At 36.5% G+C, this 144,179-nt stretch overlaps 1 protein-coding gene across 1 annotated transcript; it reads left to right on the top strand.

Moving 5' to 3' along the window:
* The first annotated feature begins 34,332 nt into the window (after window positions 1–34,332).
* Window positions 34,333–140,004, top strand: LOC140138960 (dynamin-binding protein-like). Its single transcript, XM_072160741.1, is given in 32 exon segments — window positions 34,333–34,524; window positions 92,084–92,367; window positions 92,537–92,662; window positions 95,468–95,560; window positions 96,452–97,340; window positions 97,379–98,072; window positions 98,075–98,474; window positions 98,477–98,836; window positions 100,110–100,262; window positions 100,789–100,920; window positions 102,614–102,687; window positions 103,562–103,700; window positions 105,645–105,698; window positions 110,923–111,086; window positions 113,484–113,552; window positions 119,754–119,877; window positions 121,024–121,115; window positions 122,179–122,234; window positions 122,567–122,660; window positions 123,415–123,520; window positions 124,419–124,549; window positions 125,269–125,373; window positions 126,535–126,666; window positions 126,977–127,138; window positions 130,669–130,716; window positions 130,718–130,774; window positions 134,619–134,801; window positions 136,173–136,346; window positions 136,901–136,993; window positions 136,996–137,125; window positions 138,029–138,144; window positions 139,516–140,004. Coding segments are annotated over 32 exon segments (5,625 nt in total). The 5' UTR covers window positions 34,333–34,516; the 3' UTR covers window positions 139,699–140,004.
* Window positions 140,005–144,179: the final 4,175 nt, after the last annotated feature.

Raw genomic sequence — 144,179 nt, 5'->3', positions numbered from 1 at the left:
AACAGCAATCTTTGGATATTTAATAAAAGGCACTTAACTTAATGTCCATGAGACGAGATGAGCGCTGACAATACTGCTTCTAAACAGGAAGTCTGAAGATAGCAATTAAATAATGTTTACTGAAGGAAGATAGATAAAATGCTGTCTACTGGAAATAGCAAATAAAATGTCTACTGATGATAACAAATAAAATGTCTACTGAAGATAATACATAAACTGTCTACTGAAGATAGCAAATATAATGCTGTCTGCTGAAGATGGCAATTAAAATGCTATCTACTGAAAATAGCAAATGAAATGCTGTCTACTGAAGATAACAAATGAAATTCTATCTACTGAAGATAGCAAATAGAATGCTGTCTACTGAAGATAGATAAAATTCTGTCTATTGAAAATAACAAATTAAATGTCTACTGAAGACAGCAGATAAAATTCTGTTTACTGATGAAGATAGCAAATAAAATACTGGCTACTGAAGATAGCAAATAATGCTGTCTATTGATGACAGAGCTCTTAAATATGAAGTAGACCTAATTACCGATTAAAAGAAATGTACATACATGCTGTCTACTGAAGATAGCAAATAAAATGCTGTCTACTGAAGATAACGGATGAAAATGCTGTCAACTGATTACTGGCAATACATGGAGTGAGAGCTTGCATAATTGCTTGCCCAGCAGCCCAAGACAACCAAAATTTGATGTTGGGCAACCAAAAACACAGACTGACGTGCTAGGCGGGCAATAGAATTAATATATATATGATTACACATTGTCATTATAGTCAATTAATTAATGATTGCCAAGAAAAACTAAAGAAAGCGATACACAATAGTCATTGCGATAGCTTGAGATGACTGTTGAGTCCAAGGGGCAAAATAAGCAGGCTCTCTACTCTAGGCATCTACATGTGATTTTCCCGTGATCAAAAGCAGTGCATCTTTAGCAGAGGTTCAAATTCGCAATCAATTGCAGGAACCTGTTTAGATTCTCCCAAAGGGCTTTTGCGATAACCTTTGGTTCTCATCAAGACCAGGCTTTCAATTCCTGCAAACTCTTGAGAATATACTATACCCCAATCGGTTCGATTTCCAGCTTTTTTTTTTGAATAACAAAAATTGCTATGCACTATCTCTTTTGTATAGCAATTCCCATAGCAGATTTTCTATGCAATAAAATTAAATAAATTAGGCATTGCGTGAATGTTGATTAAAACTGAAGATAGCAGATAAAATGCTGTCCACTGAAGATAGCAGATACAATGCTGTCTACTGAAGATATCAAATAAAATGCTATCTACTGAAGATGGAGGATAAAATGCTGTCTACTGAAGATATCAAATAAAATGCTGTCTACTGAAGATAGCAGATAAAATGCTGTCTACTGAAGATGTCAAATAAAATGCTGTCTACTGAAGATGTCAAATAAAATGCTGTCTACTGAAGATAGCAGATAAAATGCTGTCTACTGAAGATGAGGATAAAATGCTGTCTACTGCAGATAGAGGATAAAATGCTGTCTATAACATGTCAGGCAACCAAAAACACATACTGACATGCCTGGCATAAAACAGGATTAACAGATATGATTAGTCATTATATCTTCAGATGGAATAATTCTGATATACCATGTGCACAAGTATAACCCTAAACCTAACATAAACATAACCCTAAAACAGGGTAAACCAGAATAGGAATACAGGGCGTGCGCAGGGTGAACCAGAATTGTACCCTTCAGACCAATCTAGTATTATGTGCAAATTTTCATGTTTCCCTCTTCAAGAAGGGGCAAACAAACCTGATCTACATCCCTGAAATGAAATCACATGATGTGAATTGATATATATTTGACACATTGTGTAGAATTCCAAGGGTCAGTGACAAGTGTCACTACTGAATGTATTATGAATTGATGATAGATGATGTGAATTGATATAGATTGGCCACATTGTATAGAATCCCCTAAGGTCAGTGACAAGTGTTATTTTGTCAACCTGCCGTCTCTAAATGTCAAGGTCGTCTATACATCAATTAATTAATGATTTTCAAGCAAAAAATAGTCATTGCAATAGTATGTGACTGCTAAGTGCAAGGGGCAAAATAAGCAGGCTCTCTACTCTAGGCGTCTGCATGTGAATACACCTGCGATCAAAGGCAGTGCATCTGTGGTGAGTACACCCCTACAGATGCACCACCTTTGATTGTGTGTGTATCACATGTGGGTGATAATGTTTGGAGGAAGCCAAATGGACTACAATCCCGAAATATGTCTTGAAACATTAAAAGCGTCTTTAGGGAAAATAAGCCCCCCCCCACTCCCCGTGCAATGTTGAAGCGTGCAAATGTGTTCAGCGTGTCTCCAAAGTGTCGCAACATTGAATGATGAGGGGAGGGTGGGGAAGGGAAAAGTGTAAATTGATGGCCCAGCTGTCTTCTAATTCCAAATATTGAACATTTTTATCCACATTAAAAATACACTTTTGATTTCATTCAAGATGCCTAAAGCGTTTCAAGGACATATTTCGGGGATTGTAGGTCATTGTGCCCAATGAACTGGTATATAACTCGGGATATAACTCCCCTTGAAATTTGTCATAAATGAATTTATATTACACATATCTAATCACACCACATAATGAAAATTACTTGATTTCACCCCCAGTAATTCAATCAGCTGCCTTTTGGGTCCCTTTAATGTATTGCATCTTAGTCATAGTGCCCCATAAAGCCCCTGTAACTCCTGTATGTGTTTGTTTAAACTGTCGCTTTAAGCCGAAACCCATCCAGGTCCAAATGGGACCAGGCTCAAGCAAAATGCTCAAGCCAGGCTAAAACTTATAAGCATGCTGGCCTATGGAAAGAAAAGAAATTGAAGATAACAAACAAGGAAAAGATATCTGCTCCCAACAAATCATGTGAACAATTCTACTGTCAGCCGTTTAGGTCAAGAGAGTGGAAATTGTTAATCCTATCTCACACTCAGAGGCTGTCATAAATGAATTTAAATTACTCATATCTCACCACACTACTATCATTTCATGATTTTGATGTTCATCCCCTCAATTCAATCATACCTATATGTGACGTGTCATGTCAAAAGGAGACACTTTTGGGCAGGATCGTAAATGGAGAAATAGCCAAAAATCTGCTCAGGAATGATTTTTTCACAAATTGGGTTTGTTGCGAATTTGTGATGTTTTTAATGTTGAAAATATTGTCTGATAGTTTCAGACCGGAATATAACTGGCATCTTGTATTTTTTGAGACATTTTTCAAGGTAATTTCTACTCTCTACATTGTCAATAATATTTTTAAAGGCCGATATCTCAATTTCCAATTTTATAATATTATAACTTACGAACGCAATATCTTCGCTTAGGAATGTCCGATTTCATCGGGGAAAATGGTGTTGTGGAGCAAAATATCTCTATATTTAAGATATGTAAAAACCTCAAAATTGATAACCTGCCCAAAAGTGTCTCCTTTTGACATGACACGTCACATAATGGTTCTTCATGCATGTACCATGTGTGATTGTGTGTTGCATCCCCTACCAGTGTGCCCCATAAAATCCCTGCCACTCTCTGTGCATTTGTCATAGTGAATTTATTAAACATATCTCACCACAAGCAATTACATCAGCCCCCTCAATTTAATCAACTGTCTGCCAAGTGTCTGCCTGCAGAGATTTAGCATCAGTACTACTCCCTTCTTACAGAGCCTCTGATTGGTTAACTACATCATATAATTATCTGAGTAACCAATCAAAAAAGCACTTTCAACCTTAATCCCCTTCAGCCCTACTGAGCGTTACTACCATACTCTCTGATTGGCTCATTACATGACATAGCCCTTATTGCAACCAATCAAAACGGGTTTTAGAGGCAATCATATTAACCCCTATGTAATCATCTGTCTGGCAAGTGTCATCTCAACTTGCATAGATTTAACATAATTATTGAGGCTATGTTATGTTACTTGTTTCTTTCTTTCTTCAAAAATTTAAGTTTACCAAAAAGCAGCGTAAACAGAATACTGTAACAGTAGAATTTTATGTGGGATAAATTTTTCACTTTCCCAATTTCAAACTGTTTCACTTGTTTTTAAAATCACAGTTCTAAGCTTCCTTTCATTGACCTGCCCACAAGAGGAACATATTTGCGCATTGTTATTTTCATGGTAGCTGCTCCGAGTCCAAAAAAGTGAAAATAACTGTAATTAATGTGACAATTTCCACTTTTTACATTATAGATATTATGTATAGCACAATATTTTGGTAGTAATTATTAGCGATTCTTAACAGCTTCTTTTATTCTAGATTTGAAACCCTTACGCATCGAGTCTATAGATCAAAAATATGTCTGTGTGGTTGGAGGGGGGGGGAGTTTCAAATAGGTATGCACAATGTACTATCAATTCCAAAAGTTGCGTGTTCCAGTTACCAAGGAGTTATGCAACCGCTTCGCTGGTGAATTATGGAGCTATCCTGATGAACTATGAACATTATTTTTGTCATTCCAGAAATTTGTATGGCTGAAGTTTTGTTAGAGGTTGGAGCCAGGATAATCTACACGTAACAGTTAAGTTGATATTCCCAGGAAGGCTTCAGATGGTTGTTACATTCACTGGTGAGTAGATAATATTTGCCATTTCTTACAGCATTTGTGATTGGTTTATTATTTTATGTATTGATCTGAGTGACCAATAGCTACCAATTAAAATACAGCTTCTAGATATTTTAAGCTCAATCCTCTTCAGCTCTACCCCATTCTTACCATGCTGCTGATTGGTTCAATAAATAATAGTCTTCTTGAAACCAATCAGCATGTAGTTCTCATGGGGTTAGGTAAAAAACTTTTGATGAGGAGTTTATATGATTTCTGCCAAATTTAAATTTGTTATTTTTTGCCAAAATTATGAAATATTAGTAACTCTCAGGAAGGTTTTCTGGTCACTTGAAGTTGAAATAATGAGGTAATCATGGCCGCTTAACTGTGGAGCTCTATTTGATATTTAATCGGCATATTAAAATGAAATTATTCCATTGTCCTACAAGCACAATGAATTTGGCCGTTTCCAATTCCCTAGGTATATTCATTTAAGCAGACCGATTCAAAAAGACAGGTTGAGTAAAATTGTATTACATACATTCAATGTTATTTACTCAGTCACAGATAGGACTATTGTATTTATACATAGGAAGTAGACTGATTAAAAACCACCTAGTCTCCCAGGTAAACGGAATGTATCTACTGTGTGATTTATAAACAGATACTGTCATTACAGTTAGGAAGGCTGACTTGTAAACACTATAGTCTGTCCAGCGTAGGGTGGAATGGTGGAACATGACCCCTATCCATTAAATTTTGTTATCGCTCTTTGGGAGAGCGAGTTGCTGCAGTGGCTGTTCCCTCGCTTTCCACCACTGAAGTCCCGGGTTCAAGCCCCGGCCGTACTCAAGAACTGAACTGTATGTGCTCTTGGTTTATCCCGATTCCATGCTCGCTCTCGCAGGTTTTCTCCGGGATTCCTCATGCTTTCAAAAATTGGTGATTAATTGTTTGATTATTTAAAAACTTCCTTCACTCAATGGAATTTGGGGAGCTGCTCAGATAATCGGTGGATGTTACAATCTAAGTGCAGATAGGTTTGCGCCAGGTTCAGCCGTAACTAGCCTAGTTGATGCGATCAGATTGGGATGATTCATCATGGCAGCGAAATCCTCGATCTAAGATCTGGAAAAAGGTGCTATATAGATCCAAAATTTATTTATTTATTTATTATCTCATACATCTTGCCCAAAAGTCATTGTTTCATCTTTCTCTATAATGATCTCTGACAGCTAAATTTTTAGTGTAAGTTGGCAACATGACCTTTGCCCCATTTGTGTAAGATCCATGCATCTTTTTAAGTCAAGTATTTTTTTAAGTCAAGTATATCTAGGAATTAAAAGCTGAAATCTAGGAAACAATGCTGATGGAACTTTAGCCAGGCACAAGTGACCTGGTGAAGGGGTCACCCGGGTCGACATAGATAGCTGTTCAGGGACAGGACAGGCAAGTGTTGCCAACAATCAGGCTTATTACCCTGATCGAAACCGACTGTAACAAGGTTTTTTTTAACATGGGTCATCTGCCCCGCCTTTTACCAGGTGAACCACGGGGAGGGAGGAATTGAGCAGGGAATTGAACCCAGGACCTCTTGCACAAGGAAAAGACCTTAGGGACCAGTGTGCCATGCTTCTCCCTAGGTTATGTTACCTTATACATACTGGACAATAATTGTGTATGAAATGTCAATACCTAATAATATACAGTGTTTGGCCAGTAGGTAGCTCTTGACCAGTGGGAAATCCTGAGTGTGCTGTCTCAGTTCAATTTTGTTTTCTTGCTCATCATATATCATGCATGTGTGTTAGTGCTTTACTTCATGTACTTAATTTGTGCAGGAAAGCATTAAGTGGTATGCTATGCTTGCAAACATTGACATTTAACTAATGTATTGCTTGAAGTACTATTTATCTCAGGAAAAGGGGGCTTGATTTCATCTTCCGGAGAAAGTGTACTAACAAATAATGGCATAGCTGGTTCAATTGTAAAGTCCATGCCTTTCAGTGGAGTTGATTTGGACTATGGATGTATTCCTAATACATTTGGGTGTATTCCTAATACATTTGGGTGTATTCCTAATACATTTGGGTGTATTCCTAATACATTTGGGTGTATTCCTAATACATTTGGGTGTATTCCTTATACATTTGGGTGTATTCCTAATACATTTGGGTGTATTCTTAATACATTTGGGTGTATTCCTTATACATTTGGGTGTATTCCTTATACATTTGGGTGTATTCCTTATACATTTGGGTGTATTCCTAATACATTTGGGTGTATTCGTAATACATTTGGGTGTATTCCTATACATTTGGGTGTATTCCTAATACATTTGGGTGTATTCCTTATACATTTGGGTGTATTCCTTATACATTTGGGTGTATTCCTTATACATTTGGGTGTATTCCTTATACATTTGGGTGTATTCCTAATACATTTGGGTGTATTCCTAATACATTTGGATGTATTCTAATACATTTGGGTGTATTCCTTATACATTTGGGTGTATTCCTAATACATTTGGGTGTATTCCTAATACATTTGGATGTATTCTAATACATTTGGGTGCATTCCTAATACATTTGGGTGTATTCCTAATACATTTGGATGTATTCTAATTGGGTGTATTCCTTATATTCATAGGTGCATTTCTGAGACATTTAGGGTATTCTCTTTCCATTTGGGATTTTTTTTGAGATATCAATTGTTTGGTAGGTATAGCTCTTGACCGGAAATATTTTTTTTGCTCACTCACAAATTGTCATGCATGTTGGAACTTTACTTGTCCATGCATCCAGATCCCATACCAGTGAGACCAATAATTAGTAGCATTGGCTCGGTTAAATACAACTTAGCCAAACACGCAGCGAAGATTATAGGACCGCTTGTCGGAAAATCCCCACACCATCTTGTCAATACACAGGACTGTGTAAAGAAAATCCGCGATACCTCAGTGGGCGATAACGAGATCATTACTTCTTACGATGTGGCGCACTTTTCACCTCCATTCCACGGACGACGCCATCAAGGTTGTGAAGGATTTCTTATCGGAGGATACCACTTTGAGTGAACGCACAGATTTAACCGTTGAACAAATTGTTGAACTTGTCACCATCTGCCTCAAAACAACTTATTTCTCGATGCGACAATAAGTATTTCATCCAACAATATGGGTGTGCGATGGGCTCAGCCATTTCCCCAATTGTGGTTAATCTCTACATGGAGAAATTTGAACAACACGTGCTGAGTAGTTACCCCGGTAAACCGCCCAAATTGTGGCTTTGTTTTGTTGACGACACATTCATCATCATAGACAAAAGCGAGTCGGAGTCCTTCTTTAATTTCATTAATCAAGTTGACCCGAACATCAAATTCACTCAGGAGGAATGTGTGGACAATAAGTTAGCTTTTCTGGACTGCTTGGTTCATTTGAACAGTGACGGTACCCTCAACTCAACGGTTTATAGAAAGCCCACGCATACCGATCACTATTTACAATTTGACTCACACCATCCGCTGATCCACAAATTAGGCGTGATCAGAACCCTCCAATACCGTGCGGACACTGTCATAAGCAATTCTGAGGACATTCGGAGGAAAAAGATCACTTACAGAAAGCCCTTGAAATTGTGGATACCCGGTTGGGCGTTTACCAAAGCGAACAAAACCAAAGACTCCACTAAATCCACCACAGGAGAGGTAAACCATGACAATTGCACACAGGTAACCATCCCATACATCGCTGGATTATCGGAAAGGCTCAAGAACTCTTTCAAGTCCTTCGGCATTACTACGTGCTTCAAACCTACCAACATCCTCACGGGGAAGCTTCGTGCATGTTAAGGACAAACCCCAGAGATAAACAGTGCAATCTAGTTTATGGCATTACCTGTGCTGCCCCGGACTGTGGTGACTCCTATGTAGGCGAGACAAAACAATCTCTACGAGCGCGTTTGAACCAACACAGGCGCCCTAGCTCCAGCGAAGCCCAAAACTCTGCGGTTTACAACCACTGCAACAAGAAAACTGAACATTTCTTCAACCCTGAGGAAGCGGTTATTCTAGATAAGGAGGAGAAGTGGTTTGAGCGAGAGTCAGAGAATCCATATGGGAGAGAGTGGAGGATCCCGCCATTAACAGAAAAAGGGGACTCCGCTTCCAGTTGTCACGTGCATGGGACCCGGCGTTACGAGACATTCCTCGCCGTCTGGCGTCACAACATCTGGCGTCATCACAACATCTTCAATCAGATGCCTGGACGAAGTCCGATGTTTTCGGACATAGCGTAGCAAAGTGAGTTGCAAATTAGTTCCAGTATTAGATTTAATTTACAAACTAACATTTTGATTTGTGTCGTATAACATTAAGTGGTATGCTATGCTTGCAAACATTGACATTCAATATGTATTGCTTGAAGTGTTGTTTATCTCAGGAAAAAGGGGCTTGACATGGCTGGTTCCTCCGGGCTGGTTCAGTTGATTTGTTTTACTTTGGGTGTATTGCTAGTACATTTGGATGTATTTGGGTGCATTTCTGAGATATTTGGGTATATTCCTAATAAAAATTTGGGTGTGTTTTTGAGGTATTTAGGTGCATTCCTAATCATGGTTGTTTGATGCATGTAGGACTAACTAGTCATTATTATCTAATGGTGATCACTGATGAGTGATGGTGCTTAAAATATTATAAAACATATTTACAAGGGTAGACAGTTGTATGCTAAACCATTTGAGTTATTCCAGTTGAAATCCATAATACCCTTGTGGAAGATATTGGAAATATAGTCTACAGGGGGATTATAAATTTCAAATGGAATTAGCTGCATTTGAATTTTGTACACCCTCTGAGAAAGATTCAACCAGAATCTTGGCAATTTCCAATGGAGCTGCCTAATGTGTTGATTCCATTTTAAATTCATACATAATTCCAAAATCTTCCACAGGGTAAGTGTGGATTTTAAATGGAATAGCCCATTGGAGGAAAAATGAGTAACAAATTGTAAGGAAATTTCTAGAACCTTTTTATTATGAAATGAAAAGAATAAGTCATTATTTGGCTACGGTACTTCAATTTTAAAATATAATATGTGACCGTCCACCACAAATGAGTCCAGAAGTTGGCCGACTACCTCTGAAATGCACCCTTAATGGCGAATTTTCACATGACCAAATTGCACCCCTTAATGGCGAAACACATGCAAAAACAATACCCTAAATGGCGTCAACTGAGAAATATATAATTTATACCCTAAGTTGTGCAAACAGGGAAATGATCTAATTTGATACCCAAGGTGTCTTTCTGATCTTGCAGACTAAAGAAAACATGCACAAAGGTAACAAGAATCAATTAAAAAGTGGTGATTTTTATCAAATTAGTGCAAACTCACTCAAACAATAATATTACTATTATATCTATTCCTGCTCCAATGACACCTCATTAATTTCCCTGGACCTTTGGATGCATTGTAATAGGTATTAGCATTTTACTTTGAAAAATCAATATAGCAGGGCCGTAATGATAGTTTCCTTGAACATAGACCTAATCTTACCCAGGAAAATATGCATGAGGTGTCACTGGAGTTGGAACAGATAATAACCCTAAATGTTTACGGATTTGACCCTAAAAAGTACCCCTTTTTCAAAAAGGGGTAAAACATACCCTTTTCGATGTTTTTCTTGGACGCGGGTGCGTAGCAAGTCAAGAAGTAATTACCCAGCCCCCCCCCCCACTCCATGCCCTGGCCCTTCATAAGTTGAGATTTTTACAGACTTGGAAAGATCATACCTGAAGCTTCAAAATGACTCTTCAACCAACTTTGTATGCTATCCTGAAATGAAGTGACGTTTCTTCAAAATGTGCCTTACAACAGAGCGCAACACAGAGAAAACTCCACTTTAAGTTCTCAAAATTCTATCATTTCTGTTGAAACCAGCTCCATCAAATGATCAAGAATCAATAAGTATTTGTTTTAAATTTTAAATTAAGACCCTTTTGCTTGGCACAGTGAAAACTCATGCCTAATACATCTACTAAGTAGTGATAACATTTTGATGTGAGTGAAATTTGTGGTATTACCTTTCACAGCAATATCTCTAAACTCTAAAATTCAACAGTAAATTCACACAAAAAGCAATGTTCAGATAAAGTAGTACTAAATGTATAATTGACATTCCAAATGATATTGATTTTATAAAATATTAAATCTGGTAAATAACTAATATTTTGATACACCCTCTATGACACTGATTGCACTTTGCCAAAGGTATTATTGGGCTGTTCCACAGGCGGGGACGATAAACTCGGAATCGACTTTCACGCGCCTAAATGGGTGACTCCATTTGAAATCAGCACCCACAGTGTCATGTCTTCCTGGGGTATATGGATTTTAACAGGAATAGTCCAATCATGGAAATGGTCCAATAGAGCTCTGCCTGAAGTCTCAATCAAATGTTGATTACTTGTCAGCATATTTTGAACACACTATAGTTGTGTAGCATGCTAGCTAGAGCTCTACACAAGACGCAATCATTGATCAGTCGTCACCAACGGCAAGGTAAAGCTGCTTATGTAGGATCGCCGCTTCTATCAAACACTTTGCATAAGATATTTATAGTTTCATGTGGTATAGTTCTGTTTCACAAACTGGTTCTATTCTGTTTATATGTCTCAACACATTAAAAATTAATTTAAATACATGGACATAATAATTATGTTATATTGTAATATCTGAAATTTAATAGGTCTACAGCTTGTCCCAATAAAAATGGTGCAAGTAGAAACGGCTGATTTGATCTGAAAAGGTTTTGTTTGATGTAATTGTTATACCATGCTATAGAAAGGATTTCAGCTTTTCAATACTTTTTATTTTACAAAATTTCAGTGTTTAGTTTGTGAGAGATGTTATTTTGTTTGAACTCATCCAAAAACATTTGTGTGCCACTTTTACTGTATTGCCTTATAATTATAATAACAAATATTAAAGAACTGATGCAAAAGCTTTGTGTATAAGTTAGAACAATATCATCAGTATTTTCTTGATCTTGCCTCTCGTTTTAAAATCACTGCTACAGTTAGCTCCCACAAAGTATCCTTGCCAATATACATGTACACTGACCATGAAAATTTTGCAAAAAATCATTGACATAACTGACACCGCTATGGCGATTTGCTTCACATTGTAAAGATAGTTTTTCAGAAATTTACTAAAATTTCGGGGTTTTCGTAAGTACCACCTGCTCAGCTTGTTTAGACTCATGCATTTTTCATACTGATTCCAGATATTTGGTAAAAAAATCGAATTATTATTTAATTTCCAAACAATATTTGAAAATTTTGAAAGTTGTTCAACATCTGTCTGTGTGCAGAGGGTTAAGTTAGAACTCTACCAGTTTGGTTATTCTTGTCCCTCTCTGATTCTCTCTCCCTGACTCCCTCTCTTTCTGTCTGTCAGTTACATTTTAGGTTATAACTCACATAGATGCTAGTCAATACAAGCGCAGCAATATGCACTGGCTGTGAATATTAGCTACTGCAAAAAATATTGACATCCATACACCGCTCCATGCATAAGTTGGAACAATATCATCAATTTGGTCGTCTCTCTCTCACTCTCTCTCTCTACGGTTTGCTTGCACAGATGCTCGTCAATCCTATAGCACAGCAATATACTCTAGTCATGAAAATTTATATGCTACTGTACTGCAAAAAATCATTGGCATCTCTAGTGATACAGCTCCATGCATAAGTTACAACGATATCATCAGTTCGGTCGTTTTTCTCTCCATGTGTAGTGTTAATCACATCTTCAGTTAGCTTGCATAGAACATGCTCGTCAATACCAACACAGCAATATGCACCGACCGTGAAAAATTAAGACCGCTAAAATTATTCCGCTATACATATACAGTGGAGCGATCAGTTTGGTCGTTTTTTTCTCTGCCGGTGTCTGTTAATCACTTGTGTGGTTTGTACACAGGAGCAAGCACGTCAAGTGGCCTTATAGCGTTATGATTCAATGAATTTACTGAGGACAAGTCCTATCCCTTGATGATAGTGTGTATCTGGAGTGGATCATTTCTTATCCAACTAACTATGGTGAATATATGGATATAGATTGTGGTGTTTGATTTGTAAGCATCTTAACACAGTGGAATATTACTCTGTAACTGAACATTGGAATATATTGCGTGCTACATGCGGGGGCTGAGACGGGGTGAATACTTGATTATATATCCTGGGTTGGCAATCTAAGATAGTGCAGAGGCTTTTACAAGGTGGGTGTTAGTTTGTAAGCGCATGTAGGTTTGGAGTGTACTGTATAATTGTTTGTGAGTGTGTGCCATGTCCTGTGCATGTACGTCTTATTGATCGGGATCGAGTCAGCGACTCACCTTAATTTTATGTGTGTGTCAAGTTGAGCATTTCTATAAAACCAACTATGACGGGATATATAGGTTGTGGTGTCTGATTTGCAGGCATCTTTAAGACAGTGAAATATGACTCAATTTAAGCGAATATTTGAATATATTGCGTACTACATGTACACGTGGGGGCAGAGACGGGGTGAATCATTTATTCGATATCTTGAGTTGGCAGTCTAAGCAGAAGAAGCTTAAATTACAAGGTATGTGATAGTTAGTAAGCGGATGTTTAAGCACATGTAGGTGTGGAGTGTGCTGTATAATTGTGTGTGAGTGTGTGTCACGTCCTGTGCATGTACGTCATATTGATTAGGATCGAGTCATGCAGCAGCTCACCTTCATGATGTGTGTGTCAAGCCGATCATTTCTATAAAACCCAACTATGGCCATGGATATAGGTTGTAGTGTGTGATTTGTATGCATCTAAAACACAGTGGAATATATAGTTTGTAACAGAACATTGGAATATATTGCATGCTACATACTGAGGCAGAGACAGGGTGAATCATTGTTAGATATCTTGGATGGCAGTCTAAGATAGTGCAGAGGCTTTTACAAGGTGGGAGTTAGTTTGTAAGCGCATGTTTAAGCACATGTAGATTTGGAGTGGACTGTGTAATTGTTTGTGTGTCATGCCATGCATATGAGCGCTTGTTTTCACCTACAAACGTGGACTTTGAGTCCACACTTATGTAGTGAAAAACCATAAACTGCGAAACGTGGACGTCCACGGTCGTAGGACAGCGGCAGAGGGTGCTATACAGCATAACTTTGCATATGGGGTAGGGTCCTCTATGGTAGGTGTAATACCAGGACCACGGTTAGCGGTGAAATACCAAAGAAGTCCATGTTTGGGTTATGATATGTCTGTGTGTGTGGGTCCACGGTTTCACTGTTAACAACCACACACACAATAAGGGTCCACGGTTGTCGGTGAAGGCGTGTAGGGGGGGGCTTCACATGAAATACTGTCTACTGAAGATAACAGAGAAAGCAGCCCAGGTATGGGATTAAAATTGTTTATAAGTGTGCAGCACCCTTTACTTGTACATCTTGTTGAGTATCTATCAAGGGTGAAAATAAATCAGGGGCCACTTTGGCAAAAAAGTGGCCTCTGGTTCACCAAGATTTGAAAGAACCAAGGGCCATTTCCAATTACCAAGGGCCAATAAAAATAAAGATGGGCTGGATGAGTTAAATAAGCACTATTTGCTTGTAATTTGATATATTTGGTTCACTATCCATGGGGCCAGTTTTGTGAGAAACATATCTCCTGGTCAACTAAAATTGAGATGGAACTAGGGGCCATTTCAGAGTTTCTGGAGGCCAAACGGCTCCCGTCTCCCACTTAATTTCACCCCTGCTATCTATTATTATTATTAATTTTTAATTATGCACCACAAAATCATGTTACAAATTAGAATTTATAAGTTGCTAGTGACTAATAGTTGCTGTTTTCATAGCTGTATTAGTTCATGGCCCTCATAAGCCCTTTAGCTGATTAGCAAGATAGCAGCAAATATCTGTGAGTTTTATTTTCATTCTTTTTATTATCATGTTTTTAAACATGCAAATTTTGCTCCTCTGTGTCACATGCAAAATTTGTGAATTTTTTTAAGCACAGGAACATTTCATGCTTAGCTATTAGTTGTGCTAGCGTAGATCACTTATTCACAATCAATACTGCTACTGCATAAGACTAGACTCTTACATGGGATAACGTGTTACTGGATGCATAGTATTATGATGTAGGCCTACACTGTACAAATGAAATATGCCAGGGTTCACTCAGATCTCCACTCAGACCAATATTTGTACTCAAGTCTTTTGAAGTTTAGTTTTTAAACAAAACAGCCCACATATTTTGTACTCTATGGACAATAGTGTAACATTATTGTCCGTACAAAATATGTGGGCTGTTATCAGGCTGGTAAGCCACTTCATGTTGTTGTTTTTGTGTGAAGTGTGGAATTTCCAAATTGTGGACCTTTATCTCAAATAGATTTGCTTTCATGCAAGGCTTCTGCTTCTGCTTCTGGTAGTTACTGCACAATTCCCCCTTTGTGTGATGTATAAAGACATGTACATTGTATAACCCCTTGAAAATTTTAATATTGTGTCACTGAAAAGTGGACCATTCTGTCAATGGGGGTGGAATACATTTTTGAAAAAAATCACCGCGTAATTTCTGGACTACCTTCAAGATTTCAGGGGCTACATCCCCTAAATTAAAGCCACGATTTCTCTGTGATACGGAAAAACAGAAAAATTCACAGAATTCAGGGTTTGCCGACAAAAATTTGAAAATGCCACAAAATAGTAAAAAAACTGTGTAAAATGTCTAACTTTTTTGTGTTGATTTGCAAACAGTCCATTTTGGCATTAATTCTAGGCCTACTACAGTTAAAGGTAATAGAAAATACACTTCTAAAGTATGTTTGTTTTCACTTTTCAGTGCTTTATATTGGAAAACGGAAAATCACAGAAATCATCCAATTTGTAACATAGAATTTTAATTTTGTAACACAGAGAAATCGTGGCTTTATCCTAAATCCCCATTTTCGTTGACCTACAAGCCTCAAAATAGTTTCCTTTCAGGGCTAATTTCTAATAAATTCGGATAAATTTTGTGGCTGTAATTTAATTTTCGAGGGCTATAAGTTGCACAATACATTCATAATGCAGCGCTACCCTAGTTTCCAGAACAAAAATCTAAAGTAGAGACGAAAATGTGAGGATAGACATCTGAAACGTCAAAATCTTATTTCTTTCCTAAACTCGGCTACTCCCCAGATGACAAATCATGGAGTACATAAATAATGAAATGATTGATTCTGCATAGATCTGATGTACTATACATTTCAATTTTAAATTAGAAGGTCTTATAAATAATGTAGAAACCACAGGGGTGTTTATATAGTAGGGCTATACTTTATCTGTCATGTAGTAAGGGAATGCTTGAATACATTGATAGATATCACCTGTCTGTCTTTCTCCATTGCTATCCAACCTTATTCTTCTTTCGTTTAGTTCTCTATTTTGGCTCTTTTTCTCTTTTCTCCCAATTTCTTTAATGGCAAATCATCATTAGCATATAATAAAACTACTGATTCATCACATATCTTATACATTTAAATTTTAAATTATCAGCTAGTATAAATAATTTACGAATCACAGGGGTGTTCTTCTCGAAGGGGCATATTTTATCCGGTGTATCAATATAAGAATATATATATTAACGGAAGTTGGATTATATTTATAGAACCTTTTCTATTCATTCTCTACATTTTCTTATTTCTCTTTCCTTTTAAGTTCTCAATTTTCTATCATTCTTTCTTCTCTCCACTTTCTCAATGGCAAATCATTAGCGCAAATCTCACATAAAATTATTGATTCAGCATAGATCTTTTCTAATAGGTATTATAAACAGGGATGCCAGATTTCCTCCAATATTTAGGATATCCTACTTTTTGTTACTCCAAATTTCTGCTCTTTCATTTATTATTAGCTCATTTTGAAGCTTTGTAGCCCAAAGTCCCGCATTTTTACAGGCTTTATCTGAATACCGTATTTCGTCAAAAAGACGCCCCCGGGGCCGTTACATTTTCCCAAGGGGGGGGGGGGCGTTTATTCAAGGTCAATTTTAGAACGATAAAAAACGCTAAAATGATGAAATATGAACTAGAAACACGGACTTCTGGTTCATTTCCGGGTTTCCAATCCAGATTTTCGCCAATTATTGACGCTATTATCTACCATGTGGGCAACTTGGTAAGCTTACTACATAAGATAGCATGGAAATATCGGCATTTTTGAAACATCTTGGTTGAAAAAAAAAGTGGTGGGGGCGTTTATTTGGGGGGCGACTATTTGGAAATACGGTAGTCACTTCAGGCCACTGTAGAAATAATTAAGAAATCACAGGGGTGTTCTTATAGTAGTAAGATTTTATGCTAGATACGCGGTGGTTGTCTTTTTAAATGCTTGACAAGGAAGTCTGATGAAGAAGGGAATAATGTATAAGAAAGGAATGCTTGAATACAGTGATAGATATTAAAAAAAAAAAAAAGGTTTGTCTCAAAGCTCACAAGAAATTTAAAAACAAATGCGAAATTCGATTTTTTTTTAATTTATTTTTTTTATTCGACTTTTTTCATGGTATTTTGAGAAAAAGTCTGATTTTCGCCAATTTTTTCTGGAAAAAACTATAAAAAAAAATTTTGAATTAAAAAAATTTTCCGCATTTGTTTTTTGTCAAATCGTTGTATTTTACAAACGCACGCCCAAGCTTTGAGACGAACCTTCTTTTTTTTTTGGCCTTATCTGTCTGTCTCCTCCATTTACTTTCCATCCTTTTACTTCTTTCTTGTTTAGTTCTCAGTTTTTGCTTTCTTTCTCTCGGTTTTTCCAATTTCTCTAACGACAAATCATTAGCATGTAATAAAATGATTAATTCAGCACATCTTACCTAATATACATTTGAATTTTAAATTTTGAGCTGGCATAAATAATTTACAAATCATGGGGGTGTTTTTCTCGAAGGAGCATATTTTATCTGGTGTGCCGGTATGAGAAGGAAATGCATGAATATATTAACTGAAGTTGGAATGTATTTATTTTTGTATCATTTTGAGCAAAAACATGTGAAAAAGCAATGTAATCCCTTATCATCTTTTTCAAACCATATTCATTGCGCACATAGTGAAACTGACTGATTCTCTCTTTTTTTCCAACTTCTCTAACGACAAATCATTAGCATATAATAAAATGATTAATTCAGCACATATCTTATCTAATATACATTTGAATTTTAAATTTTAAGCTAGCATAAATAATTTACAAATCACGGGGGTGTTCTTCTCCAAGGAGCATATTTTGTCTGGTGTGCCAGTATGAGAAGGAAATGCTTGGATATATTAATGGAAATTAGAATGTATTTATAGAAATCATTTTGAGCAAAAACATCTGAAACAGCAATACAATCCCTAGTCTGGCCCTAGTCTGCGCACATAGTGAAACTGACTGATTCTCTCTTTTCTTCCAAATTTTCTAATGACAAATCATTAGCATATAATAAAATGATTAATTCAGCACATATCTTATCTAATATACATTTGAATTTTAAATTTTAAGCTAGCATAAATAATTTACAAATCACGGGGGTGTTCTTCTCGAAGGAGCATATTTTGTCTGGTGTGCCGGTATGAGAAGGAAATGCTTGGATATATTAATGGAAATTAGAATGTATTTATAGAAATCATTTTGAGCAAAAACATCTGAAACAGCAATACAATCCCTAGTCTGGCCCTAGTCTGCGCACATAGTGAAACTGACTGATTCTCTCTTTTCTTCCAAATTTTCTAATGACAAATCATTAGCATATAATAAAATGATTAATTCAGCACATATCTTATCTAATATACATTTGAATTTTAAATTTTGAGCTGGCATTAATAATTTACAAATCATGGGGGTGTTCATCTCTAAGGGCCATATTTTATCTGGTATACCGGTACCTGCGGTATAAGAAGGAAATGCTTGAATATATTAATGGGAGTTGGAATGTATTTATGGAAATCATTTTCAGTAAAAACATGTGAAAAAGTAATGCAATCCCTTATAGTATTTTTTTAAACCATATTCATTGCGCACATAGTGAAACTGACTGATTCTCTCTTTTCTTCCAATTTCTCTAATGACAAATCATTGGCATATAATAAAATTATTAATTCAGCACATATCTTATCTAATATACATTTGAATTTTAAATTTTGAGCTGGCATTAATAATTTACAAATCACGGGGGTGTTCTTCTCAACAGGGCAGATTTGATCTGGTGCATAAAAAGGAAATGCTTGAATATATTAACCGAAGTTGGAATGTACATAGAAATCACCTCTCTTCTTTTTCACTATCATCCCTTTCTCACTGTCAATCAGCCTCTCTCTCTTTCTCTATTTTCTTCTATCTTTCATCACTCTCTTGTTCTGTTCTTTTCATTCCCCTTTCACGCTCCTTTCCAGCTCTCCCCCTTCTTGTCGAGAGAATAATCATCTATAGTTTGATCAGCTCATAATCGATGGGTCTAATATAACATTGCGGATTAATATCAATATATTTTATTTGTAGAATTGCCTTGTGACATCTCACCAGAGGTATTACAAATTAAAATTTAAGTCCTATACTTTGTCTACTTTCTGTAACACACAAAATATTGACTAGGCAGATCAACTATGTCACTCTTAACGCTAGTCTACTTTTCAGCGTAGTGGTAAAAGCCTAATAATTCCCGCCGATTATGAGCTGATCAAAGTATATTAGATAGATTATACAAATCACTAGGAGCTCTCTTGACTGTTTTAAGTGTGGAACTCTATGATGAGAGACTTACTAATGCAATTACGATAAATAATACAAAGATCAGGTTTGGAATAAAAATATCACATAGTAAAACATGTCACATATAATTGGGCTGTTCCAATTGAAATCTACACACCCCCTTTGGGATACCTGACCTTATACTCTTCCACACAAGGAGTGTGAATTTTAAACGGGTGACTCCATTTGAAATTCACACCTCTGTGTGGGAGATAAAAGTCATGCCTTTCATATGGGGTATATGTATTTTAACTGGAATAGCCAAATGAGTGCGTAAGCAATAACTCATATAAGGGGAAAATATGACATCAAAATTCTGCTACGTTTTACGAAAAGATAATAATAATTATAATTGAATGAATACTGCTATCTACTGAAGATAGTTTGAAATAATAATGCTATCTACTGAAGATATTATATGAATAAATACTGCTATCTACTGAATATAGTTTGAAATAATAATGCTGTCTACTGAAGATATTATATCAATGAATACTGCTATCTACTGAAGATAGCTTGAAATAATAATACTATCTACTGAAGGTATTATATGAATGAATACTGCTATCTACTGAAGATATCATGAAATAATGATGCTGTCTAGTGATGATAACAATAATAATGTTATCTGCTGATGATTACATGAAATAATGCTATCTACTGAAGATAACATGCAATAATTATCTATCTACTGAAGACAGCATGAAGTAATAATGCTATCTTCTGAAGATAGCATTAATAATAATGTTATCTACTGATGATAACATGAAAAAATAATGCCAGCTACTGAAGATATCAGTTTTTAACTTCGTACTTATCATGGATCTTGGGTTTAGCATAAATACATTGTATGTTATGCCTAGGGGCTTACTGTGTGCAGTTGTCACTGTCTATAGCATCCAGCCGACACACAAATTAGGAATGTTTAACCGACTCAAAGCTTATCGAAATGTGTGTGGGTTTCAATTTGAGGATGCATCCATATATTTAAAGGGACACAATGAATTGTCACTATCTATAGATTTCTTTCTCTTCTTTTCCCCCTTTTCCCTTCTTCTTTTCTCTTCCTTCCCTTTTATCCTCCTTCACTTACCTTTTACTCTTTCTTGCTCCAGTTTTCTTCCTCCTTTCCTAATATGTCCTCAATTGTTTCTGTCCAGTTTGGCGAGCACTGGCAATGTCACTGGTGGCACTATAAGTTATCAGCCTCTAAGAACTACTTTGATTAGTTACAAAGAGGCCTATGTCAGATATTGAACCAATCAGGGGTATGGTAAGAATTGTCAGTAGGAATTGCTAAGGGGTCTAAAAGCTCTATATTTTTTGGTTTCTCAGATGATTATTTCATGTCATTAACCAATCTAGACGATTTTTCATCAGAGAAAGCTCTTAATATCTGTAATGTGAACATCATGATGAAGGCAGTCAGCATTACTAGATTTGAAATTCAGTTATGCCTTGATTAAAACCACAGTGACCAAACTTGTGGTGGGTGGTTGATTGAGCTGCACCAAGGGGAATGATTTGATTTACCTTTTCCTTGGATTGTTTAAGACAAGTGTCACCTTTATAGAGGCAACTATCCTTCAATGTTGGGATGAATCTAATATGGCAATTACTTATAACCCACCCTGTACAATCAGTCATACAAATCATATCATCATTATAAGCAAATATCTAGCAAGGTTGGAATGAATCTGATATAATATGAATGACTTATGTTACCTCTTGATGGTCAAAGCCCCTTAAGATGAATTCCCATATGAGTCAGTGCAAGAATTTAAGGGTTTACATGTAGTAGGAGAAAGCTGCAATAGCTGCCCTATAGACATCTGACACTTTCTGCATTCTATATTGTGCACATATGACACATGGCAGCTATTGCTAAATGGCCTTCTTGCATACAAGTCAGTGCAATAATTAAGTCTGCTATTGGCTTATCATATTGCATATGAGTAAGGTTGCTAAAACTATTCAGCCCAAATGGTAAGTCAGATCATTAAAAAGTCACCCAATTCTAGAACAAGAAACTGCTAAAAAGCAAGGGGGTCAGTGTCAAAAAATTGCACAATTTTTATCGTCACCATTTCTTTCTATGGGACAGGAAATTGTCAAAATATGTTTCAAAAATCTTTTAAAAAGTCACGAGAGTTATAAGCTAGCACAATTTTATTGCCGGTCTGTGGAAGTCACTGATCTGTCAAACGGAACAATGCGACTGACTTTCTCGCTTCAGGCACACATGTTCTAGTTGTTTGCGAGAGTGACGTAGGGTGACCTTTGCACTCATATCACGCAATTAGCCAATCACATCGGTGATACCCTGATATTTCCCATTACGTCATAATCATGATCATGCATTAATTATGATAATATATGCTAGCTGAATACGAGTCCATGTGTGAGCGTATTACAATATTCTATTACGTTATTGAGGGTCTGGTCAATTTATCTTTCAAAATTAGTCTCCAAATCAAAATCGTAATGTCTCTCAGCATCTTGGTTGTAACTTGTGCATTTTTTGTGATTTCAAAGATTTTTTGTACCGGTCGGTGACCAATATATTTAAGCTTAGTACCAGTGCCGACCGACGTGGCTAGAACACAGCAAGCCACCCAATTGGGCTACCAATTGGTGAGTTGGCAACTCTGCCTTTGAGTGCTTCATAGGGAAATCTGTCCATTTCAAATGAGGAGATGATGATGTGTGGTGATGATAATGAGCTCCCTTGTGATTTGAGTCTTTGAATTCAACTCTATGTGAGGAAATAATAATATTGAGTTCGGCAGTTCATCTCATATGTGAACCAATCAGTATTTTGAACTGAAGAGAAATCAGCTAATTTCATATCAATTTGATTTCCCATGTTCTCATGCTGAACACTGTTTGTTTTATATAACAATTTGAAAATCCCCAAACTGAACATAGCTTTTGAATTCAGGTTTTTTTAAAAACTGCTAAATGCACTATTTATTTTTGTATATCAATTCCCGAAGTTTGCATAGCATTTTGCTATGCTACACCAGGTAAATTAAACACTGATAAATGGCATAGATCAGCCCGGGGATCAGCCAAATATATTAAAACAAGTATTATATGTATTATATTCACATTAATTTATAACAGGTTATTCAGTATTGAACTGCCTCATCACACAGTTGTTAGAGCCGTGGATAACAGGAATATGGGTTATCAATACAGCAAAACCCAGAAAATCACAGAAAAGGTACGAGGAGATTGGCCCTCTCTTTTCAGAAATCCCGGATCCACCCTTGCTATAAAAGCGTCAATCTAGCTCCCATAATAAGAGATATGAAATTTCAATACTGTATACAGTACTAGTACTCCAAATTAAAATGTGAAATGTTATACAAACATTAGCCTGGCATGAAGGGCAAATTCTATCTCTCTTCAAAGACATTCAGGTCTAGAGTGCATTTTCAATGCAATGCAAAATGTGTCTGTGCATGTATGCATGACAATCAATCTGTCTCCATACCACTAAATTGAGAACATTTACATGGGCAGTTACTATGTTGTGGTTAGGGTTTACAATTATAGGGTTTAGATATTAAGATTAAGGATTAGATTTTAAGGTTAATTTTTCAACTCGAATGAAGACCCTAACTACTTACCTTAACAAATCACAATTTATGCCATGATATGCCATCTACTGAAGATAGCAGATAAAATGCTGTCTACTGAAGATGGCAAATAAAATGTCTACTGAAGATAGCAGATAAAATGCTGTCTACTGAAGATAGCAAATAAAATGTCTACTGAAGATAGCAAATAGAATGCTGTCTACTGAAGATAGTAAATAAAATGTCTACTGAAGATAGCAAATAGAATGCTGTCTACTGAAGATAGCAAATAAAATGTCTACTGAAGATAGCAAATAGAATGCTGTCTACTGAAGATAGTAAATAAAATGTCTACTGAAGATAGCAGATAAAATGCTGTCTACTGAAGATAGCAAATAAAATGTCTACTGAAGATAGCAAATAGAATGCTGTCTACTGAAGATAGTAAATAAAATGTCTACTGAAGATAGCAGATAAAATGCTGTCTACTGAAGATAGCAAATAAAATGTCTACTGAAGATAGCAGATAGAATGCTGTCTACTGAAGATAGTAAATAAAATGTCTACTGAATTGCCACGTAACATTTATTTTTGCACCTTTTTGGCTCAAAGCAGCTACCACGAAAATAACAATTAGCAAATATGTTTATGTTTAAATTCTACAGTTTTCTAGATTTTGCCTATTTTGTTTATATGAAAAATATTCCTAATGACAATAATATTAGTTATTAGGTGAAGCGGAGGTATAGTGCGGGGAAATTATCGTGCGAAGTGTCATACTGGGTGAAGCGAAGGCTGAACCCAGTATGACACTGAGCGCACGTATAATTTCCCGCACTATACCGACGCTGAACTCTTAATTTATCATACCACTAAGTCATTCTAAATTTGGAAATAATTACGTTTTAAACATTTTAATTGCTGCTAAATAGGAAAACTTTGCAAAAAATAGATGACTGTTCCGCGTATTACAGATTGCGTGCATTTTACGCGCCCGGTTTCGTGAGTCGCCTTTATCTGGCGTACCTCGCCCATTACGCGCGTGTCGGGCTTTGAAAGCACGCTCTTACTGACTAGATATAAAGCGTAAAATACGCACTCACTGACTAGATACGAAAATATATCAGGTTAGCGGTGTTCTTTGATATTTCCCTTAGTGGTATGATAATAATCTTTATATTCACTTAATATCCATCACTGTTAAAAGCAATTATTACCAATTTTGAATTTTCCTCTTTTGCTGGGTTCACTGATAGTGCCTCACATATGGGCTATTCCAGTTGAAATCCATACACCCCATTTTTAAGACATTACCGTAACCTTTAACACAGGGAGTGTGAATTTCATATTGAGTTACCCGAATGAATGACTCCATTTAGAATCCACAATTATCCACAAGATAATTTCTCCCATAGATAGGGGGCATGCTGTACAATATCATTTCTGTGCTGTCTACAGTGTATTGCATGCTGCATAATATCATGCCTGTGCTATCTACAGTAGATAGCATGCTACATAATATCATGCCTGTGCTATCTACAGAAGATAGCATGATACATGTCATGCCTGTGATATCTACAGAAGATAGCATGCTACATAATATCATGCCTGTGCTATCTACAGACGATAGCATGATACATATCATGCCAGTGCTATCTACAGAAGATAGCATGCTACATAATATCATGCCTGTGCTATCTACAGAAGATAGCATGATACATATCATTCCTGTGCTATCTACAATAGATAGCATGCTACATAATTTCATGCATGTGCTATCTACAGTAGATAGCATGTAACATAATATCATGCCTGTGCTATCTACAGTAGATAGAATGATACATTTATCATGCCTGTGCTGTAGGGGGTGTATGCATTTCAACTGGAATTGTCCATCAAAACTACTCAGTGAGATGTCCACTGCCATAATACTGACTGCATTAGAAAGAAGCAGTACAGCATGTAATACATAGGAGCAGGTGGTTTAGTGGCTATGACAATCTTTTGATATCCCTTAATACTCTGTAGATCATTTGCTATAGATACATGTAATAATAGGCATGTTCACACTGAGGGCTTTTTGCTTGAGCAACACGGTCATCGAGGAAAAACTTAGGGAAATCGGGCATGAGAACTGTCTTGATTCCAATCCCTAAGTTTGTCCCCAAATTTATCCCCAAGAAATTTAGGGGAATTTGCGATTTTCCAGAGTGATCCTCAAGTCTTAAGTGCTGTAGCAGTGTGAATAAGCTATAGCCAAGGGCGGAGCTGTCATGCCGGTGAAAATAATCAAATCCCGGTGAAAAACAATATGTGCAAATAAATTATAAAAGCCACTGCACAATTGCGCCCTGCACATCACGTGTGTGACGCCTACATTGAGTGTGTGCATAGAATGTTTTTATTTTGACTCACTTGTTGCTAGGGAATATAACTCAATTTGTTGCTAAACACCCGGATGTCCGCGCCCGCCTATTTTGCAATTATCAAGTACGGGACCTATACTTGACCTATAACCTTGGTATGAAATCAATTTGACCTGTCACTAGATTGGTCATAGTAAGCTTCCGGTTGTAATTCTGACATCAGCGCAGAATTCAAAGATTCCGGTCTTCAGTGAAATTGTGTGGACATGCAATCGGGGATTGACTTAATTCTCAAGTATGCTGATCCTCAAGAATTCTTTGGGCATCTGAACACACCTACTGGTATTTAGGTTGGAAATACACTACAACTAACTTTGAGCTTATGGGGTTAACACCAGGCATACATTCCCAGATCTTTTTAACCATAAATAGACGGAAGTAATTGCAGGTTCAACTTCGCTTCAATCAATTATTTTGTTTGCGTGGTTTGCTGCTTAACCATACATCAACTTTGACTGAATGGCCTATACACTACAAAATCAATATAATGGCTGTGTAGTTAGCTAAATTATACCATGTGCAAATTTGACTGGATGCTGTATGTCATGTACCAACTTTGACTGAATAGTGTATAGAATAATCAATGAATGGCTAATTAATATGCCCTGTACACAATTTGAATGTTGTATGCTAATATCTGAAATCAATTAATAATATATGACTTTCTTGTACCTAATATAGCACACTCCAGTCCCTGAGAACAATTTAATTGACAGTATGTTTTGATCAGGTTGGAAAAAGCTGTACAATTGGGATATTTTGTGATGTTTAGACAAAAAAAAAGGGTTTGTCTTATAAACCTGTACACATAGGTATGTGAAATTGGATTTGCTGCATAGCCCTATGTGATCCCCTTGTTATTGTATTTGTCAAATTTTTGAAAAAATCAGCTATTTGGATGCGAAGCAGCAAAAACAAAACAAAACAGTTTGCCGAAAAATGCAGAAAATTTATACTAGCTCTTTTCTCAAAAATTTGCAAAAAAATCTGCATTAATTCTTAATTTCAGAATCTCCATATTTAAAAGCGTGCAAAAATATTTTAGAACCATATGCCTGTATGCACGAAACTTTAGACCTGGTCTAATGTAGATTAGACCTTACTCAATATATTATTATAGATTCATTGAGGCCAAATACATGTAGCTTGATATTAGATGGAGGCAGTTGAACTTTTGAACTTTGCTAGACTAAAGGAGTAAAAGAAAAGAGTAAAATGACCCTTCCCTAATTCTAACCTCCACAGACAGACCAGGTCTAAAGTTGGACCCGGTCTAACTTGTTTTGTGCATGCGGACCATAGCCTTTAATGTATAACTGTTTGAAACCGTGTAAAAACAAAACAAAAACAAAAAAACACAAACTGTTCAGAGCAGTTAAAATTGTGAAAAATTGATAATTCTAAAATATCCTACTAATTAATATTTTGATTTTTGACAGGTTTTGTTTTAAAAGTTAAAACTAGGAGCCTGCAAAATGCATAAAAATAAACATCTTGCACAAATTGCCTGTTACTGCAAGCTAATCAGTAAGCAGGATATTAAAATCAATTAATTATTCAAAACACACTATTATGTAGTCTGAATGAGGCCAATTTATTCAAGATGGGTTTTGTAATTGTTTTGTAGATGCCTGAATCATACCAGTGAACACTTGGCTCACTTTATATCTTGACTAACATCTATATGTACAAATGGATATACCCATACAGTATGGACCACAATAGCCTCATCCCAATGGTATAGTCCAATAACCTCAATTACATAATCATAGTGCAAAATTTAACCTCAAGTTACATAGTATGAGCTTTTGTACCCAAATTTTCAAAGGTCATTCAATTAATATACAAATGTACTGGGATTTAAGAACTGTGCCCCTGATAGAGAGCATGTTGTGGATCCTAATGATAGCTGTCAACCTCAGGTTAGGTGACCTCAATTCAATAATCTTCTGGTCCACTGCAACTTTTAACTTCATATTGGCTTAAACTTGGCTTACCAGATGATGATAATGGCAGTGATAGTGAAAATCAAGTGGGCTATAATGGTCAGCAAATTCCTTCAAAATGTGCTGTGTGGTCTTACATACGTAGCTCACTAAACATCGCTGCTTTTTTACTAATTAAATGAAGACTGCTGTCAAGGAGAACATGATAGTACTAAAATAAGTGCTGTCATCAGATCTACTAGGATTATCCCAACATTTAAACATAAGAAACTGAATTATTCTCTCATCTTTCCTACAGACCTAAGCTAAATTTTAAATTAACATCTGTATTGATGTGAGGAGCTATTTTGACTTTTGTTAAAGGCCCATTCAGTGATTTGCTCATCTGGACGATCATAAAAGTCATCAAAATTCAGATTTTGGTACCTTTGCCATTGTCATAGATGTGTTAACTTAGCCTGCTAGTGGTTCAGCCAAAAGCCGGGTATTTAAGACAAAATAAGGCATTTTAGACACAGTTGTATATAGTTCTTGATCCATCCAAGCGTAGTGAGAGTATTGATAAAATTGAACGGTGTGTTTCAGATATCAAGGCATGGGCAGTTACCAATAAGCTAATGCTGAATGATACAAAAACTGAGGTTATTCATCTGTCATCTCAATTTGTCCAGACCCTGCCACTACCACCACTTACCATTGGTAATGCAGCTATAGATCTATCGACCTCAGCCCGAGATCTTGGTGTTGTGATTGATAGTGCACTTAACATGAAAGAGCATGTAAAAGCTTTAACAAGATCAGCCTCTTTTGCTATCTACAAGATTGGAAAGATCTGCAAGTATCTTGATAGTAAATCAACTGAGCGCCTTGTACTGCGCATTCGTCACCGAGACTAGACTGCTGCAACAGTCTTCTGTTTGGCCTGCCAAAATATGAGATTGCCAAATTGCAGCGCATCCAGAATTCTGCTGCACGTCTAGTCTCTCGTGCAAAATATCGTGACCACATGAAGCCAGTTTTATACGATCTCCACTGGCTTCCGATTAATCAGCGTATCGTGTACAAGGTGCTCCTGATTACTTTCAAGGCCTTGCATGATCTAGCCCCATTGTATTTAAAAGAATTGGTTAATACATACCAACCCACCCGTTCACTACGTTCCACTACACAAAAGTTGTTGAGTGTCCCAAAGTGCAATACAAAGTTTTATGGTGAGAGAGCTTTTTGTAATGCAGCCCCAGTCTTGTGGAACAACTTGCCTATACAACTCAGATCTGCAGATTCCATCAATCATTTCAAGAGTATGTTAAAAACTCACCTTTTTACCAATGCATTTAGTGATGTTTCTTAAACTTTTAAATTTGTTTACCTTTTAACCTAGTCTCATCTCAGCTGGTTCTGAGTTTTATCTGGGTATCAGTTGTATATTTTTGATATAGTTGAAATGTATTTGTGCAATTAATTTTTGTAGTTTTGGTGTTTTTAATATATTGTAAAGCGCATTGAGATTTTGTATGTAATGGGCTATATAAGAAATAAATATTATTATTATTATTATTATTATTTACATGAATCTGTAATTAATATACTGACAGTATATAAATCAGCTACATGTATTTGAATGGGGCTTCAAACTTCGTCAATACTGCTGTTTTCTTTGTGTGTTTTTTGCCACATTTTTCATTTCAAAAATACCAAATGACAATTTGAATGACTTACCCTTCACTTTTAAGCAATTTATAAATAATTTAAATTTGTTTACACTTGCGCTGGAATCACTGAATGGGTCTTTAATTTTTATGTCATACAAAATTTGTCAATGCTGTCTACTGCATATCATCATACTCATAGACCATTTAAAATGGTCTATGATATCATGAAGTACTTCCCCTGTCTGGTTGCCCTGTTTCTATATAGGCAAATTTATGTTAATTTGTGTGTTGATTTGAGGAGCTCCTTCTAATGAGGTCAGTATTTTATGCATGAATAGACTAATTAAATCAATGAGCATAGTAACCAATGCACCAGTACTGAATAGGTAGAAAATGAGAGTATTTTTTACTGGTATACAACTATACATACATGTAACAGAATAGAAATTGGTTGCGAATAAATGTGCTTGATATCATTGATCATTTCTATTGCAATATTAATTTGAACACAGGGAGGTCATTTTTTTTAGTAATTTGAATTCTTTCTTTTTGTTTTTTTTAATTGTAAAATTTACTTTTTGTTTTTTTAATTGTAAAATTTACTTTTTGTTTTTTTAATTGTAAAATTTACTTTATGGTATGATCAATTAGTGGCCATGTTTCCAGTTGTGGCATGATTGAAAGTCACCTAATTGGGCTACTAAGTGACAGGTTTGGCAATCCTGGTTCTAATGAGATCAATGTAATATCTATGTATAGACTAGTTAATTTAATGAGCATATTAATTAATGCAAGTCAACACTGAAGACACATAAAATTTGTGTACTTTTCATGCTTGTACATGCAGCTGATATTTTATTTTAGACATCCGCTTTGAAACCATGTGTTTTTAAACTAAATGAATTATTTCTGTTCAAATATCAGAAGAGGGTATTTTGTGTTTGTTTCAGCATGTTCAGATGAATTTTGTGAAATTTTGAAGAATATCAAGCATGGTGTTGCAAGAAATGGCTTTGAGATATGGACCAAGGACATGGTCATCTTTTGTGTTTATTATTATTATTATTATTATTATTATTGTTATTATTATTATTTAGCTTCAAATTAGTGTCTCTCTGGATCTAGATAGCAGTTGGGATGTTATGAGGGGTGGTCAATAAGTTCATGGAACAAGGTGTGTTAATTTGTCACAGGGTAATAAAACTGTTTTCATTTGAAAGCTTTTTCCTTTACAACGTTACTACTGCATCACAGTATTATAGGCAGGACACCTTGCAGAAGAAGCTGATCTCCTTTAATTTACAGAAATATATGTAGGCCTATATCTAAAATAACATAAACACGCCCGGGAAACACACACTAGCGCATAATATCATGATCATGCTTTATAATACTGAACAAATTGTAAAATTCCACTGTCGTGTGTTTAATATAAGTAGATTTTAAAGTTCAAATTATAGAACTATAAAGTCCAGTTCATGTTTTTTCTCTCATCTCCATTCACCGTAGTACTAGTGGGATGTCAAAATCAATCGTTTCCAGGTCAACTGGCTCAGTGCTCTCTGTGTTTGGAACCACGATATTAAATGATCACACATTGGTTACAAACCATGCGTGAATAAGTTACTAAAGTATGACGTAGGCGCAATCGATACCACTGATAGCTAACTTATACAGTGATTGATTTTCTTGACCAGTTAAATACTACCTGGTCAATGGCCTGACGGTGTTTTTAAAATATAAGATATTTTCCTAATATTCAAACTAATATAATGAATGCAGCAATTAATATTGCCTATTGTTTTAATGCACTCAAAGTATATGACGGATAATGTATTCGTGCAAATGCATTCGTCAAGATAATTGCACTTGCCATGGAGTTTCCCACGGCGTGTGCGATTATTTTGACTAATGCATTACACTCAGTTCATTATCCTTATCATCCACTGTATATAGCACATACATGGTATTATTTATCATGCCATCTACTGTAGATAGCACAGGTGTAATATTATGTATCATGCTATCTACTGTAGATAGCACAGGTGTAATATTATGTACCATGCTATCTACTGTAGATAGCACAGGCATAATATTATGCAGCATGATATCTACTGCAGATAGCACAGGCATAATATCATGTATCATGCTATCTACTGTAGATAGCACAGTCATGATATTATGCAGCATGCTATCTACTGTAGATAGCTCAGGCATGATATCATGTATCATGCTATCTACTGTAGATAGCACAGTCATGATATTATGCAGCATGCTATCTACTGTAGACAGCACAGGCATGATATTATGCAGCGTGCTATCTACTGTAGATAGCACAGGATTGACAGGAATGATATTATGCAACTGTAGATATCATGGTTATGATATTATGTAGCATGCTATCTACTGTAGATAGCACAGCTGTAATATTATGCAGCATGCTATCTACTGTAGGTAGCATAGACATGACATTATGTATCATGCTGTCTACTGTAGGTAGTACATGCATGATATTATGTAGCACAGGAAACTTACAATTTAATATTTTCTACATTAAATGTATTTCCCTTATCATTTCACATATGATACTGCAAATAAGGGGAACTAAATGTCATATTGAAACCTTGCATAATTAAAAAAAAATGCCTATGTTAACACCATATAGTTGTTATTTGTCATGATTCAAGCACAATGAGTATTTTGTCATAAAGAACAATTTTGTATTTATCACCATTTCTTCTTACCCATTCAATAGGCTACAATTTGCTGAAATCCCCCATGAAAATTGGGATAGCGGTTCTTGAGATTTAATCATTTTTGTGCTGTTTAATACAAGAAAACACTATAACTTAAGATTTTATTTCAGCCGTATCTTCAATTCAATTTTACCGACAACAGACCTGTGTGATTGATCATATCGTATATTTGCCTAAAGCTGTGTGTGGGTAGCATCTATGAGTGTTGTGTGGCTTGCTTCATCGTCAACTACTTTATATGTGTGTATATAAACAGGGTTGCTGTAATATTTTAGAAAGGAAGTTTAATAAGCACCAGGTCAAATGGAAGGAAAAAGCACCCAAATCATAATATTTAGTCGTTCATAAACTGAATTTAACAGGAAATAAAGCAAATAAAACTCCCAATGGAAGGGGAAAAACACCCAAATTATAATATTTAGGTGTTTTAAAACTGAATTTAGCAAAGATATCACCCTATTGAAGGACAGAAACATCCAAATCGTAACATATATAGGACATACACATTTAAAAAAACTAAATTTAGCAAAAACCTAATCACCAAATGGAAAGAAAAAAGCATCGACATCATAATATTTAGGTGATCAACTGAATTTAACAATAACAAAAAACACCCAAATAAAGGAAAAAAAACAACAACACACAAATCGGAATATTTAGGTGTCTTAAAACTAAAGAAATCATCCAATGGAAGAAGGGGAAATAACTTGCCCAAGACATAATATTTAGGTGTTTTTAAACTAAATTTAGCAATGAAATGGCCCAATGGAAGGAAAAGGCCACCAAGTCATAACATACAGGTGCTTTTAAACTAAATTTAGCAAAGAAATTGCCCAATATAAGGAAAAAGCCACCCAAGCCAAGTCATAACATTTAGGTGCTTTTAAACTAAATTTAGCAAAGACATTGCCCAATGGAAATGAAAAGCCACCCAAATCATCCACCCACCCATATTTAGGTGTTTTTAGCTATAGCAAAGAAATCATCCAATAAAGCAGGAAAAACACTTGATTGAAAACAATTTTCTGTTCGATATCCAATCAGTAACTTTACATCACATTCTTAATCAATGGATGTGGTTTAGCCTGTAAGCACTGAATTTGATTTGTTTCTGGGTGTTGTGTATATTCGCCATAGAGAATAGTGGCCATGTCATTGTGGAACACCCTTGTCGAGACATGTGCATGTAGCAGGCTGTAAAGTTATGCGTATTGCGTAAAACTCACTTGCGATCGCAGTACGCGCAAACTTTCTAATGTTGTAAAGTATCTTTCAATTTTAGAATAAGGGGAGTTTTCATGGCGGCAACTTAGTGTTTGTTACAAAAATTGCTTAGCGATAATATTTTTAAATATTTTAGAATATCTATGAAAAGTTAAATGACTATCATATTTCAAAATAATATTGGGCTTATACCTGTACTCTGTGACACAATGAGGATAATAAAAACAAATATTCCTATTGGCATACTGAATCAAAGTAGCCCAATTTCCAAGCAAAGTATCAAACATGCCATTGTTACCAAACATGTGATTTGGTAAAATTTTATAACACAATCACTGATTCCATATCAATTTTTATCAATTCACCAAAATTTTAAGGTAATTTGAGTGCAGTTTTTATGGTAGCCTTGCTGAAACCCTGATATTTATATGAGTGACATTACTGACATGTAATGCATTGGAGAAACCACCCAAAGAAGCAGGTGATTGCTAGATGAATACACTTCCTCTGCTCAGTGGGTGATCAATAGTGTGACCATAATACATCCAGATGTCTCAGAAATGAACCCAAATGTATTATACACCCAATAATGTCTCAGAAATAAGACTCAGATGTCTGAGAAATACACCCAAATGTTTTTGGAATACTCTCCGATGTCTCAGAAATACACCCAAATATATTAAGAATACACCCAGATGTAGTTATTTAAATACACCAAATGTATTAGGATTAGGAATATGTATACCCAGATATACGCCTAAATGTATTAAGAATACACCCAAATAATATACAAATTGTGATTAATTAAATCATGTCAAAGAAAAAAAATCACTTTTTTGGGTAGATGTTATCACCGACGTTGCGGTTAAACCCTTGGCCTTCAGCTGGGTGGATGATTTAGGGTCACTCAAGGTCAATTGCCAAGGAAGTTTTAAAGGGAATTCCCCATCTAAACCTATAATTAGCCCCCCAAAAGGGTTGTCTCTCAAATTGCAAGTATGTGCAGCCATATACTACATAACCATATCCTGGAGCCCTATGCACTGCACCATTTTGTTGCCTTAAGCCTACATTGCAAAAGTAAGCAATGTTTTGACTCCGATTTTTTCATCCACTCCAAATGGAAGGATGAAATGGAGTTAAATTGGGCTTGAAATGTGCCTCTGGCAACTCTGCATCTATGTTTGTGAGTCGCTGGTATTGACTAAATTAAACTGGCTGCATGAATTCGCTCCATCAAGCCCAATTGGGCTTGAAATCTACCTCATGGCAACTCTGTGTCTGTGTGTGTGAGTCGGTGGTATTGACTAAATTAAATTGACTACATACATGAGATGAGTTTACTCCATGTATCTACACGTTAGGTTGTATTGCGCTTTTAGTGGTATAAGATATCGCTACTGGCCTAGCGGAATTTTAGTGTCATTCCTTCACTGGACTAATTAGTGGATTTACATTTTGGATTTAATATAAGGATGAAATTCTGAATTTTGTGACATATTTGGATACTGTTGTGACAATGAAAAGGTAATTTTTCTATTTTTGTTGATTACTATTTTTAGTTGATATTGATGTACATAGATGTTAATTGCACTACAGTCTATTTTATAATACATGTGGCTATTGATGTATTAATTTACAATTTAGTGTATGGAACTGGTTTCTGAATTTTGGTACTGTTTTTACAATGATGAGGTAAATTTTCTATTTTCTATAATTGATATTGAATTACATGTTAATTGGTGGTTGGGCTATGGTATATTATATACAATTATGGATGAATATGTATGTGATGCTTGGTATTACTTGGAACCAGCTTCAGAATTTTATTTCCTAAAACTATCCAATATATTATTTCTTAATATTTTGTTTGCATATAAATAGTTGGTATCTGATACCAAGATGAGGTGATATATATAGATGGTTTGGTATGAAAAATAAAATAAAAAGTACAGTGATTATAGTGCACTATGCGTATACACAGGAAAAAACCTACAAGCCGCAGCATGCTTACATGAATTCGCTGACCACTATCATGGCCCAAGACACAACCATATTATAAACCAATTAGCATGATTCAGGGATACAGCTACATGCTACATTATTATACTGGTAATGCTTGATAATGATTTGCCCCATGCAGGTAGCTGCTTTCTTTCTTTTTTTGTTAATCTTTGGGAAAACTGTTTTGAGATATATATTTTTGATAATTTTATATACTGAGCTATTAAATTTTGTTCTTTAGATTGCTAATTGTTGATATGAAGTTCATGTCATATTTAGATGTTTTCATACAAATAAATCACAGGCAGATAAAATGAATGATGTGCTTTGGATATCATGACATTAAATACATCATGAAACATTAATTGTTTGATATTATAAAAGAACTGATGACATTTATTTATTTAAAGTTTGTTTATGACATGTATAATGTCTTGAAGAGGGTTGTTATTTTGAGAGAATTGGGCTATTACAGTTTAAATCCATACAATTTGTGGAAGGTATGACATTAATCTCTCTCACATGGGGGTGTAGATTTTTGAAATTCACACTTCCTGTATGAAAGATTAACCTTAACAGGACGGGGTACAACAAAGTACTACTTGATATATGCACTATTTGTGATATATAGGCATGGTTTCACTGGCCAGTGAAGCCCAACACCTGTGGCAAAGTGTCGTCGACCCAGTGCTTGGCATGGGAGGGGTCTCAGGTTCGAATCCCACCCTGAGCAAACAAAGTTCTTTCTTTGTTTTCTCTCTTTATTCCTTCCTTCTTTCCCTTCCCATCACCAAAAAGCCCTTGGGCGGTTAGGGTCATGTCTTCCATACAGGGGATGTATGGATTTCAAGGATATGAATTTCAAATCGTCTTTGACACTACTCTAAAGCTAGGCAATTTACATGTTACATTTGTCAGTTTCAACAAAATATTTATTATTAATATACATGTATTAAAATAAATATATCCTTCTGACATATTTCCTTCTAAAGGACTAAATCTTTGGATGAATAGTGGCATGTTGGAGAGTGATAATTTACAACATCTTTCCCTGTCATAATTTTTAAGCTTTACATGTAAATGTTTGATTGATAAATTGTCAATTTGTGCAAAGTTTAATTAAATTTTGCTGCACACATAAGTAATAGGCCTTTTTCCTAGAGTAAGAGATTGAGATAAATTACATTCATGTGTACCATTGACACAGTTTGCACAGTGGATGACAAAGAAACAGTGCTGTTTATTGAATTGTCCCAGATAAAATATTAATGTGAAATGATTGAAAGCAGGTTGCTACGATCTTTTATATTGTACTATGTTAAAAGTCAATTGTGAAATTAAATTTATCACAAAATAAGTATGTCAAACAGTATCCCTTCCAGGCCTCAGTATAAGCTTGATTACAGTCCATGAAGACACAGTATTTCTGAAACTACATGTTAAGCACCTAAATTGGGATGCCGTAGCTTGTTAAAATTTCCAAACTCCGCTGCTTATTTAGGTTAATAATTTTGGATGGTTCCCAACTTAATTCCTTTGGATATTAACTATACTGGTAACAATGTAATTTTGTAATTTGGGAGCTTAATATTCAGAAGTTAAATTTCTAACAAAATTAATTTGTCTAACAGTATCCCCTTCTAGGCCTCGGTATAAGCTTAATTACACGTTTCAAAGACACAGTGTTGCCAATTCTGCATTCTGCAGATTAAAATGCAAATTGGGCACCGACATCCCCTTGCAGGATTTGGTATTCCATAATCTTAATTGTAAGTCGTAAACACACAATATTGCCAAAACTGCATATTCTAGTACTGGGTACCTCCACTATCCTTTATTCAAAATCACATCATGTGAATATCCATTAATGGCAATAATGTGCCCTAGCGGATTGCTTCCGAAATGTAGTAAAGCATTAAACAATCTACGCAGAGCATTATGCTCGGTTAGGAGTACAATTTCCTTGATACGCATTGTTACTTCGCTTTTGATACATGTACTAGCTCTACCTTTAAATCATACCATATTTGACAATAAAAATGTTTAATAATTAGTATCTACCGAAGAGAGTAGAAATAGTGTTGCTATGTACTGAATATAGTAGAAATAGTGTTACTATCTGCTGAAGATAGTAGAAACATTGTTGCTTTCTACTGAAGATAGTAGAACTAGTGTTTCTATCAACCGAAGATGGTAGAAGTAGTGTTGCTAGCTGTTGAAGATGGTAGAAATAATGTTGATATGTACTGAAGATGGTAAAAATAGTGTTACTATCTACTGAAGATGTTAAAATTAGTATTACTATCTACTGAAGATAGTAGAAATAGTGTAGCTATCTGTTCAGGATAGTAGATACAGTGTTACTATCTACTGAAGATAGTAGAAATAGTGTTGATATATACTGAAGATAGAAATAGTATTGCTATCTACTGAAGATATGAGAAATAGTATTGCTATCTACTGAAGTTACTGCAGGCATAGTGTTGCTATCAGCTGGAGATAATAAAAATAATGTTGCTATCTATGCTAAGGATAATAGTGTTTCTATCTACTATATATAGTAAAAAAAAGAGTTGATATCTAATGAAGCCTATCTACTGAAGATAGTAGAAATATGTTGCTATCTATTGAAAATAGTAGAAATGTCGTTGCTCTCTGATGAAAATAGTAGAAATAGTATTGCTTTCTACTGAAGATAGTAGAAATAATGTTACTATCTACTGAAGATGGTAGAAATGGTATTGCTATCTACTGAAGATAGTGGAAATGGTATTGCTATCTAAGATAGTAGAAATAGTGTTGCTATCTGTTGATGATAGTAGAAAGAGTGTTGCTATCTACTGAAGATACTAACTATAGGCATAGCGTTGATTATCTGTGAAGATGATAATAAAAAATAATGTTGCTATCTACTGAAGATAGTACAAAATGTACTGCAGATAGTAGAAATTTATTTTGCAAATTTGAATACAGCAGAGTGGGATCATTATTATAATGAAAAGCAATTTGTTTGATCAAAATGGTTACTGGTTTTGAGCGTCATTCTGCAGCATTTAGGAACATTTAATATTAGCTGTGTTGCATTGATGTGGCCTGTAACATCACTTGCAATAAACCACCATCTTTTCCTACGGTTATTTTGACAGTCAGCCATTTATAACCATATAATATTATATCTGCACTGGATGGCATACTGTCAAAGTAGGAATTTTCACATAACATTTTTTCACGCATTTCACATTCAGAGCAGGTACTACAAAAATAACAGTGCATGAATGCATATTGCATTCCATTTGTGAATAGGGTTTCTGCCAGGAAGCTTAAAATTGCAAATTTAGTAATATATGTAGTTAAAAATTGGATTAGCGTGAAAAATTAATGTGTGAAAATGTCCACTTAAAATTATTTCATGTGGGCATGTTAAATCCTAGTGCAAAAGTGCCTCTAATATATTGCTTGTTTAGATGAGGTTTGAGGAATTGTATGAGAAGTTTTTAGTTACAAAAGGTCAAAAATATATATTTCAAATACTATAAAGTGTGAGTGTATTTGCCCAACATTCATCAAGATTTTCAGCATTAGGCCAAGTAAAATAATAACTAACATGTAGAGCCTATAGTTATACCGTCCCCGCTCTCACCAATTTTAGGATATTTTCAAATATTTTTCTTATTTACTCCCTTACTTTGTTTCTAAAATTGTTGTAATGAAAAGACATGTTAAGAAGTTCTTGGTTATCATTTATAAATGCATTGCAAACACTTTCTGACGTGTTGACAAATACTTTGCAATTGCAATTTTACACAGAAATGAATGGTAAAAAAATAACATATTAACAAATAAGAAGGGCCTCCCTCACTGATTTTTGAAAAAGTCTGGACGATATACATGTTATTTTTTTTACTTGGCCTTAGCTAATCACCTCAGAAACTATTGCCTTTCTTACAATGCTTGTGATTGGTCAATTAGGTGATATATTCATATGGGTGACAAATTAAAATACAGCTTCTTAATATTTAAACTCAATCTTCTTCAGCCCTACCACCATACCTTGTACTGATTGGCCTAATAAATCATAAGTGTCTTCTTGTAACCAATCAGCAGGTTAGTACTCATGGGCTCTACCACCATTTTTACCATGTTGCTGATTGGCTCAATAAATCATAATAGTCTTCTTTTAGCCAATCAGCAAGTAGCACTTATGTGAATAATGCTGTTAGCATATTGAACAATAAGAATGATCCCAATATAGTTCCAAAATCTTATTAACTACGGACGGTTTTTATATGGAACGTTATGCAATGTATTACAAAATACCGTACTACGTACTACCTTTGAATTTCTTGGCATTTAGGGTTACACACTGCTCGTATCGTATTCAATTCAGGATATTTTTAATGAACAATCTTTAGCCTAAGGACCTTTTATAACATTAAGGGACAAATGTGTGTTAGTACATGTGATACCAGTGTTATACATGTACTGCTCTCTAAATGTAAATGGGTAAAAAAGTGAGGATTTCACTCTAAAGGAGTGTCTACAGTAATTACTACTATGAACTTATGAAGTAAAATAAAAGAATGAAGATTGAATGAAAAAAACTGTGAAAGTCACGCTGCAAAGAGTTAATATAGAGTGCAATCCCCAATTCACTTCAAAAGAGTGACATTTCACACCACTGGAGGGATCATTGAACTGAGTGAATTTTCACTCTTTACATTTAGTGTGTTAGGCGACGAAAAAAGAAACCTTGTTCTACGGGCGGACGGACCTTTCAAGTAGGGTCGGTCGGTCTCCGGTCTGCCTTTTTTTTTTGAAATGACCCAAAAATAACCAAAATCTGTAAATAATTTGCAACTTGAGAAAATACAGAAAAAAACTTGTTTCTGAAATTTCCTAAATTTGGGTCGACATTAAATTTAGATATTTATATAGCGCTTTATGCCGTAAACAGCCTCAAAGCGCTTTACATTTATTCCGCCATTATTAGAATATGTCGGAACCACGTTTGCTGCCTACAAATGGCGCAGGGTTCATCAGTACAACGACTGTGACTACCCCTAACAGCTTCCCATTGCACCTGGGTGAGGTGAAGCAAGCGAGACAAAGCGCCTTGCCCAAGGGCGCAACACGGAGGCGGGACGGGGACTCAAACCCACGCACGTAAAGCAAGCTCTCAGATTATGAGTCCAAGTCCAAGGCCATAACCACTGAGCCACCGTGCCCTCAACATTCCTGACATTCATTTGAACAGGAAAATTTGGGTCGGTTGGGCCCGTAGAACAGGGTTTTCTTTTTTTGTCACCTTAGTGTATAATTATGAAGGAAACATCCAACATCAAATTAGCATTATATAGATTACAGTTTATTTCTTCTACTAGGTCTTTAATTATATGTATATTAGTTATATTTGTCTTAGTATTAAGCATCATCTTCATTTCATATTATCCAGGGTAGCGTGGTTGATAGTGTTACTGTTTTTGTGTCTCAATGGGACAAGGCAAATAAGAAGCTGATGTGTATTGAATGCTAATAATTAATCTATCTTAGAAGATGCAGCTTTGTACTAAATAATAATAATAACACATAGTTGTCTGCTTCACATACTGTCATGTCTAAAAAGGCTGCCTTTTTGTGATTTTTCTATTATTGTCATCTAATTATGATGAGATATACTGTAAAATTATTAATTTTCAGGTTATTATCGCAATATTGCAACTTCATGTCCATTCATGAAAAAAGAAGCATGCTGAAATATAAAAATTACAAAATAAAATACAACAATGATATAAAAATCACACAAGGCAGCTTTTTACAATACGACAGTATGTGATGCAGACAACACTTTATAAAGGGTATTAAACAAATTAGGTCCTAAAGCGCTGTGCAAATAAATGACAAAAGGTACAAAAGAAATACATGAACTGAAACATAAAATACCACAAAACATTTTTTTAAACCATCAGTTTTACCATCAATAAAGATCTAATTGATATACGCAACTGCCCAAAGGTAGATAATTCAGAATTATAAAATGGCAAATAAATGCACAAAAACAGCAGTGTAAATGCTGCTACAAAAAGCAAGATATCTGCTAGATTAAACATTATATTCCATTAAATATCGCTAGCTGGGCTAGATCAGTTTCACTCAGCTATTAAAATGAAGTTTCTGGTATGTTGCATTCTTTTTTCCGCATTTTGGTTTTGTTTTTTGAGAAATCCAGAAGATAATTATAAAAAAATTAATGATAAATTCTTCAAAAGATTTTATCTCATGCACATTTTGTTTACAAGTAATATGAAATCAATAAATGAGAATCAATCTATACTTTTCATAAAACTCACAATTTTCATATCTAACCAAATACACCTAGGCCTAAATATCTACCAAATATCTCCCAAATGCACCCAGATATCTTTCAAATACACCCAAATATCTACCAAATACATCCAAATATCTCCCAAATACACTCAAATATCTCCCAAATATTTCCCAAATATCTTCCAAATATCTTCCAAATATCTTCCAAATATATCCCAAATATCAACCAAATATCTCTCAAATACACCCAAATATCTCCCAAATACACCCAAATATCTCCCAAATACACCCAAATATCTGCCAATCATCAACTAAATACACCCAAATATCTCCCATATACACTCAAATATCTACCAAATATACTTAAAAAACCATGTTGTTTGTCCATCCAGCACTGCATGATATAGAGCCTCAGTCAATAGAGCATATGTGTAACAAGTATCAACCTACTTGTTTGTACCATCGTATGTTCTCCCAGAATGCATTGTTCCAACATCTCTAGAAACCAGCACAAAATGCATAATTTTGAGACAATTGCTTTGACTGAGGTTTTAGATGCGGCAATTATGTGACCTGCTACCAAGAAATGAGCGAGTTGCAAGTTGGTAGTTTTGAGACGTCCTTCCTGCCGCTTTGGTGTTCTTTGTTTTACATGCTTCTGTTGTACAGGTGCGCGACAAACAAAGAACATCAACTCAGCAGCCAGGATGTCTCTAAATTTGACTATTTTTTTCATGTGAATTATCATGTGCAGGGCCAGATTTACCTTTTTGGTGGCCATGGGCCAGGCCAAAATTTGGAGGTCCCAAACTCACGTGCCGAAGAAGGCATGTGCACTTAAAGTGGTCAAGTTTTGGTTTATGTATAAGATTGACAGTGGTGGCGGATGCCTTAAAATTTAGAGGGGGACAAGCATATTTTGTTCCAATATTTTTAGGACAGAAATTCAATTTCAGACTATTTTAGCCCCAAATCAAGGTGAATTTTGCTATTTGAAGGACCAGTACATGTGAAGCGCGCAAACTTGTGCAATTTTGCTCTATTTTGGCCCAAAACATGATGTTATTGGGGCTTAAAGGAAGATGCATGGGCCAATATTTGGGGCCCGGGCCCATCTGGCCCAAAGGTTAATCCAGCCCTAATCATGTGAGCATTGCATCCTGGGGAGGCATGTATCAACTTACTTGATCCATCATTTGTCGTTTTACACTGACATTTTTTAATCAAATGCCGGTGTCCTAGTTCTTATGTTTGATTTACAAATGGAAACGCAGGTTTAATCTTGCTTTGAAAGAAAAAAGTGAGAGTCTATATGTATTCAGTTTGATCTACATTGTATGACCAAGACAGGGGATGTCACTGGATTGCCCACATTTACACCTGAACATGTAACAACTTTGATATAAAATTGGATTGATTGGGTCCATATTTCTTGGTTAAGCTATGGGTTTTAAAATATTGGATGAGAGGAAGTCAAGTCCTGTATTTTAAAACTCATTGCGAGACAAAGAAATATTGGGCGTATGGCATCCTAATTTTATTCTTTAGATCCTATATTTTCACACACTTGGAGTCACCAATACATAATAATGTTATGCCTGGCATGTTATTGTTGATGGGCAGGGCTGTAGCAAGCTGGGCGTCCATGGATGCCATGGCCTCCACACTTTTTGAAATTTTTTATATGTTTTTCTTTATATCTTTATTTCAATTTTGGCATATATTTGTAATTTGGCCGCCCCACATTTGTGGTGATGGCCACCCCACTTTTTTTAACCTTGCTTATGGCCCTGCTGATGGGCAAGAGCCAAATACAAGCCATGATGTGTGATGATCAGAATGTAAATCTCTAGGCATTTAATACCCCATGAGTGATTGGTCAATTGCATGATATAATCATTTGTGTAACCAATCAAAGTTGAGCTTTTAGATCTCCAGTAGTTTAGACTTAATCCCCTACTGACTATTCTTACCATATCCCTGATTGGCCCAATACATGATATAGCCCTCTTTGTAACCAATCAAAGTAGTTCTAAAGGCTAATAATTCAGCCTGTCTTGACCATGAGTATAAATGTACGTAGTATTATAAGATCATGCTAGCCAGATATCGTCACCCATGTGGAAGATACAAGGTGTTAATGTCAGTTGTAAATTATTTACGATGGAGGTAAATAGCGATGCTGGGTGGACATATAATGGACAATTAACCAATCTCAAAGAGGCTAATATTAGTAAATATGTACAGGGTGTATCAAAATAAAGTATACAATTTGAAAAATGCTACCAGATTAAAAAGTACAAGGTCAAAATGCTTTTGTTGATAGCTGAATCACCATCTTGTCCGCCCACAGTGGTAAAATCACTGCGTGAGCGGTGTAAAAATGCAGTTGCTCAAAGTTAATTAAAATAACATGAAAATCACAGTTTCACCACTTTCTTTACAGTAACTGACAGAACACCTTGCAGAATTTTTTGGGAATTGTGTGAGTGCTTTGAAGCACCAAGTGGAATGGCTCCTAAGATCTCCTGATCTTACACCTGGATTTCTTCTTGTGGGATTATCTGAAATCAAATGTTTTCACAAGACCTCTGTCAGACCTTGAATTCCAGAGACACACAATTGCACAAGTTGGCATCCCCAAGCAGGACAAACCTCTCATTAGATGTGGTGTGAATGCCATGTTGAGGAGAACTGATATCTGCATACAGAGGCATGTTGGCAATGGCCTGGTGGCCATGTGGAAGACTAAGACTTGTCAACTACTGGAAAGAAAGTGGTTATAAACATGTGATTTTCATGTTGCTTTGATTTTATTTGACTTTGTGCAACTGCATTTTTACTCAGCTCACAAAAATAGCCAGTGATTTTACAGTTGTGGGAGGACAAGACGTTGAATCAGCTATCAACTATTGGAATTTTGACCAAATACCTGATAAGTTAATTTAGTGACATTTTTCAAACTGTATATTTTAGTTTGATACACCCTGTATAATATTTTTGTAAAAATAAAATACAGAATCTGTGCACCGCATCTTTTTTAGGGTCTGTGATTTGTGCAAGCAGTAGTGGATTTTGGAAGCCTATAATTGGTTATGAAGATATCATGCAATAATGTTGCATTTCGGAAGAAGACTTTTCTATCATAAACACCAAAATATAACCAAATAGCCGTTATTGTGATCACATTATCCTATGTCACATTTTTCCATATGTCCAGTCCGCTGACCAAGATCTGGAATAAAATATGCACAAATTTGGTCAAAATATTTTTCTTCTTCTTTTTTTTCTTCAACAAAACAGTTGGTAGATACTATTTTAAATGACATGCAGCTGGCTTCAATTTGTTATCCATGAAAAGGGTAAAACCAATTAATGGTGTTGGTAAAATATTTATGGGTAGTTGTAAATTTAGTAACGTATCGAAACGTATGGAAATGGATGGAAAAGGATGGAAACGGATGAGAAAAGGATAGGAACGGATCGAAAAGGATGAAAATGGATCGTAATGAATCAAAATATGACTCGAACATCTCGAAATGAGTACAATAAGAGCTAAAGTTCACCAAAATGTGATTTCTTATCCTGTGTCTTCATTTGTTTTCTTGTCTTCCCTATTTTTGCATTTCTTTCTTTCTTGCTTTTTCTTTTCATGCAAATAAAATTCAAATACTAGTAATGGAAGGAAGAAAGAACAATTAGGCCTTGATTTTCTTTTAATTAATTAATAAATTAACGCAAGAAGAAATTAATTAATTAATCAAGAAGGAAATTAATTAATTAATTAATCAATTAACGCAAGAAGGAAAGAAAGAAAGTACAATTCTTCTTTAATTCTAAAATTTGATATCATATCTATATAGACCGGACCAATTTGGTGAATGAATTGTGGAAAAATACACAATTTTTATCAAGACAATTTTCACCAAAATGTTTTATGATGCAGTTCTTCTCCAGGATTGTTACTTTCTATAGTACCAGTAGTACTTAATAGCTGATGTACTACTTCAAAAAAAGAATGTTAAAAGATTTATATTTCAATAAAGACAATAATTATCTTGAAAAGTTTGCAACTGGTGTATGCATGGACATTTATTTACACAAATTATGTTGAAAATTTGTTTTATGTATTATATTACATTATGGCCTTGACCTTTTGAGATCTGCCAATGTTTCATCACAAATATCTGTGGTTTCATGCTGCTGTGGCGGCTTTGTATAACTGGCCACATTGTCCTATGATTTGAGCATTTTGATCGACGGGTGAAACCCATTTTGACTCTTTTAGCTCTTATTGTACTCATTTCGAGATGTTTGAGTCATATTTTGATTAATTACGACCCATTTTCATCCTTTTTGACCCGTTCCTATCCTTTTCCCATCCATTTCCATCCATTTCCACCCTTTTCCACCCATTTCCATACGTTTCGATACGTTAACTAAATTTACAACTACCCAAATATTTATGATAGCTGCAGAATACAGTGAAGGTGGGAGTTTAATGGCCAATTAAGCAGTCTCCAACACAATAAAATAGATATAGTGTGGTTGTAAAAAATATAATAGCTTCCGTTGTGTGCTAAACCCATATCACTAAGAACGATTTCGATTGGTTACAAAGAGGGGTATATCATTGTATTGAGCCAATCAGAGATGTGGTAAGAATAGTAGGGCTGAAGGAGATTAAGCTACAAATTGCTTCTGAGATTACACTATTTTGGTTGGTTTTTCAGACGATTATATTATGTAATTAGCCAATAAAAAAGACAACAGTAAGGTATTGTCATGGACAAAGAAGATAACAGACCGCGTACGAGCAGTCAAAAGTTTCAGCATCACCCAATAATGAGGGCTGATTGTTCTGTGAAATACAACAGGCAAACCTGCTATGCACTTACCACATATTTTTACAGTCTATTGCATAATCACAAAGGCACGCAATGCGTATACGCAAAGGCACGCAATGCTGGCGTGATTGTTAGACACGGCACGATCGAACAATCGGCCCTCATGAATATGCGAGAATCGCAGCATATAATACACAGGGACTTTGACTGTTAATACAGGTCTGCAGTAGTCTGTGGGTATTGTGAATAATGCTAATGGTCAGTGTTGGAGGACTCGGGACTCGGACTCGGACTCGAGTCCGGACTCGAGTCCTTTTTTCAAGGACTCGGACTCGGACTTGGACTCGGGAGCTAATGACTCGGACTCGGACTCGGGGACTCAGCTCCGAGTCCTCCTCGAGTCCGCAAAATAGGGTCTTTTAGGTCTTTCATTTTCGTTCATTGTAAACTTCCTTGCTTGATCAATGTTCACATCACGTGATTAATTTAAGTAATTTTGCATGCAAATAAATTCAGTTTGTAAATAAAAGTACAACTAAAAAGCAAGATTGCTTTCAGTTATATCTTTATATATAAGGGCAATTCCAAGCAAAAGTGGACATGACTCAAAAAAATAAAATTGCCTCTATGTATTTTTTTTAACTTTCATATTATTCCAAACAGATGTAATGTTCAAGTTCTAAACTTTTTTCGGTATTTTTCTAACATTTTGTTTAAAAAAAATAATTTTTTCGGAGAGTGTATTTTTAGTCGAAAAATCCTGTTCAACTTAGATATTTTCCAAATGGGCCTATTTTATTACACAGGGGCACTTTTATTTTTAATTTGATACATTTTATATCTATGAAATATGGTCTTCAAGAAATATCCATCACATTTTGAATAGTCCCCCAACAATTTTTTTCTTTCATTGTGTTTTCATAGCACTAAATATGATGTAGCACGAGTTACCGAAAGATGCATTTTTTTTATATATTTACAAAATGTTGGCAATTTAATTGATGCCACTTATTATTTTCCTTCTACTAGTAGTGCCTTGAGTAAAAATAGGAAATTAATATACAAAACACTATCCATCACATAATAATGACCCATTAAAACTGTAGCACGAAGTTACCAGTAGCACGAGTTACCGATGTAGCACGAGTTACCATAGCCCACTTCCCCCTGTACCAGCAAAGGTAATGCAATTACCACTTGGCAGCAATAGAGGATCTCCCAACTACATGAATATGCATTTATATGTGACAGCTTTCTAGCATCAGTGTAGCCAGTGGGTTGGGGAGGGTTAAGGGGCAGACTGCCCCATGACAAAGTAGAAGTAATGCAGTTCGTAAGTAAGGTGCCCCCCACACACACACCCCCCACCCCCACACACACAAGTGTGTAAATAACATAAACAAAGGTTTGTAAATAAAAAATAATATTGAATATGCAAATAAGCTCATTAATATTCATAAATATGCAAATAACATGACACAAAATTATACAGCACATCAGGCCACCAATCCCCATATCCAACCAAACCGAGTTTGAAGTTGATTGGTTATTATGCGTTTAAGCTGCAGAGTGGATTAATGAAAATGTAGGCAAAATTTGCAAATAAGCTCATTAATATTCATAAATACATGTATGCAAATAACATAACAAAAAACTACACAGCACATCAAGCCACCATTATCCTATCACCATACCGGTACCAAGTTTGTAGTTACCGTGTTGGAGCTGCACAGTGGATTAGTGAATTTACTCCCCGGATAGCAAAACAAAGAAAGAAACAAACAAACAACCAGGCAAGCACACATATGTGTGGGGAAAAAAATTAAAGAGAAAAGTGCCCTCCTAACAGGAAAATGAAAGTAAAAATATGGAAGGCAAAGATAGAGAAAAGATTCAAGGAGCCAGTTTCCACCCCAATCATGTGCAAAAATAGTGTAAATACCAAATTTTTGCACACACCAATAAAGTCCTTTTTTGAGACTTTACTTTGTACAGTCTCTCTAAAAAACATGCTACATGTGGGCTATTTCATTATAAATGACAACATTGAGTCCCAAAAGGGTCAAAATTCAAACTCATTTATTTCATGCAAATTCATTATCATTTCAAAGTTCAGATGGTGTGTCAATAATTCTCAAAATATTAGAGCGTCAAACCCTCAGGAACCATTAAAAAAATTAAATTGAATTTTTGCTGTGTAAAACATAGCTGCCGTCTGGAGGGACATTTTTTAAACAATTTAATACACAGCTTTGAAAGAGTATATGTAACCAACATTGGGTTCATACTTATTCATATTTAGTCTGTAATAATTGTTGTATGTTCCTTTACACTTCAGTGTCTTAAATATGCCAGTTTCAATATAAAACAATTAGTAAATTGATACTAATCCAGATAAATGGTGCAAAATTACTACATATTTTAAGGATAAACTTTATCTTCACATGAAAAATTCATGAAATAGTCATTTTGTCCTGCCCAATAGCTACACTGATGCATAAGTGAGTATTCTGCGTCAATCTGTTGTACTAGTCATGGAAAACCTAAAATAAAAGACCCCTCCTGTGTCATTTGTTCTGGATAGGACACATTTTTTAACACATAATAAAGCGTACTTTAACTTTAGAAATAGCTGCATCAATATTATTGCATCAATATTATTGCATAAAAGATCCCCAGCATTTAAAATCCACTACAAACAGGGTTAATATTCTGGTTAAATTAGGAATATTGCAATTTTTAGCTAACCAAGTTCAATGCAGAATAATATCATATGTGTTCTCAACAACTGGACAATAATTTGAACACTAAAGTGGTTTGTAAGCATAATTTGCAATAAAATGCAAACATTTCTTGTGGGTTTGGCTCTTTGAAATTTTTATTTTTAGTTTGTTTACCAATTCATGGAAATGACATAATTGTGCTGGAGAGGACATTTGTTAAATTGCAAACAGAATCGTGGATACAGGCTTGCAAAATGCAACAAATACCAAATCATGTGCCACCTTGGTAGAAGGAAGACCACTCTTCCTCTACAAATTTCACATTCTATGATATAATCCTTCTTATTTCAACAATTAGTAATTAACTTCAGTTCTGGAGAGGACAAATTTTTAACGCGGAACTGTGGTATCAAGAACAAGTGGTCTACTGTATGTAACATAAATGAATTCCTCAATCAGTGCCCTGTCCCATCAATTGGTAATATAACACAGATTATACAGGTAGGGTAAGGGTTTATATTTCCTCTTTAATGTTAACAAAAATGGAGGCATGAATTGGAGAGGACACTCATTTTTTATTTAACATAAAAATGCCAATTTTGCAAGAATCTCTGAATTTTAACATTTTTGCACCAATTTTCACCATTCAACTTGCATGATGTTCCACACATATCATATTTTCATTGCAACAAGCACATTGCCATAGAATGTACCTAATTTTTCAAAGAATTAATTCAGAATACATGGGCAAAATGAAATGGGACTCCAAAATTGGGTTAAAATGTACCTTTTGGCAATTTTTTATACAAAAATAGACAGAATTCTGTAAAAATGCTCATGTAGCTTGTAGTTTGTGGCATACTTAGAATTAAGTTAATAACACTGCATTATCACCCTAATTATATCAACCAGATATGATAAAAGCCATTTTTGTGAACGTGTCATTTATAATGAAATAGCCCATGTATAGTTTATATCCCATTATTAATACAGGTCTGGTCAAAATGATGCAACCAAAATGTTAGTCCCCCCCCCCCCAGGATCCCTAGCCTAAGCACCCATCCATTAATACAGGTACTGGAAATCCTGAGATTAACAGCCACAGTGACATTGTTGATACTAAGATTTGTATAGTTCTGAGATTTGTGTAGGAAATTGGTTTGTTGTTGAGTGTAATGATGCTCATTTTCCAGGTGAAGTGATTGAAATCAGGCATATTGTATTTCAGTAATGCACCAAGCAAGAAATCACAGGAAATTGTCTCAACCAAAAGATGACCAAACATTCTATACCTCAGAAAGCAATTTAAAAAAACTCTAGCCGATCATTGTAAATAACCATGAACATTACAAGTTTTGTGAACGAATTTAGGGTCAAATAACCTGGAAATAAAAGTTTTATCAATTGTTGATTGTTCAAGTTAACTATTTAAATTTAAGCCCTAGTATGATGAAATAGCCAAACAGGATGAAGCAAGGCATTTTACTTGAAAGTACATGTATGTAATGCTGGGATGTATGTATGTAATGTGTGTGGTACATTGTACATTGTATGCTGAATGCTGATACATACAAATGTACACTGAATAGTGTTATTTGTACATAGATGGGTTATTTGGGGGGTTATTTGTACATAGATTGAGTTATTTGATCATTACACCAGTTGTTGAGGAATTGTTATCAAAAAATTTGACATTTAGATGAACAATACCATTTTATATATGACCGGACAAACTGTAGCACGAAAGTTACCGTAGTACGAGTTACCATGTTTTTTGCCAGTCAATGTAAAACTATGAGGGGCACAACTTTTTAATGTATACCAAAACAAACCTTATCATAGCAATTACTTCTCATATAATCAATAAGACTTCAGTGTTTTTTGTTTTAGAACACCATCAAAATAAAAATGAGTGATTTTTAAGCATGTCCTCTGCTCGTAGCACGAGTTACCGTTTTTTTACAGCTGTCCCATACGTACAAAAGTTGATATCCTGAATTAGCAATACTATGAGGATCTAGCCTTGAATGTTGGGTATTAAAATACAAAAAATAAAGATTCCAATCAAATAAGTTTAAAAGCTGGAGCACAAATTATGTAAAAGGACACCCAAAAGTGTAGCACGAGTTACCATGGAATTGCCCATAAATGAATTTTAACCATAATCATTTGTTTTGACATGACTACTTTGTTAGACACCGAATGTACATGAATAATAATACCCTGGGATGGGACATTCAAGTTAAATTTTGGTAGAGGTGTGTTGTGCCGAACTCTAGGTCAAAATAGGGGCTTGATGAACTGAAATTTCAACATTTTTGTGGATGTCTGTGAACTAAAATTGGGTGAAATTATAGGCTTTGGAGCTAACAAATTCAAAATGTTTCCAAATTTGAGCTAAAGAGCCACTATTTTCAGAGTGTTAGGCTCAATGAACGGGAGCATGATGCAAATGTGGGTCTTAAGGAACTGCCGGAGAGCCTGAACAAGGGACCGCCGCACATACCCGTACCACCTTCACATGTGAGTGACCACCCCCACCCCCGGAATAATACTGCTTAGGCCTACAGCCAGATCCAACACCCCTTCATTTGGCACCTGAAGTTTGGTACTGACGTCATATATTTATTGTCATATAAATGCATAATGATCTTTTGCCTCTTTAAAACACAAACCTAATAAGTTACTGTGAGTCTGTGATTATTCTGTTTCCAAGGTATGCTACCTAAGGGGCTGAGCAAAAATTATGAGCATTGGGGGGAAGGTAAAATTGTGGGTAAGAATTTTTTGGCCCATCGAAAAGGAGGGTGAAAGCCATTTTTGGCAAACTGAGAGGGGGGAACAAGCAATTTTAGGCATTATGTGGCACCTTTCAAATAAAGCGCTCTAACATTGTCTAAAAGGCTTATAGAAAACAGTACGGAAACGACAGAAACGCTTACATATGCCATGGAAATATTCTCTTATTTCCATGCATGCAAATTTCCCTGCAACATAATCATAATCTAAACCATTTAAGGTTTATAAATTGGAATCCCAAAATATGGCATGTTGCAAAGGGGGTGGGGGTGTGCAAAGATTTGTGGGAGGGGGGACGAGCGATTTTTGGCAGGCCGAGAGGGATAAGCATTTTTGCAATTTCATCCCTCCCGGGCTCCGTGATAATTATTGCACAGCCCAAAAACAATACTAGGCAGCGAGGTGGGACCAGCAAATTCAGTATTTACAAGAAAATAATATAGAACTAAAATTCTGGTTAAGTATAGGCTCACGTTGACAAAGTATTGGTGAAAACCCCGGGCTTGAATTTGATACATAAGGACTCGGACTCGGACTCGAACATTGAGGACTCGGACTCGGACTCGGACATCAGAAATTGGCAGGGACTCGGACTCGGACTTGGACTCGGACACCAAGGACTCGGACTCGGATGATGAGGACTCGACTACAACACTGCTAATGGTGTGTTCAATTATCTCATCTCTTTGGATTGGGTTGATCAAATAATTGGGAAAAAACAAAATGACACATATTTGCAAATTAACTAAACAATGTATGTTTGACAGGGTATGTAGGGGCACAACCAAAGTAGTCAAACGAAAATAGTCTGCAGATGACACATCTGTAGATGGGGTTAAAATCAATTTGACTAACTTTCAGACTTGATTGCACTACATGTGAGTACACATTATGCATAGTGTAGAGCGTATTGAATAGTGGGTAGTCAAACTGTCAATGTCAATCACAGAATGCTACAAGATGAGGGGAATAATGAGTCACATTGGGGATATCCATATTGGATACCAGATCCGTATTGATGCACATTACATGTGTAAGCATGCATTATATAATTATATATAGCGCATTGCTTGTTAGGCAAAAAAAAAATAATGGTTTGTCTCAAAGCTCACAAGTGGTTTGAAAACAAATGCGAAATGCGATATTTTTTTTTTTTTTTTTATTCGGACTTTTTCATGGAATTTGGAGAAAAAAATCTGATTTTCGCCGAATTTTCCCCGAAAAAACTAAACTAAATTTTTTTGAAATAAAAAAAAATTCTGCATTTCTTTTTTCCAAATCTCACGATTTTACAAATGCGCGCGCGAGCTTAGAGACAAACCTTTTTTTTGGGCCTTAGTCTTTGTCACAGATCTTCATAATTCATACTGAAATTTAAAGGTATTATTCCTGGGGGTATATTATTTAAGAAATAAAGAGTAATGCAGTATCCTTTACATTAATGTGTCTGAGGCAGTAAAAACATAAATAGCGCTCCACCTATTATTTAAATGTTTTTACTGCCGAGGACACATTATTTGTACGCACCCTTTATTTCTATTCTTCTTATTTAAAGAGAAAATATCCATTCACCAAATATTTTAGGTTGTTTACTGCAAGGTCGGGCGCGTATGTGTAGTGATGTTGCGTATCGGGGAATTATTGTACCAAGTGTAATGCTATGCATAGAATGTCTTACGGCGCTTGACCCATTATTACGACCCATTATTTTGAATAATGGGTCGTGAGGGTAATAGAATAGCTGACAACTTGCTCTGCAGGCTAAATTTTGACTAAAATGTTCTTGTTGAGGGGCATATTTGCTAGTTAGGTGAAACTTAAAGGAGTATTTCGTGATCCTAGCATCTTCTTTTTATGACATTTTTCAGTAGATATCCACAAAGAAAGCTTATTCCCAAAATTTCAGTTGATTCTGATTTTGCATGTGAGTTATGCATGATTTATGTGTATTACACTGCTCCATAGACAATGTGTTGTAATTTCGTTCTGGTATACCAGAACGAAATTCAAATTTCATGATATCTTTGCTAAACGAATTAATCTGCAAGAATTTTTTTGTATATAAACATTATGTAGCCAAAGGTTTCCAGTGATATAAAAATCTCAACTTTTTTTGAGAAAAGTGGGGGGATGATGCTGTGGGTCACGAAATGCCCTTTTAAATGGGGTGTACACATGTACACCATCATACTTGAGATTGGCACACAGGAACTAACAATATCAATAAGAAAATGCTAAAGATGGACCTGCTAATGAGAGCTTTGTAAATCAGGCCAGGTTAGTCCAGATCTGAGACCGGCATCAGTGTGATATGATAGCATGCATTAATTCATTACACAGTTCATATTGAATTGTGAGTAGTTAACCTGTCAGTTTCAATCATAGATTGCTATAAAACTACAATAATGAGTCAGCTTGTACAATGTATCATAATACACAGATGACATGCAGTGCTGTAACTGTTATCTATTGAGCTAGGATTATCCATTACAGAAATCTTTACAAGTATAATGCTTGTGAAGATATCTGTAATGGATAATCAACTTCGTCTTTGCTGTCAGTGTTTTACAGTGCACCAAATGTACTATATATTATTCGAAATCTTTAAACAAACAAAATTGAAATACTCTGGGTTGTTTTTGTTATTCTTTAATATCATGTCATCAAGTTATTTACAGACGTACATTGAAATGTTTTTCATATCTTACATTTGTGACATGGACATTATTGCAGTGCAATGTCATGCAAAAAAAAATCTACTTTTACAGTAGCACATGATCCCATAATGCATCATACATGGTCTTGTAATTGATGTATAACCCCATAATGCTCTAGGAAATTTTCATTCAAGTGTCATCCTTGGAAACAAATTTAGTGTACAGGTATCTCCAGATTTCATACACTACACACATATATGCACCCCCCCCCTCCCATGCACACACCACCACACTTATAATCTCACTAATAAGATTATTGAAAACCATGGCTTGTTGTGGTTGCCCGGGGGTCACTCCCATTGTGACCTGTACACCATCCACGATAATCAACTTTTGAAAAGCACCCTAAACAAGGATTTAACCCTTGGCTAAAACAATACCCTAAACAGGGATTTTATTCCTTGCATCAAATTTCATACCCTAAATTTCATTTTCGCGTATTAGCAATTGCAATTTTGCTACCCTTTTTTCCAATATTTCATGTTTTTGACACCCTAAACGTGTTACGCGCGTATCGTGCTTACCCACGAAAAACTACCCTTTTTACGCGTTTTCATTATCGTGGATGGTGTACAGGCCACAATGGGAGTGACCCCCCGGGTGTGGTTGCTACCTGGCTTGATATGCATCAACAATATTAGGACTTGAACATGTTAGTTATCAAGCCCTGGTTATACTACATCCTATTGTCAGTTCACTCAATCTACTGCAACTGCCCCGGCTTGGGACGGGTGCCGGTGCCACAAGCTTCACGCTCTGCGTCTTTGCGGCATCCACATCTCTTCACTTCCCATGTTCTTCAGGGATGTGAGAGTTCAGCGTTTTCGTGAATTTCCGCGTTTTTAGCATGCCTGCGTCGCGTTTTTATTTTTCCCAAACTAAAAATCCGCGTTTTGCTTTTCCCCAATGATTTATACATTATCGTTGTCCGTCCGTCTGTCTTCCATTAATTTAATGTATGAGACTAACTTACGTTGCGAGTATTAAACCTGCATATGAGACTAATTTGCGAAAGACGACCGCATGTATAGAGATCCGTGGTAGGATGTGTAGCATTGTGTAGTATCATATCATATGGCAGTGGTCATCGAACGTTGCCGTTGGGATCGATGTTTTGTTTACGTACAACGCCATTGCAGAATTGTTTCATGTGGGTTGTCGAATTGTACCATTTTCAATCGTAACCATCCATCTAAAGTGTGACAACATGTTTACTAAAAAGCACAAGGAATTAAGAGAGGATATATCATGGCTACCAGGATTGTAATTTTGTCGCGCAATACTCACATATGTGCAATGAAATATAGCTTTTAATCTTCTAATATTTATGATGAAATAGGCACAAATACGTATGGTATTAGGTAAGCTTTCTATGCGTGCTTCGAACACACTAATGGATACTTGGTTTTTTTTCCGCGTTTTTTGGAAAGCTCCACTCACACCCCTGGTTCTTATATTGTGTTTCTATAAGTAATTATCATTAAGTATTTCTTAACTTGTATTTCCATTTGTATAACTTTTTGTGAATTGAGATGAAAACAAATAAAACTTGAACTTGGAACGCTTTGGTCCCCTGAACCCTCCCTCACCAGGTTCAGATACCGTCATGACATCAAAAGGATTTGTCTGCTTCTCCATCTATTAAGATTGCTTCAAATACAGAATAAGCAACATTAGCTTACATGTAGATCATTATTGTGTTTGAATGACTACACTTCATTATTCATTATTTGCTATCTACTGAAGATAGTTACTTATCTTTTTATTACCATAGAGGTTTCATTCATAAAAGTTTTGTTCATTATGCATCATGACATGGATTGAAGTGTCTGTTGTTGAGCTGTCACTATCTATATCCAAGTGATTCCTGATGATTTCAAGTCAAGTCAAGTTAAACTTTATTAATCCATTTCTGGAAATTACATGCACATGAGATCATAATAAACTACATAAAATAAAACAAGCATTATACAATAAACAAAAAACAGGAATATAAGCAAAACAAAATTCAAAGGCACTCCCTAGAAATGGAATGAAAACATAAATTAACGACAGTACTTGGAGTTATGATGAAAAATAGCTTGAGGGACAAATGAGTTCAGGTACCTGTCTGTATTTGCACGTGGCAGTTGCATACGACCAGTTTTTGAGTTATGATGATATGACAAGCGATGGTGGAGTGGATGTTGGGAATCCTCCATCACATCGGCAGGGATGTGAGAGTTCCTCTTTTCAGCTGATTTCCTCTTTTTTTTTTTTGCCAAAATTTATGTGTTTTTCTTTTATTTTCAGTCCATATTTGGTGTTTTTACCCTGATTTTATGCTGTTTTTAGTGATTTTCCTCGTTTTTAGTCTGTGGCCTCTCACACCCCTGCATCGGTGAGCTTCTTCAAAAAAAGATCAGTGTACACTGTCTGGAAATCCTGTCGTAGTGAACCGATGATTCTACCTGCTTCTTTAATTACCCTTTCCACCCTCTGTCTGTCCCCTATGGTAATTTTCCCTCCCCAACAAAGTAAACAATATCGCCAAACACTTACTACAACTGAATCATAAAACAAAGCATTTATATTATATGGAGAGAGAATGCAATAATAATTCATATCTCATAGCTAAAACTAATCTGTCCATGCCAAGGCAGTTAAGCGAATCCCCTGGTGCCGTGTGTCATTACCGCTCATGCACTGATCAACCACACGATAAAAAGATTCGCGAAGCACCGTAAGAAAACTTGGCAAGTGGTGGCAAGAAAGTTTTGCACCACATACGTCGCAGTTCACTTTTCAAAGGGCGAACTGTTGTTACGAAAATCAAAACGATTGGTAAACATGTCTCCTAAATGACCTCAAAAGGTCAAATCTTCTCATTTCGTCTGTGAAAAATAAAATGACGAAATTGCAACAGTGACTGTCACCCTTACAAGTGAAAATACAGCTTATTTAGCCAGTGTCAACATGGGGTCAACGGTTTGAATATTTTCCTAACATATTGGACTAACTCCACAGCTATATGGTTTTTCACAATATAACAGTAATGGAAAGAAAACTGAAATTGTTCGTCATTTTTCGGCACAAAATTGTTGGCAAAAAATGACGTCACGGACAGCGTTCGAAATAAGTTTTACGTCTTTTGACTTCTTGAAAAGAATGAATTCTGCCCGGGGGAATTCTGATGCTTTTAAGCATAAAATCCAGCACAAATATGAATTTATTGATGATAAATAAATGATGAACATATAACCTGTATTTTCTTGGATATATTTGATATTTTATAATAGCAACAAGGTGAGTTTGGGAAAGGTGTGTGACATGTGAATACTGACGGCAGTGTATGTTTTTTTAAACTTGTAACTTAATTTTTTACGGCACAAAAAGTTCATAAATTTCGGACAACCAAAAATATTTTCGGACAACCAAATATCTTTTGAGGTTGTCCGGTGGACAACCTCAAAAAAATTCTTAATTCGAACGCTGGTCACGGACATAAACAACAATCTCCTAATTAGCATAATGGTCGCCATTATTCCTCCAGCTAGCTCGTCCTGTGATTGGTCCTTTAGTTATCTAGTTTGTATTCTATATCGCTGGTCCATGCATCATTTGAGTGTTTATGTGCTATCTTCTGAAGATAGCAATTGAACAATTTGATACTAACAGCAATGGGCTATTCTAGTTATAATCCATACACCTTCTTTTGTAAAGATGTGGTTCATGAGATATAGCTCCTGATATTTTCAGAAAATATTGCAAACCTTGGCTTTTTATATTCAAGCATGGCCATCAAGAAGAGTGCACATCGTCCCAATAAAGCCTTTTTTAGAAGCTCGAAGACATACAGTTCTCTACGTATTGTATGATGCAACTAATTTTTTTTGTCTGTGCCCCCAAAATTTTATTATGCCCCCCCCCCCGACCAAAAAAGCTGGCTATGCCCCTGGCTATTGTTACACGATCTGCTGCATGAGGACTTAGGAGCCATTTTAGAAAATTGAATTACTTTAATCATAACCTATACAAACATTAGACTATCATAATGAAAACACCAAAGGTCTAGTATACTTGGTTCTAAAGTTCTTACGTTTTGTGATGTCTATTTTCTTTACATATTTCCTTTACCCCAGTTTCAAAATTTGCAACTTTTGGCCCCAAAAAATGGACCAGATTTCATCACATGCTGAGAATATATAAATGTTTATTTAAATATAAATGTTTTCTTTTTTTCTTTTTCATGTCTCTTTTGCTGTCTGATACATCCATTCTGCAAATAACAGGTAAGGAGTATATTCAATAAACAAAATAGATTCAAATCACCGTATTTCGTCAAATAAATTCCCCCGGGGGCGTTACATTTTCCCAAGGGGGGCGTTTATTCAAGGTCAATTTTAGAACAATAATTCCTGTTAAAATCATTAGGTAAACTTAAAACTCACGCTAAAATGACGAACTATGAACTAGAAACACTGACTTCTGGTTCACTTCCGGGTTTCCAATCCAGATTTTCGCCAAAAAGGGTGTATCTCAGAAATGTTGAATCTAATTTTCCCTGGAAAAAGGGATACATCGAAAATATTTTACATTGGTGGTGCCCTGTGGTGGTACCCTGTGGTGGTGCCCTGTGGTGGTGTGTACAGTATGATGTCGGTTAAGTCAGGATTTTTTTGTGTGTGATTTAAAGCTTTTGTTTTAAAGTGGCAGTTAATTTACCTTTATTGGGATGGGGCATGCCAGAATTCAAGTGGTCCAATTTCTATACATTGTATGCCATCGCAGATATTGGAACACAGATGCCATAGGCAATTCAAGGGGTATTTGATCACACCATGCATGCCACGTATATAGGGAAAAGTGGAGCATCTAGGATTTTCTTTACTTTATGTAAATCATATCTTTGAATGTAGTTGGTTAAATAGGATGGGATAAAAGCCGTAGTATTATTATACATGTTATACTGCTTCCTACTGACTTATGGGTCAGGTGAACAAAGAAAGCTTATATATAGACAGCAAAAGAATTTTAAAGGTACCAGTTATGTTCACCCCTGTATACCCTAAAGAAATATATGTGAACATTAAAACCAGCAGCCAATACCTGTATCCTTTAGCACTGATTTAACACCTTGTTTGTTGAAATCGGTTTAGAGTAAAAGAAATGGTGATCTAAAACCCAATGAAGGAACAAAATCAAAAGTTTTTTAAGTTTGAATCAATGGAAAGCATGGCACTAGTTCTCTGGTTCCAAAATGCTTTGTGTGCAAATCAATAGACCATGCATGGCGCAAACTGCAACTTTTGAATGTGCATCTTCCTTGGGATTTTGGAAAATCTCATCTTTATGTTTTGACTGATTTCAACAAATGAGGTCTTTTAAGAATCCAAGCTATACAAGATGCAGAGCCTCTATTGGCTGTTGGTTCTAATTTTGACATTTATGTCTTTGTCCAGGATACAAGGGTGAAAATAACTGGTACCTTAAAGGGGTACTTAACACCCCTGCCCAATTTTGTGCTTATTTTTGCATTTTTCTCCAAAATTATAGCGCATTGGTGACAAGTAAGATATGTATATTATAGGGGCAAGGACTACAACTACTGCACTGAAAATTTTATTTCAGCACAGACAACAGTTGTGGAGTTACAGTCAAAAATGAGGGAAAACCAATATTTGATCAATAAATCAATAACTACTTGCCTTTAGTTGCTGAATTTTCAGTGCAGTAGTTGTAGTCCTTGCCCCTATAATATACATATTTTACTTGTCACCAATGCGCTATAATTTTTGAGAAAAGTGCAAAAATAGGCACAAAATTGGGCAGGGGTGTAGTATCCCCTTAATTCTTTTGAGGTTTGTATTTGAAATTATTTTCTAAGTATTGGAACATGTTTCAACATACATACTCAATGTTATTGCATTGGTCATTTGAGCATGATGATGCGTGGTCAGAGTGACCCATAATATCCTGCAGCATATACTTGACCACTTGTCATGTTAGTCATCACTCAATGAGTTTATCTTCCACTCCTTCACATGCTTATCATTTGTGTACATCTAGTACAAGTACTTCAATAAAACACTTGGGTTGTACGCCAACTTCTTGTAGCAAAGATGACACTTTTCAGGTTTTAGCCAGAATTCAGGTTTTTTGTGAGTCATTTTCAGTCTGTTTGGGGGGCTTTTTGGCCTGTTTTTTCAGGATTTTTTCACCAGTTTCAGGTTTTTTGAGTGCAGCTGTCAGTGGTATCGCTTCTGTAGCCAATTAGGGAAGAGTGATAATGTGGTATTTTTAAAATTTATTTTGTAATTTTTTAGTTTCATTTAAATTATTTTACTATTGACAGTTAATTTGTAAGCGATGTAAAATAGGACTATTTTTTTCATGTGAATTAGTGGAAATCATGTAAAAGTTAAAATAGTCATAAAATATACCCTTAATTATGTATAGGCATATATTCAACTTATGTTTACTGTGTGTTATGTTGCTTTTTGAAATGCAACAATGTTAATTTTTAATCTCAGTTGTTAACTCTCTCCATGTGGGTGTCAACTGCAGACCACAAGTTTCAAAAAATTGTTCAAAATTAAAAAATGTCAGAATTGTACATTTTCATGACCATATTTGGAATCATCATGAAAAATGTATTAAAAGGAGTTAATTTGGTTAATTACATGATATAATCATCTGCATAACCAATCAAAATAGAACTTTTAGATCTCCAGTAATTTAGACTTAATCCCCTTCAACCCACTGACTATTCTTACCATATCTTTGATTGGCTCAATACATGATATAGCCAATCTAAATAGTTCTTAATACAATTTGCTAATAATTTGGCCGGTACCGTAGTGCCCATGGGTTAAGCATGATTAAGTAAAACAAATTTTAAAATGAATTTGAAAAAAAAATCTATTTCAAATGAGATGAATTTTTAAATTTCCCGAAAAACAATGCCTGTGAAAAATGTCCCTTACTCAGAATGTACAAAATAGCATATTATGGTGTAAGTGTATAATGAGGCACCTACGACATTATCTCTATGCTAAAAATAGATGGACTGAATTGATTATGGAAATGGATGGATCTAGGGGATGTCTATAGGATGTGAGGTACAGCAACCATATAAAAGGGATGCTTGAAACTGATGTATTCCTTATGCGCAAGGAGTACTGACTGTACAAAGTAAAACACATTACTGTAGGACGTCAGTAGGAGAGGTGACAGTATTTGCCGGAACGGTTTAGGGTTAGGGCTTCTGGGAAATCATTGTCACTGTAATTTATACCTTGCCTACACTGCTAATAATAATCAGGTGGGAGAAACCTGAAAAGTGAGCGCTAACTTGGTTCATTGAAACTATTATCACCTTTTCCGTACTTGTAAGTCACCTCCTGCAAGCATGAAAATTGAAATATCTATCACAATTATTGCAAATAACCAGTGCCAGAGGAGGAAACAAATACAGACAAACAATATATCGCAGATATGGTATGACATCATATCACGCCAAAAATCACTGAATAGTCTTCAATTGCTAAATAAATTCATCAGGTTTGTTGATAAACATTACAAAAGATTTCATTGAAACAAAACCAAAAGTAAACTCACTATTTGACGGTTTCGCCTATGGATCTGCAACCATCATTCTGATGATGCCTATCGACCATGATAGGCGAAACCGTCAAATAGTGAGTTTACTTTTGGTTTTGTTTCAATAAAATCTTTTATGTCTTCAATTGCAATCACTTCTCTTTTCTATAGTCATGGGTTCGAATCCAATACCAGCACATTCCTTTGTTTTTGTTAAGTTGGGTTTTGTGGCCACTGGGATTTCTTTCACATATGTTGTCTAGTTTAATTGTAATACATTGGGTTGATTAACTATTGTTTGCTCTTTCCTATGATTTATATTCAGTTATCTCTTATAGACGAATCCAATTTCACGCATTCCTATCCTATACCTTCATGGCTGCCAAAGTTGAGTCCCCGTCGGCTCAATCTTACCTAAAATGTGACATAATGCGGCCTTGGAGGGTATTTTAAACAGCATTCTATCACCCGTGTTACACGTAGACAAAAGAATGATGACAGTTTACAACACAAAAGAATCTAACATCGATTTTTAAGCAGCTTTTTGGTGTTGCGGGGACCCAAAGATGGCCGACCAAATCCTGACCATGACTTGGCTCGTTGGATTCGTCTATATTGGGAGCAATCAGGTTTCCCAGTGTGTTTATGTTCTTGTGCAGGATGTGCGAGCTTTTACTTAAATATATTTTTTTATTTCCTCCTCTTGGGAAAAAAACTAATATTATAGAGTCAACTTTGAACAGGCCATAGATAAAATTTCGCCTTCGGGAACAAACAAGCAAATTTGAGCAAATAGCAAAAGTGTACTGTGAGTCAGAACTGTTAAGTTTAATATTGCCAGGGTGGTTTAAGCTTTTCTGGTTAAATTATAACCTTTGGTTGCAGTAATAAACAACAAATTCATTTTTGTGACACTTTATAAGTCATTCCAACTTAGTCTTTTCCACTTCTCAAAATGTTCTGGGAATTGTTCCCATGTTCCTGCCCTATGCTATGTGCTTAATTTGCCTTGCCATTCATAAGCATAAATGAAAGATTTGGGATTCTTATACAAATTTAAAGGATTTAAAGGTGAAAAGAAGCTAGAATGGCATTCTTGAAAGACAGTCATTTTGATACACGTTTTCAGACTTTTACTTCAGAGTTGCATTTAAATACAGGGGAAAAGGAGCAGGTCCTTGACATAATTGCAACACATGAATTATTGGAATGCATTTGCATGACTTAAGTTACATTATGTATTCTACTATTTCAAGAAGAATATAAAATAGCTGTGCTATAAAAGGTTATGAAAATAATGTTTTACCTAAATTGAAGGGACTTAATTATGCAGCTTTAAAGCCATTTATATTCAGTAGCTTTGAGCTTAAATATTTAGCACAAATTGTGTTTTTATTTAATATGACTCTATAAACTTATTTCAACATTAAAGTCATAATGTACGATCTTGAATTAAGTCAATGTTTTTCAGACCTGATTTGTTGGCATATTTGTAATGTTTACACTGCAAGCTTACGCAAGTTCCTTGCAAAAATCAGCACTATAAATAAGGGTGTGAATTAGTCCCCAGAGAATCCTATTACCCGGCAGGAAATTCCCTGCCCGGTACCAAATTTTAAAAAAAAAGGAAAAAAAAAAAAAAATCATTTTATTTTTTTTTACAATTTGGTACCAGTTACCCGCCAAAAAATGTAAGCGGTACCGGGCACAAAATTACCGGAAATCACACCCCTACTATAAAATATTCTTATTCTTCATAAATTATTCACAAATTCAGTTATATCTATGTGAATACAAAACAAGCGTCTGTTTATAATTGCTCTCTTTTTCAATAGTTTCAATTCTTGTAGTTTTTCAACCATCAACAACTTTGTGTTTGATTTTCAAACAAGCATAGTTTTCTCAACTAATCACTAGCAAACACACTTGAAGTGATTGTATTTTCACAAGTTTAAATGGTTCTTGTTTTTCTCAGCTGCAGAATATTGAAGATTTAAAAGCAAAAAGGTCCTTTATTACAATAGCTGCCGTAGAGACATTTGACATTTTCTGCATTGTATATTTAATGCATATGGGGCCTACTTGCACTAAACCCTCAAAATGCAGATAATACAATACATCATTACAAATGTTGGCCATAGTGCATGATAGTAAAATAATCCGGACATTGCTCAAATGACCATATGGGGATGTGCCACACAAATACGGGTGTCAAATTTTGGGGCCTCTGGTGTAAATACATCCCTTTTCTGGACCAATTTGCTTACTTGCTTATGTCCACTTGTCTAGTCGGACTCCGCTGATGGCTCTCCACACAACTCTGTTCTGCATGCAGTTCCTAATGTCTTGTCTGTCTAGTCCAGTATCCTTGATTAGTTACTTAATGTAGTCCTTCCGTGGTTGTCCTCTTGATCTTTTACCATGCGTAGGCTGCCACAGCAAAACTCTGGAAGCTGCCTCTGTTTCACTTCTGGCACAGTTTCCAGCAAATCTCAGCCTTTTTGTTTTCAGCCTTTCGGAGATTGGGGAGAGATTGCCGTACAGCTACTTCTTGGTGGTGTGCGACTGCCAGGTAACATTAAGTGCTTTTCTCAGTAGTCTTGTGTAACAACCATCAAGCGCCTTCCTAAACTTTGATGTAATTGTCCAGGTTTCTGCACCATACATCAGAACTGATTCGACTGTGGTGTTGAAAAGCTTGGTTTTAAGATTTCTAGGCAGGCTGCTCTTCCATATCTTGTTCATGCTGTTGCAGGCCCTCCATGCCTGGGCTTTCCTGATGTTAAAATCCTTTTCACTGCTGCCTTTTCACTCACTGGACCAAAAAGGTTATAAAAATGTGCCATTCATTCACATTTTTTTGAAAAAATATTCAAATTTCAAAACCATTTTGAAATTTTGTTTTAAAAAAAAATTCAAGATGTCCAAATTTCTTGGGAAATTGGTGTAAATATCACGCGCGTAGCCAGCATTTTCTGTCCGGGAGGGTAAACATCAGTATCGTCCCTTTATATTCTATTTCTCCCTCTCCTCCCTCTTCTCGTCCCCATTTTAGGTGTCCTGGGGGGAAATCTGCCCCCTGCCCCCTCCTGCTGGTAATGCTATTGGTAAATATGGATTCAGAGCTTGGAGGTATGTCCATACCTAAACCAAGCTTGAGATCACCCCCCCCCACCCTGTGAGTCTGCACTCTTCTGTCAATTATGGGACTGTTTTAAAATTTTAATATAATCTTTAATAGGAATGTGGCGATGAAATCATGTTGAATTTTAAAGAACCATATAATTTTAGTCTATGCAGTACCTTCTAGGGCAGACATAACAAAGTTATTCATTGTAGATTGTAAAATGTTGAAGAAATTGTAAATGTTGAAGAAAAAAATTGATTCATTTGGATGATGTTTGCTTTATAATTATATTTCACAATTTTACCATTAACAGAATAGAATGTGTAAAGCAACTCAAGGAACTAAGAAATATTGATTCTAGCATTCATCAATTAGTAATGCTTCGACACAGGCTGCATACATAAGTAGTCATCGTCTTGTCATACCATCGGGCTATTCCAGTTGAAATCCATACACCCCTTAGGCAGACATGACCTTAATCTCTACACAGGGAGTGTAAATTTCAAATGGAATCACCCATTTAGGTAATCCCCATTTGAAATTCACACTCCCTGTGTGGAAGATTAAGGTCATGTTTTTCATTGAGGTTGTATGCATTTAAACTGGAATAGCTCATTGCGGTTTTCGGGTTGTTATTGTAAGAGTGGAATTATCATGCATGTCATTTTCGATGCTTTGCAAGTTTGAACTACTTTGCTTGTTTTTCAAATTTGAGATTTTGAGGTTTCGTTCATAGACCTATACATAAAAGATGTGTTTTTATTTTCGAGGCAGCTGCTTTGAGCATGAAAAATATGAAAATTAAAGGTTCGTTCAAAATGTCCACTTTTACTGAATTATATCACATTTTATTTTTTTTGGTGTGGAGGAGAGGAGGGAAAACCTTTTGGCATAATTTTTCTTTCTTAAAAATCAAACAATAATAAAATATAAAATACATATTGTTTCAGGGTTCAAGTAATTATGCTTCATTCTTTTACATGTATACAAGCAGTTTGAATTGTGACTAGATCTGATCAAATCGGGCTAATGCTAGTTGCCCATTGCGTTTGTTTGTTTGTTTGTTTGTTAGTTTTATTTCTTCTTTTGCCTGGGTTACTTATTCAGTGGATGTTTTAAGGTATCCTCTGTTCTTCCAAATTGAGGCCCAGGGGAAAGCAAGACTGGCACTCACTTATGTGAATTTACGCAAGTTGTAAGTTGGGACTTCACTGATGCGCACAGTAATAAAAAACCTTCCATTTTTGCCAATTATATAGTGGAACAAACTATAGTAAGTAGATTGTGAATCTCATCACGCAGGTGTCTCATGAATAAATAAGACTCTTCACACCAAGTTTTAAGTCTTAAAGACTGCAAGCTTTATACAGTGTTCATTCATTATACTAATTCAACTTGCAATATAATTTGGATTATTATTTTTTGGATGTTTAAAACATACAATAAATGAATAGCAAGTTGAGGTCAATCACTGTGTACCGTACTAGTAAGAGCCACAGCTAATAATACTACCATTCCCCATAATACCTCTATCCAACCTTGGCACATGGCCTTGATGTTGGCACTTTGTGGCTCTTCTCGTATCGGCATAATGCACCTTAATCGCAGTTTGGACATCGTGATCCCAGGGATTTATCAAATCTTATGCATATTTAGTTCAATTCATTTCACATTGCCTACTCCCGATGCCTTGCAGAAAACACTACACTATTCTATTTTATAAAAAGAAACTGGCTAAATCCCAATCCGTTGGTTGGAACAAAGAAATAACAATCACATTTTAATATTTTGCCAATTGTTTTTTTTATTGAGGACCAAAAACATCATACATTTTAGGCCGATTTTTGTATGCTCTGACAATCAAGCCCAAAGCATTGTACAAGGATTAATTTCAGTGTCCTGGTATGCTTTGTAATGTTAGGAAACACATTTCTTTCACTGGAGAGCTCTATATACATCAACTTGCAAATCTGTAGTTGTGTAAAGCACAGGATCTGTGTGTAAAGCAATCCTTTTGGAAATCTGATCAGTACGACAGCACTACAGATCCAGGGAAGGTTTAGATAGGGTTAAGAGATTGAGGTTTAAAGGCATGTTTCATACTATTCATCATAGGGACAAGCATTTATTTTAAAAACATGTTTGATCACAATGTTCTGTGAAACAAATACCCTGTGACCCCCCCCAACACACACACACAAATGTTGTGCATAGCATTTTATCATCTGGCCTCTTCATTATACACAAGATGATCCAGTCTTGGATCTCATTGATTGTAACTGCCTAGAAGCATTGGCTGATGAAGATTTTCAACATGGGGAGGGGGGAGCTGGAAATTGAAAATATTTGGTGGGCCACCCGTGGGGTGGCTGAGGGGGGGGGGTTCCATCCTTGGGAGTCAAAATTTTTGCAAAATATTATTATTATTATTATTATGTGGGGGGGGGGCTGAAAGGTATTCTAGCCCCTGCACCAAAATTATTGAGGAGGCTGACCCCCAAAGCCCCCCGGTTCCTAAGACTATGCTAAGTAGTATGCACAATAACATAATGTCCTTAAAAGAAACAACATTTATCTACAACAATTTATACCTAAATCTTGCTTCAAAATTAAGCTAGGGATTTGATGCATTCGGTGAAACCTATAACCTCATAGATACTACATGTACCTGCTGATTGGTTACAAGAAGACTTTTATGATTTATTGAGCCAATCAGCAACATTGTAAGAATGGTGGTAGGCTGAAGAGGATTGAATATATAGAAACTGTATTATAATTGGTCACTCAGATAAAATTTATCACATAATTAACCAATCAGAATTTCTGTTAGAAAGCCAGTATGAGCCGTTGTAATATTACATGGAATAACGGTGGCATGATCGACGGGAATTATATTATAAATGTAATTTCACCAGGTTCGCTGTCGGAAATAATACAGGAGACAAGCAAAAAAAGTGATCCCGTCTGGGAATTGAACCCAGGACCTCTGGTTTATAAGACTTTGCCACGGGAGCTTCGTGATTAGGCTGGTTGCAATTCTAATCTATAAGCGGTCACTTAAACTTACCTCCTCCCTGCAAATAGCCTGTAGTAGCTAGGGCCGTAAATTATTTCTGACGGCAAACCTGGTGAAAAATTCTGTTTATTACATGTATTATTCAGTGGTGTACCAAGAGGGATGGAAGATGACAAGTTGCTTCCTCACCCAGCTCACAATACTATTCACAGCGTAAATCTAACTACAAACATACAGTATACCTATGTTGTTTTGCTTTAAACCTAGACGACATCAATGTACAATTGGCCATGGCTTGACAAGCAGAAGCCAACATTTGAAATTCAAGTCCTGTCTTTGTTTCAGAAATATATATGACAAAGCGGCCCTCTTCTTTGCCTCTGGCTATTCTGGGATATTGGATTGGCCTGGCTGGGTTGTGTAGCAGACATTTTTGTGGCACTGTAATTTTAATTTTTTTTTCACACAAGTTGAAAATTACATATTTGAAAATATTGCATAAAGTGAACTGATAAAATCTGATAATATCATAATCAAGCCTTAATTAATTTCAACACTTGTTCATAACGTAGTTCATATAGTGTACTTTCCATACTACAAACTGAAATGTACACATTCTTAAAATAACAAAAACTAATTATTTTAAATTGCTGCAGCCAGGCCCGTCCGCAGGGGGGGTGCGGTCGTGGGGTGCGTCGCACCCCCCCCCCCCAAATTTGCAAAAGTATACAAAAAGTCCAAAAATATTACAAATTGCGGCGTAGCGAGTAAAAAAAAAGATGTTTTTACGCTTTTTGGTCAAAATTGTCAAAATTTTGGGAAAAAGTCCACCTTTCTCAAAATTGCCCCCCCCCCCTTGGGGAAAAAAGTCCACTTTTTCCAAATCAGCACCCCCCAAACAAAATCCTGCGTACGGGCCTGGCTGCAGCATAAAAGTTCATGTCATGAATATTAGTATTGTTAGTAATGTTACATGCTATGTTGTTATGTTTAATGTTTACTTTTTGTAGGTCCATACTCCAGTGCTAATATCTGCACATTTTTAAAACAAGAAAAACCAATATTTTCACAGCATTAAAGTCAATACATTACAATTGTTAGTAAATTTATATGTTATATATTGCTGTGTAGAGAAAACACAAAATTATCAAAGTTGAAATCTTGTCAAGAGATCAGATCTGCAATTGTCAAAGCTTAGACTATTTCCTGCACACACTGAAAAATTGAGGCTATTCCAGTTGAAATGCATACACCCCCTATGAAAGACATAACCTTAATCTCCCACACAGGTATAGTGTGAATTTCAAATGGGGCTACCTGAATGAGTGACTCTGTTTAAAATTTACACCCCCTGTGTGGGAGGTTAAGGACATGTCTTTCATGGGGGTGTATGGATTTCAATTGGAATAGCACGATAGATTGATCTGCCTTATTGAGGTTTTGATGCCATATACGCTGGTTCCCTGTGACTTTTCTATCTTTCACAGACCAAAAATGAATGCAGGTATAAATAAGCTTCTAAATCATATTCATATAACTGTGTTTTTGACCATAAACACTGAAACAATGCTGTATTCTTTAGATGACTATATTAAGCAGCACACTACACATATCACTAGAAATAGATGAACAGCATTTTGAAAATGCATAAGAAATCAAGATTGTAAAATTCCATCTGCAAGCACTTATGCCTCTAAATGAAGGTTTTTTTGTCAAGAGACAAAAGGCACACACCATCCACAAAAAACATTATTTGGTGTGTGAGGAACTATATTACTGATACAGGTGGTTGTACAAGCAAGTATTATTGTAAGACCAATTAATTGTAATGTTTTTGTGGAGGGTGTCTGTTTTTCATCTCATATAGAGGCTTGTGATACTTGTAGATGGAATTTTACGGTATATTAATTGTGATGAGAGAGAGCAAGAGAAAGTCATAAAGCGTGTTTATGCTGAGCACCTCACATTATTACTGCACTTTTATTTCCCTGCATTTTTAATCCTCTCACTGCTCCGTTGCAAATGCAGGGTAACGATTCACTACCCACATAAGTTTAGTGGGGAGGCGGAAAAAAAAAAAATCAAAATTTTTGACCTTTGTCACAATGATGTGATTTTCGGTGTTACCCAGTAATTTGTCACCCATACTGTTTCTACTGGGCACACCACTTCGTATTACCCACTATTAACCACCTCAAAATATTAACCACCTCCAAAGGTGGTTAATGATGAGGTTAACTCGCATTGCCCTTCCATCTGTTTCTACTGGAGCCATTACTACGTATTCCTCACATTACCCATCAACCATTTACTCTGTATAAACACAGTGATAGAGTGACAAGGTTTTGACTAAGTTGGATCATCCTCATTTGTGTGTGGGTTTGGTCAGTTGAGAGCACAGGGAACCCCTAAGGTATAGAGTACCAGTATTGGGATATTCCAGTTGAAATCCATACACCCCCTATGGAAGACATGACCTTAATCTTCCACACAGGGGATGTAGACTTCAAATGGAGTTACCCATTTAAGTAACCCCATTTGAAAATCACACTCCCTGTGGAAGATTAAGGTGATGTCTTCCACAGGGGGTGTATTGATTTCAACTGGAATAGCCCATTATAGATGCCATAGAGATTTCTGACAGGACCTGGCAAAAGTACAAAACGTGGTTGAGTGGAGAGTACAGGAAATGTAATCAACTTCACACAAATCTCTCTATAGAATCTCATACAGCATCACCTCCAAATGCATGGTTCATTGACCATCATGTATGCGTATTGCATGCGGCATGACCATATGGGGATTGGGTATACACTACAAAATGAGGTCAACTTGTGATATTTTATTGGTATATATGTAGGTTTATGAATTGTGGTATGAGAATTGAGGCTATTTTGGTTTATTGGGATATGGAAGGGTAACCTTATATGCAGCGGAACTCGAATCCACACATCATACATTGGTCAGATCGGTTATATGAATTTGAACTGAGGTTGTATGTACCACTTCAGTATTTCGTAGGTCAACTAAAATTTGTTCGGCTTATAATTGGCGAAAAAATGAGACTCGTTACATTGTGTAATAGCGTGCATGTAGTTGGGTGGCGCACTTAATGTTAGTTATGCATTGCGTAATGCATGACTGGCGCGCACTAATGTGAATTTACCCCAGTAAGTTGTCCAATTGGGTTACACAACACAAGAAATCTGGCAACACTGCTAGACCATCTCCACTTAGCAAAATTACATTACGTAGGATGAATGTATAGTAAAATCCGCTGGCTCCCCATTTCAAATCCCTACTCATGAAACTCTGTATTGATGCGCTCATTCAAAATATTAGGGTATGTTAACACAATTCCTCCCCCACATCCTCAATAATACACCATAATTATACAGCTATCCTCATGCTGCTGTGAGCATTTTCCTTTACTCTTCAGTGCTTTTCCTGTTCTATATCACTATGCCATCCCCTCTTTTATACAAATTACATTACTTGTACAGTATAGAAGAATATTTTAGCAGTATATATTTTTCATAATCGGTTTTGGTTGATCCTTCATGTAATTATTTTTTGTAAGCTAATCCTAACCCTAATTTTGTGTAGGGATATTAAACCAGGGTTTCTATTGATTGATTTCTATGAAGTCCACAGGGGGAATTTTTGGACCCATCATCCACATGTGGAGTATGAATTTCAAATGGAAAGAACACATAGGCAGCTTCATTTGAAGTCCATGCTCCCTCTGTGGAAGACTTTCCCTTAATCTTCCACAGTGGTGCAGCAAATTTCAAATGGAATAGCCCATTTGCCGTTTGGAACAGTTCCCTGGGTATGGTCAAAAGTATTTTCACAGTTCTTTTTAAAATAGCCACATATACTAGAAGGAATCCAGAAAAGCTTGAAAATAAAGAGCTTGCAAACATTTCTGGTCATGTTCTAGACAAACAAGTCAGCCCCAAGCTTCAAATCAGTATTAGTTACCGCACATTACTTGTCTTACCTGGAGGCAGATTGATGTATATTTATCATAGAGGGCGTGCTATAGCTGTATATCATTTATATCAACCGCTATGTACTGTGTGACTGTGTACGTAGCCATTGTGTGAAGCCAAACTGTACACCTGCGACGAAGGTCACCCGGCAGATTTGATTACATCCTGTTTGAAGGCCTATGGTTTAAGACACCTACCTAGCTAATCTAGATTTACATGGGATTAAAGGCATCTGCTACTCACTGTCAGTGTAGCCAGAGTGTATTAGCCAACTGCATCCCAGGTGGTCGTGGTATTGGCCCATGGTTTTACAACGTGGCAAATTAGCTGCTTACAGTATAAAGATGCTGATACAGTATATCTTATTTTATTTATTTTATTTATTTAAAGCCATATTGTAACATTTGTTGAGGATGACGCCCTCAATATTTTTCAAAATTCTGTTTTGGTTTTTTTACACAATAGCAAATATCAAGACTTTAAGGTGCTGTAGTTTTGTCACAATTCGAGATTTTGAGTAAACCGCAGGAACCGTTGTTTTATTATTAAAATGGAAATATTAGTCAAAGGAGTGACATGCCTTGGCGACATCTGCGCTGGTAGTAAATTCCAGTTTCCTTTGCTTTACCTCAGTTGTCCGGCTCAAAATTAATTAAAAGGGGTCATATCTGACAGTAAAAGCTAACATTTTATGGAAAAGAAATACTGAACTATTTTTTATGGAAATGTTACAACATGGCTTTAACAGGGGTAGCGCTAGAACTAAACACTCCGGTGTCCGCAGGGACCCCCGAACTTGCAAAAAAATTAAAAAGTAGGGGTCCGGAGTAGAGTTTGGTGAGTCCGAGTTGCACAATGCGGCATAAATAGTATGTCTGCAATAGTGCTAGATTGAAAAACTGGGGCTCTGCAGGGACCCCTGAACTTGCAGAAAATTTAAAAACAGAGGGTCCGAACTCTATTTTGGTGGGTCCGGGACCCCAAAAAGCAACCTAGCGCTACCCCTGGCCGCTTTAAGTAATGGCAGATACTGTTTTTCTTACTTTGGAAGTAGACTAATTCAAAATACCAGTTTTCTAAATAAAAACACTGCACACACCTCATTTTGACTTAGAGAGTAGACTGATTAAAAACTATCTATATATATCTCCTTAAAAGCGACTATCTGTTTTGTTAATTGATGACTGATACTGTCTGTTGCTTTTGGAACATACATTGTTCTGATTGAAAACACCTGTCTCACTAGTAAAAAGGCAGTATTTATACGGATGATATGTGCTGTAACTTGGGAGACATGTGATGTCTGCAAACAAAGTCAGACATCCGATGTCAGACAGTATGCCATGTCAAACTCCAATGTAAGACATGTGATGTCAGACATGCGATTCAGGCATCTGATGTTGATCATAGTAAATTTTAATGTTCTGTAATTGATTTACTTGGTGTAAACATGTACAGAACTACTGAAACTTAAATAAGAGTGAGGGTTACTGTGGTTCATGCAAATGTGACAATAACAGAACTATCAGTGATTCCTGCAAACGTGTAAACATGTTGGATATTTGTAGGACTATAGATTGATCAGCTCGTAATCGGTGGGCCTTATAACGTCGCGGATTAATATCAATATATTTTATTTCAAGAATTGTCTTGTGACGTCCTCTCCCAAGAAATATCACAAATTATTGATTTAGTCCTATACTATTGTCTACTTTCTTTAACACAAAATATAGATGAGATACATGTAGGTCAACTATGTCACTCATAGTGTGGGTCTACTTTTCGGCGTAGTGGTATAAGCCTAACAATACCCGCCGATTACAAGCTGATCAAACTATAGCTTAAAATTCTTAAATTGCTAAGGCGAATGGAATGGCAAGAGCCAATTTTTCCAGTTTTATAACCAAAAAATTAAACAACTGCAGTGTACTTCTTGATATTAACATGATTCATACATTGATCTTATGCCATCTTAATTAAACAGTTTGACTTAAGGGTACACAATGTATTGTTGGTCGAAGCATCCATAAAAAAATCAATTTTCATTATCAAAATCAATATATTATTGAAAAACAACACTTTGATATTTTGCAAAAGTTCATTCTAGAAATCATATACTTTGAAACCTTGCTTGATATATTGTTGTTAATGAGTTATGTAAGTTTTACAAAAGTGTTGTTGTTTCAGCTCTTTTTACAACATAACTCAAGAACAACTGGGCCTACAAAAATATTATGTGATATTTGAATTCTTCTACACACTTGCTATGAAATGATCAATGCAAATTTTGCCAAAGCTCATTACCATTTGCAAGATGCTGTGAACTACCAAATCGCAACAGTTTAAAATAGTTGCTAACCTTAAACCTCTTCAGAAATTGAAAACCTAATGCACAAACCTTTCCCTTTGCAAAGACTGTCTGCCCATAAAACATGGTTGGTTTTGTTAACAAGATTGACCATTTTCCTTCAAATTCCAGTGAGTAACACATCACCGCAATATGATAAGCCAACAGAATAATGGAAGAACAACAGATGTATATGTGCTTAAGCTTACTGTTCTTATCATACCTGATCCCCTAGGCCAACCTATAACCTGAATAAATATGACAACCTGATCTATATAACCATGGTAGACAGTTTGCTTTCTCGTTATTTAACAAAAACAAAGTTAAACTGGAAGGAATGGAATGGAAGGAAGTAACATAATGGCAGGGCAATAATTATCACCCCCCCCCCCCAAGTAAAAGAGAGGGGGGAAACTATTTTTGATAGGGCAAAAGAGAAAAAAAATTATTGCACAGCCCGTAATTACTATACTATTGTAAAAAAAAGTGAAATATAATTTTTTTTTTAAATTGCTAATATTAAAAAAATAAATATTATTAGCACTTAAATCACATTATGTTACAAATGTTTTGTGGCAAATTTTACTTCAGGATCTAAATAGTGCTAGGAGTATATCGGCTAATGAGATCTCAAAACCAATAATTAATATTACATGCTACATATATCACATATTACATGGGATAATGTTCCAGTTTCATGGAACGGACTATAGACTCTTAGTAAAAGAAGCCTTATGGGCTAATGAGATCACAGAATTAAATAATTAAAGTTTTATGATGATTTCAATATGAGGCATGTCAATGCATTGAGGTAATGTATTATCACATGGGTTCCCTGGGTTTTTACATGGGAGACATAACATTAATCTTCCATACAGGGAGTGTGAATTTCAAATGGAGTCTCAGGTATCCCCATTTGAAATTCACAGTCCTCTATGGGAGATTAAGGTCCTGTCTTCCATAGGGGATATGATTTTAACTGGAATAGCCCAATGTGCATCTGCATAAGCAATAACTCATGTAAGGGGAAAATCAAATTTCTACCACCTGTTACTAATAGATAATAATAATTATGATTTAATGAATGCTGCTATCTACTGAAGATAGCTTGAAATAATAATACTATCTACTGAAGGTATTATATGAATGAATACTGCTCTCTGCTGAAGATAGTATGGAATGAAAATTATTATGCAGTCTACTGAAGATAACATGAAATAATTATCTATCTACAGAAGATAGCAAGCAATAATAGTGCTACCTACTGAAGATAGCATTAATAAGGTTATCTACTGATGATAACATGAAATAATAATGCTATCTACCGAAGATAACATGAAAAAATTATCCTATTTACTGAAGATAGCATGAAATAATAATGCTATCTTCTGAAGATAGCATCTATATAATAATACGCTATTCTCTGTCTGTAGATCTGTCTGTCTGTCTGTCTGTGACTGCTAATGTGAGGCCACCGTAGGTCATACGGGGCTCAAACTTGGTGGGTGGGTGCAGCTTGGTATGAGACAGAACGAGTTTATATTTTTTAAGGTCAAAGGTCAAGGACGGGGTCAAGTTCAATTGAAGTCTAATTTCAAATTGCCCATACGGAGCTCAAACTTGGTGGGTGGGTGGACCTTGGACTAACAAACAAAAGTTTCCATAGTGACCTTTTTATCGTACCTAGGGTTAAGAGGTCATAGGTCAAGAAGCGTAACAAATTCAAATTGCCCCTATGGAGCTCAAACTTGGTGGGTGGGTGGACCTTTGACTAACAAACAAAAGTTTCCACAGTGACCTTTTCATCATACCTACGGTTAAGAGGTCATAGGTCAAGAAAGGTAAAAATTTCAAAGTGCCCCTATGGAGCTCAAACATCGTGGGTGGGTGGACCTTGGACTAACAAACAAAAGTTTCCACAGTGACCTTTTCATCATACCTATGGTTAAGAGGTCATAGGTCAAGAAAGGTAACAATTTCAAATTGCTCCTATGGAGCTCAAACTTGGTGGGTGGGTGGACCTGGGACTAACAAGCAAAAGTTTCCACGGTGACCTTTTCGTCATACCTACGGTTAAGAGGTCATAGGTCAAGAAAGGTAACAATTTCAAAGTGCTCCCATTGAGCTCAAACTTGGTGGGTGGGTGGACCTTGGACTAACAAAAGTTTCCACGGTGATTTTTTCGTCAGACCTACGGTTAAGAGGTCATAGGTCAAGAAATGTCAAAATTTTCGATTGCCCCTATGGATCTCAAACTTGGTAGGTGGGTGGACCTTGGACTAACAAACAAAAGTTTCCACGGTGACCTTTTCGTCAGACCCACGGTTAAGAGGTCATAGGTCAAGAAAGGTCAAAATTTCAAATTGCCCCTCTGGAACTCAAACTTGGTGGGTGGGTGGACCTTGGACTAACAAACAAAAGTTTCCACGGTGATCTTTTCTTCAGACCTCACGGTTAAGAGGTCAAAGGTCAAAAGGTAAAAATTCCAAATTGCCTATGGAGCTCATACTTGGTGGGTAGGTGGAAATTGGACTAACAAACAAAAGTTCCATTGTGACCTTTTTTGTCACCTACGGTGGAGAGGTCATAGGTCAAAACACAAAGATTTCAAATTGCTTATGGAGCTCAAACTTGGTCGGTGGGTGTAACTTTGGCCAAGGAAGCCCAGGTTTGAGATCTGCAAAAGCCAATAACTATGACAGCCGAGAACTGCGAAATACGGGTAACCGCCTAGTTAATAATAATGTTATCTACTGAAGATAACATGAAATAATTATCCTATCTACTGAAGATAACATGAAATAATTATCATATCTACTTAAGATAGCATAAAATAATCTACTGAAGTTGGCATTAATAATAATGTTATCTACTGATGATAATATGAAATAATCATGCTATCTACTGAAGATAGCATTAATAACAATTTTATCTACTGATGATAACATGAAATAATAATGCTATCTACTGAAGATAGCATTAATAATAATGTTATCTACTGATGATAACATGAAATAATGCTATCTACTGAAGATAACATGAAATAATTATCCTATCTACTGATGATAACATGAAATAATTATCCTATCTACTGAAGATAGCATGAACTAATCTACTGAAGATAGCATTAATAATAATGCTATCTACTGAAGGTAGCATTAATAATAATGTTATCTACTGAAAATTACATGAAATAATAATGCTATCTACTGAAGAAAGCATTAATAAGGTTATCTACTGATGATAACATGAAATAATAATGCTATCTACTGAAGATAGCATTAATAATAATGTTATCTACTGATGATAGCACGAAATAATCTGCTGAAGATAGCATTAATAATAATGTTATCTACTGATGATAACATAAAATAATAATGCTATCTACTGAAGATAGCATTAATAATAATGTTATCTACTGATGATAACTATAATATTGAATTTGAACCCAGAAGTAAGTAGTCATTTGCGTGATTTTCGGCTGTTTTAAGCTTACCTCGGAGTTCAATGTACATCAAAAACGCATAAAAACATACATAAAATGCAAAGGACATCAAAAATTGCAGATATCATGATGCCACAAAAATCCAACCCTAATAAAAATAAGCTCCATGTGTATTTTTTGAAACACTGTAATGACCACCATCAATTTATTCACCCTGCTTGAATTCAGAGCAATTGAATTTCCTCATATTTATTGATTCATCATCCAAACCAACTCACAACACCTATGCTTTGAACTGCAGCAGGCTTACCTGGCAGGTTTTCAAATCAAACAGAAAGTGGTGAGAGTGAGGCCAATGTCTGTGTTGCCTGGGGGAATTGGGAGCATCCTTAGGGACCAACTGAGAAAATAGCATTCAATAATTTTAGAGTTTCAGTTATATACGGGCAGATTACTGGAAGCCTGTAGTGGGTGCTTATTCTTGTACGTAGCAATCCCACTAAATGTCAAGTTTTTTCTGGTAGGAAAAGGTTAGGAGGGCACTGGATTGCTGTCATTGTCTAAAATAAGAGAAGGAATTATCATACAGTTATGTAAGTTCATACATGCAGGTAGTAAACAAGAAGTAGAAAGATTAAAACATTCAACTGCACTCACCGGGTTATTTTCCCAAATATTCAGAATTATCATGTTTAAATTGTTAAAATCTTTTTGTATTACAAATGGAGCAGTCCATAGTATGGATGAAGACATGGGTCATGTGAGAGAGTTTTTTTGCTATTGCTAAATTGTGTCACATTTACACTGTGACATTAAGCGAGTGCCCTCTCAGTGACGTATACATACTTATGATGTATAAACCATCTGAAAAGCAGTTCACAGCATGAGCTCTTGATATTTTGAGAAAATATTTTAAAACTAGGACGTTTTATGTTGAAGCCTATAGCTAGCATGCAAGTGTCCTCATTGGCCATAAAACTGGCCAGGACACAGCTTCCTCACTGGCCATAAAACTGATGGCTAATCAATACGATATTGTATTTCATCATCTTGAGTTAGACTACTTAGCAACTGTGTCTTGAATTAATCAGAGACTTTGATATCCAGGGTATATTAATAAATGGGCTATTCCAGTTGAAATCCATACACCCCCTATGGAAGACATTACCGTACTCTTCCACACAGGGAATTTAAATTTCAAATGGGTTACCTGAATGAGTGACTTAATTTGAAATTTACACCCCCTGTGTGTAAAATTATTGTCATGATATCCATAGGGGGTGTGGTTTTCAATTGGAATAGCACAATCCACCCACACAAACCCAACATCCATCATTCACCATGCAAAGATAGGAAATGAGGAAACAAAGAGAGGTACATGAAGAAGAAAGAGTGGGTGATAAAGAAAGATTTCAAGATAGACTCATTTAGGGATTCAATCATGTTTGACCGTTGTTCATCATCAATAATAATAAACAACAATGAGTCTGCGTCATCTGCGTGGTTTAATTCGCGAGGGCAGCTTTAAGTGCCCGAGCGAAGTAAACCACGCAGACACGCAGGACGCGAGGTGTTAATCGGTGATGAACAATGGTGAAACATGATTGAATCCCTTTCAACAACAAAAACAAGCTAAATATAGTCCAAATAATATTTCAAGAGGAACGTCCAGTTTAGTCATTGCCACTCACATTGAACATTACAAGAAGATCAATGATTTTTCTGTTGATAGCAGCAAAAGAACTACAGAATAAAAGGGCAATGTTTAGACGCTTCCTCCAAAATAATGAAAACAACATGTAACACACATTGGCATAGCAGACAAATTTTACGCGTATCGCGTATACCCGCTTCTACTGTACCCGTATCGAGTATACACGTTCCGTATACACTGCTGCTAAAGTGTTGATTCATCAGAGTCTAGAGCTTTATCTTGGCTGACATAAAGAAGAAGAAATAAAGAGAGAGGAAAAAAAGAATAGAAAGAAAGGACAAAGGAAAATTATAGAAGGGGATCAAGATAGGAAAGTTGAGAGAGAGAGAGAGCAGCCGGGGGGTACTCAGTACAAATGACCATACGGAGACATGCTGCAAAAATGGGTAGCATTTTCGGCCTTTTGGTATATCAATGACCCCTTTTTCTAAGCCAATTTTGGTATAAAGATGGGTCCTTTTTCAAAATTTTCTTAATTTTTTGGAAAATTTGCCTAATTTTGCTTCAATCTAGCCAAATTTTTTGAAATTTCCCCAAAATTATTGGGAAAATTTGTAAAAACTAAGACAATTTGGGTTCAATTTGGCAGAAAATTTGGACTTTTGGTATATCAATGGGCCCACATTTCTTGAAAAATTGGTATATTGATGGGTCCGCTTTCAAATTCTCAGCGGCACACCCCTACCAAAACCAAACTTGAGTACCCCCTCCCCCTCCCCCACGGAGGGAGGCAGGCAGACAGGGAGAGAGAGTTGGACATACGGAAAAAGACATGCAAAATTATATTTTTCCCTTTTAATTTGAAAGCAAACGGATAAAGTTTCATTCAATCTCCATTCTATAGTTCAAGATAACATTTCATCTTCATGGCAATCTCCAAGCCTTATACTTACAAATCTTTGAAAAACACTCTTGGTAACACATATATTAAGGGGCTGGTACAAGAAGAACCGCCTGCAATAGCTGCCACTTGTTATATTTGTAAGGTGTGTACAATATAGAATGCAGAAATTGTCAAATGTCGATAGGGCAGCTATTGCAGATAGGACCTCTTTACACTAATGCACCTGTATCATATTGTGAAATCAATCTGTCTTCATATTGCTAGGGATTTATTACCTTTACAAATGGAAAAGTGCTTCAGTGAAAAAATAGGCACTTTTATGTACTGCATTATAATTTTAATATTGAAATGGTTTGCGTTAGACATTTACATGTTTTTTGAAGTTGTTGGCTTCAATAATTATCTATTCAGTCTAAAATATATATAAATGCATAAGTTTTTATACATCAAAGCTTCTAAGAAAATTTTGTACTCCCCCCCCCCCCTTTTTTTTATTTTTTCATTCTGTTCAAGTTGTGTGTTTATTTGTTTAAAAACAGATGATATGTATTGAGACATACCACCCCATGGGCATGGAGACTTAAAGAAAATACTATAAGTATTAGTTTTGGCTTGCTGACCTATATGGAAAGAAAAGGGAGAAATCAAAGCTTATAAGAAATACTTCTGGAAGTGAAAATCATTGAATATACATTTGAACCGGCCTAAATGATAAGATTTGAAAGATTTTTTTTCCTTTTTTTGTTGTTCATTCTGTAAGTTGTTTGTTTGAAAACAGATGCTACCTATGGAGACATGCTTAGGTCTCATGGGCCAGGCCTGAGACATGCTTAGGTCTCATGGGCCAGGCCTGAGACATGCTTGGGTCTCATGGGCCAGGCCTGAGACATGCTTGGGTCTCATGGGCCAGGCCTGAGACATGCTTGGGTCTCATGGGCCAGGCCTGAGACATGCTTGGGTCTCATGGGCCAGGCCTGAGACATGCTTGGGTCTCATGGGCCAGGCCTGAGACATGCTTGGGTCTCATGGGCCAGGCCTGAGACATGCTTGGGTCTCATGGGCCAGGCCTGAGACATGCTTGGGTCTCATGGGCCAGGCCTGAGACATGCTTAGGTCTCATGGGCCAGGCCTGAGACATGCTTGGGTCTCATGGGCCAGGCCTGAGACATGCTTGGGCCTTTTATTGATTTTCTTTAATTATTAATGTTTTTCTTATTTATTCAATCTCTTATTTATTTATTTATTTATTTATTTACTACTTATTTACCATTATACTTTTTTTTTCTTTTTTTTTTTTTTCTTCTTCTTACCCTGTCATTTGTGCTCTATCATTCATTATTATTCTTGGTAGGTTTCCGCCTCACACCATCTGTGTTTCTACTGCCGTAACTTCTTTTAGTGTATTAAACCCTCTTGTTTTTGTGTTAAGTGTTTTTCGTATCTATATAATTGTTGTATGTTGGTATTTTATGGCAGAAAAGTGTAATAATTGCTGTAAATTGATTTTAAGACATCATTCTCATATATCATGTACTTCTTGTAATTATTTATATCATACCCGTTGTGTTTATACTGATGTTGACAATCACCTAGATTGGTTTTGTTTCAAGTGTACTGGTGGCCGTTTGCCTTTTAACCATTATGTCGATGACGATGAGTTCAGATTTGCTTTATTTTGTTTTGACAATACAATTGAGTTTAATCGTATGCTTAGTTTGATATTAAATCCTTTTAACTTTGAAGATATGTTTCGGACATCATCCAATGAATCTATTAATTTGAATGAGCACACAAGCCCTCTCAATAATTGTTCTTATTTATTTGACAACGATATTACCTGTTCAGGTGATAATGATTTTTCAATTTTGCATTTCAATTCACGTAGTCTCAACAAAAATTTTGATAACATTCATAGCTTTATTTCTGGACTAAGTCACACGTTTACAATTATTTCCATTTCAGAAACGTGGTTAAATGATGACAATCTTAATATGAATGATATTGAAAATTATGTCCTCGTTAACGCACCCCGACAAGGAAGAAGAAGTGGTGGCTCTGCTATTTATATTCATGATTCAGTTGCTTACCGTGAAAGGGAAGATCTTAAATTAATTGTTGAATCATCTGATGACATCGACCACTCTGAGTCTGTATTTATTGAAATTTTAAATTCTGTTAACAAAAATATAATTGTGGGTAATATTTATCGTGCACATCGTACTAATGTAAATATGTTCCTTACTGACTTGGAAAATTGTGTTGCTAAATTGTCGTGTGAAAATAAGCAGTGTTATATTTCTGGCGATTTTAATTTTGATCTATTACAGTATACTAACAATAACACAATTAATGATTTTCTCAATATTTTTTACAATAATAATATGCACCCACTGATTGACAGGCCTACTAGAATAACACCCACTACCGCTTCTTTACTTGACAATATTTTTACAAACGTCCTCACACACCAAATAAAATCTGGTATTTTCAAGTTAGAGGCTTAACTGATCATTACCCTATTTTTCAAATTACCAAATCTATTCCACTTACACACCCACGCCACCACCAGCATACTACATATCGTTTAATTAATCAAAATAGAATCCGAAATTTTCAGAATCATTTAAAACTGGTTGATTGGAATTTTGTTGAAAACATAGGTTCTTGTGAGCCTGCCTACATGGCTTTTCTTAATAAATTTTCTGATTTATATAACATTCATTTTCCTTGAAATCGTCTCGCTCTAGTAGTTCCAGTAGTCGTCGAACTCCTCGCAACCCGTGGATTACAACAGCTGTCCTTAAATCTATTGTTCAAAGGAAAAACTTTACAGAAAGTATGTCGGTCATCCAACAGAGTCTAATAAAACGAATTATCATGTTTATCGCAATCGACTGACTTCTATCATTAGGTCTTCCAAAAAAGACTACTACGCTGAGAAACTAGAGAATTGTAAAAATAACTCAAAACGAACTTGGAATATTCTAAATTCCATTCTAGGTCGCCAACATAGGCTTGATCTTCCAACCATGTTTAACATCAATAACGTTTCAACTTCGGATTCTCAGCATATTGCAGATCATTTCAATTCATATTTTGTTAATATTGGATCTAAATTAGCTAGCAAAATTCAACAACCAAATACTGATTTTTGTGAATTTTTAATTAATGCTCATTCTCCTGTTAACTCACTCTTTTTTTCACCCACCAACTTCGATGAAGTAGTCAATCTTTGTATGGCACTGAAGCCTGGTGCAAGCTGTGGTCATGATGAAATCAAACCCGAGGTTATTAAAGCAGTCAGCACCTTAATCGCAACCCCACTTGTCCACATTTTTAATTTATCAATGTCTTCTGGTTTTGTTCCCCACCAACTCAAGATCGCTAAAGTTGTTCCCATTTTTAAAGATGGTGATCGCCACGATTCTTCCAATTATAGACCAATTTCAGTTCTTCCTGCTTTTTCAAAAGTTCTTGAGCGTCTGGTCCACAAGAGGTTGTACAATTTTATTTCCCGATTTAATCTACTTCATAACTCCCAATTTGGTTTTCGTTCTATCCGTTCCACATCTATGGCCATCATGGAAGTCTACAATAAAATTGTTAACGATCTCGATAACAAAAATCACGCCCTTGGTATCTTCCTGGACCTCTCGAAGGCATTCGACACGGTTAACCATGATATTCTTTTTTCAAAACTCGCTCATTACGGTATTCGTGGGAATGCCTTCGATTGGTTCAGGAGTTACCTTACTGATAGGTCCCAGTTCGTTAACTTTAATCATCGTAAATCAATTCATTTGAATACAAGTTGTGGAGTTCCACAGGGCTCGATCTTAGGCCCCTTATTATTCATTTTATATATAAATGACATTGTGTTTACAAGTAAATTCTTCTCATTTGTCATCTATGCTGATGACACTAATTTATTGGCTTCACATAAAAATCTCCATCAACTCATACATTCAGCTAATATCGAACTTACAAAAATTTCCACATGGCTCAAAGTAAACAAACTTTCCCTTAATATTAAAAAGACCACGTATATGTTATTTAAAAACAAACACAACACACGCTTAACGTATCCAGACACCATGTCAATAAATATTGAAAACAAACCTATCTCAAGGGTCTCTCACACAAAATTTCTCGGGATAATTCTTGATGATTCTCTAACATGGCATCAACATAACACTTATATTACAAATATTGTTTCGACGTATCCAGGTATCCTTTATCGCCTTAAACACATACTTTCTGGCTCAACGTTATTTTCTCTTTATTCTAGTTTGGTTTTACCACATATTCAATATTGTAATATCATTTGGGCCGACAAGAATAATTGCAATTTACAATCTATTTATCTCAAACAAAAGAAAATTGTCCGCTTATGTACCAATTCACATTACCTTGCACACACACAACCTTTGTTTAAGAGATTAAATACACTTACAGTCTTTGATATTTACAAATATCAAATTTCCCTCTTTATGTATAAGTTCAAAAGTGGCTTACTCCCAAATATTTTCACTGATTATTTTAAGAAGAGTAATACCTTCCATTCTTATGGAACCAGGTCAGCTGAACTGTATAGACCTCACAACTTCAGAACAGATCTTGCAAATAACACAATTAAAAGACAGGGTCCATTAAGTTGGAATGTAATTGATCTCAATATTCGTAACTGTAACACCGTTAAATGTTTTAGTAACCTGTATAAAGATTATCTTGTATCACAATATGAGTTGTAATTAGATTGCTTCGGGATTTATCTATTGATCATGTTGATTTCCAATAAATATTTTCTGGACTTGTGCCTCGTAAAACCATTATTTATTATCATGATTATACTGCCTTTGCCAACATACTTGTCTGTCTCACCTGTGTTGTCCTGTCTCGTTTTTGCACATTGTAGTTTTGTCGCTTTATAATGTCTCTTGTCTCTGCACGTAGTATTTAAGTTAGCTCTCTCATAAATTTCTTTCAGGGTGGCCAAACTTGTACGATCCTTGTGCTCTTTTTTGGTCATCCCTCTATTAATTGTGTTTTTTTCGATTTATATGATAAACTTATATGGTAAATAAAACTGAAACTGAAACTGAAACATGTTTGTGTCTCATGGGCCAGGCCTGAGACATGCTTGGGTCTCATGGGCCAGGCCTGAGACATGCTTGGGTCTCATGGGCCAGGCCTGAGACATGCTTGGGTCTCATGGGCCAGGCCTGAGACATGCTTGGGTCTCATGGGCCAGGCCTGAGACATGCTTGGGTCTCATGGGCCAGGCCTGAGACATGCTTGGGTCTCATGGGCCAGGCCTGAGACATGCTTGGGTCTCATGGGCCAGGCCTGAGACATGCTTGGGTCTCATGGGCCAGGCCTGAGACATGCTTGGGTCTCATGGGCCAGGCCTGAGACATGCTTGGGTCTCATGGGCCAGGCCTGAGACATGCTTGGGTCTCATGGACCAGGCCTGAGACATGCTTGGGTCTCATGGGCCAGGCCTGAGACATGCTTGGGTCTCATGGGCCAGGCCTGAGACATGCTTGGGTCTCATGGGCCAGGCCTGAGACAAATATAGTATCAACATGCTGACCTATATAGAAAGAAAAGGGAGAAACAGATTCTCGTAACAAATCAAGCGAATACAATGTTGCTTTACTGTCAGCCTTTGGGTTGAGAGAAAGGAAATTCAAAGTATTATCTCAACTGCCGCTAACCATGAGTTGCGCTGCATTTTATAAATATGAATTCTCTAAACTGAGCCAATATATCACTCATATCTCTGTCTCTGTGCATGTCTATTTTGGATTAAACGATCAAGCCATAACAGTGATATATCTGAAAGTGGTATTTTATCTCAATTCCAAGGAAGATTTATTACACTTCCCACAATGCATTTCTTCCATATCAATTTTCTGTACTGATTTGCTATCAAATACAACATGGGTCGATAGTGACAAAAAGTACCTCAATGAACAGAGTACATCCAGATCTTACAAAATATGTTTATTTCTTGCCTATCAACCCATGTCTAGCCATTCTATTCTCAACATGAAAACAGAGCACCTGTACAAAGAAATAGGAGTATCATTGCTGTAATGAGATGATGCGACATGTTGTAAAGGATTCTGGGAATAGTAAGATACCTTCTGTCTCAATTCTATGCAGAGAAAACTTAGTGTCTTGGAAACAAAGGTCAACTGCATCATTTACCTTAATGGGAGAGGCATCAATGACATAGAATTCTACAAGCTCTATTTGCACAGCTTTTATTTTATATGCAGTGAAATAAAAAAAAATCTGAGCATCCTAGAATTTGAAGACATCTACGTCAGTTTTTTTTTCCTTGATGAGAGATGCAGCAATAATTTATGAACACACATGAACCATAGGCATGGAACCTGGGTATGAAACTCTTTATGTGAATAGGTAAAATTGAAAATCTATATGAAGCACAAAATTATTTTGCATGTATTACTTTTTGTGGGGGAGGTGTAGTGAAAGCTACTTTTCATAGAAGAGTCTGCTATTCAATTATAATATACATACGCATCGATGTGATTTGTCCATACGCTGGCCTTGCAACCGCATAAATGCTGTAATTCGAACCTGCTGTCTCTGTGAAATTTAACATGGCACTATTCTCAACTTGAGACAAGACCTACTCACTCTATAATATAAGTAGGAGGTTCTGTATCTAGAGAAAAATCATATTTAACAATTACCGTAACCACTCGGGTATAAGCCCACCCCCCTAGATGGTAGATTTCACTTCAAAATGGGGGTGGGCTTATACCCGAGGAGGGGCTAGTACTTGAATTTAGAAATAAGAAAAATCATCCCCGGGAATCATCCCCATTTGTATATGCCCAATGTACCAGTAATTTCTATCATCTATGTCAAATTCTTAACATTCTATTAAGTGTGGAATGTTAATTATCAGCTGATAATTTTTTTTCTTTGTTCTTAAATGTGAGAGAAAAGCATTGATTTGATTTAAGAACTTGGCCAAAATTTAGTACTGGGCTTATAGCCGAGTGCACCCTTGTTCTCAGAATGTTTTGAAAAATAGGGGGTGGGCTTATACCTGAAGGTGGGCTTATACCCGGGTGGTTACTGGTACTTTCTTCAAAATTCAACACAATTTCTTTGCCATTCCCTGACCCAGTTTATGTTGAAAATTAGATGTGTACAATGAAGTGGAAAATTAGGCTGTCCCAGTTGAAACCCATACACCCCCTGTGGAAGACATGACCTTAATCTCCCACACAAACATAAAATGATAGGCAGCTATGAAAACTACAAGAATCGAAAATCCTGAAAAAAGAGAGAAAAAAATCTTGGGGATATGCTCTACTTGTTTTGTTTTCATAGATATAACTGAATTTGTGAATTATTTATTAGGAATAATAAAAAGATTTGATAGCACCGACTTTTTGCAAGGAACTTGTTTTGAGAAAAAAAATCTAGCTATAATTCTTGAGAGGAAGTGTAAGAGCGTGGGAGGAATATGCTAGCTCAAGAAAGTCAGTTTGTTTATATTTATTTTGTAGAATGGAGAAGTAATGCTTGTTGGAAAGTGCTCTTCACTCCTGACAAACTGTATTTAATAAAATCATGAAATGCATCTTTAAGGAAACCTTCAAAAGTACCATCATATAAATTGCCGCAAGCAAAAATCCACTTGCTCCAATTAAGAATTAATTATAAATATGAAGGTAGACAGAAGAGACTGTGACAACAAATTGTATGAGATGTTCTAACAAAACTCATAATTAAAAGCACATTCAATGATTCTCCCAAATATCTCTGTGAAGTATATACACCTAAATATCTACTAAATACACCCAAATATATCCCAAATACACACAAATATATCCCAAATACACACAAATATATCCCAAATACACACAAATATATCCCAAATACACACAAATATATCCCAAATACACCCAAATATATCCCAAATACACACAAATATATCCCAAATACCCCAAATATATCCCAAATACACACAAATATATCCCAAATACACCCAAATATATCCCAAATACACCCAAAATACAAATACCCAAATATATCCCAAATACACACAAATATATCCCAAATACCCCCAAATATATCCCAAATACACACAAATATATCACAAATACACACAAATATATCCCAAATACACACAAATATATCCCAAATACACACAAATATATCCCAAATACACACAAATATATCCCAAATACACACAAATATATCCCAAATACACACAAATATATCCCAAATACACACAAATATATCCCAAATACACACAAATATATCCCATACATTGTATAAACCAAAATATCTTCCAAAATTACCCAGATATCTCACAAATATACCCAGATATCTCCCAAATACACCAGAATATCTACCAAATATCATCCAAATATACCCACATATCTCCACTCATTTCCTAAAAACACACAAATCTCTCCCAAATAAAACCAAATTGTCGTGAAACCTGAGGGTAGACCGAATAAGAAACCCTGACAACAATTGCATTTAAGTTGTTCTATCAAAACTCACATTTCATGTATTGTGTTTTCCAGTGTAGTGCAGTGCAGTGCATTTAACAATGCAGGGCATCACCAAAGCACAAATCACATTAATAGATTTTGTGGGGTGGTCGACTGATGTTTTTAGCACAACCTTATTTTGATAAAACAGCAAGTTTTGTAAATAGATATATTGTGCCATGCAATTCCTAAATGTTGGCAGCCCTGATAGACTTTATAGCATTACTACTTAATAGGCCTATCTATATGTGACACAATCCGGTCCATGCATGGGGGCCAAAGGCGGCAAATTTGAAACCGAGATAAAGGTAAAAATATGGAGTAAAAAAACATTAAAATACATAAGAAAATAGGCATCAAAAAACTTCATAACTTTAGAACTAAATATGCTAGACCTGTATAATATAATTCAATTTTCAAAAATACCTCCTTTTTCCCCCCATGGACCAGATCGTGTCACATATATTCTTCTTGAAATATCAGAAAAGGAAATGTCAGGTTTACCTTCATAAAACAAAAGCAGCAGCAAATCTGAAATTAGTGCCATCTCAAATTGATCATGCAGTTAATGATTTACAGAATACAGCATGTGTTGTAGCATCGTTACTAATGGATGAATGCAACAATCAATACTTTCCTTCAAGAACCTTTGCAAGGGATTCATTCAAGAAAGTCCCCTCTGTAATAGCTGCCAGGTGCCATGTGTATACAATAGAATGCAAAACTTGTCCATTGTCTATAGAGCAGCTATTGCAGATAGGACCTTCTTTGCACTATAAAGTAGGCCGTGCAAATAATTGCTGAATGCAGGAATCAATACTTCTATTTCCTTAAAGAACTTACATGAACTCTAGGAATTAACTATTCATGTTGGCACAGCTTCGCTCTAACTGTGATTCACAAGCGGATTAATTTAGTAAAGCAGGATGCCATTTTATTGGCAATGAAGTGAACAAAAATGGTAAAGCGCTTAAAGGTTGTGTTGCTTCCAGCTAACATAGCAGATCCTGGGTTTAGACTTGTGTGGTAGATGTCTTTAGATGGGTGCACCCAATGCAGGGATTTAGCCATGGGGACAGGGGAGCCCCATCCCCAATTCTTAAAAGGTCCACTTTGCAAGTGTTGCAGGTAAAAAAGGGATTTTTATGCTTTTGACATCAAAAAAGGTCAAAATCTGCCAATTTGTAAGAGTATGGCAGCAAACAAAATTGTTTATGCTTTCTTGGTCAGAAAAGTCCAAATTTTTTGGGAAAAAAATCCATTTTGTCAAAATCCCCCCCCCCAAAAAATAAAAATCCTGGCTACACCCCTGACCCAATGTAAAAAAGTAGTATCTAGTATCTACCAGTAAATAACATAGCAGGTACTAAGTTGTGAATACTCTCAGATAGCAGGTATTGTGCTTAGATTTAGGAGGGAGGCTTGTATCATTACCATGCAGGTACAGCGTAATTCTTTGTCAGCACATCAATACAAGTCTGTTTTCAATAATATGGATTATGATCATAACACGATAAATTATATGTATCGGCATAACGAGAAAGAGATGTTATCGCCTTGTATCTTGGCTTCTCTATTACCATGATTACATTGCGTGGGTTGACTGCATTGATTACTAGTTTTAACCATGTGTCTGTAATACTTCATTACTGATAAGATTTCTTGTTTTTTGACATTTAAAAGTTGATATTTCAAATTGCCTGGATTCAAAATAAGTATACTTTACTTATATGAAAAAACTATCTTATATAAACTTTTGTCTGCTTCAGTAAAAAAATATATATGTGTGATCCACTTCCACCAATGGGCTATTCCACTTAAAATCCACACTACCCCTGTTTTTTAAAATAATGAAGCCATTTTGCAGAAGAAAATTCTAACAAGTGACCTCTGAATTGATGGGTACAAAACTCTTACTCATACTCCACAACGTGAGGTCACATTTTAAGCTATAAAGGTCATTGAACTATGCCACTGGAAATGGGACCATTTTAATTAATAGTGTAATTCCAATGAGATTAAGGTTCTCTAATGAAAAGTGCTGCTGAGATCAGAAACGTCATATCTTACCAAACTAATTTACTACTTAGAGATGAGTGTATTAAAAGAGTGTGACCAGACTGACAGCCTCAATCCCTTCCTCCAAAGTGGAGATTTTGGCATCAGAAGAATTTTCAGTATTTTCTCATAATCCCAGTAAAATTTTAGGCATGAATTATGTTCTGTTTAGATATTATGAACAAGAAGTGATAGCCTCATCCCCCATAGTGTGTTTGCCACCCATGGGCCATTGTGAAACATGTTTTTGCTTCTAATATCAAAACCGCTTGTGCAATTTAACTTGAAACTTGGGAATCATATTATTTTGGTACAGACATAAAATACAGTGTAAAAAATATTGGGCACCGACCTTTAATTCTGATGGGTTTCTTATATTTAATTTAATAATTATCAAAGACAGTGAATACAAACGATCAAGCATGTGATATGCTTTGTATTTGGGATATCAATTCCAAACATCTTTCAAAATTGGACAAAATGACATATTCAATCAGTACTTTGACTTTCTATTTGTTCAATCCTATTAACCCTAACACTGGACCCTGCTTTTTGGGATCGGAAGTCAAAGAAGTCAAGGAGAAGAAGAATTTTTGACTTGGCACCCCCGGGATTCGAACCTTTGACCCCTCGCATGCCAAGCACACAATCACGGACCGGTAGCTATACGGGTTATTGCTGCCCGCCAGCAATTCGCAAGCATATAACACTTAGGGTGATTGCGCCATCGCAGACCCTGGGATTCATGCATGCGCAGATTTTTTCATCGTAAGATTTTGTAAGATTTTTGGGTGTTAGGGTTAACCCAAGTATAGCAAGATTTCATGTGTAATTCAGCACAATGCATCATGGGAAAGCATTTGGATGTCAGTACAATAATGCTTGGGTACTGATGATGATAACAACTCAATTTAAATTTTTTTTTCTAAAATGTGACTTTCTGTTGGACAAATTAGGTGTAATAAAATGTATACCTTCTTGTTCTCTTCTTTGCAGCTTACTGATGGAGCCTGGGGTCAAAGTTCGTGCCCTGTACGACTTTCAACCCACCGAAGACAGTGAACTCCCTCTCCATCCTGGCGATACCATCGAAATTGTTCAAAAAGTTGATGATAATTGGGCTGTAGGAAAATGTGGGAACAAAACAGGAACATTTCCCACCAACTTTGTGGAGGTCATAGGTCATGGTGCAGGTGATGGCGGTTTTAAGGCAGGGCAAAAGGTCGTTGCTATAGAAACGTTTGCAGCTGGTCATGATGGAGATTTAGGATTTAGTAAAGGTAAGGATATGGTTTGTTTGTTTGTTAAAATTTCATGTTTAAAGCGCTTGATAGTAAGCACAAATGATAACTATCCTTTTTGTCAAGGGAGCTCATATCCGCCATTAGGCGAATCTTTATAGTAGTACAACATAATTCTTGCATATTTTTTTGTGTTTCCCTGTTTTAGGCGATGTAATTGAAGTTTTGGAGAAAATCGATGCAAATTGGCTGAGAGGCAAGTTCAAGGGTCAACAAGGGATCTTCCCATCAAATTATGTATCACTGGTGCAGAATGACGACAAACATGTACAAGGTGGGTTATAAGGTCAACTCAGAGGTCAATGAGAGATATTTCCATCAAATTCGACAATCCACCATGAATGGGCTGTAACGTTGGCAGAGCCTTTTTTGAAATACATGTATGGTCCATTAAACTTCACAAAAATCTGTAGAAAACAAGGGATTTCAGAGTTCTTATACTGATTTTTTACGACTACCTTACAAACTACCTTGCTATCTTGTGACTTGTAATATATCATTGTGAAGCTTATTTCAAGGGGAATTGGCCTGTCTAATATCAATAAGTGGGTACAATTCTAGTTTACCCTGCGCACTCTATTTTCTAGGGTTAGGATTAGGGTTAGGTTATACATGTGTGCAGGGTATACCAGAATGCAGAATTATCCCAAAAAGTGAAAACGCCAACATATCACTACATATCACTACATACTCGCAGTCAAGTTAGCTCAATCGATAAGGCGTTCGACTATGCTGCGAGAGGTTGCGGGTTCGAACCCTGGCGGTGCCTAGTATGCTCTCATGGAAAAATTGAGTTAGCTTGAAATTCCCCTGGACAAGGAACTCACTGCTAATTTGTCTCGTTGTAACCCGTACGAAACTCGGGGAGCTGATCCTGGTTGCGATGGTTATTTGTGGTATATCTAGGGTGTTCGCTCTTGAAGCAGCAAAGTCCCTGAATTGTTGTTTAATGGTTTATGGAATGATGTGGGGCCATAGTGGTCAGCGACAACCTGTAAAGTGTGCTGAGGCTTGTGGATCAACGTCTAGGCGTTGTGCCTCAAAGCGTAGCGCACTATAAATCACTGCGCTTTTTTTTTTTTATCAACAGATTGCAATTGTCTTTTGAAAGAACAGGATGTCAAGGACGTCTTCTTACACTGACCCCTCAATATCCAATTTTCAGAGTCAGGATTTGGCGAGAATCCAAGAATCAATTTTCAGAAGATTTGTATGAATCAAGTTGATTCTCGCCAATATTTGTAGTTTACACAGAAGTTGATTGGCAAGAATCAAATGATTCCTACAAATTTATTCTGCAAAAATCAAGATTGATTGAAATGAAATTCTGACCCTGGTTTTACATTCATACCATTCATTTACACACAAAACACTTTGGATATAAATCAATTCCTTGATTAAATTTGTGCAGTCACCTTCATTGTAAGCATGTCATTGACTTCTCATAGGGAGATTCAATTTCATTTAGTCTTCAATTATTCAGTACAATACTTCAGATTATTTTTAGAAAAAGGAAGTAAAACTGAACTGATTGGTCATTCAAGAGTAGACTTGTGGGAATAAGCCTGGCATGCTAATGCCAGTCTCTAAGTTTGGACATTCATTTTTAATAGAATGTCAAAGTATTTTGTTTGTTAAAGGATGTTTCATTTGAAATCTACACACTCACTGTGCGGGCGATCAAGGTCATGTCTTTCTTAGGGGTGTATGAATTTCAATTGCAATTATAGCCCATTGCTCTGGTGAAGCAGCTGGCATGGACTATATATATGTTACTTAACTTTTGGAATGCAGCACTGGCTTTCCTCTCCTAATTTGACATCTTTTAGGTAGAGTTCCGAAAATACAAGTCCTTAAAAGCAAACTTTGTGGTGCAAGTGGCAAAATAACACAAAGTACACTGTATGTCCATGAGTAACACACAAACATGGCGGATTCGTGTCTCCTAGTTTAATCTCTTTGGACTGCCCAAAGAATTGATTGGTGTTATAGGATGGTTTAAATCAACCATTTCAAAACAGTATGAAAACATTTTGAGGTCTTTGATGCTAAGCTGTGAAATCTTATGTCAAAGACAGGGATCTAGATGGATGTTAGGCATTAGCTGGCATATGAATCTATTATCATCACATGACCAAAATGCCAATCAATTTGATAAAGACCTGATTTACTTGGCTCTTTCAGTTGAAAACCATGCACCCCATATGTAAGACATGACCTTAATTTTTCACACAGGTGGTGTAGATGACAAATGGATTCACGTATTCAGATAACTCAATTTAAAATACATACTCCCTGTGTAGAGGATTAAGGTCAAGCCTTCTATAGGGGTGTATGGATTTCAACTTGAATAGCCCATTTGGGATTTGCTTCTGCTCCTTTTAAGAAACTATACTATTTTTCACCCTGATGATTTGCATGCATATACGACATCTTTAAGCCAAGGTGTGTGCACGCATTCTGAAGCTGCGCCCAAGGAAATGTGCACTGACATCACTGCCACATCAGGGTAAAAAATTGTAGAGTTCAGAAAGATATTGTGTGCAGTAGAAACACCACAACCAATCACACTCTGGCAACAGCACGTTTGATGGGCATGTGGCATGTTATCGTTTATATTTAAAATTCCACTGACCATCCAGGATTACAACCTAAGATCATCTGAGCTAATAAAGTCAGATGGAGAAGCAGAAGATGTTTATTCTGTAGGTATACAGGTCAATCCTGATCTGCTAACATCTTCCTCATCTGACCAGGGTGTTTTGCAAAGTCATTTGGGTGGCGCTTATTTTTTACCAGGTTTACCTAATTTTTTGGTAAGGGCCATTTATTAGAGACAAATTTACCTATGTTATAATGTATTGCAAGTTTATACTGGACTTCAAGTTCTCAAGCTATTTCACTGTATCAACGTCTATCAGTCACTTCAACAGTAATGGAACCCTTTAGCAAATTGAAAATACCCTGGGTTGGCACTTATTGGGGTATGGGCATTTATTGGAACAAATACGGTATATATAAAGAAGCCACACATTTAAGCCACTTTTTTCTAATCTCATTTTCTGTTTTCTATTTGCAGGTCATATATTACAAGCCAAAGCAATCCAAGCTAGTACAGGTCAACTTGATGATGAGCTTAGCTTCAAAGTGGGTGAAATCATCACCATTACAGGTAAACTTGTCTAATATCAGCTCATTTTTGTGTGGGGGGGGGCTGTGTATGTAGGGGTTTACTAGTGTGTATTTGTTTGCCGGCAAATGCAGACATAAAGGGTACACCCCGTCAGTCTGAAACACCATCAATCCGAACCCCCGTCAGTCCGAAAATCTAATTGAAAAAGACCTCAACCCTTACCCTAACCTTAACCCTAGCCCTAATAACCCTAACTTCAATTCGATTTTTGGACTGACGGTGGTTCGGATTGATGGTGTTTCGGACTGACGGTGATACCCCAACATATGAAACTTAACATTCCAACCGTGGGCTTTACTGCAACGGTGGACCGGCCCAGTTTAGCTGACATGTCATTTTTGGGCAGGCAAAACCTCATATGTTGTATTTTCACTCTGACCCATTTGGCAAATATGCAATTGTAACATAAAAAAACACTATTTTTGAACAGTTCTCAAGTATTTGTAAGCCCTGCAAAATGACACTATTATTAAATTCAATGACTTGCCACTGTTATCAATTTGCTAAATAAGTATGCTAAATGAGTAAAAATGCATGAGGTTTTTTCCTACCCAGCGATGATGTCCAATCGACTGTAATAAACAGCCTAAAATGCATTTGAGAGTGCATCCTCTGTTGTTGATATAAAAACCAGCCCTCTGTAGACAAATTAAAATCCAAAACAGTTGTTCATAATTTGTGTAAAGCAGGTTAGCACCCCCAGTTAGGTGCAGAATATCTGAAAAAATATCATGTTCATCAGTCCAGCACAGGTCCCTGGTTACCAGTGAATAAATGTAGGAAGTGGTATGTGTTTTTCGAAAAGTATTTTGTAAACTTGATCATGACTTTATCATCTCATTTTTCTATACTTTTTTATTACCATTACAGAAAAGGTTGACCATGACTGGTATCGTGGGACCACTGCTGATGGGCGCAGTGGTCAATTTCCTTCCCTATGTGTGGAAATTATTCAAGGAAACAAGGAGGGCGCTCATCAAAATGCACTTATAAATGATGGTTTATCAATAAACAATCCGGGGAGCAATCCATCTTCAAAAGCTGAACCTTTTGCTAAGTCGGTATTCCCATTTTGTGCTGACCATCCCGGAGAGTTGAGCTTCATGGATGGGGAAAAGATTAAACTAAGAAACAGGATTGACGACCATTGGTTGGAAGGTGAAATTGATGGCAAAGTTGGTATATTTCCTAGTAACTATGTTAAAGTTGTGGTGGATATCCCAGCAGGATTTGTACCGCCAAAACTTGCCGGTAATAGCAGCGCTGCAAGTAAACCCCAGACTTTAGGCATTCCTGAATCAAGCAATAACAATAGTATAGAATCTGCTGCATCGCAGTGGAAAAATAAAAAAGCCAAGGTGCTCTATGAATTCAAGGCTGAAACCGCTCAGGACTTAGGAGTTAAGCAAGGGGAGATTATCACCATTGTTGAAAAAGTTGATGATGATTGGATCGAAGCGAAACACCCAAATGGCAAAGTTGGGTTTGTGCCAGCAAATTATGTCAAAGTGATTGAGAAACCTGTTTCTCCATCCGTCAAGCGCAAAGCACCGGCGCCCCCACAGGCCAGTAAAGGAAAGGCTCCCAGTGCACCAGGTTCAAATGCGCTGGATATATTTGATGTAGACAAGAAAAGACAAGCTCCAAGTGTTCCAAAATCAAATGGATCCACTGTAGATGATTTATTTAGTTTGGATCCACTTGGAAAAGATGACATCATATTACAGCCACAGAGTAATACTTCCGTACCTAAAGATCCGCATTACCGAAAGTGCTTTCAGACCGGTGGTGGCGCCGACCAGTATCATTTCCGGGCAAACCGGAAGAGCCCTCTTCATTGGGTATGTTGCAAGTTGCCGATGGACCTAATCTGCTTGGTTCTTTTAGAGATTTATCAAGTTTAGCTGATACTGATCATGTGACCTTTGACCCTATGAAATCCATTCTGGATATAACACCTGTGGATGATGCCCCCATTGATGATATACTAGCTCCAGTCATGAGCCCGCCACCAGGGGCACTACCGCCTGTGTCATTATCAGATGTAAACGAATCCGATAAAGCACCGCTTGATAAAACTGATTCAGTAGATAGCGCATCAAAGTATAATGAGTTAGCAACAGCGCAACCATTTAATGTTAACACTACTAAGCACGTTCGTAGTGTATCTAGTCCTGTTAAGTCAAGAGGTTCATTACTAAGTAGCCCACCTAAGGTAGAAGCGGATAGTAAGGTGGGAGAACCAGGTAATGTTGCTCCTGCTGCAGATGATGTCTCCGCAAGCGATAAGGCGGAAATGGAAGCAATGATGCTAACAATGGATCAAGTATCACAAGATTTGGACAATGCCCTCAGTGGCGTAAGAAGTGAAAGCAGTGCCAGAAGTGACAAGCACCGCGAAAAGTTTAATCCATTTTCAGCAGTAGAACCAGTTGAAAATACCTCGACAACAGCTGGTGCTTTTGCTGATGAATTCAAACCTCTTGTTCATAGCAACGTCAGCCATCGCCTAATCCATTTGCAGCTGCTGTCGAACCCATCCCGGCGCGTGGTGCATCAGAAAGTAGCGATGAAGCGTTTAGGGGGCAGCCTCCCGCCCCCGCTCCTTCACCTGCAAATCCATTCAGTCTTGAATCAACTCCTGACTCAGCGCCCTCATCAGCTGAAGGTGTAGTGAGTTTCTTTTCGCAATCGAAACCTGCTGCGCCTATAGCGCCAGTGCAAGCAGCACCGCCGATTGTCCCAACAAGTGTACCAGCTCGGTTTCTTCGAGATGATAGCGTTGCATCCGAATGGTCAGATGACATGCCTATGCAGAATATCACTTTCAATATCAATCCTCCTACTACTGGGTTCACGCTACCAACAGCGGTTAAGCTTCCACCTCCACCTTCCCCACGCATTTAAGAGACTCTGAATTAGAAACCCCAAAACCAAATGCAGAGAAATTTGACCCTAAGTCAATCAGACCACGGCCTCGTGCAGGGTCATTATCCTCAAATGAAGGCGATTCACCATTTTTTTGTGAAACGCCCGAAGGTGTGTTATCAGATGATGAAATTAAGAAGATTGCGCCAGATTCAGATCAGTTTTGTAAGGATCTTGCTGTGTTCCAGGCGAGTGTTCAGGATATGTTTGATACGAGTGCATGGGATACAAGCGTAGGTGATGAAGTCTTTGGTACGCCAACCGGTGAGGCTCCTGGCCAGCCATCTTTACTCGATGATGATTTTGACAGTACATTCCAAATTCAAGGTATGTCTCATATACAGGGTGTGTAAGAAGATACAATAACACAATTCCTTATCACCTTTTGGTTAAACTCTTTAAGGTTATTAATTATTTTAAACTGTTGTGATTAGGTAGTTCACAGCATCTTATGAATGGTAGTGAGCTTTGGCAAAAACTGCATTGCTCAATTCATAACGAGCATGTAGAAGAATTAAAATATCACAGAAACACTTTTATAGGTGCTGCGGTTCTTGAGTTACTTTTGCAAAACATCAAGGTGTTAATTTTCAATAATATATTGATCTAGGTAATGAAAATCGATTTGCTTCAACCAACAATACCTCGTCTACCCTTAATAGGGGATGGGGTTGTCCCCGTATAGATTTCTCTACCAACCCCACGATAGCAATGGGTCTCCAACAGAGAATGTACTCTTCCCAGAATCCTTTGCAACATGATACATCACCGCAATTCATCTCCTACTGCTTTGCACAGGTTCCATTTATTTTCAAGTTGAGAATAGTCATGAAATCAACATAATTTGCTCACTCTCGACCCATGTTGAACTGAATTGCAAATCGGAAGAGAATATTGAACAATAACAATATTTGAACTATAATCTTGTCAACTGGACTTACTATTTTTAAAATGATCAGTAGGGATGATGATGCGGTCAGTATTGGATGTCAAAATTTCGCACTCAAAAATAGCAAGTCCAGTTGACTAGGTTATAGTTCAAATATTATTATTGTTTACTACCTGGATGAATGGTAATCTTCACAAACGTTTTCCGATCAACAGAATTATATTTGTACAAACCTAGTTTCATTTGCATCTTTCCAATTCAAGATGGAATCCAAAATGGCCATCAAAATTTCCAGTTAACTGTTCCCTATTTAATTATATTCAATTTCCTCTTGTAGCACACAATCATTCCCATTGTACTTATGTGTGACCTGCTAGCACGAAATGAGTAAAGTCGCAAGTTGGTAGTTGCCAGACATCCTGGCTGACTGAGTTGATGTTCTTTGTTTGCTGCATACTTGTACAAGCCAGTAGTATGTCCTTCATGAATGGCCCATTGTGCCCCATTCACAAATGACATACAGACATACTACTGGTTTGAGCAGGTGCGTGTGAAACAGAGAACAGCAACGCAGTAGCCAGGGCATCCCGAAACTGCCAACTGGCGACTTAACGCTCATTTATTGGTAGCAGGTCACATAAAAAATGTTCTTGTGAAGGCTGTGTAGCCCCATTACATACTTAATAAAATAACAATATTTGTTTCTCTCAGGCAATGATAAAGCCTCTCTTGTAGACAACACATCACCTGCTGCTATTGGTGATCTGTTAGGCATCGGTGGTGTACCAGAAGCGCCCTCAACAGAAGTTAAGCCGGCGAAAGCACCCAGACCAGCTCGGCCAAAACCACCCAGTAAAGACAAAGGTATGTCTAGGGATTAGTTCAAGATTGACCTACCTGGGATAGCTGCCATGTGTCATATGTGTACAATTATACAATGCAGAAATGTTAGATGTCTATTGGGGCAGCTATTGCAGATGTTAGGATGGGTGTATGTAATCGCCTTCGAACCAGGCATTTGCAGTATGTGCAATGGGTTGGAAATACCTGAAAAGGTATACATTGATCTGTAGGATATATTTTCATTATAAATTTAATGCTCTGTGTGGTAACCATAAGCTTCAACATAAAAAGTCAAAGTTTTGAGATATTTTCTAAAATATCAAGAGCTATCTAAAAAACCACTGAACCAATACGAGGCTTGTTTGTACTCATTTTAATGCATTTATCATGTTGATTCCAAATATGGTAATGAATATTTACAATTCTGAAATTTTTTAAATTTAGAATTTTCTTTAAAAACTTGTCGCCTGCAGCGACACCTGTGTGGAGAGAGTTAAAATTGAATTTCATTTCTAAATATAATGTTCTTTTATGTATTCAAATTCAGTGAAGAAATCAGGTCCGCCAAGACCAGAATCAGGTCCACCAAGACCAGAATCAGGTCCGCCAAGACCAGCGCCACCTAGAGCCATCGCACATAAGGATGATGACGTACTGTCTAGTCTGAGGCCTGAAGGAGGTAGGTGTTTAGGCTTGGTGTCAAAGTTGATGTACCAGTGCTTCTACACATTCTCTAGATCTTAAAGAAATGCCCCTAGTGCTTTTATTGTCAACACTTTTTCTTAAATAAAAATTTCTTTCATTGTTTTCTGTAAATAAAAAATAGTCATGATATTTCATGAGCTCTACATGTAATTCTAATTTTGGTAAAATTGTAGAATAATTTTGCTTCTTACCTCATGTGTCAATCAAACTCAGAAACAACCCGTGGTGATTGGAATTTCTGAACGTGGCGGTAAAACAGCGTACCTTAATTTTAATTTTAGAAAAGTTGCCTTTTGCCTTTTAAAAGTACCTTAATTTTTTGCCATTTTCTGCAATTCCTTTTTTACAACGGAGGCACCAGATGAATCAGCCTTCCTTTTACGTGCTACCAACCAATCAAGGGGCATTGGGAGTTTGATTGACAATGACGCCAGACACAAACAATTCTTTTTAATTCAGTCTCGGGTTATAATTATAATTATGCAGGAGGTTTCCTGAAATACATTTATTATATCACATTTTGATAGCCAAGTTTAACAATCTCCCTGATTAAGAAAATGTTTTTTAAGTTTCACACATTTCAGAAAATCTCCCTGATTCCTGATGTAGGAAAGTTTATTATTTGTAATATGCTAATATTATGCAGTCAAGTTAGCTCAATCGTTAAGGCTTTCGACTGTGGTTTCGAGAGGTTGCGGGTTCGAACCCTGGTGGTGGTAAAGTACGCTCTCTTGGAGAATTGAGTTAATTGGTTGCGATGGTTATTTGTGGAATGTCTAGGGTGTGCGCTCTTGAAGCAGCAAAGTCCCTGTGTTGTTGTTAAATGGTTATGGAATGATGTGGGCCGTAGTGATCAGCGACAACCTGTAAAGTGTGCTAAGGCTTGTGGATCTTGTGGCATTATGCCTATGCAGAGTGCACTATAAATCACTGCGCTTTTTTTTTAATACACAAGCTGGTTATCAATATCTTATAATGATCACATCATGTGACGTAGTACATTATATGCTACATGTATATAATCACATCAGTGTGTGACGTTTACATGCATGTTGCATGCAGCAAAAGTGCGCACTAATGTGGGCAAGCAGTTGAATCCTTATTGGTCATGCTTTTATAGTAATTAAAATAGTGTTACTTATGAATGAGGTTGATAACTTCTGGGTGTGTGAAAAATCAAAAGATTTTGCTTGAGACCTTGAAATATTGAGACATTCTAATGGCAAAATATGTGACATGATCAAGGGAATGAGTCACATGTCGACCCTGGTTGAAAACGAAGTTTTATATAGGTTTCTAAAGAGGACATAAAGAGCTTTCAGAAACTAAAAACCCCATGTTGATATGACTTTTCTTTGTGAAGTTACGTCAATTTATCAATCTCTGAAAGCAAAAGAATTTTAACAGTTTCTTTGCCAATATCTCAAAATCAGTATAGCGATATACGACTCATTTCCCTTGATCGCGTCACATATTTAGATTTTTCTCAATACACTCAAAACTACTGATGCACAGTTAAAACCTCTAATGTTAGAATACAATGCATCACTCAATACTAATCTTGGTATATTTTACCCACTATGCACTACCTCATGAATAACGTAAGTCCCATGTGGTAAATGTGCATTAAGCAGTGGTAATATTATATTGATTTGATATCATTCCAGATGCAGAAGCCAACACTCAGGCTACCATCAGGTCCTTGGAGGCTAGTATAGCAGAATTCCATACTGAAATTGAGGTAAACCAACTAAGGCTTAAAAATAAAAGAAGTTTGTTTCCCTTCACACACACATTTTTGGACTAACTTTACCACAATTTTTTTATTTGCGGGATCCAGAAAAAAAAATTTCCAAGCAAAAAATCAATGACAAAATGGGTTTTTTTTCTCATACAGTTTTACAAATTACAAGCAGTACATGTATATAAATTAATAAATCCTATGAAATTCAATCTAGCATTTCCCTAAAACCTACTCTACTGATTTGACATTAAATATTTGGTATTTGAGATGAGACCTGTTCTCACAAAGTGAGCGGAAAGTTGCTAGGGAAGAAGAGGAGATATGGCTCATTGAACACGCCAGGAAACAATAGAAAACAAAAGAATTCTTCTCAAAAATACTGACTTTGATCACCAAGTGAGAGAGCAATCCTGGCAAGTTATATATCATTTTAAAGCTTATGATCCAGAGATTATGAACTGGCCATAACTCGAAAATAAAAATTTGCAACTTTCCTCTCATTATATGACCTGCTACTATGAAATGAGCGTAAAGTTGCAAGTTAGATGTCCTGGCTGCTTCATTTATAGCGTTCTTTGTTTCACATGCACCTGTTCAAGCCAGTAGTATGTCTGTATGTCCTTTGTGAATGGGGCACAATGGGCCATTCACAAGAATATACTGGCTTGTACATGTGCGCAGCAAACAAAGAACATCAACAGCCAAGATGTCCCAAAACTACCAATTTGCGACTTTATGCTCATCATGGCAGCAGGTCACATGTGGTTTGTTTGTCGTTTGTTTGAAGAACTTGAACTACAGTTTTTCCTATGTTGATATCACTGCACATGTATTTATTGTTATGTTTCATTATGGTTTTTTTGTGCCATAGAAACAAGAGCAACAGCGACATAAACTTGATAATTTACTGCAAGCAGCCAGCCCAGAGGACAGAGTTGATATTGAGCAACAGTTAACAGAATGCCAAGGGAATATACAGCAATTACAAGGAGAGCTGCACTCATTACAAGGTAGGCCTACATACTCAATAGAAATCTTGTGATTCACAATACGATGTGCTACCAGCAGATGCTCTTGTTAGTCCAATTTTTGATCTCCATGGTCAAGATTAACGTTTTAGCCACCATTTTCACGCAAATGTGATAATAATAATAGAAAACAGCTCCACAAATTCTGTATGATCAATATAGATAGAATATTGATCTAACTTAATTGTACATTGCTGTTTTAGTGTGTAACTTCATTTTATTGACATCAAACACACATTGATATAATTATTTTCCTGTGTTGTATTCGTATTATGCGGGCTTTGGATATCGTCATTTTCCCATGATGCACTGCATATTATGGCCTCTCCTCAACCACTGCTGGAGGATCATCGTATTGTGAATTGACCAAATTAATTGGAGGAAATAGATTCCATCACAAATGGGTTGTAATGTCTGGATTTTCACTTTTTGAGATATCATAACCCTCTGACCACTACCTGCCGATCTAACATTGCCTCTGATTGGTCAATAACATGATATGTTCACTTTAATCACCAATCAGAATGGAGCTTTGCAAATAATTCACCCCAATTTTTTTGTGTGGTGAAATTATTCTAACAATGTTGCTGATTGGGCCAATTGATAATGAAAACTTCTTTATGGCCAATCAGCTGGTAGTTCTCATGGGGATAAAATCCCACTGTGGATGCTTGTAGGACAGCAAACACAGTAAAGCTGAATTTATACTCGATCGCTGAGCGATTGCGATTAAACGCTTTTGAAAAGTTTATCGACAATCGCCGAATTTTATGCGATGCATCGCCTGGCCGCTTTTGCATTTATACTTATCACGGCGATAGCGATTGCAGACGACAATTAAAATATTCTAAATGCCACAAAATACATTTGTAAAACATCAGTTGCTGTCAATAATTATTGCTTTGAATTAATTCATGATCAAAAGTTAAAAATCGAGAAAGGTAAATTAATTAGCAAAATAATAGATCCAGTTGGTTGTATATGATTGGTTGACGATTCATGTGTCAAGCGATATCGCTGGGAAGTTGAGATTTCTTCAACTTGCAAAAGCGACGTCGTTTTTGCCTCCGCGATTTGAATTGATTGATCGGCTTGACGCTCTGGAAATGTAAGTAAACATTGAGCATGCGTGAGAATCGCTTTTCTGCAAAAGCGATCGAGTATAAATTCAGCTTTAGGCATGCACAGTTGTGTTTTTTATAGTTTCAATCAAAAGTATGTTGCACTAGAATTCCAACTGTCATATAGCACCAGTTCACCTTAATTCTCATGCCCAATGATAGTGTAGTGGCATTGTCTGTCATACGTTTCAGCTTCAGCAATAGTATCAAGCATACCCATTGGTGAGTAGTTTTTGTTCCAAAGCAAAACATTTCAGTGAATGCAAAAATTATTGTCTATTATGGTGCATTAATTGGGATGAAGAAGTGGTTAGCTTGTGATCATATATTGGTGAAGGCAATGGCAGCCCCATGCATGGGTACTATTTACTGAGCCCCTGATTAGTTGATTACATGTATGTGCATCAATCCGGAGGGAGACAGGGATGTGCCCCCCCCCCAACTTTTTGGAATAATGAATCATATTTTGTTTGTTTCAGCCACTTATTGACAATTTAGTCCAAATCCACCCCCCCCAACCATTAACGCTTTTGATTATGTGATATAAGTTGAGTAGCCAAAATAATATAGTTTTTACATCTCTCAGCAATTAAGCTTAATCCCATTTAGCTCTACTGACTTTTCTTACCATTTCTCTGATTGGCTCAATATATGATATACCAATCTTTGTAACCAGTCAAAATAGTTCTTAGAGGTTGATGACTTGGCTGATAGTGCCCATTCTTAGGGTCAACATTCCTCACATGGCACTTGCAAATACACTATTCATAACTGCTATATCCCATTGAATTGCACATGCATACAGACAAGGTACATAGTGAACAACAACTGATGCAAGCACAGAGACACACACAGGGAGGTATGTAGCTCATGCATGATTATATTCCTTACACACCTAATACATTCCAAACACCCAACACACTCATATATCCCATTGAATTACGCATGTAAAGTATACAGACAAGGTACATAATGAACAACAACTGTTGCAAGCACAGAGACACACTCAGGGAGGTATGTAGCTCATGCATGATTATATTCCCTACACACTCCACACAACCAACACACTCTTATATATCCCATTGAATTAAATGTGTTTACAGACAAGTTACATAGTGAACAACTACTGTTGCAAGCACAGAGACACACTCTAGGAGGTATGTAACTCATGCATGATTATATTCATTACACACCCAACACACTCCCCCCATTCCACACACCCAACACACTCCTATATCCTATTGAATTACATGTGCATATACTGTTGCAAGGACAGAGACACACTCAGGGAGTTATGTAGCAACTAATGCGTGCATCAATATTCTGGTGAGTATAGAGACACACTCAGTGAGGTATGTAGCTCATGCATGATCTCATTTCCACACATCCAGCACATTCCACACTCCTAAAATATTCCACACACCTTCATAATATGTGTCACTCAACCACCACATAATATAACACATTCACGAAGGTTTAGCATAAGCACAAAATCACACACCCACTGAATGCTCAATAGGGGGAGACTAAAATGCAACACACTTGCAGTATTATACATGTAGTACAAGTGAAACACCACACTGCAGACACCTTATATCACACAATACTCTATACTGCATTGATAACCACACACCTAATGCACTCATCACTTTATTTATCACTTGTGACACTTGAGTCAAGATGTAACTATCGCATGAACACACCCAACACACTCCACTCACCTCATATCACCTACTCAGCACACTAATGCATCAACACACATCCAATACATTTCCCTCACAAACCTACTGTGCAAGAAATTATACATCCTGTTCATGCTGACTGGGATCCCAAGTGGGTTTAAAGATCCCAAATGACCAGCATCTTCCACTGGATACCTTCAAATTTATAGCAAATGGGTTATTATGTTGAGTCAAAATGGGTCATAAATGGCCCATTTGGATCTGGATTGAGTACTGCCCAACGCCCCTGAGAAGGGGTCACACGAGCAGGGTGGTGCTAATTAATCTGCAGATGCTTTGGTGGTTGCTTATTTCTTGCTTGTATTGATGTGCTGTTTTAGTGTTGACTTGTCCTTGTCTTCTATGTCTGTGATTTGGTGCTGGTAATTAGGTGAATTTGCTATGTCGTGAGGCGCGTTGGACCGGACACAGGATATTATGCATTGGCATGGCAAGGTGACCCATCAGAGCTTGGTGGAAGACTGAAAATCTCAGGCTAGGGCAGTGCTTGTAATAAAAAGGAGGCTTCTAGAACGTTATGAGATAAATTATTTGGTCTCTCTCTTATACGTTAATGATTTCCTAGTCAATCTGGAAGCATTATAATTGGGCTACATGTATTCCATTTGAAATCCATATACCGCCTATGGAAAACATGACCTTAATTTCCTGCACAGGGAGTGTGAATTTCACATGAAGTTACCTGAATGGGTGGTTCTTTTTGAAATCTACACTCCCTGTGTGGGAGATTAAGGTAGAGTCCGAAGTTTACCGTTTTCTAAAATCCATTTTCCGTGTTGTAATCCGTGTTGTAACATTTGTAAATCTGTGTCATGAATAAAGCTTAAAATGTATGAACAATGATATTAATCTAGAATGAAAGTTCATCTGTGTTGGTAGTAAACATAATTTAGAGGTTTAAACCTTTGATCTCAACACAAAAATTTGCGTACCTGGAATTTTCAGTCGACACTTCGACTTTCATCAGCAGACTGGCAACCCAATTCAGAGGTCAGCGACCTTTCGGACACTTGACCCCAAAATCGGGTCGTACACTCTTGGTAGCTTGTATCGCCCCGCCTCTGTTCAGCGATGGCTGGTTCACTCTGATATAGATGGCCTCCTTCACACCACGCTCAAAATATCTGGGTTCCTTGTCCAGAATTTGAACTTTGTCCAAGTCTATATGATGGCCGGGAGACTCAATGTGAATATGTTGGGAGACCTCAGACGAGGTGGAGCTGGGGCGACGGTGTTCCAAAAATCAAGTGCGAAGTGATCTTTCTGTCTCGCCGATATAAGATTCGAACACTGACCCTCACGGGTTTGTCCTTGGCATGGAATAAAATAAACCGCCCAGCTATGTCCTTCTTCTCGGTTATGTCTTTTGGGGAAACAAGCAGTTGTCTTAGCGTTTGGGTAGGCTTGAAGCTCGCTCTTATATCGTAGGTGCCAAAAGTTCTCCTAAGCGCCTCGGATGTACCTTTTATATACGGTAAAACCACTTGTCCCTTTGTCTCAGTGTTAGTCTCACGATTGACTTTTTCTGTGTCTTTCTTGTCTTTCTTTGGTTTAACAGCTCTGTCAAAAGCCCAATTGGGATAGCCGCAATTTTCAAGCGTGAAGCGTTGATGTGCGATTTCTCCTCCTCCTTGTCTACAGGATTTGTGACGATGCAATCCGCTCGGTGATATAAAGTTTGAATGACACCAAGTTTATGTTGGACAGGGTGATTAGATTGAAAATTCAAATATTGGTCCGTATGAGTGGGCTTACGGTAGATCTTGATCTTAAGACTCCTGTCTTCTTTGATTACAGTGTGAGTGTCTAAAAACGCGAGGGCGCCATCTTCTTCACCTTCTGTCGTGAACTTGATATCAGTGTCCAGAGAGTTGAGATGGTCTGTGAACTCCTGGGCATATTGTTTCTTTAATTTTGTGTGCGTATCATCCACATAACGATACCACCACAACGGTGGGTGGGGAGCTGATTTTATTGCTTTTTGTTCAAGATCTTCCATGTACAAATTGCAGACGATTGGTGACACTGGGGACCCCATCGCCGCCCCATGGATTTGTTGATAGAACACTCCATTATACACGAAATAAGTACAACGTAAACACACGCCCAGAAGCTTAGTGACTTGCGTGAAGCTGATAGGCTTAGTTCTTTCACTGAGCGTGTTATCGCTTTCCAACCGAGCTTGTATAATAGTCAGTGCTTTGTCTACAGGTACCGAGGTGAATAATGCCGTAACATCGTAGGATCGTAATTCCTCATCCTCCTCTACGCGCTCATCCTTAATGCAATCCGCGAAATCCTGAGAATTTGCGACATGATGACTCGCTCTACCAACCAAGGGAGAAAGGATGTCCGCGAGTAGTTTAGCACAATTGTAGGTGATAGTTCCAATGCTGCTAACTATTGGTCTGAGAGGCGTGTCTTTCTTATGTATTTTGGGAAGACCATAAAACTTAGGGGGGGTCTCGGTGGTCGGATAGAGTTTCCTGTATTCAACCCGGTTTATACCACCCTCGTTTTCCAAATCTTGCAGAACAGATATTAGTTCCTTTTTATATTTGTTGGTCGGATCCCTAGTACCAAGGTTCTTATAGGTGTTAGTGTCACTGAGCAGTTTTTCACACTTGTTTTGGTAATCCTCTGTGTTTAACACAACAACTAACCTGCCTTTGTCAGCAGGTAGGATACGTATGTCTTTATCCTTTTGAGATCTTCGAGTGCTTTTTCTCCTCTTTGAAAGGTTTGACTCGATATTATTTGCCTTGGGTCTGTTCAAAAGATTAACTACTTTAGCCCTGAGTTCACAAGCCTTACCTTCCGGTAATGTGCGACACGCTGATTCCGTAGATGTAATAAAATCAACAATGGGCAATTTCGCGGGTGTGACGGCGAAGTTTAAACCTTTTACCAACACAGACAGCTCTGGATCGTTGAGCAACCTATTAGAGCAGTTCTTGACCCACTTAGAAATGCATTCAAGCGATGTTATTTCCCTTTTCGAGTATTTTCCGCCTGTTTTCTTTCCTCGAGTCGAGCAAATTTTTGTTTTTTTCTGACTTTCGACAGCTCGTGTTCCTTCAACTGCGCACGCTCACCGCGTGATTTCACTTCCGCTATGACGTCATCGGGAAGCCCTTTCGCGGTATCAACAATATTTTCAATGCGATCTTTTTCACTATTTAAATTGTCCAATTTGTGCACGATTTGGCCAATCCTTACGCTCAACAATGATCGCTCCGCCTTTCTTAGGATGTTTTCTGCTTTAGTTCCTTTGACAGTGCTTGACAAACGGAGACTCACTGGTGTTATTTCTTGATGTTTACAATGTAAACTAAACCGGAGATGGTTCCGATACCGAGCGATCTTTTTGCCCGTTTTTTCTAAATGTCTGATCGTATTTAGGCAATCCTTGCCGTAATCATTTCTTACACTAGAATGAAAGTTCATCTGTGTTGGTAGTAAACATAATTTAGAGGTTTAAACCTTTGATCTGATACAAGCTACCAAGAGTGTATGCAATCCGATTTTGGGGTCAAGTGTCCAAAGGTCGCTGACCTCTGAATTGGGTTGCCAGTCTGCTGATGAAAGTCGAAGTGTCGACTGAAAATTCCAGGTACGCAAATTTTTGTGTTGAGATCAAAGGTTTAAACCTCTAAATAATGATATTAATGTTATAATAAAGTGTTCAATATCGCGATCAATATGCTCTGATTGGCATATTCTCACGATAATAGGCCGACTATTACGATGTTTGGAGGGATATAGGGGGTTCATGCCTTGGTAATATACCTTTATTTCTGTATTATTAAACAGTATTTTTATCTTAAAAATTTACATACACAACTCATGATTGTTTTTAACATTTATTTCTCTTATCTTTTAACAATTTTTGTCACAGCATACAAAAACGTCATTTTCCGTGTTGTACCTCCGATTCTGTGATTTTCTAACGTTTTCCGTAAAACGGAAAACTTCGGACTCTAGATTAAGGTCATGTCTTACATAGGGGATGTATGGATTTCAACTAGAATAGCCCATTTTGTAGCTTATAAGTTTGAAAATAAGTCTCAATTTATAGTGTGTCTCATACTATGTTGGATTTTGCAGTGGCAGATTACAATCAGTGCGTTTACAATCAATCGCCAGTGTACTTACAAATCACCCTTCTACACGTGTGTATACGCCGTGCGGGATTATAGGTTAGTGGGCGTGATTCAAATATACCACTGCAAAATCCAACATGGCTTAACTTTCAACTTGAGACAAGACAGACTATATATACCACTACATATGAATATACATTATTATATAAAATATCTCTTATTTTTGTTTTGTTTTTAGAACAACTCAACATTGTGAGACCAGATCCAGTACAGGCTCAGAAAGCAAAGAATATAGAATTCCGCAATAAAGTGATTACAGAGCTGATTAATACCGAGACGGATTATGTCAGAGATATCAAACTCTGTAAAGAAGGATTCATGACTGTACTGCAAGATAAGCAGGTAATGCAATAATCTACTTTTATTATGGAATACTTTTATTATAATTTTTTAGTAGAAGTAGTGATGTAACAAGATTAATTACCATAGCGATGCTGGTCTACACTATTCTTGGATGTTTGCCCTGCACTAAAAGCGGACTGCACTCATCACCTGTGTATGTGTACAATCATAGATTGATTGTGATACAGCTCTTTTCAAAGATACTAATTTAACAGGAGCGAGTGAAACATACATGGACTCAGCATAATGTAAAATTTCGATCCAGATATTTATCTCTGTTCTTTGATAATCTCCCGGATAATCTATGGTACTTGCTTAAGATGAGTGGTGTCCTTGAACTACAACAGCACGTCAAGTCCTTCTGTCCTGCATGGCCGTTTCCAAATCCATAACATCCAGTCCAGTGTCCTGTTTCAATACATCCACATTTGAGGGGGTCTACCAGGTTTCTGTTTCCATGTTTTGGTATCCAGTTGATGGTACAATGCATTCAAAAATAATGTAGACCAGTTGCTATGGTACTTAATCCAGTTACATCACTACTTTTACAGCAAATTATGTGAAAAACATGTGTTGAAATGGTGCAACAAAGACAAACAAGTTATCTTGATAATAATTCTACACAAGTTTAACCATGAGTATATACATAATCAATAATTGTGTGTTGCATAACCTTTCCAGCATTTTGTTCTGTATTTAATAGTCTGTTTCTAATTCCAGTTCCAGTTTCAAAACTATTTAATCTGAACTAAACTGAATGTAAATGGGATTTCATCTTTCCCTAGAGAATTCCTTTTCAGAAGGCTGAGCTTTCGGAAATCTAGCAAGTTCCATCTTCAGAGCTCTAAAGATGGCACTCGCTAGAGTTCCAAAAGTGTTCTGAAAGCTTAGCCCTCTGAAAAGGACCTCTCTTGGGAAAGATTAAATCCTACTCATGTTTACCGTCCTATAGTACCAAGTAATTTCAAATCATGTACTGAAATTATTTCATTTAAAAGACAAAACTGAATGTATTTCATTTTTAAAAGACCTAAGTGATGTCAGAAATTAGCCAGGCCATACTAATGTGGTCGGCCAAGGGGAGGATGACTTGCTTACTTGATTATGATGAGTGGTGTCCTCAAACTACAACAGCATGTCATATCCTTCTGTCCTGCATGGTTGTTCCCAAATTCATAACATCCAGTTCAGTGCCTTGTCAGTTTAGTGCCTTGTTTCAATACATACGTGTATGTTAGAGGGGTCTACAAGGTTTACTAGCTTTGGTGTCCAATGGACTAGGCTCACTTTGTTTCTGTATGAGAATGCCCAGTGAAGTGACAAGCACCAAAAATAAACAAAATTCAATGAAATTGAATTGAAACAAAGTTGACACAAAAAAATATGCATATCATCTGGAATCAAATACATTTAGTTACAGAAGATGTCTTCTTTAACCCTCTGGATACTACTGGTAATATAACAGCATTTCTGATTGGTTGATAACTTGAAATGCTCATTTCAATTACCAATTATGACTAGGCTTTAAACTATTTATGGTCAAACCTGCATTGTATAAGTTGTCATGGGGTTAAATTGATGCTCATTTGTGAAAATTGAGCAAGCAACGAGGGCCAGAAAGTGTGTTATTGTCCAAATCAAAAGTTGCACTTGACGAAATTGTCAACAGGCTTCTTACAGCACAGAAAGTGTACATTCTTATATGCATGCAATCATTATGCGGGATAGCCATGCTGTGATATCCAACTTTTTTGTTTACCATGAATGCCCCCTCCCCGTAGGGCACACTTACTTGTCTCCCCTCATCTTAGCCTACAACGAATCCAGCACAATTTAAGATTAGATTGAGAAGTTATAATATAATCACTGTATGAGTCTTAGTAGATGCTACATACGAACAGCAAAATAATTAAGGTACCAGTTGTATATCCTAATAATAAACAAAGATAGATATATCATAATCAGAACAAGCAGCCATAAACAGCCATTAGCTGCATCTTTTAGCTCGGATTTAAGACCTGATTCATTGAAATCAGTCAAGAAATAAAGACACAGTGATCCCAAGGAAGATTCAAATTCAAAATTTACTGATTGCTCCTTTGGATGCCCTAATGATTTGTACACAAAGTGTTCTTGAAAAAGAGAACCGTTTCTTTGATTCTCAACCGATTTCAAAAAGTGAGGTCTTAAATCAGAGCTAATGGGTACAGGTATTGGTTTTTATTTTGACATATTTGGATCAACATTAAATAAACTGGTACCTTAATTCTTTTGCTATCTGGATAGTGCTTGTTCTATTTTGTATCACCCAATTTTCTTTATCAGTTTTGTTACATTTAGTTAATATTTTTTGTTCTTTTGTGATTGTTTATTTTGTAATGGACCTTTGTTTTGCAGGATGAAATAAGTGAAATCCTAATTCAACAAGTTTTGGAAGAAAATGAAGAAACGGGCGGAGACAAACCGGTTAGAACTGGTTCAGCATGATCATCTTTACTGGTTGAATAAAAACTGGTTCAGCACGATCGTTTTTGCTGAAATTCTTTACCTTATCTTTGCATTTTTCTGACTGGTTTTTTGCAAAAAAAGTAATCTAATTTGAACCATTCTATCTTTTCACAGTGTGCTTGAACATTATGTGGTGCTGGGGACTAATTTTATAATGATGTTGATCTTTTAAATCTGTAAAAATGTGACTCCTCCAACGAGAGTAGACCCAAAGAGTCCCGACTCCACCATACTTGCAGGTCGCTCATTGAGAGTAACATTTAACAAAGAGTACCTCCAGATTATTTCACTGTGCGCTTAGTACATTCTGATTTCAATGCGGTGATTGTTTGCATTCTGTGTTATAATGCGTTGTGCCAATAATGCATACAAAGTGCTACAGGCATAAACCTTGTAACGCTCGAACATAAACAAGTCAAATAATAATTTGATTTCTGGGTTAACAGATAATGCCGGAGGATTTTGATCTCTATTGCGACAAACCAATACAGTGATTTACCATTGTGCTACACAGGCGCAAATCTGAAGTCTGTACTTTTTGGGTTTACACTCATAAGACTGCTATCACAAAACCAAAGAACATGTCATAGGCTTTGGAACCAACAGGCTAGTAAGGGCTTAGTAATTTTGGTTCAGGGACTCAAATACCTTTCAGTCCCCTCCCCCCCCCCCAATAATTTTCAGGGAAAGTAATAAACTGTGATCAGATCCCGGAAAATGGCAGTTTTTGACACACTTTTTGCCAAACTTTCTGACTCCTAGGAGGACCCCTCTAGCACCCACAGAACAGGTCATCAACAAAATTTGATCTGACAGCCCCCCCCCCATTTTCAAAATCTTCCAAAGCCTCTGTGTGTGGTACAGCTTGATATGAGTAAGATGCCTTCTAAGGTTGCTGGTGATATATCAGAAAATTCTCTCTTTTGTCACTTTAAAATGTGATATATTTTAATCCAACCAGACCAGAGCTGGCTATTATGAAAAATACTCTCAATTATTTGGGAATCATAAGCGAAAGTATGACCTTCAGCTGGGATGTGATGTTAAACACCTCAATTACCGGTAACATCTGGCTATCAGAACTTTACCTTACCATGTGATGTGACAAGGGGATGTCATACACCGACCGGTAGTTACTGGGAATCAAGGTGTTTGGAAACGTCACAACTCAGCTGAAGGTCAGTGGTACTGACTGTAACGTTGCTTGACAAGAATTAATTCATTCTTTCATTTAAGATTCCCAGATGATTGAGAGTATTCACAACTTTACCTTTTTAACCCCAAAAAATAATGCCATTTTGTGTTCTATGATTATGGTGTTCAGACTAATCGTGTAGGGACTGTCATCTTGGTATGTTAATCTGTTATACCCTCTTTATGAAAATAGCTGCACCCTTGACTTATTCTTGGTTTTGTGGTTTTCTTGAAGTGAGTCACTAATAAGAAAAGCATTTTTGAAGTTTTTATTGCACTCCTGATAAAGTCATGATTCCAAAATCATCATCTCTACCTGTGCTGTCAGTTTCTTCCAAGCACCCAACTCTATCATGAATCATTTCTGTCCATTATACTGGTTAAACATCCGACATTCTAAGGCTTGCCATGGGTCACACATGCACATATCAAGCATGCTGCTTGATTGCAAGAAAGACTTGGTGAACTATGCCTACCCCTGCCGTGGACCTTATGAATAAGGCTTACTCTGCCAAACCACACACACCCTTTACAATAATGCAAACCTGTTATCATTTATTATACCAGCACCTGTATAATCACCAGGCTTTCTATTTTATGTGTCATCATGCTACATGGAGGTTTCCCAAAGTAAATTGCTGTAAACCTCTGATGAAAGCGTATAGTTCCATGATGTTGACAATGCGCAATTAATGCACAAATCAATTGTAGTCCCGGCGCCCCAGGGGCCTGGCAATAGCGGGGTCCGAGCCGGGACGTAGTGGGGGAGTGTACGGGGATGTAATACCTCTCAAACAGGCCGGGATCTAACCCGGGAGTGTACCCAGGACGTAACAGAAGAGTACTCACAACTGTGCTGGGTCAGATAGCGGGGAAACACTCAAGGGGACTTGAACATGGTGCCCGGCGGGGACTTGGCGGGATGTACCCGGGATGTACACAGAAATAGTGCCCGCCCATGGGACTAAGCCGGGACTGTAACATGTTTGTAACAGTTTCCAAAATTACATCCCCGGGTAGGTCCCCGCTATCCCCGGCCCCCGGGGGGCCGGGACTACAATTGATTTGTGCATATCTCACAACACATACAACACGTATGGTGGTAAAAGTGACAACACATATTATGCACACATACTACACTTTAGTGGTGCCTTGTGAACATCGGGGAAGTATGCTCTCGTCAAAGGTTTATAGCAATTTACTATAATCCCAGGACTCTAATCATTTATAAGCATATTCCCCTTCAGGTCTGCTGACTATTCTTACCATATCTCTGATTGGCTTAATATGTGTAACCAATGAAAATAGTTCTTAGAGAAAGATAAGTCTTTTTAAAACAGGTCCCTACTGTATTACCAGAATATGTTGGGTGAATACACTGTCAAGCCTAAAAATGGGGTGGGTCTTGGGTCAAACACCCTTAAAAATTTGCAAAGGCCCTAGATTTCTCGGAGGTCCTTCAACTTTTTGTTCACAACATGCCTATCAACTTCAAAAGAAAGTCCAGGAAATGTTGACATAATTCGAGACCTGTACGCTATATACTATTCTGCATACTGTAATAAATTCTATTTAAATTATCGGTGATGGAATGATTAACTACTTACTAAGTTTGCTTTCTCTCTCTTTTCTAATTAGTAAGGTGACCTGATAACTTAAAATTGAAATAATACTAATACTAACTTCAAAATGTTGTTTTGCCTCAAGTTTGGTAGTGATGTAGGAGCATATTTCACTGGCCGCAGTATCAAATTGTGCGCATAAAGTTGATCATGCAGAACGTACGCGCACACATATAAGGGTGGTATGCCAGGAAGCTTGCAGCGCAACCGCGAAAAAGAATTGATATCACTACCAAACTTGAGGTGAACCAAAGAGTAGGGATTACTAGAAGATGAATGAGGTCTGCAAATACTAACACTGACTCACTGAATGAAACCACTTTATTTCTCCATTGTGGATACCTCTTTGAGAGATGATGAGATGTTACAAGCTCTTTCAAAGTTTCTTCAATATTCATATGTGACAGACTCTGACAAAACCAAGAAAAGTCAAATTTTTGACATTCCATGATTTTAATATAAATTTAAGCTCTAGATAATCTTTAAAATGATGCTAACATTATATAAATAGCTTCATTACATATCAAGATATTGATCATTTTGTTAATGATACCTGGATATGTTTGCTTAATTTCTGTTCTGAGAAATGGGCCAGTAAGTTTTCTGCTTTACACAAGATTATCCTAGTGTGATTACCCTAACTCAACTGTTAATTATTGATTCAATAATCTTCTATTAAGCACTTTCAAGGATTTGAATGTCCACTTACGTCCCAGAGTCAAGTATTATTAAATTAAGAATTCCAAACTTCAGATTTTTTATGGGAATGTCATCTTTAGGAAATCCTAAAACTCAAAAATATGTTTGGGGACTTAATCCATGTTTTGTGGGAGTGGGTCACATCTATGTATACTTGTGAAGAAGCATATGTGCAAAAATGGGCTTGAGTTTACTAACAAAGAACAACACTTGATTTATTCCTTATATCCATCATGTTCTTATGACCTTTAACCTTTCTATCTATTATCTAGGATAGCTACCAGCTATACCATCTGTAACTTGCATTGGGCTAGTTCAATTAAACTCACCCCTATGGAAGATTTTGCTGCCATCTCAACTCTAGTTGCACCTTATTTCAATCTAACTGGAAATATTTGCTAGTTTTATGTGAAATTCCAGTGTAATATTGTTGAAATTGATCAAATCCAGTTGATATTTGCACAATTTGGCCTCAAATTAGAACATTTTGTTTGCAATTTTGAAATCTCCTGCACCTTTACCACTGTATACACTACCAGATTCCTATTGCTGTAGCCCTCAGAGATATAGAGTACCTGTATGGTTACTCTAGCATACATACATTGGAATCACACATATGCAGTACATACACTGGTACTTTAGGTCTCGTATCCATAGGATGTTCCCTTGTGGCGTGTGCCCTTGTTCCTTGTTTACTTTTTCCCATGTGACCTGCCACACAGACAACGAACCTTTGTTTTGCTTAGTGGCCGCTACGGTTCGTTGTCTGTGTGGCAGGTCACATGGGAAAAAGTAAACACGGAACAAGGGCACACGCCACAAGGGAACATCCTATGGATACGAGGCCTTATTGGTACTGCACTGGTGCACTGCCACAAAGTAACTGGATATGTGCTACTGGGATCTGCAGCAATAGGACCCAGGTAGTGTATTGATAAAAGTGGCTGGATTTGAAATTAATTAATAATATTTATGGTTGAATTTGGTTCAAATTCTTCTTCAAGGGAGTGATGGATTTCAAATGGAATAGCCCACTGTCAACATGCTTTGAGATCAAACCCAACATTGTTGTTGGGCAGGAAAAACCCCTCCTATGTGTCATTGGCCCCTGAACATGCTTAAAGCAAAACCTCCTATGTATCCTGTTGGCAGTTTTGTTTTAAACATGTTCAGGGGCCAAACGCACATAGGAGGTTTTTTCCTGCCCAAACAACTACATACCTGATCATGACTGACATCAGTCTGCTTGATGAGAACTGCACATGAGAGTTCTTTTGAAAGAAAGTGATTTTGAACTTTAATTGAGGCTTGTTTGTTGCCTGTTATTATTTGAAAGCAGACATAAAAAGTGGGGCAATTTTCATCATGAATTCTCCATATTGGTTTGGAAGGACTTTAATCTCACTGCTAAAGTACCAAGTGCAAAAACGATAGCAATAGTTTACATCTGTTAACCCAATGGGCACTACTTCCTTTCTTAGAGAGGCCTTGATTGGTTTATTTTATGATATGATATCTAAATAACCAATCAAAATAGCTACTACATGCCTGCAATGCCCATGGGGTAAATAAACTACCATAATATTTAAAAAATAAAGGGACTCAAAATATTTGATGTACTGTGCTCCCTCAAACATCCTTTTTACAGAGAGACAGGAGTTATGTGACATTTTGGTACTCTTAGGTATAGTCTGTATATCTACCTAAAGTCACCGGCACTAGCTTTGAAGTTCAGCGTGTGCTGCGTTGGCTTAGTTTCTTGCGTGTACATATGCGGCACGTTGATCGATTGGGTAAAAATATGTACACGCACCAAGTAACACTATGGTAACGCAGAATGTGCTGAACTTCAAAGCTAGTGCCGGTGACTCGAGGTAGATATACAAACTACCGTATAGTGAGATTAATGTCATGCCATCAGCATCTTGCACAATCTATGTCTGCAAGTTTATCAAGCATGCCAGCATTGTGACTGCCAAACAAGGGTCTTATAATGGTGTGTCAGCTTCATGATGTCCCAAATATCATGAGCAACCCCCCCCCCTTCATCAGATGCACACAATAACTCATTTCCCACCACCCGGCAGTAAAAAAGCAGTTTCTCCTGACTCCTGTAGAAGTAGTTGAGACAAACAGAAACAAATTTCTCATTGGCCCTAATACTAATTTTAAGTTTTACCCAAAATTGCACAGTCAATTGCAAAATTGCACAGTCAATTATCAAATACTACACATATAGAAGTTATGTTGATTGAATATTTTCTTTCCCCATGAAGCACAGACACTATACACAGTTTGCTTATATTTTGTACATCCATATTAAAAGGATGCACTTGTCAGCTGCTATATGTGTCTCTTTTTACTAACAGCTAGGAGCTAGACTTATCTCAAGTAGAGGTCGCATACAATCATCCCCTAAATATGGTTTAGGAATACAGAGAACATTCCAAAATTATGTGACTTGGGATAATTTGAAGTAACAAGTGCATCCTTTAATGGATATACACATATGCATAAATGAAATCCACACCTTCCATGTAATACTCTGCTTGCATTGTCCATGCAGCATTTTTCATATCAAAGTAAATTTCTTCACATTTTTAGCAAATTCTAACCATGTATAAATTGATAATCTCTTCCACAGGCCCGTGGTCTGGAGCTTGAGATACTATTTGGTAATATAGAGCAGGTGATAGAGGTAGCAGAGTCTTTCTTACAGGATCTGAAGACTTCAACAGATGACAGAGCAGTTGAAGATCAATTTGTTGGTAAGATATAAACAATTTATCTGTCAGATTATGTGATACATTCCATATTTGAAAGTGTGCCTATTATTCTACATTTAGCAAGTCTTCCTATACCTTTGTACAGGAGCAGACCGTTGTTATTCAGTAATGAATCCACACTTGTATAGTAGCGTATACATAAACACAAGTTAATGGAAGCCTACGTACACGGTACGCATGAGCGGGTAAAATTTGTCACAACTATTTGGATGAATGTTATTTAAGGGTATTCAGCAATTTATTTTCAACATTCAACACTTTCAAGACCATTGTTGATATTTTTAAAGAATGTGCAAGTTCTTATTACCAAAACCTGTATTATAATTTGTGTAATGTCGCCATTTAAAAAAAAAATCAAAATTATTTGATATCAGAAAGATATTTCTTGTATTCAGAATGCAATTCGATATGTCTGATGTGCTCTCATGTCCCACAAAAAATACTGTGCAAATGTTACTATTTGATTCCTTAAAGTCATAATGTACGATCTTTTTTCAGAATTTACCTTTATTTTTTTCAAAACCGATTTTTTGGCATATTTGTAATACTTACACATGTTCTAACTTAAATCTATGAGCAAACTGTCAAATTCGTCCTACTTGTAGTAAAACGGGACGATTTTCTGTTGGTCCGACATAAAGTCATAATTTTTAGATTATGACTTTATATCGCCACGATCGCAAAACCGTAGTCTCAGTACAAAACTAGTTGGTTACGCTCCCTCCACATGTTGAGGGAGCGTAACCAAACTAACGCGTGGGAGACTAACTCTGAGGCCGCACTCGCTGTCCTAATCCAAATAGTGCGAGATGTTTCGAGTGATAGAGGTGAAGTTTATGATGTTGTTTCTTTGCAAATTTCCAATGTTTTTCGCGTCCAAATGTATTGGGAACTTTCATAATGATTGCATATTATCATTTTAGAAGAAAAAAAGAAAAATCTAAAAATGTAAAAAGATCGTACATTAAGGCTTTAAGTGATCAAATTCACCTATAATTAATTGTTGATGGTTTGTTGGTACAGTTACACAGCATATTTTGGACAGAAAATATCCGATAGAGCCTATAACTGTGAAAAAAGGCAAATTTGCATCATAATTAATGTTTGCTGATTGTATTTTTCATGTAGGTGCTTGTATGATGAGGCATTGCCAACAGTTACAAGATGCTTACGCACAGTATTGCAGAAATCATGATGATGCTACTGCCTTACTGGAAAAGGTATGTGTATGGAGGTGGGGTGTAGGGGGGGGGGTGTGTTGGTGTTTGCTTGCAAACGAGGACACACACAAGATTTTTCACTCTAAACTGCAGACTTACCTGCAACAGAGTACAGTCTTCGGTTTCAAACTGCTGCATTAGACCTCAAGTGCTTGCATAATTTATCTGAGCGATACTTGCTCAAAACCGCAGACCGTACATGTAAAAACTACAGTCTGCAGTTGATGGCTACAATTCCGTTTTGTATCATACACACACAAAATCCGCCATTTTAGTCCACGATTAGGCGATGAAAACACCATACACATGTCCACGGCTAGATAGCAATATACAGTGTCTGCTGTTGCAGGCAAACACACACAGAGGTGTGCGGGGGTGGGTGTGCTTCAAAGGTAATGTGTATGGGAGGCTTACCTGAATGGGTGAGTTGATTTTAATAAATCATAGTATAGACCACTTGGCATCTGACGTCATTGCCCGGCAGTATGCGCGCGCATTGTGGCAATTTCAATTGTTCTTTGCCCTGCAGTGTGCGTACGCATCGTAGTCTGCTAAGGGCACATGCATTTTAAATCGCCCGCCACATTTCATATAGTACAGGAAAGCCATTGAACAGTGTAGCGGCTCGTTCGGGCATATCGAAGACGAGTCCCTCGCCTTTGTTGATAAACAATGATGTCAAGTGGTCTATAGTATACTTCCAGTCAGTGCCACAAATTGAGCCTGTTATATCAAGGGTTTCTATGAATTAAATTGCATATACATCTGTTAAGTTGACAATAATGAAACTGATGAGATATAGGCAAAAAAGAGGAGAAAAAACAATAAAAAACATAAGAAAAAGGTTCATAACTTTGCAACCAAGTATTCAAGAGACCTTGGGATTCAATATCAGTAGGTGCTGAGCAAGTTAGTAATGGTAGGAACTTATTTTCTAACATTTCCTACCTTGGCCTGAGATGGATCAGATTAGGTCACATATGCTAATATAAATTATGTTGACAAGTGTGCATAATGAATGAACTTCGAGTGAAGAAATGTTTTGTGTGTTTTTTTCCTTTAGTATGAAGAAAATCTTGAGGTGCAAGAATATATTAACCAGGGTTTGGAACTTGTAAGGTATGTACTAGCAAGTATTTCGTCTTCCATCTTTTTACCTCTAATAACAATACAGTATTTTCTCTAATAAATGCCACTCCCTCTATTTAGTTTTTAAAAATTAATAAAAAAAATAGAAAAATTGACTGACGAATTTTGTTATGTTGCCCGAAAATGTTGGGTAAAAAAACGATGAGGGGGGGGATTTTACCCAAATTTGGATCGCATATGGATTTGTCATGTTGTTGCCATTCTAAATATGTTTACTTCTATATACTTTAGACCAACAATTAGCAGTTATGAGGTTCAACGGTTTCCAACCTTAATAATTTATATTGTTTATCCATCATCAGGCAAAGCACCAACTGTTGGGATTTAGCTTCCTTTCTCATCAAACCAGTGCAGAGAATACTCAAATATCACTTGCTGCTTGGTGAATTAGAAAAGGTAAGAACAATCAATCAATCAACTAGTCCATCAATCAATCAATCAATCAACCAGCCAATCAATCACTCAATCAATCAATCAATCAATCAATTGGTATTTTAAGCTAACCAGTGCAGCTTATTACTCAAGTATCATTTTGAAGCCAGCTGAATTTATACTAGCAATTGCCATACATCCTTTTGAAAAGCAATGTGCAATCGCCAAATTTTTCGATGCATTGCTTCTTGCTTTTGCATTTATACTTATCACAGCAATCGCAATTGCAGATGACAATTAAATAAAATATTCTAAATTCCACAAAATATATTTTTAGAGCATCCATTGCTGTAAATTTTTATTGTTTAGAATTAATTCATCTCCGAAAGTTGATGATCGAGAAAGATAAATTAATTACCAAAATGATAGATAGGAAATGATTGGTTGGTGCATTCATGTGACATGCAACATCGCTTGGGAGTTGGGATTTGTTCAAACTCTTAAAAGTGATGTAGTTTTTGAAAAAGTGATAGGTATCGATTAATCGGCTCGACGCTCTGAAAACGGAAGTCAAATTAGCTTTTCTGCGAAAGTGATCGAGTATAAATCCAGCTCTAGTAAAGATAAGAGGTATCATCAATCATAAATATATGTATTTTGTTCTAATGCATGTTGAAGAAGATCATGAGACAAATAAATTTACAGAAATCCTGGGTATGGTTAGTTATAATATTATGGGAAGTTTACGATATTACACATTAAATTTGTTTTCTCACAGTATACTGAAGATGATCATGAAGACAAAGAAATGTTACAGAAATCCATCACTACAATGACTGAGGTTGCCACAGCAATCAATGAATTCAAGAGAAGGAAAGATTTGGGTAAGTGCAAAACTAAAGTAAGGTATGCAGTGATTCTAATTGGCCTGAGAGGCAAAAGGGAAAATTGGGCTATTCAGTTGAAATTCATACACCCCCTATTTAAAACATGACCTTAATTGTCCATGCTGGGAGTGTGAATAGCAAATTGGGATAACTGAATGGGTGACTTCATTTAAAATCTTCACCCCTGTATGGGAGATTAAGATTATGTCTTCAATATAGGGCTGTATGGATTTTATCTGGAATTAGCTGATGGGCCTAAGAAGTGTTTGAGGGTTTGTGGGGCCAAACAAATAAAGATGTCTTACTGAATTGGTGTCCAAATTCCATGCTCCACAGGTGGCAAATCTCTGTCATGCTATTAGTTATTATGAAAGACAGAGATTAAAAGACTGGATCATGTCTGACGTCATCTGTCAATCAAACTTAAGCATGGTTTGTTTACGAGTGTCGAGTTGCTGAACGCAGCATTAAAACCGGGTGCCTTATTGTTAATTTTTCACCTTCAAACATACAAACCATCTCAAAAGTTACGTCTTTATAGTGATTGATAGTAGGAAACTTTCTTTCCCGAATGCACCATGTCACCAATGCCTAAAAAAGTTGATTTTTGCCTTGTAAAAGTACGTAATATTTTGCCATTTTCTGCTATTCCTTTCTCCGATCAGCACCAGATAAATCGACCTTCTTTTTACACACTATTAACCAATTAAAGATCGTAGGGAATTTGATTGACAGTGACGTCAGACGCCAACTAGTCTTTTTATCTCTGTCTTCAATACTACTTACCTGAGGTGCTAGATCCTAATAGCTATTGATCAAATGGACTGGTGACATCAAATAAATCTTAACAATTATGATTTAATGCAGAATATTATGGATATATATTTGATTTCAGTGATGAAATATCGACACAAAGGACGGGAAGACATCACAGAGAAGATTGGACGGCTGAATCTCCATAGTATCAGGAAGAAAACACAGAGGGTCAGTCAAAGGTTAAACCAGGTCACCGGCATAGCAACACAGGTTTGTAAACAAACAAGGAATGGGTCAATTTAGGGTAAAATTAGGCTGCTTAGAGACGATTGGTCATTTATATCTTCGTAGCATCAGGAAGAAATTACAGAAGTCAAACTTTGAACCAGATTCTGGTGTAGCATTTTTAACGCAAAGAGAGGTCAAGGTGTGAATGTGAGTGTTTGGGGTGGGGTGTTTGTGTGCTGTGAAGATACAAAATGCAATATGCACCATTTTCAAACTTTTGGTGTTAAGGGGGTACTACACCCCTGCCCAATTTTGTGCCTTTTTTTGCACCTTTTGTGCCTTTTCTCAAAAATTATAGAGCATGGATGACAAGTAAGATATGCATATTATAGGGGCAAGGACTGCAACTACTGCACTGGAAATTTCATCTCAGACAACAGTTGTGAAGTTACAGTTAAAAATGAGGAAAAACCAATATTTGATCAATAAATCAATAACTACTTGCCTTGAGTTGCCGATTTTTTCAGTGCAGTAGTTGTAGTCCTTGCCCCTATAATATACATATCTTACTTGTCACCAATGTGATATAATATTTGAGAAAAATGCAAAAATAGGTACAAAATTGGCCAGGGTGTAGTACCCCTTAAGGTCAATAACATCTGCCCTATAATGCTAACTTTATATTGACACCCTATATTTTCTTATTATGTTCTAAGTTATCATCATATATTCAAACTATCTATTTGACTTGTTCTTTGCAGACAGTAGATCTGGACTTTGATGGTGTGGAGAGGAGGTTCATCAATCTGGAGAAAACAATCAAGATCTTTGTCAAAGATGTCAATGCATATTTAGAACAACTCAAGGTGAGCTACAGGACCTGCTGCAAGATTTGTGTGTGTCTGTATATTTTTCTGTTTGTCTGTTTTGAAACCAGGATTTAGACCCAAAGTGAACAGACTCTACCATATTTGTGTATCGCTCATGGAGGACAGCATACACCTATTTACAAAGACCTTTCACACTGCCCAAGTTGGTGCAGTTTATGATGCAAACACAAAGTCGTATTCTGATTGGCTAATTATATTATGTCATCATCTCATCATGCGCCAATCAATCTGCATAGGATTTTGTGACACAGATGTGACCTATTTCTTTTTACATGAGAGGTCGGCTAGTATGAAAGGTCTTTGCAAAATATGATAATGTACCAGATTATGTCACTATGTGCCTGGTAAACTTCAAGGCCCGTATGGATAAAAGTTAGACCAGGTCTAACATTAGACCTGGTCTAAAGAATGAGGTAAAGCAAAGAGTACCGACTTCACCATGTTTGTTTATCACTCATGGAGTGCAAAATATAATTAAAGACAGAGATAAAAAGAATTTAGCGCGTCTGATGTCACTGTCAATTACGATTAATACAGGTTAATAGTGCGTAAAAGGAAGACCGATCTATCTGGTGCTGATCGGAGAAAAGGAATAGCAGCAAATGGCGAAAAATTACGTACTTTTACAAGGCAAAAAGCAGCTTTTCTAAGCATTGTTGACATGGTGCCTTCGCGAAAGAAAGTTTCCTACTATAAAGACCTAACTTTTGAGATGGTTTGCATGTTTAAAGGTGCAAAATTAACAATAAGGCGCCCGGTTATAGTCATCATCACAACACTTGTAAACAAACCCTGCTCGAGTTTGATTAACAGATGACGTCAGACGCGATAAAATCTTTTTATCTCTGTCTTTAATTTAGTACACCTCCTGATTTATTTGACCTGCACATTGTAAAAGAACCCAGAGATACACTATGTTGCTCTCCATAAGTGACAAGCAAGCATGGTGAAGTCGGGCTCAAAACTCCGTAAAATAAGAAAATTTCCACGGATTATTGACTCATTCCTGCAAAAAATGCCATTTGTCACACTTAATTGTTGGACCTTGGTACTAAAGATTAAGTCTTTATTGTTTCCAAGAATCAACCTTTACCATTACTAACCTAATCCTGATTTGTTGGATTTGTTTATCTGCAGGAAGCTACTGCATCCATGGCAACCGTTGGCAATGATATATCAGACTACTATGCTAGCCAGTCCAATCTACAGGAAGTCAACAAATATGAAGCAGTGCAAAGGCATCTGGCTAATAAATTGTATAAAGATTATGTGAGTATGATGATCCACACACCATATAAATGCATTGAAAACTATAAATAGCACTATGACAGCAGTAGTGGTATCCCCAAGGTTCCATTTTGGGACCAGTGTTGTTCATTATTGACACTACTAAATATGAAGCAGTGCAAAGGCACTTGGGGTATCATAATACAATGACCAGTGGCCCCCTGTGGGTGAATCATATTGAATCTCATGAGTTTATAAATGTCATTATTAAGATAAACTTCCATTTTATGGATATAATCATCAAAATTGTAACATACATATTCTTTTTTTTTTTTTTCTTTATTCTTTTCAGACTTTATTTGTGCAACAGAGAGTTATTTCTCCTCTCAGTGGTGTACTCATTATGTTCCAAGGTCCACACAAACTCATTCAGAAAAGATTTGATAAACTCTTAGACTATGACAGTTTTGTCAACAAGGTTGAGAAGACAAAGGATAAAGATATCAAGAAGCAGGTAAGAATAACATGTTCCCAGAACCATACAAACATATTAAAAACTCTTTACAGCACCATGACATCACTTGAGGTATCCCCCAAGGTTCCTTTCCGGGGCCACTGTGGTTCATTATTGACATGTTTCAAAACCCACACAAAGTTATTAGAAAAGGTTTGATAAACATTTAGTTGCCTTGTAGTCTCCTTGTAGTAGCCTGCTCCGCAGCTGACTGATGATGATGATGAAACATATAGACTATGACAGTTTTGTCAACAAGGTAGAGAAGACAAAGTAGCAGCGTAAGGGCAATCAATGTATGAGATACCATAAAAACCTGTTAAAAATTCTTTACATCACTATAACAGCATGTGTGATATCCCCCAAGGTTTCATTCTAGGGCCACTGTTCAGTGCTGGGGAAATTGTGTAATTGTTATAATAGAGAAAAATACTAGCTCAGGTTGACTGGCATATTAGAAATGCTAACAGTTAAAGCCACATATATGAAGACCAAAACTGGCTTTAGATTTGGATTGTTGGAAAAAGTTGTAAAGAGCTGTCCACTTGATGCTGTCAAAATAATTTTAAAATAAAGTGGGCTCGGATTATCATCAGAAGTAGGGCCTCATTTAACTGAGTAGTCTTAAAAGGCACTTGGGAGCAAAATATAGGATCCATAACCTATAAGGTCCTCTAACGCTTTTTGAAATAAAATGAACAAATAGTGTACAAAATGTAAAAAGGTATGTGTAGCCTTATTTGTTTTACACCTGGACCAATTTTTAGTGTCGCACATCATTGTGTTCCGTCACACTGGCTCATTATGTAAAAAAGAGGCTGTTTTAAAAGTTGCATCTGAGACCCCGGTCACACATACGTAATTGCGTCATCCGACCATCGTTTTATTTACCATGGTCCAACTATAGTTGACTAAACAATGTACGGTCACACTGCAGTGTACTGTAGTTGGATAATGATTACTCACAGTCATACGCACATGTATGCTAATTACACTGGCATTCAAAAGTATTGCTGAAATGCATGATCGGATGACGCATTGTGGTCACACAGGTGTTTTTTTGTAATAACTATGGTCCGACCATAGTAACTTGGGCACTAATGATGCTAATTAGCATAGTTAGGGAAAGATGGTCTGACTATAGTCTGACCATGGTCCCGTGCGGTGTGTGACTACCCGTACCATGGTCCGACCATCTTTACTTGGTAAAAACATGCACGTGTGACCGGGGTCTGAGTCTATAGGAGTCAACTCTCAAAATATTTGGTAGGGCAGGCCTATTCATGTGTTTGTTAAGGAAAGTTGACTCTTATTGACTCAGGTGCAATTTTTAAAACAGCCTCTTTTTTCACAAAATGAACCATTTTGACCAAAGGCAATGATGTGTGATGCTATAAATTGGTCCAGATGTAAACCAAATAAGGTTATACATATCTTTTTACATTTTATTTCAAAGAGCACTGGGGAACTTATATTGTGGCTCCTATAGAATGCATCATATTTCTAGTCAAGTATTGCTCAAAATATTTACTGCATATTTTTTATGTTGCCTCCATCTTTTCTTAAAATATAGTTTGAATTGCCCTATGTAAGTTTGTTTTGAGTTTTAAGAGAATATTTTGCTTTATTTTTGTGATATATATAGGGCTTGATTAACTTGATTCATTTTGCTACATGTGATTAATCCAAAACTGCGCTGATATAACAACCATTATCTCCAATTGTTACTCGTCAATAAGATTCCTAATAGGCCTTTATGCTTTGCTTCTCTGCATTGGGCTATTCTATTTGAAATCTACATTCCCCTGTAAAGATTCAGATATAGTCTTTCATAGGGGGAGTATGGGTAAAAAATAGAATAGGCAATATAAGGATCTTACATTTAAAATACTCACTCACTCCAGCTATGGAAGATACAGGTAAAGCCATATACGGGGGGAGTATGAGTTTCAAAATAATTAACCGAAGCCCATTCCATTTGAAAAACATGCTCCCTCTGTTGAAGACTTTTCTTAAATCTTCCAAAGCTGTATGATAAGATTTCAAATGGAAGAGTCCATTGTCAACTAAGATAATACATAACAATTAGTGGGTTTTTAGCGGGTTCGCCGTCGGACAAGTTTAGTCCATGAGTGGCCAAATGGTTCCTGGTAAGCCGTATACTTCTATTACAGTATATGCAGTCTACATGTTCTCTGTTGACAAGGGGCAGTCTTCATTGAACAGCTCTTCCTCAGAGCGAACAAACCTTTAATTTAGCAGATAGGCGAGGTCTGCTTGTTTTCTGTTCACAAGGGGCAGTCTTCAATGAACGGCTCTTTTCAGAGCCACCAAAACTCACAAAATCAGCAGATAGGCGAGATCTGCTTGTTTCTGTTGACAAGGAGCAGTCTTCAGCAAACGGCTCTTTTCAGAGCCACCAAAACCTTTATATTAGCAGATAGCCGAGATCTGCTAGTTCTCTGTAGACAAGGGGCAGTCTTCATTGAACGACTCTTTTCAGAGCCACCAAAACTTACAAAATCAGCAGATATGTGAGATCTGCTAGTTTCTGTTGACAAGGGGCAGTCTTCAGCAAACGGTTCTTTTCAGAGTCATCAGTAGACAAGGGGCGGTCTACATGTCTCATTCTTAGGTGCTTTGTCCTGAAGAAGTCAGAGCTACTCCTGACGAAAGCTTGACAGTTCTAAACTTGTCCGATGGCGAACCCGCTAAAAACCCACTAATTGTTATGAATTCCCGTCGTAAAAGCCTATCCCACAATAAGATAATACATATATTGCCTTAGATTGTATTGCTTGTTGCTACACATCTGTATGTACATAGTTAGTAGTTCAACTATTCACATGCTTATTTAGCCATGAAACAAAATGTTATATTGGCAAAACGATCTGAAAAAAATATGGTAGATAGGCTAGTAGATTTTTTTACATTTTTGTTTTCCTAAAAAAAAAACCCGAATTTATTTCGGACATATTTAAAAATAGTATTAGTAAAACAAGGCATTGCTGTGTGATTCTGGGTGCACACTTAATTGTAATTTTTAAAACTAGAAACTGTGGATACTTTGCCGACCTAAATGAAGAGTATGTTACGCTAATATAACATTTTTCTTGGCTTTAGTTTCTTTACACACATGCACAGTCCAAACAAAATGTTTGTGAGAATGACAAGGATATGGATATATTCCCTTGAAGAAAAACACCCAAATTGTGTTACTTTTGGGTGCATTTTCCAGTAATATTTAAAAATTCACCTGAATGGATAATTTTGGGTACTTCTTCCAACCCAAATATATTTGCTTTACCTTGTCAAAAAGTAAGATATTATGTTATTATTCTTTACACACTCACAGTCCATGCAAAAGTGAGAAAGAGAATAGTGTGATTTAAGGTGTATTTTAATTTCCAATGATTTTTCAAAATGGAAATATTTGGGTGCTTTATCCAACCCAAATAATTTAGTTTTCGCTCCAAAAAAGTAATATAGGTTATTTTTTCCTTTACACAGTCCAAACAAAAATTTGTGAGAAAGAGAAGGATCTGGACTTGAGTGATGATTTAATCGCCCTCGATTCTAGGTGGTCATAAGAGACTCAAAGAAAAATTCCATCACAAAGAGCACAAAGAGAAAGAGGTTTGCTGATTGGTCAATTCTCTTGTTGTTGCTTGGCAACCCCATGTGAATGATGGCATGAAGTCTGTGATTGGTCCATTTGTGTTAGTATTTCTAGTTTGTTTGATAGTATACATTGCATGTTTGCTTTTTTTAGGGATTTATGGTAGCTTTTGTAGGGTTGTCTTTGCATGTTTTTGTATTGCCTTATAATGATATACATATATTGGCGACTTTATATATGCAAGCATGTCCATGGTCAACAAATGTCATTAGTAATTTAATATTTCATATTGCATAGTATCGACATATGAGAGATTCTTCAATCATGCATTTCAAAAAGGCACAAATACTGGGTCATTTGTGTATGAAAGGCATGTTTTATCTTACAGTACTCCTGATTGGTTAATTAAATGATATATGCATTCTGAATAACCAATCAGAATAGAGCTTTAAGGATCTCTTGGCAATTTGAACTTAATCCCTTCATCCTTGTGACTGTTATTACCATACCTCTGATTGGCTCGATGCATGATATAGTACTCTTTGTAGCCAACCAAAATAGTTGGTAAAGAGGCTGATAATTTGAGCAGTAGTGCCCATGTGGTCAAGGCATTGCGTTCCAAAATGATATCTACAAGCATGTTTATTGAGATCTTCTAGATGAAGCTCTTTTAGATGGAATATGTGCAATGAATCATTGCATTTCATTTGCATCCCTATTTTTTTCTTTGTTTTGATTGATTTTTTTGATTGATTTTATTTAGTTTAATACCATTTTATTTACTTTTTCTTGATTATAGCTGCATGAAGACAGTTTTATTGCAAAATGCATGTGCCATTAAGTTTCAAGTTGCCCATTTTTATAAATTGCTTTCTTTTTTTTATCCATAAACGCAATACTTTATGTTAATGGCCACCACATATCAGGGTCGCAAGGTTTGTTTATTTTATTCATAGTATTTGCATCTTGTTATCTCAGTGATGCCAGATTGAATGAATAATTTTGCATGGGTGGATTGAACTATGAGACATTGTTTTGTGAATTAAAACTAGGCTTTAACTTGGTTTCCACTAACTCTGTTCTTAACTTTGTTAAAAACCAGAGTGGTTTTTAACTTTAAATGGTTATTTATTTAGTAACTGTATTGATATACTAACTGGCAACACTATGCATTATTCAATTCATGCATGTAATATGAGACATTTTTTTTTAATTTGATTTGTTTGGGTTTTGACAACCCTGGATAACCCAAGAAAGCCTCTATTGAAGCTTATTTCCATTGGGGTACATTTGAACACCGGGACGGGTTGGGAACAGTCAGGGGTTAACACCCTACTCTTTTTCAAAACTGGCTGCGAGATACATGTACAGGTGTGGCTCTCTGTACACGGGACTGGCGGCTTTACGTCCCCTCCGAAGGACAGATCTAGTACTTTCATGATTCATTTACCCAATTCTAAATGAACCATGGGGAGAGCGTTAGTCTGAATTTAATCTACAGAAGTTGCCAATTAATTTCAGACTGTTTTTTCCAAGTCAATATCCCAGCAAATCGCCACCGCTGAAGAATCGAACCGGGACCTCATGCACTAAAGGCAAGTACCCTAACCATAGATCACACTATAAATCACACAAAAATCTGAAATTCACAACAAGATAAAAAATTATAGAAGCAGACTGACATAATGGTTCACTGAGATGTTGTTGTTCAGGCATGCACATTTTTATTCAGGCATCCAAACTTTCAGAGGACAAGGGCAGCTCTTTTCAGAGCAAAGCCCTTGTGTAAACTCACATAAATACACACCAGTCAGAATTTAGGCAACAGGTACCTAGCTTAAGCGCAGTGCCCAACTGCATCCATGCAATTCTATATCAATACACAGTGTTATTTTATTTTTGGTGCTAATGGATATCAAAGTTCTATAGATTTTGATTGGTTACTATGATGGTCATTTCATGTAATTAACCAATCAGCCCATGTGTTTATATGAGATTGATGTTCCACTGATATGAAAGACAACATGTGTCCACTTTCAAATTCAACAATTCTACTGCATTCTTACCATATATTTGATTGGCTAAATTCATGATATAGCCCTCTTTGTACCCAATCAAAATAGTTCTTAGAGGCCAATAATTTGGCGGGTAGTGCCCATGGGGATGGCCATGTGTCCATCTTGAAATTCAACAATATAATTATTCTTATGCATGCACTGCAAGTCTTTCCAAATGGGCATGTGAAACTATACACGGTAGCAAATTTTCCTGAGATTAGTATACCTATACTAGTCTCAGAATTTTTCCTATTGGATATAATAAGTCTTCTTTCATAATAAATGGAGCAGCTTCCAATGTAAACCACACAGTGCCATCAGTTGATACATTTCTTAATGAACTCATCATGGGTGATGATAGCACCATTGCATCAAGAGGGGTGATTTAAACCATCAACGACAATATACACTGGCCTATTTTGTCATTGATGACAATTGAGAACAATTATGCAGATGACACTCTCATGACAAAATGGTCACCATAGACAAATTGCACATGAATGATACCATGCAGATGACATTCACTGCCAAATTTGAAATCATGTTATTATCAATGGCATATGCTGTAAATTACAGGTTTTAACATATCTTTGAAGTGGTTACTGTTGGAAGCAAGATTATACCAAACTATGCTCTGTCACTGGAAAATAAATATGATGATACCCGTTTCCAATTTTTGCAAATCACTCAATTCTCAATAAGTGTTGATGTGGAAGCATTCTGCATTACAGTCTCACAGTAACAAAGCATGGTGCTTGAATATACTTGTTTGCTTTCTTGTGTTATTAAAATGTTGGAATAATATCACCCATAAATCTCAGATCCATTTTATCTACCTTGCTGTTTCAATTTGAGAAATTACTAAGCAAGCATTACTTTAAAATCTAATATCAAAAATTAATTAAATTGATTTTGATAGTTTTATTTGATAATTAATTTATCAACATAGTAGGGAATAATGGAATATAATCTCTTATAGATTTGCATGACTTGTGCCTTTCCTGGTACTCTGCATTTTCCATAAGCATGAGGTAAAACAATAATTAACATAATAGTTGAATACTGGATGTCTGCATTGAAATGTTTCATCACAATTCTTACTTACTGACACACAAGGTATACCAATATTGATCTGTAAGATCCCCATTTTCATTAAGCCTGTGATGTTATCAAACATATCCCACCATCTTTAGTACTGATGTCATTGGAATCAGTGTCCACTTTGTCTTACTTTGGCATTGGTTATCACTAGGCATGTTCACATGGTCATAGAATTTAGATGTATATGTAATACATTTAAGTGTATTCCTAATAAATTTAGGTGCATTCCTAATAAAGTCAAGTGTATTCCTAATACATATAGGTGTATTCCTAATACATGTCAGTATATTCCTTATACAGTTGGGTGTATTCTTAATACATTTGGATGTATTTCTGATATGTTAGAGTGTATTTGTAATATATTTGGGTACATTCCCAATTCATTTGGGTATATTTATTTTGGAGTCAAATACATTCAATCTTGGGCATCACTAGTCTCCTAAATGGTCTCATCTTCAAGGCCTTGGTTCAGTAGGCCCCTTATCAATCATAGCTCAAAAATTGACATCAAGAGTTGGTGTATGAGATTTTGTACCCAACCAGTCCAAGATGAGCTATTTTGTCATGAGACATGCTATTTTCCTAACCAGCCTGTCCGACAGATGCTCTGAAATATGTTGCCATTATAATTAGGAGTGGCATACCGACCCTTTACCAAATTTGTGATGTTGATTATAGTCCTTCTTACATTTTTGTTTACCAGGTAAAAGATGACAAAGAGAGTGCTCGAAAGAATTATGAAGCTCTCAACATCCAACTCAAAGATGAGCTTCCGAAACTCTGCGACATGGCAGTATCGCTATTTTATTCCTGTGTTGTATCATTTATTGAAGCAGAAAGGGACCATATCAACTCTACATTGAAGAGACTGTATCCACTGCTAGAGGTAAGGTCTTTGTTAGCTTATTTGTAGGTATATTCCTAATACATAAAGGTGTATGCCTAATACAGTTAGGTATATTCCTAATACATTATAGGTTCCTAATATATTTGGATGTATTCCTTATACATTTAGGTGTTTGCATAATACATATAGGCATATTCCCAATACATTTGGGTGTATTCCTAATACATTTGAGTGGGTTCCAAATACATTTGGGAGTATAGCTAATATATTATTCCAAATACATTTAGTTGTATTCCTAAAATTTTGAGTGTATTTCTAATACAGTTGGGTGTATTCTTAATACATTTGGGTGTATTCCTGATACATTAAGGTGTATTTCTAATACATTTTGGTGTATTCCCAATTCATTTGGGTATATGTATTTTGGAGCCAAATTCATGCAATCTTTCTATCGAGCATCCACTGCCATGTCTGTAGATGTCAATGACTTACCAGTCACAGACTTACAGGTCTTACATAACCTTGTCTGTAAGTCTATAGATCAGGGATGTAAGTAGGACTGAAGAAAAAATTCTGAAAATCTGGAAAAAGTGTGTGAATTTGGGCTAAAGCCCCAAAACTGTCTGTTCCTATATATGTACATGATGACACAATCAGATCATGTGGAATACTTGCACTTGCATTTGCTTTGTGCTGTAACCTTTTGTAGTTTTTGATTAAGTTAGGGTTAGTATGGGGTTGAAATAAGGGAAAGTGACTTACATCCCAAAAGCTCTTATGTGATTAACTGTTTAACTTTCTTCATCAAAGAAGTGGTTTGTTAACCCTAACTCACAAGCTTTGTGCTTTTGGTTGGGTTAGCGATAATTCATTCACTCTCTCATATTATTGTGTTATTTTATTTCACATGACTGTATATTATGTTGTTCTATGATGAGTGTATATTAATGAGTGAATGACCACCAAACCTGCAGTTTAAAGGGAGTCGCCGGCAATCACAACATTATGCCTTATATGCAAGAAAAATAATTATCAAGCACGAATCACATGGTTTTATTTAAAACAAACTCATAGTGACCATTAAAACGAATAAAAACATCCGTCTCTCAACATACGATATTCAAAATTCCTGGGCACCGAAATTGTGAGTGCAATGACGTCCCAGTGATACAATGAAGGCTGACGACAATTGAGCACAAACAACCATTACGTCATTGCACTTAGACAATTTCAGCGCAGGAATTTTTGACTCCCTTTAACTAGACTACCCAATAAGTGCTAGCATAGGTGTGACTAAATTTCCTTATTATATATGAAATAACAACAATAAATCGCTGTATGTAAATATATTGTTTGTTTGTTTTTTCAACCCAATCATGATTTGATCGTGTTGATTGATTTTGTTGACAGTTATCCATCGTGACCTCATCATCTACCATTGAAGTGATGGAGAATTTTGAGACATCACATCATGATGCTTGCACTCACATGCTGAGGTTTGGTTTTGTACCAAAGAGTTTTAACCAAAAGTCAGGGAAAGGCAAGAAGTCTTATGTACAGCCATCGGCTCCGTCGAGTAAACCGGTAAGAATATGTTCAACCTGATTTAAACCCTGTGCTAGACCATTATGAACCCCACCTCATCACACATACACATACTCCCTTCCCTGTGGAGATCACACATCTTGTGATATTTTTGTCATTTGTTTTTCTTTATGGAGAAAATGTGTACCTGAACACATAAGTGGCTCCACGGGGCATACCCTATGGGACCACACACCATAAAAACACCTACAACTCCCCATGAAGATCTTTATTTCTTGGGGCAATCAACTTACATCAATTTCCATTAATGCCCTGTTTCTCCATAAGGTTGTTCCTAAACCAATAATTGGCTCCACAAGACATTAGCCATAAGACCACTGGGTGTATCCTTTGTGTAAGAGAATACCAAATAAATCCCAACTCTAATCCTAACCCTAATCCTACCCTAACCCTAACCATTACCCTAACCCTAACCCTAATTCCCAACCCTAACTCTAACTCTAATCCTATTAGTATTTCGTGCTCTCTTACACTAAGGATAAATCCATCTGAGACACACACCCTCAAGATATGTCCCAATTCTTTTTTTTCAGAATCTCAAAGACAAGAATAAATCCAAAGCATCGGCAGGTCAAACAGACAAACAGAAGACCAGCGTGATGTCTCGGTATCCCACTACTCGTGTATGTATCAAGCCACAGCTGACTTCAAAGCTGCTGGTCCTATGGATATCTCTGCTAAGAAAGGTGATGTGGTTGGGATTATCAAAGAGCAGGATCCGTCCGGTGGAAATGACCGGTGGTATGTGGACAATGGAGGTAAGTGTGTATGGATGAAACTGTGTAGACTTTCATTCATCTGGGTATGTTGAAATTAAGATTTAATTTAAATCTGGTCAACCAGACATACCTATTTTTGACGGACGAACCGACGTTGCGACTGAAACCTTCAGACTTCAGCTGGGTTGTGATGTATGGATGGAGTTTGCTTTGAAGGGTATCATAATCACCATTTTTGTGGGGAGCGCATGGCGTGGTCACTAGGGCACTGGCTTCTGAGCCACCAACCTTTCAGTGGACAAGGGGGAGTTTGCTTGAGGAGTTCTTTTCAGAGCCACCAATTCTTCGAGTAGGAAAGGGGCCCTAGTATAAAACGGCTCTTTTCGGAGCCATCATCTCAAGTCACAGCATACTTCAAAGCTGCTGGGCCTATGAATATCTCTGCTAAGAGGGGCGATGTTGTTGGGATTGTCAAAGAACAGGAACCATCCAGTGGAAATGGTTATTTTTGAGCCAGGTGAGCAGGTGCACAGACAGTTCAATTCCTGGTGATGACAACTGGGTATTGGCTTGGAAAGTTTTCTGACTTTAAATGATAAATTTAGAATAAGGTAAATTAACCATAATAGTACTCCGTCCTTGGGAGGAGGATGAGCCATCGGTCGTGCGTACAGAGAGCTACAAGTGCACATCTTAGTGCAAGCATTTTATCAGAAAGAGTAAGGTGTGTTCCTGTGGCTGGTCCCAAACCATCCTGGGTGTTTGAGAATCTGTAAGATTATCATTGCTAGTTGAGTTAAAGCAGTACAATTAATTTGCTTACTGTTTAACTCACATTATGTTCTGCTCATATCAATGGTAGTCAATCACTCAAAATGTATGTACTCTCAGAACTAAGAAGTAATCATGTGATTAAGTAATCATGTGATTTTGTTTTTACAGATACCCAAGGTTTCCTTCCGACTAATATCTTGGTTCAATATGGCAACGGGCAAGTGACAGAAGATGCCAGTGATGAAGATGCTATGGGTATATATGCACAGCAACAACAAGCACAGGTAAGAGAATTGCCAATGTGTCACATATATAGCCCAAATATCACCCAATATGCCAGTGATGAAGATGTATACGCACAGCAACAACAAGCACAGGTAAGAGAATTGCCAATGTGTCACATATATAGCCCAAATATCACCCAATATGCCAGTGATGAAGATGCTATGGGTATATATGCACAGCAACAACAAGCACAGGTAAGAGAGTTGCCAATGTGTCACATGTATAGCCCAAATATCACCCAATATGCCAGTGATGAAGATGTATACGCACAGCAACAACAAGCACAGGTAAGAGAATTGCCAATGTGTCACATATATAGCCCAAATATCACCCAATATGCCAGTGATGAAGATGCTATGGGTATATATGCACAGCAACAACAAGCACAGGTAAGAGAGTTGCCAATGTGTCACATGTATAGCCCAAATATCACCCAATATGCCAGTGATGAAGATGCTATGGGTATATATGCACAGCAACAACAAGCACAGGTAAGAGACTTGTCAATGTGTCACATATATAGCCCAAATATCACCCAATATTTCAATGTTATGGGGATATATGCACATGGCAATAACATAGTAGGGTGTAAAAACCCCCAAGTACATTGCAAAACCTCACTGGTGTTGTGAGGGAGCATGAGTTGGATGGATAGTAAGGTTGTGAGATGTTGAGTTCCTGAAATGTCTTGCCTATTCTTCCCACAACAGTTTATGACTGTGTATGTATGTGGGGAGGAGGACTGTATGATGACATTTTGGGGTTTATTTTTGATGTAAATTTTGGCCAGGTGGTACTTGACTCAGGCCATCTAGCTTTCTGAATACCTCTTCATTCTGTGCCTGTCTGTTGTTGATGTATTATTTCAAAATCAAGATGAATGAATAAATGTGGGATAATGTGAGGGTGATGGGGTAGGGGGTAATGACATGATTTTAAGAAGCTTTTGAGTTTCCCAAAATAAATGTTTAAGGCACAACATCTTTTTTGGTCCTACAGCGCTATCGGTGCCCGAAGAGGTACCGATGGCACATTTTATCGTTTTTTATTTAAATAAAAACAATAACACTATGCAACTGTTAATTATTATGCTTATAAATAGAGAGGGCGGCCTATCTGCTGTGTCCTGGCAGAACATCAGTCAACATGAGACATTATGCTTGATACAATTTATTACATCTCCAGGGAGTGATGTTAAGAGTCATCGGTACCTAACCGGGCACCAAAAGTTCTATAGGACCAAATTTGATGTGGTGGTGCCTGAGAGTTTTAATAAAGATTCCTGAACCTGGTTAATTGGTACATCGCTTCTACAACATGGAAATAATACCTTTGGGTATTATTTATGTTATTTATTTTGTTTCTTGCAGTATTATTATGCTGAGTGGGCGTTTGAGGCTACAGGACCCAGTGAGATCAGCTTAGCAGAAAACACAGTAGTAATGTTAGTACAAGCACATGATATCGAAGGCAATCCAGAATGGTGGCTGATGGATAAAGATGGCCGCCAAGGTTATGTACCATCAAATTACCTGTCAAGAATAGAGACGTAACTAGGCTTGGAATATCGCAAAGGGGAGAGTTACTGGCAAGGTTATGTAATGCAGAACTATTTCTAAATGCAAGAACAGAGTCACAACAAGGATTGGATTGTTGCAAAGGGGAGAGTTATTTGCAAGGTTATCATATGTAATGGAGAACTACTTCTAAACTTAAGAATAGAGTCATAACTCCTCTCTATTCCAGAAAAATACAGCACTAAGTTTTTTTGTATTAAAAAATATTATCCAGTTCTACTAAAGGAAAGATGGCTCAATACTAATCATTCATTTAGTACTAACTGGAGATAAAAGAGAAAATTCACTATTTTACCAATCACTTGAAAAAAAAAAAAAAATGCATTTCTGCCATGTTTTCTGAAAGCATTCAAAATCTTGAATATATGCCACAATTTTGCTATAATTTTCTCTTTTTTGTGTTTCTTAATTTAATGATTGATAATAAGAATATATACATACAAAAATTTCTTAGCAATTCGCCAAAGCAATGTTGCGTTTACAAAAACGAAACATGTAGAATGCATAAAATAATTGAAATTCGATTTAGTAAAACTCTTTAGGCTTGATTGAAAAAGCACCCTTAATTTATAAATTTGGCCAAATAGTGAAATTTAACTTTTATTGCCAGTTAGTGCTAAATGAATAATTATGATTGAGCTGTGTTTCATTTGGCAGAACTTGATAATATTTTTGCAATTACAAAAAAAAAATTAATGCTGTATTAGTGGAGTAGGGTTTTGAATGGTACAAAGGTGAAAGCTACTAATTAAATCAAAAGAAAAATAGAGGCCTATAGTTTGGCCGGTAGCGTCCACGGGGTTAAGTTGTTCTGTTGATAGAGTTGCCAGTTATACTGTACGAAAAATCAAATATATATTTTATGTGAAATGTAACTGAATTCTATATATTATATTGACTCAGTAAAAGCAATAAACTCAAAGAGAATTTCATGTATGATAGTTGTAATATTTAATTGACATTTGATGTTATTTTATCATATACTTATATGTACTATGTATATAATTAGTCTTTAATCGTGATATGTTATATAATATTTGTGCATCTTATTTATTCTAAATGTTACAATGTATTGATTTTGGTATTGTTTTTGGACTAGTAGTATTGTCAGTAAGTGTAGATGTTAAAGTACATACAGTGTAAGCCAGTACATGCAGGACATTTTAGCTAGTAGTGTTGCTGTTGACAGTATAGGAAATTCTTGCTAGCAGTAAGCTCCTCTATCTCATTTCGGAATGGTGTGAGGTGAAAGGAGATTGTGATTTTCTCGGAAACATTAATCCACCAATTTATGTGCATTGCGATTTGTGTAACCATATGATAACGTGGCAATTACAAAGGGCTGGCTGCCAAATTTGATTACAAAGTATTTGTACTGAGATAAACATAATTATGTTTAACAGGCGAACATGTATTGTGACTTAACGAAGGATTGATCATCATAATCTATAGTACTGTGACCCCAATTTTCTGAATTATTATCTCAAACAAATATATAAACTTATATAAATTTACTACTGTCAGTGAAACCAGTAAACTTGAGACATTGTACAGAATGTTTTTACTTCCATCAGTATTATTTTGGCCTAACTACCTTGCATTGTTAAAAACCTCTAAAATCAATGCTATGATGCATGTTTTACAAGTTTTGTATTATTAATGAATACATATAACCAACCAGACTTAGTGGCATACATTGTGTGCTATACATTGGCGTATGTTTGAGCATCTTTCCCTTGCCCTTTCCCCATTTAACCCCATGAGAACTACCTGCCCATTGGCCTAAAATAAGTTTCATTACTAATTGGACCGATGTGGTGGATCTCATTGTATTAAGACTGAATATTGAAACAGCTGATGAAAATTGTAATTATTGCAAAAGTTGAAAAAGGGTAAAGTTTGCCCCAGAAGAACAGTCCAAAGCCTTATTTGGAGCAATAATGGGCTATTAAACATATTAATTTGTTTTGTAGCTTTGTATGTGACACAATTTGGAACATTGGGGGCAAAGGCGGCAAACTTGAAATTGAGATTAAAAGCAGAGATGCGGAGTAAGAAACAACCAAAAACAACAAAATACACATCACAGAACTTTAGAACCAAGTATGCTAGTGTCATTATGATGGTGCAATGTTTGTATAAGGTAATAATTAGAGCAACTGAAATTGTCAAAAATGCCTCCTTGGCCCCATGTCGCAGACTGTAACACATATAATGAATGAATAATAGTTAATAGAGATGTATGCTACTGGTCTTTACAAATAAATAACTTGTAGGGAGAAACATGATTAAGTGTAAACTTTTTAAGTTCCAACTGATATTCAAGTTCTAGTTTTGTACCCACCCACCCACCATATGTTATGGCTTAATTCATGTATATATTATATTGTTGTACATGTATGCACCATGAATTTAATGTAACACTGACCAAAATTTGTCAACACTGTACATATTTTACATATTTTATTGTAACAACACACAAAAAAGCAATCTTAGTATATTCCAATTGTTTAACTGTTAACCTTTGTATAAAAAACAAAATGGCAATCTTGTATATGTAAGTATTAAGCATTGATACAAACTATTTAAACCCAGTACTTGTATGTGTGTATTTAGTATAATCTATTATGGAATTTGTATATACATGTCATTGAGGCCTAAATATTAGGTCACACATGTAATAAAGGCCAAAAGTGAGATATAGTACTTGTTCATTGTAGTCCAGGTTAACATGGCTTTAACCAGGGTTAATTACATGGCTTAAACCAGGTTTAACTCTGGTTTAAACCAGGGTTATTAACATGGCTGAAACCAGGGTTAACATGGCTTAAACCAGGGTTAACACATCTCAAACCATGGTTAACATGACTTAAACCATGATTAACATGGCTCAAACTAGGGTTAAAGGCCAAAGGTTAGTAGTACTTGTAATTTGTTATTCAAAAATAGATACAAATTTGCTTATAATCATCTTATTTGTAGATAATTACAAAATGTGCAGTAAATGTGTGTGATGTGATCATTAAATAGATATACCCCTGTATTTTTCCAGTGCTTAAATTTATGCGCATATGATTTTTGTAACCCATAGACATATATAAAGAGAGAAGTGTTATGTTGAAATATTATTACTGTGTTATGCAATTTAATGTCAAATTGGCTATTCTATTTGAAATTCATATCCCCTATGAAAGAAGACAGTGCTATCATTGCTGCTATTTCTGGTAGAATATGTGTGCATTTTATGTCAAGAATTCAGCTGAAATATGTATAAAACATTGGAATCTGGTTGAATTTTACACATTTGGCCCCAATTCTTCGAAAAATTATTATTGGATTTAGATTAATGACTGAAACTTGAATTTGGTCAGAATTACACAACCTTTCTCAAGGGGGTGAGGGTTTCGAAGGGAATAGCCCATTCATGCAATAGTAGTGGATTTTACTTTGTTTTGCGTATTATAGCAAATGTGGAATTTTTTGCAGAACATTCATTTTTGTGCCATCAAAAGAAAAACAAACATTCTTTTATGTTATAGTCTATGTACTTAAGAAAACTTTAAAAACAAGTGAAATAACTCAAAATCTGAAAAACACAAAATATTATACATTCGAAAACTACCACTTTTACTGTGTGACAGACAAAGCATCAAGAATCTTCTGTGGCGCATGTTTGTAATGCAATTGTCTTTAGGTGGCGCTTCATGACAACTCATATTGGTCTTTTTCAAAATTGCAGTGTGAAAAGTTGCACATGGTTCTTATTGTAGAGAAGGTCTTGATGCTAAGCCATATGTGGTACTATTTTGTTTTGAATGTTTCAAAATGCAGTAACTTTAATATGCTGTAATAATAAGGATAATACTCTACTTAAATTCCATTCCAAACTTAAATGCTTGGACCATTCAATAAGGTTAGAAATAGTATGTCTCAAAGCTGTCACATGCATTGGTTTTGTGGTGCACATTTGTCTCAGCCCCATTTAAATTTTCCCCATTTTTTTTTTACATTCTTGCAATTATACACCAAGATATCAGTAAAAATTTGTTTTAAAAGATTTATTTGAAGATTTATGTGATTGCATAAGAATGTAAGTTTTGAGAGTTCCAAGTATCTCAGGCTTATTTTGACTGAGTTAGAGTAGGGGGAAAAAGAGGGGGAAAACACATTCCGCATTGGATATTTAAACCTGTGAGACATACTATTTTTTTTATTTTTAGGCCTTAACATTCCTGTAATTATTTGGCTCATTGCACTAACCAAGAAAGTTCAGCACTACACATGAGCATAAGGGTTTTCAACATCAATATGTTAGGTGCTGAGCAAGTTAGTGATGGTAATAGTCAAATTTTCCAATTTTGGTCTGAGTGGATCAGATCATGTCATATAGTAGCCATACATGACTGGCATACTAATTAACTGGAGTCATTCAATTTACCATCACTGCTAACAAATTT

The sequence above is a fragment of the Amphiura filiformis genome, chromosome 18 (genome assembly GCF_039555335.1).
Source record: "Amphiura filiformis chromosome 18, Afil_fr2py, whole genome shotgun sequence".
Taxonomy (NCBI): Eukaryota; Metazoa; Echinodermata; class Ophiuroidea; order Amphilepidida; family Amphiuridae; genus Amphiura; species Amphiura filiformis.
Note: the sequence above shows the minus strand (reverse complement) of the source record. Positions and strands in the feature narration are given on the sequence as shown.